The sequence below is a fragment of the Chrysemys picta genome, chromosome 1 (genome assembly GCF_011386835.1).
Source record: "Chrysemys picta bellii isolate R12L10 chromosome 1, ASM1138683v2, whole genome shotgun sequence".
NCBI classification, from domain to species: domain Eukaryota; kingdom Metazoa; phylum Chordata; order Testudines; family Emydidae; genus Chrysemys; species Chrysemys picta.
The window spans coordinates 68,152,620-68,260,211 of record NC_088791.1 but is presented as its reverse complement, the minus strand read 5'-3'; the positions used below and the strand labels follow the sequence as shown (position 1 = coordinate 68,260,211).

The 107,592-nt window shown below is 43.4% G+C and overlaps 1 protein-coding gene across 13 annotated transcripts; it reads right to left on the bottom strand.

Moving 5' to 3' along the window:
* Window positions 1-20,330: 20,330 nt before the first annotated feature.
* Window positions 20,331-97,800, bottom strand: TBC1D15 (TBC1 domain family member 15). 13 transcript variants are annotated; one of them, XM_042860115.2, is made up of 19 exons: window positions 97,386-97,597; window positions 86,924-87,030; window positions 82,108-82,206; window positions 81,764-81,838; window positions 76,829-76,967; window positions 73,240-73,450; window positions 66,265-66,367; window positions 65,528-65,578; window positions 65,027-65,224; window positions 63,030-63,158; window positions 50,846-50,949; window positions 50,486-50,580; window positions 48,692-48,808; window positions 48,098-48,198; window positions 41,821-41,920; window positions 41,261-41,358; window positions 23,222-23,338; window positions 22,481-22,567; window positions 20,331-21,699 (listed from the first exon to the last, which is right to left on the bottom strand). In XM_042860115.2, exons 1-19 carry the CDS (start codon window positions 97,519-97,521, stop codon window positions 21,481-21,483), a joined length of 2,286 nt encoding a protein of 761 aa, XP_042716049.1. In that variant the 5' UTR covers window positions 97,522-97,597; the 3' UTR covers window positions 20,331-21,480. The 13 variants fall into 13 exon arrangements, with proteins under 13 accessions (XP_042716049.1, XP_042716051.1, XP_042716050.1 ...); XM_042860117.2 differs by lacking the exon at window positions 81,764-81,838 and having other exon boundaries at window positions 97,386-97,598; XM_042860116.2 differs by lacking the exon at window positions 65,528-65,578 and having other exon boundaries at window positions 97,386-97,593.
* Window positions 97,801-107,592: the final 9,792 nt, after the last annotated feature.

Below are 107,592 nucleotides of genomic sequence, written 5' to 3'. Positions count from 1 at the left end.
AGTTGTGGCCTGCAGCCCTGCACTTATGATCTCCCAGGTTTCCCTCAGTTAATGCCAGCAGTAGTGTTTAAACTAGAGCTGTAGAGGAATGGTACTCAACTTACTTCCTGTGTGCATAAAATCACAATTGTTAGAGATGGGAAAGACCTATCAAATCTTTCAGAGAGCAATCCAATCTTGATTTAAAGGTTTCATCCTAATTCATCCTCCAGCTAGTGTGCATAATCATTCCCTACAATAAATTAACATTATCGAGCTTCCAGGGACCAAAGATCTGTCATTGAACATTCCAGGTCCTCAGGTGTTCTCTACACACCCTAGAAGGTCCATGGCTACAGTCCAACCCACACACTAGGCCTAATCCTGCTCACTATAATGATCACATTTAGCACTACAGAGCTTTCAAGGTCCACAGGCATTGCTAAGTAGGATCACAAGCAAGGCAGAACTTGTGGGCTGTGTTTATTACTATTATCCCCATGACTCTCCTAAAGTCTATAGACCACTAACTACATTAAGGGTACGTCTACACTATCTACCAGATCAGTGGGTAGTGATCGATCTATCCGGGATCGATTTATCACGTCTAGTGTAGACACAATAAAATCGATCCCCGAGCACTCTCCCGTCGACTCCGGTACTCCACTGCCGCGAGAGGCGCAAGCGGAGTCGATGGGGGAGCGGCAGCAGTCGACTCAGCGCCATGAAGATGCCGCAGTAAGTAGACCTAAATAAATCGACTTCAGCTATGCTGTTCTTGTAGCTGAAGTTGCGTATCTTAGGTCGACACCCTCCCTCCCCCATGTAGACCAGGGCTATATGAGCTCACAAACTGTACAGGCACACCCAAGGCTGTGCATAAATTCCATGAGTCAAATAGCCCCCATTTAAGGTGTGTTGGATCACAGAAACCCCCTTGGGAGCTGCCACCTGATGTGCAAAGACTACCTCTGCTCCTGTTTTCCCTGCCAGCTCAGGACTCCAGCACCCTGTCTTGCTGAGCCAGACACTCCCGTCTGCTCCAGCACAGACCCAGGGTCTGAATCACTTGTCCCAGAGCTGCAAGTTTACCTGAAAACAGCTCACAGAAGTGTGCTTGTCTTTAGCACTCAGATGCCCAACTCCCAATGGGGTCTAAACCCAAATAAATCCGTTTTACCCTGTATAAAGCTTATACAGGGTAAACTCATAAATTGTTCACCCTCTATAACCCTGATAGAGAGATGTGCACAGTTGTTTGCTCCCCCAGGTATTAATACACACTCTGAGTAAATTACTAAGTAGAAAGTGATTTTATTAAATACAGACAGTAGGATTTAAGTGGTTCCAAGTAGTAACAGACAGAACAAAGTAAGTCACCAAGTAAAATAAAATAAAATGCGCAAATCTATGTCTAATCAAACTAAATACAGGTAAGTTCCTCACCAGTTCCAGAATGCTCCCTTTTACAGGCTAATCTCCTTTTAGCCTGGGTCCAGCAATCACTCACACCCCCTGTAGTTACTGTCGTTTGTTTCAGTTCCCTTCAAGTATCCTGTGGGGGTGGAGAGGCTCCTTCCTTAGCCAGCTGAAGACAAAATGGAGGGGTCCCCCCACGGGTTTAAATAGACTCTCTCTTGTGGGTGGAGACCCCCCTCCTCCCTCCTATGCAAAGTCCAGCTCCAAGATGGAGTTCTGGAGTCACCTGGGCAAGTCACATGCCCCTGCATGACTCAGTCTTTACAGGCCAAAGCCATTGTCCACATGGTATCTTGCATGTCTCCAGGAAGACTTCTTATGTGGATTGGAGCATTCCAAGATGCATTGTTCCCCAAGTGTTTCCTGATCAGGACTTAACCTGGCGAATTCCTTCCTAAAGAAGCTGACCAAATGCCTCACAAAGCTTACTTAGGCCTAGTCTTCACTTACCGGCTGGTCCGGTGGCACGCCATCGATGTTCTGGGATCGGTTTATCGCGTCTGGTTAAGACGCGATAAATCGATCCCGGATCGATCCCGGAAGTGCTCACAATCGGCGCCGGTACTCCAGCTCGCCGAGAGGAGTACGCGGCGTCGACGGGGGGAGACTTCCGGCCGCGTCTGGACCGCGGTAAGTCCGGACTAAGGTACTTCGAATTCAGCTACGTTATTAACGTAGCTGAATTTGCGTACCTTAGTCCGAAGTCCGGACTAAGTGGGGACCAGCCCTTAGAAACCAAGCCAGCATACAGCCCATATTCTTAATCTCAAGTAGAAAATGATATATGTGTACAAATAGGATGAATAGATATAGTAGACCATAACCTTTACGGAGATACGTTACATGGCACAGGCAGCACAAAACATATTCCAGTTATATCATACATACATTTATAAACCCCCGCCCCCCATAAAGCCTTATGGGGTACACTGTCACATAAGGAACTTACAAAGTCAGTAGAACTGAATTCTGTAAGAAACTATGCTGGAATTATTAAACCATATGAGGCTGGTCCCAAAGGGAGTAAACATTGACCCACACAATCAAACCCCTCAAACAGAAAACTTTTTAGAGTAGGCAACATACAGAAAAATCCTTACACAATGAGTTTCTGTGCAAAAGAGTTTGTATAGAGAATTTTCTCCATGGAAAATTTCTATGCCAGGGATTTAGATGGGGATTTTTTTTCTTTTAGAAAGAAACTCAAGATGCAGAAGTTTTTCTTCATAGAAACTCACTTAATTTTTCTTTTTATGTGAAAAATTGAAGATGGTTCAGAGAAGAGCCATACAAACTATTCCAGGACTGTAAAAAAACTGCCTGATAGATTTAAGGAGCTCATTTTAATAAATTTTGTCAAAGAGAGTTTAAGAGATGATCACATTCCATATGATTACCTAGGAAGGAGTACTATGGAAAGGGATCTGGGGGTCACAGTGGACCACAAGCTAAATACGAGTCAACAGTGTAACATCGTTGCAAAAAAAGTGAACATCATTCTGGGATGTATTAGCAGGAGTGTTGTAAGCAAAACACGAGAAGTAATTCTTCCGCTCTATTCTGCACTGATTAGGCCTCAACTGGAGTAGTGTGTCCAGTTCTGGGTGCCATATTTCAGGAAAGATGTGGAGAAAGTCCAGAGAAGAGCAACAAAAGTGATTAAAGATCTAGAAGACATGACCTATGAGGGAAGATTGAAAATATTGGGTTTGTTTAGTCTGGAAAAGAGAATACAGAGGGGACATGATAACAGTTTTCAAAGTACATAAAAGGTTGTTACAAGGAAGAGAGAGGAAAAAATGTTGTTCTTAACCTCTAAGGATAGGACAAGCAGCAATGGGCTTAAATTGCAGCAAGGGAGGTTTAGGTTGGAATTAAGAAAAACTTCCTGTCAGGGTGGTTAAGCACTGGAATAAATTGCCTAGGGACATTGTGGAATCTCCATCATGGGAGATTTTTAAAAGCAGGTTAGACAAACACCTGTCAGGGATGGTCTAGATCAGGGGTAGGCAATCTATGGCACGCGTGCCAAAGGCGGCACGCGAGCTGATATCAGTGGCACTCACACTGCCCAGGTCCTGGCCACCGGTCCGGGGGGCTCTGCATTTTAATTTAATATTAAATGAAGCTTCTTAAACATTTTAAAAACCTTATTTACTTTACATACAAGAGTTTAGTTATATATATAGATTTATAGAAAGAGACCTTCTAAAAACGTTAAAATATATTACCAGCACGCGAAACCTTAAATCAGAGTGAATAAATGAAGACTCAGCACACCACTTCTGAAAGGTTGATGACCCCTGTTCTAGATAATACTTAGTCCTGCCATGAGTACAGGGGACTGGACTAGATGACCTCTCGAGGTCCCTTCCAGACCTATGATTCTAATAAGTACCTACATTGAGAGACTATATCTGATTGTAGAAGGCTCATTAATTTAGTGGAAAAAGCATAAGATTCAGTGGACTGGAAGTTGAAACTAGACAAATTCAGAGTAGAAATTAATCTTTGGAACGACTTACCAAGGGTTGCTGTGGATTCCAAACCTTTAAATCAAGATTGGATATCTTTCTGAAAGATACGCTTTAACTCAAACACCAATTATTGAGTTTGATACAGTAATTACTGACTGGGTGTAAGTGTGTGGCCTGTGTTATGGAACAGGTCAGACTAGATAATCATGATGATCCCATCTAACCTTAAAAATCTATATATCAATCTTTTTCTATGAAGATAACTCTTCTATAAAGACCTCAGAGGTTTTTTTCTGCTTATACGTACCATGACTTCATTCCTCGGTTATACACATCCATTTGAAGGGGTGAAACATAAAAGCTTTTAAGCATCCCAAGACGACATGAGTACTAGTATTGAGGATCATTGTACCTTAGACAAATAAAACGTGGATAATTTAAGTAAGTAGAACTTAATTACTCAAATCGTAATTTCGTCAGAACACCATGGTTGAATGTCTATGGTTTGGAGAACTACTATTGGAATTGTTTCAGGATTTGTTTTTAATCAACAAAATTAACAATTTTAGACCAAATCAAATATCCCATTTCACATGGCAGTCTTCTCTTGCTTTCGCTTCTTATTCTTGCTCTCTTCTTTCCTTCTTCCCTTTTCTGAAGCTTAGCCATAAAAATACTTTGAATAAAGAAGTTATTTTATATAATGTAAAAGAAACTGAACTATCAATGCAGTGGGATTTTTAAGTGTCAGAATCTCTGTTTTAAGTCTCATTCAAACATACAATTTCCAGCTTTATAGTGTTCTCTAACGCCATACTGGGGCATGGTTACTACCATGTCAAATGAAAGAGTGCCCTCTACTGAACCACCAACAGCTTTCTGCAGAAGTCTCCCATCCAGCTACTGACTAGGCCTAACATGGCCAAGAAGGACATTAACAAGATCAAAGCCTAAAATGGTATGACTATAAAATACATACAAATTGCAAGTGGGCGTCAGTAACTATGGTACTGACTTCTTAGTCCAGCTCTACACTAGAAAAGTTTTATGGGAACAGCTATAGTGACAACCCTCTCTACCACAGATGCAGCTTATACCAGAAAAAAAATGGTATTGCAGTACCAGCAAAACTCACTTTTAGCTGGTGTAATTGTTGTTAGGGCTTATGCCACTATAGAAATGTTGCCATACATAAATCCCCTAACCAACATCGCTATACTGGCAAAAGTTTCTAGTGTAGGCGTGGCCTTTGTCAATCAAGCCACTTCTCCCCAGAGAGGAAGAATGGCAGCAGGTTTAAAACAAATAAAAGGAAGTTCTTCACGCAGCGCACAGTCAACTTGTGGAACTCCTTACCTGAGAAGGTTGTGAAGGCTAGGACTATAACAGAGTTTAAAAGAGAACTGGATAAATTCATGGTGGTTAAATCCATTAATGGCTATTAGCCAGGACGGGTAAGGAATGGTGTCTCTAGCCTCTGTCTGTCAGAGGATGGAGATGGATGGCAGGAGAGAGATCACTTGATCATTGCCTGTTAGGTTCACTCCCTCTGGGGCACCTGGCATTGGCCATTGTCCGTAGACAGGATACTGGGCTAGATGGACCTTTGGTCTGACCCGGTACGGCCTTTCTTATGTTCTTATGTGGTTGAGGATCAGGACTGTGAATTCAAGTGTCAGTTTCAATTCCCAGCTCTGCCATAGACTTTCTTGTGTGACCATGGACAAGTCATTTAATCTCTGTGCCTCAGTTCCCTATCTGTAAAGTAGAGTAATACTTCCTTTCTCCCACCCTTTGCTTGTTTATTTAGATTAACTCATGAGAGCAGGGACTGTTGCTTGCTATGTATATGTAGATGGTCTAATTCAATCTCAGTTAGGTCCTGTAGTTGCTACTGTAAAACAACAACAAAAATGGTAACTCACCTTCTCATTATTAAGTCCGGGAGGAGCGGCAGAGTGATTGAGGTTTCCACTGACATTTCCTAGAGTGATGTGTATCAGTGTTGGTGGGGCCAGGCTGGAGCTATCAATATGCCTGAAGCCTCTACCATCCATATTTTGAGGAGCACCTGGTGAATGAGAGGGATTGGCAGGAACGTGTAGAGAAGATGGCCTCCCTATGGGAGGAGGAATGCATCCACGATGGAGCCCAGGCTGTGGTTCAGGAAGGAACAATAGTGTTGGCACTTCTTGTTGTGTCGCGTGGAGAACAGGTCCATCTGAGGAAAGCCCCACTGTTGGAAGATGGAGTTCACGACGTTCGGGCGTATGGACCACTTGTGGCCGTGAAAGCACCTGCTGAGACGGTCTACCAACTTGCTCTGTACTCCCAGGAGATATGATGCTTGCAAGTGTATCGAATGAGCTACACAAAACTCCTACAGCGTGAGGGCTTCCTGGCACAGGGGAGAGGAGCATGCACCCCCCTGTTTGTTGATATAGAACAGTGCCGTGGTGTTGTCTGTCATGACTGATACACATCTCCCTATCAAGTGGGCTCAGAAAGTCTGGCATGCCAGGTACACTGCTGTAAACTCTCTGACATTGATGTGGGGAGTGAGTTCTGCCTGAGACCAGAGGCCTTGTGTCTTGAGGTCTCCCAGATGTGTTCCCCAGCCCAAGTCGGATGCATCTGTCACTAGCGAGAAGAATGGCTGAGGACTGATGAAGGGGACCCCTGCACAAACTACCTGTGGGTCGAGCCACCACTGGAGGGAGTCGAGGACTGGGCAAGGCAGAGTCATGACCCTATCCAAACTATTCTGAGCTGGCCAATACACCAAGGCTAACCACGATTGGAGAGGCTGGAGTCTGAGCCTGGCTTGTTGCACAACATAGGTACAAGAGGCCATGTGTCCTAGAAGCTTCAGGCAATTCCTTGCTGTGGTGGTGGGAAACTGCCTGAGACTTCGAATGATGTCACCCAGGGTTTGAAACCTCACTTCTGGGAGGTATGCGCTGGCGTGTGTCGAGTCTAGCACCACCCCTATGAACTCTATCCGCTGAACAGGGCAGTCTCGATTTTCCCATGTTCAGGATAACGCGCAGTTCGTCGAACGTCGTTCTTATGAAGTTGACTTGCGCCTCCACTTGAGCCCTAGAGGAGGAGCACCTGGTGAATGAGAGGGATTGGCAGGAACGTGTAAAGAAGATGGCCTCCCCATGGGAGGAGGAACGCATCCACGATGGAGCCCAGGCTGTGGTTCAGGAAGGAACAATAGTGTTGGCACTTCCTGTTGTGTCGCGTGGAGAACAGGTCCATCTGAGGAAAGCCCCACTGTTGGAAGATGGAGTTCACGACGTTCGGTCAGCCTTTGATCAGCCAGTCATTGAGGTACGGAAACACCTGTACCTGGCATCTGCGTAGAAATGTGGCCACGACTGCCATGCACTTGGTAAACACATGCATAGGTGTGCGCATGGGGTGTGCCGGGTGTGCCCAGGCACACCGTAATGCAGGGGTGAGCAAATGGCCCCCCTCTCCCGGCACGGCAAACTGTGGGGTCTGCGCTCCCGGGCCGGAGCGCCCAGCCGAGTGTTGCAAGCCTCCGGCCCCTCTCCCGCCTTCCCCTCTACCCTGGAGCCATGCTGCCGCACACGCAGTGCTTTGGGAGCTGGGGCTGCGCACTCCCGGGGAGCAGCATTTGGCTCCATGGTGAGGCAGACATGCTCCCCCCTCCCCTGGAGCCATGCTGCTGCACGCAGTGCTCTGAGGGCAGGGGCTCGGTGGAGAGGCAGACACGTTCCCCCCGTCCCCATGCCGCCGCACGCAGTGCTCTAGGGGCCGGGGCTGCGTGGGGAGGCAGACACGCTCCCCCCTCCCCATGCCGCCGCGCGCAGTGCTCTGGGAACCGGGGCTCTGTGGGGAGGCAGACACGCTCCCCACCACACTGGAGCCATGCCTCCGCACGCGCAGCGCTCTGGGGGCCGGGGCTGTGCGCTCCCGCGGGGCAGTGTTTGGCTCCGTGGGGAGGCTAGGAGACTCATCTCATGGTAAGGGATTCAGGGGGTTGGATAAGGGGTGGAGGCAGTCAGGGGAAAGGGAGGAGGGTGGGTTGGATGGGGGTGGGATCCCGGGGGGGTGGTTAGGGGTGGAGGGTCTCTGGAGGGGGCAGTCAGGGAGCAGGGGTGTTGGATGGGGCATGGGAGTCCCGGGGTCTGTCAGGGGGCGGGGGGTGGATAGGGGTCAGGGCAGTCAGTGGACAGGAAGCAAGGAGGGTCCTGGGGGGCAGTTAGGGTGTGTGGGGGGGGTCTCTGGAGGGGGTGGTCAGGGGACAAGGAGCTGGGGGGGTTGGATGAGTCAGGAGTTCTGGGGGGGCTGTCAGGAGGCAGGGGTGTGGAGAGGGGTTGGGGGAGGCAGGGATCGGGAGGAGTCGGGAGTTCTGGGGGTCCTGTCAGGGGGCGGGGAGCAGTTGGATAGGCGTGGGAGTCCCGAGGGTCTATCTGGATGCAGGGGTGTGGATAAGGGTCGGGGCAGTCAGGGGACAGGTAGGGGGTAAGATCCTAGGGGGGCAGTCAGGGGACAGGGAGCAGGGAGACTTAGATAGGGGGTGGGGTCCTGGGGGGGCAGTTAGGGGCAGGGGTCCCAGGAGGCGGTAGTCAGGGGACAAGGAGCAGGGGGGGTTGGGGGTTCTGAAGGGGGAAGTCAGGGGGCGGGAAGTAGGAGGGAGTGGATGGGGGCAGGGCAGGGGTGGGGCTCCCTGGGTGCACACCCTAATGAAATGGGCTGTGCACGCCTATGAACACATGAGGTGCCGCTGACAGGCCAAATGGAAGGACTGTGAACTGGTAGTGCTTGTTGCTCACCACAAACCTGAGGTACCATCTGTGGGATGGTGTAATTGCTATATGAAAGTATGCATCCTTCAAGTCAAGGGCTGCATACCAGTTCCCTGGATCCAAGGAAGGGATGATGGAGGCCAAAGAAACCATGCGGAAATTCAGTTCTCTCAGGAACTTGTTGAGCTCTCGCAGGTCTAGGATGGGCCTGAGCCCGCCTTTGGCTTTCGGTATTAGCAAATACCGGGAATAGAAACGCTTGCCATTCTGCTCCTGAGGAACTTCTTCCACTGCTCCTAGCGATAGGAGTGCACCTCCTGTATGAGGAGTTGCTCATGAGAAGGGTCCCTGAAGAGCGATGGGGAAGGGAGCTGGAAAGGTGGGAGGGCAGAGAATTGGAAGGAGTATCCCTTCTCTACCGTGCGGAGCACCTAGCAGTCTGATGTGATACGGGCCCACGTAGGGTAGAAAGGGGATAGTTGGGACAAGAAGGTAAGGTGGGTTGGGATCCAGTCCAAGTTCTGGTGCACCATCCTCATTCGCACCTTCAAAAGGCCTGCTTCTGGCCGGATGAAGGTTTGGACGGGCCAGAGCCCTGGCCTGAGGACAGGTGCAGCCTCTTCCTGCCACTCCTGTTTCTCCTCCATGAGCCGTCCTGCGGTTCTGTGGTTGGTAGATCTGCGAAGGAGATTTGAATGTGGCTCTCGAGTCTTTTAGGCTATGTAGCCTTTTATCCATCTGATCGGAAAACAGGGTACCACCCTCAAAGGGGAGATCCTGAATGGTCTGCTGGACCTTGTATGGCAGATCTGATATGGGGAGCCAGGAGCCCCTTCTCATGGCAATTCCGGTAGACATCACCCGAGTAGCCACATCAGCCCTGTCCAGAGCGGCCTGCACCGAAGCTCGGGAAATGAGCTGGCCCTCCTCCACCAGGGCCGAGAATTCAGCATGGGAGTCCTGCGGCAGCAGCTCTGCAAACTTTACCATTGCCCCGCGTGTATTGTAGCAGTACCTGCTGACAATGGCCTGCTGATTAGAAATGCAGAGCTGCAAGTTGCCAGTGGAGTAGACTTCTCTACCAAAAAGGTAGAGTCGTTTCGCCTCCCAATTCTTTGGGGCGGGGCCATGGTAGCCCTGGCGCTCGCATTAGTTAGCAACATCCACGACCAAGGAATCTGGTGGAGGATGGGTATACAAGTACTTGTAGCCCCTGGACGACACAAAATAGCATCTTTCATTGCACTTTGCTGTACGGGGCAATGAAACCGGGACCTGCCACAATGTTTTTGTGGTGTCAGCAATGGTCTTTATGAGGGGTAGGGCAATACGTGCCAGTCCGGAGGGAGCAAGGATATCCACCATTGGATCTGCATCCTCCGCTACCTCCTCCGCCTGAATGCCGAGGCCCGGGCAACCCTCCTCAGCAATTGCTGTAGGACCCTGTTGTCCTCTAGGGCTGGGGCTACTGAAGTGCCCGCCAGCGCTTCGTCTGGAGAGGAGGGGGAAGAGACCCCACAAGGGGTGGTTGCTCTCTTCCCTCCACGCCCAAGTGGTACCGTGGCGCTTGGGGATCCTGGGCGCAAATGGTGCCGTGGCCCTCAGTGCCTGAGCTGTATATGTCGGTACCGAGGCCGCTGGTGTCGAAGCCGTAACCGATGGTGTTGGGGCCGTCGGTGCCAAGGACGTCAGTGCTGATACCGCTGGGGCTGGCGTAGCCAACGCCGGTGCCGCAGGGGTTGGAATGGTGGCGACAGGGAGCAATGGAGCTACCACCAATCCTGCTGATGCCGACGGTGCTGGAGGCAGCATGAAAATGGCCAAGGCCACCAACGGCACCCTGGAATGCGACCCTTTGCTTTGCTCTTGGCCTTGGTGAAAGGCCCAGGTAGTCCAAAAGGACCTCTGTGCCGGGGCCTGCCACTGCACAGGCCACAGTGCCGGGTAAGGGTGCCGGTCTTGTGATGACCTGGACCATCTATTTCTGCTCCTAGGAGATCAATAGGACATCAAAAGACATTAAGAACTGACCCTGGTGAAGAAACAAAAAAATTAAACACTGGCAGGAAGAAACTTGTGGGACCCATGTTTGGGAATGTGGTATTGATTGGATTTTGGGGTTTATTCTACAGGCTGCGCCCTGTGTTTTTGGATAAGTACATTCAGCATGTATTGCCCTCCCTAATTGGATTTTAAATGACAAATACCAAAGGCACCTTGTTGCCACTGCCCCTGCCATCTCCTCCATTACACTATTACTCCTGTAACACATCCAAATACAGACAAAATGCCATATATCTGATAAAACCCAATGGCCAAGGTCTTCACACTTTAGTGATTTATTTAAATATTGTTTGAAAAAATTATTTTTAAGGTTCAGGATATCCCGTATAAGCGAACAATCGAGTGGAAAAAGACTGGTCAGAGGAGATAAAAGTACATGACATCACTACAAATGAGCTTCAAGAATTTGAAATTAAGGTTTTATAATGGGGTTGATATAATGGCCATTCCAGGGGTCTGTAGTATTTCAGGGGTCCTTATTGTTTTGGTTACCCAATTAGTAAATAATCAGACTCACTCAGAGTGTGTGTTCTGCTACTGGAAATTTTACTTGTACTGAAATGATCCCAGTACCTAATAATTTAACCTGTACCATATTACAATATACCCCTTCCTATGCTATTAATGTTAAGGCCTCTCGAAAGTACCTGAGAATATTTAAACAATAGATGTGGTATAATGCTATCCCCGAGAAAGATGTACTAGGATATCGAATAACAATAATTAATGCCACATTAGGGATTGTGAAATTCACCCTGCCCTATCCAGTTTTCAAATCACTTCCATGTATCCAAATTGCTCCAAGGGAGCTGCTATTTGGCTAGCACAGCAAAGGGCACAGGTCTCCTCTAGGAAGAAAAGAGGCTGAGCTGGACACTTATGGGATGGTGCAAATAGTGCAGCAGCAATTTGGAATATTCTTAAGGGCCAACAACATGATGAGACATTAGGGCAACTAGAAAAGGCCACTGGTCTTATTACTGGAGCACAGCTGACCCAGGTGTAAGATGGAGTTGGTGAATTACATGTTATTTCTGCCCTTAGTTCAGGTTGCCACGCACACACCTGATTGGAATGGACAAGCACTTGAAGAAAAAACTTTATTGTTGTGGGTAACCCACATTAAGTTAGTTTTTGCTATTGTTTTTATTGTATTATGCCTATTTTCTCATTCAGGGCTAGAGAGAGAGAGAGAATGTGGGTGTGTGTCTCTCTCTCTATCATATCAGAGGAGTAGCCGTGTTAGTCTGTATCCACAAAAACAACAAGGAGTCCGGTGGCACCTTAAAGTGGTTTTTACCCACAGAAGTTTATGCCCAAATAAATCTGTTGGTCTTTAAGGTGTCACCGGTCTCTCTCTCTCTCTCTGTGTGTGTGTGTGTGTGTGTGTGTGTGTGTGTGTGTGTGTGTGTGTGTGTGTGTGCGCGCGCGCACACACAAATACAGTCTACTTATTCCATGGCCTCGCATCTGGATTACATAAAATATACTCCTTCATGTTTATTCATTATTGTTCAGGGAAAGAAATGTGTGTCATCTTCTCCAGGCCCTGATATACCACAAAGATATATCTGAGGCATCTTGACAAATTTCCTGAGGTTGCCTGACTTACGTGGGCAAGATTGCCTGTCACTATCTGAAATGCTCCACTGACTACAACAAGCACTGCTGTGCAGGTTTTTCTTTTATTGGAATGACAGAGCAGGGCCACCTCGGCTGTTAGAATCTAATTTTCCAGCTAGGACATCACACAAAACTAAGATGACCCTGTTATCCAGACACAGTAACATTGCTCATCTATCACAGCTGAGTTTGGTAACAAGCGTGTAGTAAAGGTATTCTCTCTTTTTCATTCTTTTAATTCTCTTTAGCATGACTGATGAAGACAAAGTGAATGAAGATGCACTATGACAGTACAAACTATAGAGCGTTCAGGGATGATCAATTAATCAGATTACTCAACTGTTTTAACAATCCTACCCCTGTAATTCATTTCATAAAGACTTTTGGTTCTTTGGTGTGTTCCATTGTAACAGTTGGAGTCTGGCATATTAAAGCTATCCTGAGGGACAAACATTTACTGAAATAAAAGTTTACTTCATATCTCACTACTTTATTACAGTGTACATATTTCTCTGGGAATACCCGTTTATGCTACAGAAGTCATTCACAGTTCATTAAACAGAACTACTTACCTTCAGTTTATAGTACTACAGGCAAAAAAGTAGAACATCTGAATAAATACTCAATACAAATTCACAGACCAAAAACTACATTAAGATGCAGTTAAAACAGAGCGTAAGAAATAAACCATGAAATAACCATATAATTATGATTAACGGGCATTTCAGTGTTGCGGTCCCAGATTTTGAGAGAGATTTTTCCCAATTTTAGCATCATTATATGGCACAGTGAAATTGTTTGGGTGCCTTAACTGTACATCTCTTACACTTAAGGTTATCCTAAAACATTTGGATTTCCCTTAACTCTGAATTTCCTGGATTTATAATGGCTGGTTTTGAGATAATTGCAACATCTCTGTAATTTATTTTTACCCTTAATTTATTGATATGAACTCTCAACCTTAATTCCATTTTAACTTTAGTGTTTTTTTCTGGAAGTTCAATGGAAACACAAAAAATGCTACCATGTGATATTTCTACTGATTTGAAGACATGTAGTATCAACCTTAAATCTTTATTTTATTTTAACATTCAAGGACACATTTCACTGATACACCACAGCAATGTACCCAGAGCACAGCCAGGCGTCAAAATGCGTTTACAATTGCTTTGCATTGCCAGGTCACCACAAAGCAGATGAAGCATATTGGTGAGTTTGACTCTTAATCTGAAATTGACATACTGGCTTAGAGGGGTGCATTACTGAGACTGGAGTTGTGTGAAGTGGGAGCAAGGAGAGCCTCGTCGTTACGGGTGCTCCTGCACTTCTGCCTCAGTTTCCCCAACAGTACTGCTTCAGCGTGCAGTGGACCCAAGGCACCAATGCCATGTGGAATCCTTTAAGCACTGATGCATGCAGACATGAAATCTAAAAAATCTGTGACAGTTGGGCCAAGTAATTAATCAATGAGAATGTTTGACATCTCCCTCAAACCACTGAGTCATTACACCAACAGAACTCTTGCATGCAAATTACCTGTAGTGGAAAGGTGATGATTGAGTTACTTTTGATGTCTCAGTGAACCTCCTTTCAGCTTTGTCTTGAGAAAAAAGGTGCATTCTTAACTCAAAGTTAAAATCTTGTGAAGATGGCAGTTCGTAGTTTTTACAGAAGTTAGTAGTGGAGGAAAGTTGAGGAAAAAACTAGTCCAACTCAACTTGCTAACATCTGTGAAAACTATGAACTGCTTTGTCTTTGCTAGGATTTTACCTTGCATTAGGAAAGAAAGGTGTCATCTTCTTAACTAATGAAAACACAGCCTAAGAGTTACCTTAGCTGTTGACCCAAGGCTGTTTAATCTAAACAATCATAGCAATTAGATACATTTGTTAATAACTTAGTTTAATTATAAATTGGTTTCTTCACATGTAGTCTATGCAGAGAAGGTCAATTAATTTAACTATATGGACAGTTTGGAAAGTCCGTTTTATTCCATTTTGAAGATTGCTGTTGAAATAGAACACAGACTGACAAGTACTAAATTTCTTAAAAGACCCAATTTTAAATAAAACTCCAACGATAACAAAATTTCCTGTAAATTCTCAGAAAATTCATTCTGTTCCATAGATTAAGTGGTATCTTTTTGGGGAGCATACACTATTTTTCATACCAAATAAAGAGGTTAAATCCCTGCTTTAATTGCAAAATGGAACTCAAACTTAAGTCTGGAGTTGGGACCAGTGCCTCCACAATACAGCATATTTTAGGGCACTGATCACATTATGACTAAATTCAATAATACAAAACATTCTGAATTATAATTCCTTTTCTTTCTTCAACCCCTGAGTAAAAATTCCTGATGTCTTCATTGAAGGAACAAATGTTTGCACACTCAAGTGCAATGGTTGCACATGTAAATGTCTATTTAAATACTCAGCTGGACATCTGTGCATGCTCAATTTGCATGTACAATCACAGCAATGATTTATCCAAATGCAGGTGCACTGGACAAAGCTTCAGTCTCCTCTTAAAAATGTGTCTTTCAAGGGCCAAGCAGGATTGCCCATTTTAAAATAAAGATGATCTTGTGGATCATCTCCCCCCATAGTTGTATAGCCCAATTTAATCCTATTTTTAACTGCATAGAGAATCTTCCCTCCCATCCATGATCACGTAACACCAATGTGGCAAATACAGCAATTTTTTTACATGAGACAATAATGTTATGAAAGCATTTAATGTATTCTAGCTATTTTAATGTGTATGAGCATCCAGAGCCATGTGAACATCCAGCTCTCCATGAACCACAGAGGACCACATCAGGGGACATTCACTGTTACGGCTTGTCTATAGAGCCCTGCAAATCTGTGGATATCCGACCATTTTTGTGGATAACGGATCGGATACAGATACAACCACGCAGGGCTATACTTATCGGTGGTGCCTGGTCCGCAGCATCCAGCTCAGGTAACCCGAGAGGCGCAGCACACTCTGGGACAGTGGCCAGCAGCCAGTGGCTGGGACTGGGTGGCAGGCCGGAGTTGGGGCTGTCCAGCACTCGCTCACCATGCCGCTTCCTGTCCAGCAGCTTAGGCCCCCTCAGGCAGTGCCAGCATATCTGGCCTGGCCCAGCAGCACTGGCCATGCTCCCAGTCCTGGGCCCGGCCACAGGGACTGGAGCAGGCAAGGCCTGGCGCCTCATCCGTCCACCCCACTGTGATGCAATATGCAGTGCTGCTGCCATGTGCCGTCGCTTGCGAGCCCCCGGGAGCAGCATGCAATGCGAAACCCACTCAGTCCCCCTCCCCACGCTGCCCCTTCTTCTCGAGGCCCCCCCTCGCTGCCCCTTACTTCCAGTCCCCATCCTCGCACTGCCTCTTCCCTGCAAGAGGCCCCCACTCCCCTCGCTCCTGAGTCACTAGCCGGGTACAGATATGGATATAGGTAAAAGACAGATTGTGGATCAGATCATGGGTTGATCCTGGTGGATGCGGATCCACATTTTTGTATCCATGCAGGGCTCTATTAGTCTACATGGGGAAATTGACTAGAATAAGTATTGTGGAATAAGACATTCAGCTATAACTATTCAAGGATAGCTCCCCTGTGGATGTTATTCTGAATAAAACTCATTTTATTTGGGAATAACAAGTGCCCTTCTAAGTAGAGTAAGTATTCCAGTATAAAACCATTTTTGTTCGGGAATTGTGTCCATGAGGGGAGCTATTCCAGTCACTATCCCCAGGCAAACAAATCATCAGATATAATATGACAGTGGTTCTCAACAAGGAGACGGAGCCCCCTGGGGGACAGGAAGCAGGTTTCAGGGGGTCTGCAAGCAGGTTTCAGGGGGTCTGCTAAAATAAACCAGAGAGCAGGGCCAGCATTAGACTCATTGGGGCCCAGAGCAGAAAGCCGAAGCCTGAACTCTGCCACTTGAGGCTGAAACCAGAGCAACTTAACTTCTCGGGGCCCCCTATGGGGTGGGGCCCTGAGCAATTGCCCTGCTTGCTACCACCTAGCACCGGCCCTGACTTTTAATCTACTAGATATGCAGAAAAACAGTTGTTGTGGCACAGGTGGGCTGTGGAGTTTTTATAGCATGTTGCAGGGGCAAGGGGGGTTAAAAAAAAAGGCTGAGAAAGCCTGCAATATGAGTCTGTAACAAACCACATCATCACTCTCCTTTTTAAAAAAGTGGAATTTAAAAAGCAGGCTGAAAAGGAGAAGGTGGGGGGAGGGGGAGAAGAGAGAAACTCTTTCTTGTAAGTGATATTTCTCTGATAGGCAATGTCAATCTCCAACTAGATAGGGATTCACTTCCATCACGCTTGAACAGCCACAAGCAGCCAGTGAAACTGCAGCATTTTAAAATCTGGTTGTCTCAAAGCTCCTGTTAACGTCTCTAGCAGTGAATGCCATAACACTTAGAATAAAATGTGCTTCCAAGCTGGGGTGCAAGTTATGAAATGGGAAATTAATGTGTACTAGAGAACTTCTAGTGCTCACCAGCAAGGTCCATACTGGCCAGTTGGTACATGACACACTAATTTACACCCCTTTGGTGCGGACTAAAGCACCACATAGACAAGTCCTAAGAATGTAAAGAGCAATCGCTATACAAATACAATTAGACCAGAATAATCAACAATGCAACATTCAGTCACTAATTTGTCCTGGGGGGGGGGAGGGACACATATGAAAATTAAAAAAAAAATTCTCCAAGTGGACAAAATCAGTAACAAGATGAGATCTATTAACATTCTTTCAATGCTCAACTTCACTCTAATTAACTTACAGTTCAATGCAAAAAAGTTGCTAACTACAATAGAAATCAGGGAATTCAATATTATAGTCCTTAAAGCAACCACAACTCTTGTAGCACAAATGTAGCACCTATGCTGTTCAGAGGTATCATTTATGCCAAACCAATACATATTCTCTACCATTGAAGAGTGTTTGAGATGCATTCGCTAGCCCCTCTAATGGTGCAAACACAATTGTTTAAAAACCATGTTTGACACACAAACCATCTTCACACTTATTTCAGTTGAATTGAACTAGATTTCAAATTTCAGATGTGTACAGAAAAGTAACGCTCTTCCTCCCACTAATTCATCCTTTCTTTCTGGCAATATCAAAGGCTACTATAAATCGAACACTTGAGTAGGTTTAAAATTTCAAGGAACCGCTGATGTTTCTGTTTCCCTATAGCTCTCCTCTTGCCCAAACCAAAAAGCAAACAAAAACCCAAGAAAAGGCATTTTCAAAACTAGAATAATTTTTTGTATGAGCAGGCCAATAAGGGCAAATCACCTATTGTGGACAGTCAGATAAGCATAGCTATATATATTTTTATAATGGACATAAAAAATGGAGTTAGTACTTTAACAGTTTAAAAAAAACATAGGGATGTTGTAATTATCCCCAAACCAAGCATTACAAAACCCAAAAATTCAAAGTCAAGTTTACACTTAAATCCGAGATCATACCACCTCCAAATGATTAAGGCAGTCTGTAGTCTCAGATTAGAGTAATGCATCCTTAAAAAAATCAGTGGTAGGTTTTGCCCCTTCATTTGTTTTCCTCTACAGCTGCATCACTGAACTGTCTACAGAAGAAGAGTCTACTAATGAGTGATCTTGCAATGGAGCCATCATTGTCATCAAAACATATCCAACCCGCTCCAAGCCTTCCAGCAGCTCTTTAGCATCAGCTTAATTCACGTGCAGACCCTTTTTTATCTTCAACACACCAAAAGTGGCAAAGATCTATCAAGCCAATGATTAGGTCATTACAGCAACTGAAAGGCAGAGTTTAACCGAAGAAAGTTGCAACCTTCTTTTAATGTTAATAACATCTTCTGTGTAATAAAAATAAGCAATTTAAAGAAATGATTGAAACAATTCAATCTGAATATAGTCTTCCTAAACTTCTAATATACTTACGTTCACCATACTATTCAAATTTTGCTGAGAAAGGAGTAACACCTAGCACAGTTCTAAACCACATTGCAGAAGTTCAACATTTCTTCTGCAACCACCAGCTTAGTCATTGGCAGCTAAAAAAGGAGGCCTGATACCCCAGATTTCCAATGGCATTTAGTGGCGCACTCAAAGATTGCCTTTCTATATTTTCCATAAATGTGTTGAAATATCCATGGATCACAGGACAGTCTTTGATTTAAAGATAGGATTTGTTTTACACAACAAGGATGGAGACTCAATTTACAAAAGCAATTTGAAGGTGGCTTTTCGCAATTCAAGGGGCTTGACAAATTACAGGCTGAAGATATTGTTGTTGCAATTTCAATATGGCTTGATTTAATTAACAAAACACTGGAACCACACAAAGACACTTCAAATATATGATTCTGAGCCAGCAGGGCTGAATTAAAAAATAACTGTCAGAGCATGAGCCCATATGAAGATACCTGGCATGAGGAAGAATAAGCTTAATCCTAGCTCATGAAACAAACACGAGTTCCTTCTTTTCTACCATTTAAAGTCGAAGATCCAGATTTGTATCCCAAATATATATTTGCAAAGGAGGTTTTTCAACAGTTCATTATATCAAAGTGTTGACAATAAGTTCACAGAAGCCAGGATATGTTGAATTCAGAATTTTATACAATTCTGAACACCTTTGCATTTCTTCCAGCCAGCTCAGCATCAATGGAACATGTTTTAGCACACTCAGATTGTTTTTAAATTTTGTAATAAGGATAGGTTTTACAAAAGCAAGTAAGTTGGTAAAAGATACTGGTATCTAAGGGCAGGGTGAAGATTGCTAGGCCTACCTAATTATCAGACTGAGAAACTGTATTCTTACATTTTAATGAACAGAAAGGCGACTATTATAATTTGGAAAATGTGTGCCTCTTTAGGTTTGAGAAATACATACGCATACACGATGAACCACACAATATGCCTTTTAAAAAAAAAATCTTTGTGCATCTGGGAGGGATGGGAACCTGTTCCATTGTGCTTTTTCAGTGGCTTTTTCATGAAAGAAAAAAGTCACAAAAATCCTGCATATTACACTTTGGGGACTTTTTTTGCGGGGGGGGGGGAAGGGTGTCTCATGATACAGAATACATGAGACAATGGCGAAGAACTAAGCAAAGCTTGCCATGACAGTCTTCCTACTAAAACTTCACAGCTTGTGTGTGGTTTAGCCATATTCCCTATATAACATTACTTTCACAGGGTTATTCATGCAAATATTATAGAAATATATTGTGCAAGGTTCTCAGTATTTTGCTCTAGAACATAGGAAAGCAGAACTCAGTTAAGTAATTTGATACTTTTAACTCATGTAATATACTAGAACAAATAAAGCATTAGATTTTCTGTTATGTAAAAAGAATTACCCAAAAGGCCAATGCTCAAAAGGGAACAAAGGTATCGTGATGCTTACAAGCAATTTCCTGTAAAACAGGAAATTAAAGACTGTGGAGATGCTGAGTTCTGAATGCTTCACTTTTGCTGAATGAGTTTTTTAGTTATTAACTGATGAGAGATAACACACTGATGATATTAAAAACAAAATCCGTACTGATTCAACTAACCCTTTGCCATGTTTGCTCACAACAGGTGTGAGAAGTTTAAACAGGTCTCAAGTCATTGCAATGATTTGCTTTATCTACTGAAGCCTTTGTGTGTCAATTTAAGTATTTGCTTTGGACACAGTACGAGCATCATTTATAATAGTAAGATGCTCCAAAATAGGAGGGGGAAATACTTCCTTTGCCTACCCACTATCAACAATGGCTTTGAGATGAACAATATGTTCTACTCTGGAGAAATCTGATTTCTCCATTGCCCTTCATTACCCATTCAAAACAAAATTTAAGTGACTTGGAAACTGCCATTACCTATGTCCCATCTTCTACTTGTTTTCTCATATCAACAACCAGACAACTAAGTTTGTTCTCTAAATATGATTTAATTAAAAAACACTAAATTGGTTTTGAGGTTTATTTTATAATATGTACATTAGTTGCCAAATAACAATGAATATATTGAATCAGTTATGTTAAATACCACAAGAAAATCATACAGCATGGCATGGTATAAACTCACACTGCCTTTTTCATATACAAAAAAATGTTTTATTAAGATCATTGTGATTACTATTTTCCAAGAGTTTTGTACCTGCTTTTAAATGTCCCAAAGAGTCTGACATAGAAACAGTTTAAGTAGGAGTTTACTGATCAGTTAATATACTACTAGCAAATTTAATAAACATTATTGGTAAAGATAAACTTCGCAAGAAACTAATTGTAAAATTACACCAGGTGTAGGACTGATCATACCCACAAGAAATAGTAATTATTTAGAAAATAGTTTTCAAAAAGAGCCCAGGTTGAAATTGTTGTGTATTAATTCGATCAAATTGACTAATGAACAGTCAAGTTTATTCAAATATTGAAAATATGCCTATTCTTTTAGTATTCACAAATAATTGCTTATGTAGATAGTATATATATGTGTAAGTGAAGAGATGTTAAATGTAAAAAATATATTGTTTATCCATTCCTGGGATACACATAAGTCATAACGTCCATTTCAAATGTACATTCAAACAGCAACAAATATTTTTGTAAACATTTGAGAAGGAAAAACCTCTGTTCATTTACAAAATGTTCCTCTTCTGGAAATCACCATCTTTTCAGCATGGAAATGCTGTACAGGAGCTTCAGTTCACTCATTTTGAATCTGATCAAACCAAAGAATCACCAAAGCTCAGAATAAGAAGTCAAAACTCAGCAGATGCATCATTCCCAAATCACCCACCTTAGCCATTTCCAGTTCATCACCAGAAAAGAAATGCACTTTGCTACAAAAATAGTAAGGAATGTTATTGAAAACAAAAGGCTATTTTGGTAGAAGTAACTACAAAAATAATTAGGTCAGGTCATGTTGTAAAGCTTTAATGCAAGAGCATTACAGTACAGAATTTCTTTCCAAAACCTTAAAGCTTAATCAAACACCAAATTTTAAACATCCACCTCTCAAGTGCTTGAAAAAAAGAGCTGCAGTAAAGTGTCTCTTCAAGAATTTAACCAAGTGTAATTATGTAGGTGTCAATCTTTGGGCACTATGTGTCACAGCCATCTGTTGTGCGTTCTCTCTTGTTCCGTTGGCAGCAGTTACAGGCATTGAGAGATTTTGATATGTTGATGCAGAACGACTCATCACAGTAACACTTTCATCTTCTCCAGTGTCCGAATCTGGTGTTGTAACAGCACTGGTCTCCATCCCCAGGACCTCACCAACTGCTTGAGGCAATTCCTATAAGGAGGAAACATTTATCATTATATTTTTTATTCTATTAAATAAATTAAGTTGAAGAGTTAATTGAAACACATTAGCAAGCATTAATGACTTCTTTAAAGCACTTCTACAAATAAAGTATAATCTGTAGTGAAAATATGTTTAAATATTAATTTTGCATAAGGGTTGATTATTTTCAAGAAAATTGCCACCTGCTATCTTTGCTCCCTGAAAAGTTCTTTAAAGGTGATAGGGAAACCTTTATCCCACAGTCTAAATTATATTCCTGTAATTATCAGATTAACATTGCTATTCATATTTGCTCTGAACCCAAAGTATAAATCAAATCAGCCATTATAAATTTCATAACACTGCCTAAAACTTTTTCCACCAATCTATCAATACCCAACTTTTCAGCACACACCAAAACTAACTCTACGTGCTTTTAGTCCAGTAGGCAGCAGGGTAACAGAATCCCTCCCCACACATCGAAAGTTAACTCACCTGTATACCAGCTAATCTAACCCGAACAAAGTAAAAACAACCTATCCAAGAGCAAAACTCCAGCTTTTTTCACACAATAAGACACTTTTGATACCAAATGTACAACTCTTGCCTAGACAAGTGTATGAAGCTTTTGTAAATATCTAATCAAAGGCTGACAGCAGATTCCCATCACATCCAAAACCTGAACTATTTCAAAAGGGACTATTTCAAAAGCTATACGTGTATATGAATATGAACAACTATGTATTTTTTTTACTTTCTCGAATACTCATATACTTTAAAATAACTTTACCTTGCAATTCATCATCTGGATAGAAATTGCTTCCGCTTTACAGAGTATATCTTCCACATCAATTTTCATAGACAGTTCATTGATATGCTAAAAATATATTCACAAAAAATAAGAATGGCAAATAATAGACTAGAAAAAATATGCTGTTGCATTAAAATAATAATATTCTCCTCTATTGTAAGTGCCACATTGGAGTTTAAGGGGTCAAACCTGCAAAATGCTCAAAACACTGCACATGCATTGATAAACAGGAGCTGAATGTGCTCAATCTCTCACAGCAATTGGTCAGCATTTTATAGGATTCTTAAAATGAGTCCATATCAGAGTTCCTTATTCTAATGTAATATACAATAGCATATCACACATCAGGCAACCCTAATTGCCAGAGCTGAAGAGGTAATAATAAATACATTTATAGAAGATGAAGTAAAAATGATTTACATTTATGCAACTTCCTAGGTGGTTTAAAAAGAGTAAGTGCTAATATTCTATCTACTAGAGTGACAATATTATTGACACTTATTAACACAACACTAGAGGTTTAACCTTTTAATATAGGTGAAAAATTTCTGATCCATAATTATATTTGTTGGGTTGCCTTGCCCCTGAAAGAGTTTTGGAATGAAGTAACTATAACCACTCAGACACACTGTACATCTACATCCTTTTTCAGTGTAGAACCAGAAAAGAATCCATTCAAACGGTTAATTTACACTTAAAATTAAGAGCCTCAGCAGATACCTTTAGTATTTCATTAAAACCATAATGCTTGTCCATTATTTGCTGCTTTTCAGATTCCAGGATAGCACAACAGATGAGAAGATGAAAATTCTGGCAAGGCAACTCTGTCCACATTACCTGTTAAAATATTAAAACTGCTTTTGAAATTGGAAATGAGAATTTATGCCTTTCTTCTGAATATCAAGAAAGACATTGAAGTATAAAAACTTTTCACATTTAATAATAATATAGCTTCAGTATGCCTTCTAAGCCTAATGGTTTAATTAAAAAACAAGCTCCTTTTTTAAACCAATTAAATATTCCTATCACTGGCTGAAAAACAGTTAGTGATAAAGTAAGTCTAAGTAGTTACATGCTCAGTTCATCAAGACCATCGATCCGCTGAGGATGTGTACAATGGATACTATCAAGCCCAATGTGCTTTCATGGTCTTACTAATGCCTGCTGGTTGTCCTAGTTCAAGAAAAAAATCTCTTACTCAAACAAGAGGACAGGTAATTGTGTACAAAACATTTATGAATTCTAATTGTTTTACGTGGCTTGACAGGTCTTGGTATAAAGCCTGAAGAATCCAGCAAATTGGCAGAAACGCTTACTGTGCTTTCAAATCTTTACAAAAGGTTCTTATAAGCCAAACTGTCCCTCCAGCCTCACCCCACCACTCCAGAACAACAAGCCTGAAAGTCAAAGAGCAGACATGCAAAATAATGGCTTGCTGCTTCGGGTCAAATACTGATCAAAGAAACAACAGAAAACCCCTGAGTTCAATGGGACCAAGATTTGACTCTTTGAACACAGTACACTTATAAGTATGATGGCTTCATTTTTACATTAGGATTGGCAACTAAAAGAGTAGATTATAACAATTCTTTGAGGGAAGGGGGAAATCAAAAATGAAAGATCCAAACTTGCAAAATCTACGTGCAAGATTAGTACTTATTCAAGTGAGTAAAACCACCAAAGTTAATGGGACCTACTCCCTTAGCAAAGATTACAAACAAGAATAAGAGTTCCAGAAATCAGGCTTTGTTTAGATATGACATGGTGAAGGGGGAGAGGAAGGTTTGCATAAAATAAGGTTCTGAAGTTGCTGCTTTCCAAAAGGCCCGCACAGGTTTATTTCCCCCCAAAAAAGAGTATTTCACTTTTAGGCATTAGAGTGGGTCATCACTGCAAAACCAAAGAAAGAGGGAGGCTTTGAGGAAAAGGAAACTGAATGGTAAGTAAGATCAGGAAGGACATTCCAGGCACAGATGCAGCATGGGGGAAAGCGCAGAGACGGTTTTGTAGAACAGAGTATACAAGTGTATGTGAACAATTATGATCAGATTTTTTAATTTAAGCCAATCTTTTTGGTAGTTTCTGTAGCAATCCAGCATTCAATATTTTTCCATTATATCAGCCATCTTGCATTCTTACATGAATATTTAATAAAAGAGGATATTTTCTAACTAGAAAACTTAACTGAATATCCTTCAGGGAACAGTACAGAAATGGTTAATCAAAGATATCTTCTGTGCCAGGTATTTTTCCCCATATACATACAGGCATGATGGCGATCAATAATACAGTCAAGCAATATTCTTAACATGTTTGAATGAAAGAGTGGCCTTCCTGACAACACCTTACTGCATTTTTACTTTTACTAGTGAAACTTAAAGCATTTTACAAACATTAACTAATCAATCCTCAACACCCCCTTTGCGGGAAAATTGAGGCAGAATGATTAAGTGACTTGGCCCAGGTCACAGTGATTCAGAGGTAGATCCAAGATGACAAACACAGGAGTTCCTGATTCAGAGGTCCAAAATCAACCCACCAGACTATGCTATCCAAAGACTGCTTGGATTCTGTGAGTCTAGACTGAGCTCTTCATATTCTAGAAAGACAACTTTTTAAAAAACGGAAGCAAAAAAACTGAAAACTACGCTAACCATACAAAGACTACTACCTAAAAATCTAGAACTGGAAGCTATACAATTATATATAATTCATTACTTGTATTAAAGTACTGCCTCATAACCCCAGCGCAGACCAATGTCACATTGTGATTGTATGTCCAGTGGCGGATTTAGAGTTAGTGGGGCCCTGTGCGCAGATCATTTTTGGGCCCCCCCACTTGGGACCCAGCCAAGAAAAAGAACATTCTCTTATCTACCTCCCCCTAACCTGTTGTTCATTTTTTTCTTCATCCTCCTATATTATAAGTAATGGGAAGTAAACGAAAATAAAGTGAGGTACCTTGATTGGGGCCGGGGATTGGGGTGCAGGAGGGGCCGTGGGGGTCAGGCTCTGGGAGGAAGTTTGGGTGCAGTCTCAGTGGTTTGAGCATTGGCCTGCTAAACTCAGGGTTGTGAGTTCAATCCTTGAGGGGGCCACTTAGGGACCTGGGGCAAAAATCTGTACTTGGTCCTGCTAGTGAAGACAGGGAGCTGGACTCAATGGCCTCTTGGGGTCCCTTCCAAGGGTGGTGGGGGGAGGGATAGCTCAGTGGTTTGAGCATTGGCCTGCTAAACCCAGGGTTGTGAGTTCAAAAATCTGTCTGGGGATTGGTCCTGCTTTGAGTAGGGGGTTGGACTAGATTACCTCCTGAGGTCCCTTCCAACCCTGATTTTCTATATATTCCAAAAATATCCTTTTGCTGTATTACAGGAAAAACAAGTGATTTTCTACTACAATAACTTAGATGACTAGAGAAAAACACAAGAGTTCTGTCTCTGAGATTTTCCCAATCTACATTTAGAAAGTAAATGTTCTCATTTAGGTATAAGCAGCAGTACTCTCAGCAACAGTCAGGAGTCCAATTTTGTACAACTCTCAGAGCAAACAAAGGCAGCCTCAAAAGTGTTCATCGTGTTAAGAGTCAGCAGAACAAGCAAAGGATGTGATGTTCTGCTCCTCTGATTCCAGCAACTGCTTCATTCTCTGGAGTGCAGTAATTCTGATCTTGCCAAAGAACTCTGCAGCAATCCATTTATATTAAAATTTTTTCTCCATGTCTTTGGAGACCAATTATCCCATTTTCTTTCTTCATGCAGTTTATGGGAACCCACTGGGCCCTAGGAATTGAAGGCCTACAAACTATGACTTTTCTGGGATCCTCTCCTGAGAAACTGTCAATGGACAAAGGCCATGTTCTACACTGTACACCTTTTGCAGTGGCATGTAGGGTATGTGTAGCTACACACTGCAATGAAAAGCAGGTGTCAATGAAAGTCCTCAATTTAAATCATGATTGATTCAGAGCACTCAGATTTGAAGGTAACTATTTCCACCTCTCACTAAAATAGGATCATACGTAGTTCGCTGAAGTCAGTTCTGACCATCTGACCAACATGACCATCATGTTCCCATTTGGAGTGGGATCAACACTCAGTTTTCACCACCTCCGGCACTAGTAGCCAACCACTTCTAGTGACAGTGTTGTAGGTTTTTTCCTAACTAGATGATTTGTTGTTCAAAGAAAATTCCCCTCAAGGAATGTGATTAAAATTCTAAGTTAACTGCTCTATTTCAGAGTCTAGGGCAACCAAAATAAATTCATCTTCTAGGCAACAGATAATGTTTACAATAATCACACTCCAATCCCAGTGTATCAATCCTCCTGACTTTTTCTGGAGTTCTAGGAAGCAGCCTTGATGGCAAGAAGATTTCAGCTAGAGACAGGTTACTTTTTACTACTTCCTTTATTATTTATTCTTATTTAACAGCCTCATGTACCTCCGTGACTCCCTTTGAAAAGATCAGTACTGGGTGAGCACATCCTAAGTTTATGCACACCCAACACCCTGGGACTATAAGGTACAAGTTGATTTAGTAGTATCTTCCTCACAGGGATGCTAGCCACCCCCAGCTTATAGGAGGACAGGATAAGAAGCCCATCTGGTAAAAACGGGGAGGGGGGGGGTTGGAAGCTAAAAGAGGGCATTTTGGGTATCAGGTTGCCGCTGCAGAGCTCTCTTCCCATAAACCACAGGAAAAGAGGTCCAAGTTCTCAAAGACAACACAACTACCACATACGTGTTCTCCTTTCCTTTGTCAGGAATTGGAACAATGATACAGAAAAATGGAGTTTCCCTAAGTGGTTTCTGAATTTTATCTGAATGTAATCATGTCTTCCAGTTAGTTTGGGATGTTTGTTTCTTTAATACACAAAGCAGCACAGCAATTCTGAGATATGTTATGCAGAGCACGAAATCCTTTGCATCAAAGAGTATTATGCAAAAACACCAAACCCTTCTGGAAATCATCCTAGTTGGAGGTTTTTGGCAAAAAGTCTAAGGTGAAGCAATTTCTGCCCCGAGAATATTTAAATAATTGAAGTTTTACATTTAAATCAGCACTAGAGACACATGAAGCTCATTCTGCCAGAACAGCAACCACTTCCAAGATTTATCTCTGCAAATGTATTTATCATAGATCTTTTTCAGATTGCTGCTCAACTCACTTTTACTCAATATTACTGTTTCATTAACTGGAGCCAAACTGAATACTCATTTCAGTGAAGTAATCCTCCACTTTTTAATCAGCTAACCACTTTTCAAGTAGTATTCCTGAGCAATGTTGCCACTTGTTCATCTTTTGTAGTGTAGATCTACATAGGTAATTTCAGGTTGGGGAAAAATTACTTGCATATGGAATTCTCTAAACATATTTTCTTTGTACAGCCACACTGATCTCCTTTCCTTCCCTACTTCTTCAGATTTGTACAACTAGTTTAGAAGAGGCAGGGAGGAACCAAAGGTGGTTATGGGCTAGTACCTTTTATAACCATGTTGGAACATCTGAACTGTAGGACAGTGTTTACATTACTTTAAAATGGCTCTGATAATAAAGCCTAGCAAATGACTCTTACACTGGGAAAGTGAAGAGGCAATATATTTTGAGAGCTCAGTACTGGTAAGTAATCTTTCATTGTTGTTTGAATTTTTTATTATTACAAACAGATTAATATGTTATTTCCAGTAAGACTGCCTCAAATCCCTAAAGTTCCACTTTAGCAAATATCTTGCAAGCTATATTTAATGAGATGGGCATACAGTACTACATTTATCTCTTCTCAGTCTCAAGTGTTATAAGTGCACTCCTGTGAGAAGCAAGCACTAAACCCTCTTGAAGGCTGTACTGTACATTACAAAAAAATGCTTCTTCTATTTTCCTTCAAATGTTTGAAAATTTTATTTGATAAGTCATTTAACACGGCTGTCTTTCTACAACTTAAATCAATTTATTACCAATTCCAGAGCTGTAACTGATTGACCTAAATTATCTTTCTGGGAACTTAGTTACCTTAGCAAATGTATTTTTCAGAAAAATTCATCCAGTTGGCATTTGGCAGGGTGACTGTTCTTTTCTGATACAGATTTTCATTTAAAGATATAAAATATTTCATTGACATTATGAGTGGCTCTACTCAAACCTTTTTCTACAGGTCACAGCATGTCCATTTTATAGTTATTTTGCTTGTTTTTTCTATAAATTAAGTTTCGCTGCCTTTTCTCCCAATTCCAAATTCATGCTTTAATACAAATAATGAAAACAGTTTAGATTTTCTATCCTTACAGGCCTCAGGTCTAGTTTTCATCAGTTGTGCTAATAATTATTAATGAAGCAGAAACTTTAAGGAACCTAGGAGGGAAGCACTTAGAAGTCCTGAGGAAATTCCTCTGCAGAACATCCAGGGCTGAAAAGAACCAGAAGGGAGCTCCATAATAAAATTCCCATCACACCCCTTTTGGACAAACTCAAATAGAGTGAAGAATTTCTAGCTCCAGTCATCCCTGCCCAAGTATCAAAGAGGAACATTGCCCATGTTTTGCAATACCTTGAAATGATGGTGATAGGGTGACCAGATCACCCAAGTCAAATATCGGGACGCGGGGGGAGGGAGGGAGGGTGACGCGGGGGCGGGGCAAAAAAAAAAAAAAAAAACACCCTTCCTCCACAAGCGCTGGAGGGAGGCCCAGGAGACGCAAGGGAAGCGCGGGGCCAGGGTGAGTGAGAGTCCGGCCTGGCCCCGAGCAGGCAGGACTCAGTTGGGTGGTAGGGAGAGGAGGGGAGCAGCCCGCGGTGCCAGGCGGCGGCTGTTCTCCCCCCCTGGGCAGTGGGACTCGGGAGCAGCCGCTGCTGCAGCTCCCACTGCCGCGGGGGGAGGAAGCAGCCGATGGCCAAGCTCAGTGGCTGCGGCTCTGGCCCCTGGGCCCGAACCCCCCGAGCCGGGGCCTGCTGCGGGGACCCAGCAGTGCGCACGCTGCGCCCAGCCCCTGGCCAGTCATGTCTGGGCTGCTGCCCAGCTGGTACTATCCCGCGGCGGCCCTGGAGTGGGGGCAGCAGGCCCCATCCCCCCCGTCCCGCTCGGGTCCCGCAGGGGAACGAACGGGGCTGGGCTGCCAATGCCTCCGCCCCGGGGCCGCCGCGGGATAGCACCGGCTGGGCAGCAGCCCAGACGCGACTGGCCAGGGGCTGGGCGCAGCGTGCACGCTGCTGGGTCCCCGCAGCAGGCCCGGGCTCGGGGGCGCCAGAGCCGCAGCCGCCGAGCTTGGCCATCGGCCGCTTCCTCCCCCCGCGGCAGTGGAAGCTGCAGCAGCGGCTGCTCCCGAGTCCCGCTGCCCGGGGGGGGGGGGGGAGACTAGCCGCCGCCTGGCCCCGCGGGCCGCCCCCCCTCCTCTCCCTACCACCCAACTGAGTCCTGCCTGCACTGGGGCCAGGCCGGACTCTTACTCACCCCGGCCCCGCGCTTCCCCTGCGTCTCCTGGGCCTCCCTCCAGCGCTTGTGGAGGGAGGAGGAATGGTGAGCCTGGGGAAGAGGCGGGGATTCGGGGAGGGAGCCAATCGGAGGAGGAGGGGGTGGAGTCGGGGCGGGGGGTGCGAGCACTTCCGGGCTCCAGGCTCCGGCGCATTTCCTTGTTTGTCCAGTGTCCCGACCGCACGTCAGTCGGGACGCGGGACAAACAAGGAAATATCGGGACAGTCCTGATAAAATCAGGACGTCTGGTCACCCTAGATGGTGACTTGGAAGAGACCTTGTTTGAAAGGCCAGGATCTTATATTACTGCCACTGGGTGCCAATCTCTATGGCAAATGTTTGCTTGGTGGTGTTCTCAATTATCCCATCACCAATGAGCCAAACCTCACAATAAGAGATAGGTAGATTTCCTTTAGCCTTCATTAGGCAAGACAGATGGCAGTTTGACTGGGCCAGCTTAATGAGCAACTTAGTTTTCCTGGTCCTGACAAACAGCAGAAACAGTTTTGATGCTTTCTGTAACAATGCTTTGCTTTTCAGGACTTCTTGGTTGACAGACTGTTAACACTATGCTATTGATAAAGAGACTCAACTGACAAAGGACAGTTTGAAACTTCTCAGGGATAGCACAGGAGTGGCTTATCTATTACAGATCAAGTGCAGCAGCTGCCTCTGCGTCTTCTCTTCTCAGGACTCGTACCGTCTTGCCCGACAGAGCAAGAAGACTCCGCATGTCAGCCGAACTGATCGGAGCTCTTCGACGTTCATATTCAACCGTGCTTTGTCTGGGGATCACATCCCCTGAGTCCAGAGGACACCGATATGCACCCCCAAGCCAAGGTCCAAGGTGTCCAACACCAACTCGATGGAGTGTAGAGGGTTGCCGAATGGAACCCCCTCCAGGATTGTCCTGTGGTCAGTCTACCATTGTAGCGAGGTAAGTATCGCCTGGGGAATGTAACCATCTTTTCCAGGGGGTCTCTGGAATGGGAATAGATCGTCGCCAGCCATTGTTGCAGGGGCTGCATCCGGAGCATTGCATGGCGGACCACATAAATGCACGCTGCCATGTGGCCCAGCAGGTGCAGATAGACCCTGGCTGTAGTCAGAGGGAACGCACGTGATGAAGTTCGTCAACATGTGGAACCTTTCCAGCGGCAGGAACGCCCTGGCGCAGGTCGAGTCGAGGACCACTCCAATGAACTCTATCCTCTGCACCGGCACTAACATTTACTTTTTGTCATTTACCAGTAGGCCCACACAGTGGCACGTAGCTTGAAGCACCACGACATCCCTTTGGACTTGAGACCTGGAGCTGCCCTTGACAAGCCAGTTGTTGAGGTACGGGTAGATCTGGATACCCCAGTGCCTAAGGTAAGCCGCTACCACTGACATACACTTGGTAAACACTCTCAGTGCTGTCGCCAGGCCGAACGAGAGGACTACAAACTGGTTGCTACCGCTCCCAGCTGTAGCAATCCCTTTACCTCCTGCGGGAGGAGACTCTCGTGAGAGGGGTCCCTGACGAGGGACAGGGAAAGCGGGTGGAAAGGGGGGTAGAAAGGAACTGGAGGGCATAACCCTCTTCCACTGTGCTGAGGACCGATCGGTCCAAGGTTATAGCTGTCCAGGCAGGGAGGAAGGGGGAAAGGCAGCTGGAGAACACAAGGAAGGATGGATCCAGGGAATAGTCTGGTAGGTCGCCCTCAGGGCCTCCTGCTTACTCCGGGTCTAGGCCGACTGGACAGAGGGTGGAGGTGGGTGGCTCAGACGGCGCTTGTAGCCCTTGGCTCATTTATGGGGCTGGTCCTGCCAAGGCTGGCTCCCCTGGCCCTTGGGACGTAGAGACCCTGGGTCTTCAGGGTGGTGTGGGAGTCCTTGAGGCTATGCAATTTGCAATCTGTTTGCTCTGCAAATAGGGCCTGGCCGTCGAAGGGCAGGTCCTGTATAGCCGGCTGGGCCTCTGTGGACAACCCAGAAAGGAGCAGCCAAGAGGCTTGCCACATGAAGATAGCGGAAGCCATTGTGTGAGCAGCAGTGTCTGATGCCACCTGGAGTGCTGCCCTGGCTGCAGTCGTGCCCTCATCGAGGATCGCTTGGAACTCCTTGGAAGCCTCGGGGAGCGACCCTTCAAACCTGGCCATGGCTTGCCACATGTTGAAGTCATATCAGCCAAGGAGGGCTTGGTGGTTGGCTACTTTTAGCTGAAGGCTGGAAGACTAATAAACCTTATGTCCGAAAAGATCCAGCCTCTTGGAGTCTTATTTTTTTGGGGGTGGTCTCGGGTTGTCTCTGCTTCTCGTGGTTAACCGTCTTGACCACAAGAGAATTGGGGGTTGGGTAGGAGTACAAGTACTCATGCCCCTTGGTTGGCACGAAGTACTTGCATTTGTCCCTTTTAGAGATAGGGGGTCAGGGAAGAGGGGGTCTGCCACAGGGCATCAGTGATCTTGGAAACCCCTTCATGAAGGGACAGAGCCACCCTGGCAGGAGCAAAGGAGCATAGGACGTCAAACAGAGTCCAAGGGCTCCTCCAATTCCTCTGCCTTAAGCCCAAGATTAGAAGCGACCCTCTTCAAAAGTCCCTGGTGCGCCTTGGTGTCATCCTGAGGAACTGGGAGAGGAGGCCCCGTGATAACCTCATCTGGCGACGATGAAGACGAGGACAACGCCGTGGGAGCCTCCACATCAGTGGTGGGTAACCTGCGGCCCATTAGGCTAATCCCCTGGCGGGCCACCAGTTTGTTTACATTTGCACGGCCGCCTGCAACTCCCAGGGGCTGCGATTCGCCATTCCCAGCCAATGGGAAATGCGGGAAGCGGCAGCCAGAACATCCCTGCAGCCCGCACCACTTCCCGCAGCTCCCATTGACCAGGAACAGCGAACTGCGGCCACTGGGAGCTGTGGGCAACCGTGCAAAGGTAAACAAACTATCTGGCGCCCACCAGCTGATTAGCCTGACGGGCCGCAGGTTGCCCACCACTCTTTCATGTCCACTGGTGGTTCAGCAACTTCCTCCTCGGGTCCTCCTGGACCTGTGGGGTTCTACCCCCTGAAGTCTCAAGCATCTGAGGGGGGACGGTATACCGAGGCCGCTGGCCTCTCTGAGGCTCCCAACACCAATCAGGCAGTGTGGGAAGGCTGGGTGAACCCCCAAGAGTACTATTGCATCAAACAGGAACAGGAGCTACTATGGGCCAGTTGCCGGGAGGATCGTCTTGAATAGGACGACCTTCCTTTTGGAGATGGGCGATGACAGCCTGGCAATTGGCAGTCTCTGGTGTCCGATCGGTCCCGGGCCCTTGAAGACTGTTGGGGGCTGGTCCCGGAGTTCTTGACGGGTGCTGCATGCCTCAGAGGTTCTGCGCCAATCTACTGGTGAAGTACGCCTCGCATCCCATGATCAGTGCCACCGGTTTGGGGACTGAAGAGAGCTCTGCTGAGTCTGCCTCTCCAGTCCTGAGGGGTGGCGGCTGCGGGCAGGCGAACGCTGGCAGGACATCCCTCTCAATGGGAAATGATACCGCTGTGGCGAGGACACACGCATAGGTCCCAATGCGGGTTTTCCCCGAGACCAGGGTACTGCGGGAACCAGTGAGGGCGTCACCAGGAGCATCAGGATCTCCTAATCTGCTTGAAGGGCTTCAGGCAGCAACGGCACCTGAAGCTGGTAGGGGCCTGCACCGCTATCTGGAGTCGCAGGCAAGGCATAGGATGGGCTGCACCACTCGACTTGAGCTGGGGCCCGACTTCCTGAGGGGGATATTGAGCTGCCCTATATGGGTCTTGGCTCTCCCTGCCCTTTCCTTTCCCTTGTGGGAGGTAGGAGATCTTCCCCTCAAAGTCTTATTTGGTTTCTGGACAGGAGCTGTGGAGGGAGACCGGTGCCGGCTTGTGGATGGCGCCGGGGGAGCACTACGCATGGAGGCTACGGTGCTCGGTGTGGAGTTGGACCGCGCGCTGGTGCGAATGCTGACTCCATTAGGAGTGCTCTTAGATGGATATTGAGCTCCTTCTTTGTCCTAGGTTTGAAGGACTTGAAAATATGGCACTTGTCACATATGTGCCCTTCGTCTAAGCACCTTAGGCAGCTGGTATGTGGAGCACTGATGGACATTGGCCGTTTGCAGCGATCGCAGGGCTTAAAGCCTGGGGACCGGGGCATGACCCAACCCCCGTCTGGGACTAACAAAGAGTTTGAGAACTACTACTAAGGGCAACTAAGAAAACTACTAACTATATATATATATATATATATATATAGTTATATATATATATATAACTATTTTACAGGATTTCAAAGTTCGCAACAGAGAATGAAATAACGCTAGCTGAAGCAGCAGACGTTGCAGCACTGTCACTGGTGAGAAGAAGGAACTGAGGGTGCAGGGAGCTGGCAGTGCCCCTTATACCGTGCCATGCCACTCCAGAGGGCACCAGTGCCGGTCCCTTAAGGAGACTGCTGAGGGAAAAACTTCCTGCCAGTGCATGTGGTGCGCACACACCCCTAATATGGAATGGACATGATCAAGCGCTTGAAGAAGAAATAACACTTCCTTATTCACTTTCTCCACACTGTTCATGACTTTATAGGCCTCTATCACATCCCCCCATCTCCTTAGTCATCTCTTTTCCAAACTGAAAAGTTGTTTTTTTAATCTCTCCGCATATGGAAGCTGTTCCATATCCCTGATCATTTTTGTTGCCCTTCTTAGAATCATAGAACTGGAAGGGACCTCTAGAGGTCATCTAGTCCAGTCCCTTGCACTCAAGCCAGGACTAAGTATTATCTAGACCATCCCCGACGGATGTTTGTCCAACCTGCTCTTAAAAATCCCCAATGATGGAGATTCCACAACCTCCCTAGGCAATTTATTCCAGTGCTTAACCACTCTGACAGTTAGGAAGTTTTGGTACGTCTTCCATTTCTAATATATCTTTTTTGAGATGGGGTGACCAGAACTGCACATAGTATTTAAGGTGTGGATGTACCATGGATTTATATAGTGGAATTATGACACTTAATGTTTTATTATCTATCCCTTTCCTAATGGTTCCTACCATTCTGTTAGCTTTTTTGACAGCTGCTGCACATTGAGCACATGTTTTCAGAGACCTATCCACGATGACGCCAAGATCTCTTTCTTGAGTGGTATAAACTACTGTATATACTCGATCATAAGACTGTTCGTTTATAAGATAACTTCCCTCCCCCCCCCACCAGATGGATAAGTAAAAATGGAAATTTTTTATAACCCATTCATAAGCCAACCCTATAATTCAGGGGTCAGCAAATTTTGGCTCCCAGGCCATCAGGATAAGCGGCTGGTGGGCCGAGATGGTTTGTTTACCTCAAGCGTCCGCAGGCACGGAGGTAAACCTAAGTAAACAAAGTGTCCCGGCGCGCCAGCTGCTTACCCTGATGGGCTGGGACAGCAACTGGTGGGGAAATTTTTTTGGAGGGGGGGAGAAGCTGGGAGTCAAGGGAGTAACCCCTGTGACCACCTCCCACATGACCCCACCCCTAGCCTGGGACCCCCACACTCTCCCCATCCCATCCCTTCCCACCTTATCTGGGGAGGATGTCTTGGGCCTGGCTGGAGCTGTTCCGGCAGGCGGGGCAGCGCGGCTGCAGCCTGCTCTGGTGGGCCAGACCGGTCGGTACGGCCACAGCATGTTCCAGCGGGCTGGGCCGTTGTGCTCCGGCGGGCCAGGCGGCACGGCCACAGCCTGCTCTGCAGCCTGCCAACCCCAGAGCTGCAGCTGCTTTGGAGGCTGGGGGGAGAGCAGCGTGGCCAGAAATGGAGAGACTCTGGCCCCGCTGGCTGTGCTGCCTCTCCTTGCTCCCTCTGTTGGGGGGGAGGGGCTGTGTCCCACCTCTCCCTCCCTATACCCATTCATAAGCCGACCCCCTTCTCTGGTGCTTCCCTTTTTTACTAAAAAAATTCGGCTTATGAACGAGTATATACGGTAATTTAAATCCCTCATTTTGTATGGATAATTGGGATGATGTTTTCCATTGTGCATTAATTTGCATTTATCAACACTGAATTTCATCTGCCATTTTGTTGCCCAGTCACCCAGTTTTGTGAGATCCCTCTAATTCTTCACAGTTTGCTTTGGGCTTAACGATCTTGAGTAATTTTGAATCTACAAATTTTGTGACCTCACTGTTTACCACTTTTTCCAGATCATTTATGAATACGTTGAACAGCAGTGTCCCAGTACAGATCCCTGGGGGACACCACTATTTACCATTTATTCTTTCTTCCTATAGCACATGAAGCTATTGATTCATGAACTAATGTCCTGCACCCAGCATTTCTAAGATAAAATATACTACTCTCAAAACATAAATGGAACTACTTTCACATTTTTAATCGGAATTTTCTACACATCTTAAACTGATAACATTTAATTTGTATCAAACAAATGCTAATTATAAAGGATGGTGTATACAGGTTTTTTTTTTTATATATAATTTTTGTGACTTTTTTTACAATATTTCCATTTTGTATGCAAATGCAATATGAGAACATTCCAATATTATACTGGTAAACACTGAAACAATGTACTCAGGTGTAACTAACAAACTTTTCTATAAAAAATGTATACATATATACATGAGTCAATTTGAAAAGACCACTTGTTAGCTCTATCCCATTCCAAAAGTTTTAGAAAGATGTGTAAACTCTCTTCCAGCTTACTCTGAAGAAGTTGCTTAATTATTACAATTACACAGTAAGAATGGAAAGTAGTAGTACTTTGGTGTTGAATGCCCTCTCACACTATTCTATTACATGTTAAAATATTTTTGCACAGTATGCTTTACTTGACTAGTTCAAGTAAGAACTCTCACACAACCTACTGTATTTAGTTATTACAGGAGCATGAAAAAATAGGTTTACTCCACGGTTATAAGGTGATCTTGAAGCATTTAAAGTAAGGAGAGACTGTCAGCCTTAAACTCATAGCCAATTCAGAGTTACAGCAGACCTTTCAAATTGCTGTAAACACCTGTTGTATTTAATTTTACTACCATATAGAACTCACTTATATGCTGTGACAAGTTTTATGAAGGATATTCAGCTCTATACAGGAACATGGGAATTGTTATAATGGATCATTAGTTTTATGCTGTTGTGTCCAGAAATCAATAAAGTCCTAAAGCAAATACCACACAGAAGGCAGACATTTACTAGGCCAGTTAAACAATACTATATTTTGGTGGGAAGAGAAGACTGGTAGCAGGGAAAAGGCATAAGCAATTCCTTCGTGAAACCGCCTGGTGCTCTGTTTGTGCTTTGATGCCAGGGGTTTGATATTAGAAGTAATTTCTATCCTAGCTAGCACAATTATAGTTTCTACTCTATTTAAGATTCAGGGTCACTGCTATTGAAGCTAAAAGAATAGTCTATTTTATTCTTGCACAATTGTCACTGCAATGCACACAGCCCTTCACTAGAACTGCATAAATCTGAGTGATATCCAAACCAAAATCAATTAAAAATGTTTAATTACAATGCAATTAACCTTGAAAGTTTCATTTCACTAAGCCATGACAGATTAAGAATTTATTTCAAATATCTGATACTCCTTTTTGTAATTAACCTCAATCCTTTCTTTAAAAAGAAAATGTGAAAGGGTTGATAAATATTATAAACTGTATCAAAGTGAATTGCATGCAGAGTCCACTACTGTGCTAATTTTCTTTTAACTCTGCTGTTCTCACACTATAAAATAAACACACATTGACTGCTACGCAAGGATGTTGCTAGCAATCAAATCATTGCCCACCCATCTTCAGTATACTCTAATTTCCATGGTATTATTATTATTATTAAGGTCCTAATTCATTTGCAATATTGCAGAAATTGTGGATTCCGAAGTATTAGGCTTTCACCGTAATTTTGCTTTAAATTAGCGTACTTCGCACAGTCCACAATTTTACGTACATTTTCAGGTTTGCAACACACACTTTCCCCCCCACTAGTACATTAAATAATCTTAGAGAGTTTTGGGTAGGGCCCTAACCAGGGTGGGACAGCCAGCCAGGGTGCATACTGGAGATGGTGGTCAAAAATGGCTAAAAAACAGTAGGGGGCAGAGCCCTGCAATGGGCATGGTATTGCCATTCTTACCTTCTGTGCTGCCGCTGGTCAGATACCCAGTTCTGAAGGCAGTGGTGCCAACAGCAGCAGCGCAGAAGCAAAGGGAGCAATACCACGCCCGTTGCAGGGCTCTATCCCCTACTGTTTTTTTCATCATTTTTCTACCACCCCTGTGCTCCTCTCTGCCCCCAGCTTTGCACCCTGGATAGCTGTCCCACATGCCCTGCCCTGATCATGGCCCTGTAGCTGCACCAAATTGTCTGGTTATCAAAAAAAATTTGAAGGCATAACATAATAGTTGAGTTTTTATATCGTTCCAGCAAATTTTTCTTAAACAAATACATCTACTGTGGCTTTTCCAAATTACTGCTAAATGAGAGCAAATGAATGTGCTGGGGCTTATCCCTATCCTATCCATGTACACAGCTGCTAGCTGTTGCTTCTGTTCCAGACTTCCTGTTGTTGTTTCTGATAAGTCTTTCACAAAGCATGGAGAAGGGTATTACACATGAGCTCCTCCAGGGGAGCGCATGACAGTAATGTTACATACTAGCGGATGCGAAAGGAAGTGAAACCAACTAACAAAAATTAAACTGAGCATATACAAGTGCTATCAAAATGAACAATCTCAAAAAAATTGAGAACAAGGCTTCCCCCCCACCTTCTGACTTTTCAGATACAGTCATCTTAGGGGTTACTTATGTCCACTGCTACCTCACTAGGTATGAATATTTGTAATAAGTACTAACACAAAAGTCCTAGTTCACCACTGTCATTCAAGTCTTATGTCATTTGAGTTGCACCAGCATAAAATGGGTTTAAACACAATGGTGAATAAAGCCCTTACATGTGTTTAGGACATATTGCAAATACCCATGACGTAACAGTGGAATGGTCCAACTCTGCTAAATCACACTTCTGTCTGAAAATATTGCATTTACTGTAGACAAGTAACCCCTACTTTCACTGTATCTGAAAGAAGTTTGACTTAAGAAATGGAGTATTTTTCCTGTTTGCAATGTACATTTGACAGCACTCTATTCTTGTATCAGTAGAATGGCCTGGCTATAAAACTGGAGTGATGTAGTGGCGAATCAGGCGCTAACTTTCTAAAAGAAAGGCAGTAATCTTCAGATGGAGGAAATTTTGGCATAAATGCCACAACCTGATTAGATGTTAAATGGGTTTTTGAACATTTTAAAAAGCAAACTAAGCATGTGATTTTTAGCTCCGCTTCTCCTGGTAACAAAACTGAAAAATAATGTTTGTACTACATTTTTTAAGATGCACTGGAAGGACCCAACACATTATTTTAGTAGGATTCCACCAATATCTTAGATGTCTTTATTCATTAGTTGAAAGGGTTTAGAATAGCAAAAAACAATCAGTACAGAAAATTAAAGTGTCTGTATACACACACACTTAATATTTAGATATGATATAGAGATGTTATACAAAACTGACATAAAATGTCAAACCAATAATTAGTATTACCGAGTTTCAGATTCCTCTATAGACTTTTTAGAAATATCTGTACGTTTATATAGTTCATTCGGAATCAACAGTGCTCAAAATGGCGTTATCCTGAACTAGATTTCTCCAGATTAAATTTTGAGGGTCTGATCTTACAGCCTCTTTGTGCACAGTACAACACACTGAAAGAAAACAATAGCAGTGCTCACAGCACACAACTTAATGAAGATGTTATTGAGGATATTAAAAAAAAAAATAAACCACCAAATATGAGAGAGACAAACAATGTAAAACTGCTACATCAGAACAGTGTATTGGTCCACTCTCTGGTAACTTGCTCAGCAGATGCTTCAAAAATGGTGGGGTGAGGAACCTCAAAAAAACATAAAATTGCCAGCGTATAGTGTTACACCATTGGGAAGGGAAAAGGAAAGAGGGTGGAAAAAACTACTTCCAAACTCCTCTTTTGTGATCACCTTATGCCATGAAATAATAGGCTAAATTCTTTTGTATTTGTGAATTGTGGTTCATTAGTAAATGTTATTTATAAAGTTATCTAATCATTTGAAATTCTGATGAACTATTTGCCTCAATAACCTCTTAAGGCAGAAAACTCCATAGGCGGACTTTACATTGGCTAAAAATTATTTCCTCTTTGCAGTTTTAAATTTACTGCCCTTCCATTTCTTTGAATGACCCCTTTTTCAATTATGGGATAAAGTGAATAAAAAAGTGTCAAATCAGTTTTTATTGTAATAATAATTGTATATACCTCAATCTGGCTGTCTCCATTTTTTTTCTGTTTCAGGCCAATTATTCGTTTTATTTAATATCTTTCTATTGCCCACCCTTCTGCTTTGTGCCATTAATTGAGCTATTTTATTTATACAGTCTGGACCTTTTCTATTATCTACTATTCCCTTTTTGAAGTAAGTTGATTATATATTTGGGGTAAGATCATGCTAACATTTAATGTGGTGTTGTATTTTATTTTGTATTTCTCACTTTTAAAAATTATATTCAAGATTTTAATTTGTTTAATTGGCATCATCAGGATAATTCCTAGACCAACTCAGCCCACAATAGTATCCTACTCACTCAGAGTCCATCAGTATTTCCATTTTTCCAGTAAGCATTGTCTTATATTAATGTACATATTTCTGGCATTGTGCAGCCCAATTACCCAGACTGATTAGAACCCCCAACAGTATTTTACAACCCCCTCCACTTGGATTAACTTAGTTAGTTTTGTGTTGAAAGAAGTTTCCTTGTCTCACTATTCACTTCATCAGACATGTCATTTATAAAAATATGGAACACGTTTAACCCCAGTACCAGTCCTGGGAATGCCCCACTAGACTTTTCACCTTTCTGAGAAGCAGCCATTTATTTTGGCTATTTCCTATAACCTAACCAGTTTTTCAACCCTGACCTGAGCATTACCAGAGCATCGGTGGTTATTTTCCTTAAGAGTCTTTTCTGATGGATCTCGTCAAATACTTTTTGAAAAGCCAAGTAGATTATATCCATCATATCACTCCAGTATTACAGTAACTTTAAAAGTCTTCTTATAGGTTAGAGAGGCACAATTTATCTACAAAAGCTGTACTAGTTTGTCCCCATCATGTCAAATTTATCCCATTGTTTTACTACACTGCCTTTGATTTTGCTTTCAAACATCTTCCATAAATATCTAACTATGTTCTTACCTCCCATAATCGAAGAATATCTTGAAAGCTAAATTCTCTTTTAAATCGGATCAGAAGCCATCGGAAGCAAAAATAAAGGTATCCAGAGTCTTGAGATTCTAGGAAAAGAATGTCACATTTCTTATGAATATCAAACAAAGAAAATATGCATCTTATAGGGCTGTTATCCTGCCATCAATTTGTAAAACTAAGTCTCCAATAAAATCAGTGAGAAGTACTGCTTAAATATCAATGGCATGACATAGTTCTGTTATATTTTGCTATCCATGAAAACCAATTAAAAAAACCTATTAAATGTTTTTAATTTGAATATTTATTGTTCATTTAGGACAACAGCGTACCTAGTGATACATTAAGGACTCTGCACTCTAGGGCTCAGAGAAATAAAACAGGAAGTTTCTTTTCTTTCAAAGGCATTGTACTAAAGCCAAATTATTAGAATGCGGCAGTCCTGCATTAATAATGTAACAGATTCAGGTTGGAAAAGTGTGTAAGGGCCCGTTAGAATGTCTATGCATCTCTCTCTAAAAGTAAAAAGTTGTTTGAGTTATTACACATACCTAAGTAACTGCAAAATCCACTGTCTAGCAAGCGAAGCAAAGTACTCAGTTGAATTAGCTGTGTCTTCATACCCTGCATTTGTTCCTCAAAGTTCTCGTGCTTGATGGGAAATAATTTAGCACTCTGTCAGGTATTGATACTGGTAAATAGTTCACTAGGTCAAATACTGTTATAAACCACAAAACTATTATTAGTTTACATGCAAGTTAAATTCATTGTCCTGGTAACAGAAGGTCAGACCCTTTAACTGTTTCACATACTAAGCGTTTAAAAGGATGGAGCCAAGTTCTGGTAAATTTTTGCCTTCAATTGGAAGCTTAAAGCAATAAACAATGAACTGTGTCTCTGGCTCAGGGATATTTGTACTTAATCTTCCATAGTCATACTTACACTGCAACTTGGATACAAGATTTGGAGTGAATAAATTCATCTGCCTCCAAATTGGAGCTAGAGAGTTGTAGGCAGGAATAGACAGACTAGAGAAAATTATTAAAATATTATCAGAGGACAACTGCGAGTATTTTATTCTAAACCATTGTATTTGTGTTTCACAACATCCCATATACAAAGTTGTTCTTGGAAATGAGCACTTGTTTAAATTAATAAAAATTGTAAACATTATATTACCCTACAAGAGCTGGGGCATGTAAAAAATTCATTTTTACAGTATATCATATATGCAATAACAGTCATTCTTTATGGACCAGACCCTCAACTCCATCACTGCTGTGCCCAATCCAGCAGGACAGAAGAGGAATTTACTCACCTTGTGCAGTAATGATGGTTCTTCAAGATGGGTGTTCCACACTAGGTATGTTTGAATCCCTGCACTGCTGATCGTTGAACTTTGGTAGCAGTGTCTGTTCGGTCCACACATGGGCTGTGCACCCCCATGCTCTGCCATGAGGCTAACCAGCATTGCGCTGGCGAACCCTCCTCAGTTTCTTCTCTACCCACAGTCAATAATGAGAACTCCAAAGTAGAGGGGAGGAGAGTGGGTCGTGGAGCACCCACAGGGACACACGTCTCAAAGAATCATTGTTACAGCACAAGATGAGTAACTTCCTCTTCAAGTATTGTTCCTAGGAGTGCCTCACTGAAGGTGACTCCCAACCAGTATCCCAAATGGGAAGCTGGGGCTTCGGAGTCGAGTTTGCTATGAATGATAATACTGCATAGCTGAATTTTGCATCGGCATCAGAGTCCCCCATGATGGCATAATGTTTTGCTAAGGTGTTTGCAGATGCTCATGTAGCTGCTCTGCAGATTTCCAGGATAGGAACATGCTTGAAGGTGGTGACTGAGGAGGAAACCGATCTTGTAGGGTGTGTATGGATTGTAGATGGCGGTACTAAATTGCAAGCCTGATAACAGAGTTTGATGCAGTTCGAGATACATTCAGTCTCTGGGCTGAAATCACGATGCCTTTAGACCTATCCGCAATGGAGAGGAAGAGCTTATGAGATTTCCTAAAGGCCTCTGTCCTGCCCAAATAGAAAGCAAAGGTTCTCCTTATGTCAAGTGTGTGTAGAATGGCTTCTCTATTATCCAGTGAGGTTTAGGATAAAAGGTAGGGAGATGAATGTGAAAGGTGGAAGTCACCTTGAGGTGAACTTTGGGTGTGGTTGGAGCATGACTTTGTCAGGAAAGAACACTGTAAAGGGTTGCGCCATAAAGCCACTATTTCCCCTATCCTACTCGCTGAGGTGATGGTGACTAGAAAGGCCGTGTTCATTGAAAGGTGCGTTACTGAACAAGCGGCCATAGGTTTGAAGAGCAATCTGGTCAACCCTTTTAATACTAAAGTCCCATGGTGGGGTAGAATGTCTGGGTTGGAGAAAGAGGTTTGTTATGCCTTTAAGGAACCTCTTTGTAGTTGGGTGTGAGAAAACTGAGTACCCTTCTGTCTGTTGATGAAAAGTTGCTACTGCCGCCAAGTGTACCTTTAGTGAACTAATAGAGACTCCTGATTTCTTAAGAGTCAGTAAATAGTCTAAGACTAGTGGTAGAGTAGTCGATGTTGGGCAATTCCTCTAGGATGGCACAACATCTGAAATCTGGCCCACTTTTGTAGGTAAGTACGACAGATAGTCACTTTCCTGCTGTGTAATAACACTTCCTGTAACTCCTCAGAGCAGGATATCTCTATATGCTGGAACCATGAAGAAGCCAGGCTTTGAGCCGTAGCATCCATAGGCTGGGATGGAGACTGCAGCCTTTGTTCTGCGAGAGAAGGTAAGGAGTGGGTTGAAGAGTGATCGGATACATTGCCAGTTATGACCGTTAAGGGCACCACATCTCTCTTGGGTAGGTAGGAGCAATCACTATGACATTTGCTCTTTTTCTCTTTATTTTCAACAGGACTTTCAGCAAGAGAGGAAACAGGGGATGGTGTAAAGAATGCCTTTGTCCCATGAGAGGAGAAGAGCATCCCCCAAAGAGTGCTGTCCGAGGCCTGCTCTGGAGCAGTACTGCGAGCGTTTCTTGCTCTGGTTAGTGGTGAACAAGTCTATTATTGGTATGACCCCATTACTGGAGTATGTTGTGGAGTATCCAGGGCTGGCCTTAGAGGAAATGGCACCCTGAGCGAACTCGTATTTTGGCGCCCCCCATTACTCTTGGCCCCCACGGGCTCGCTGGGCTTCCCCCATCCCCCCATCACCTCTGGGCTCCACTGCCTCCCCCAGTGTTGAAAGATGCCAGAGCTTAGCCCTGGCAGGGCAGCCTGATACCGGCAGGTGCTGGAAAGGTGCCCAGTTCTGAAGGCAATGCCACCGCCAGCAGCAGCGCAGATGTAAGGGTGGCATGGTATATGGTGTAATGCCACCCTTACTTCTGCAGTGATGCTGTGGCTGTTGGTGCCTGGTGCTTCAGGCAGGCTTCGTGCTGTCACATAGGGGGCTGCATCTTGCCAGAGCCCATGGCACTCCTGTAGCCCTCTGGCCACTCCTGGCTCGCCAGGGCGTCATTTCAGATTTGGGGGGGAAAGACAGCTTTAACCGTGATTCCAGGGGATACTTAGGCACCTGAAAACTCTAGGGTTTTTTTGCAGATAATTTAGAAATTAGCTGTTGATTTCACCACACACACGGCATGGTGCTCTGCAGCATAAGTGTGCACTCCCCTATCTGTGGGAAGTGCTGGGGAAGAGCAAGCCCTTTCCTGGACAAGTGTGGGCTCTTAGAGGACGATAGTGCATGTCTACCCCCATCACAACCTATATAGCAGGGAGGCTTCTCCAACCCTCCAGCCCGGACACATAGAGGCAAGCTGCTGGGTCACACACCCCTCCTTCTTCCCTCCCCCAACTTCCACCGCTCATCAAAGAGATCAGATTGGGAGCCTCTTCCAGCCCAGCCCCACTCCAGGCATGGCTTCTAGGGGGCCCTCTGTCCCAGAAGAGTGGGGAGCCCTAGACACCCATCCCTGCTCTCACCCACAGAGTTACCTGGCTGAGTGCCTAGTCAAGCTGCAGCTTGGATCTGCCCTCTGCAGTGCTGCGTTTCTCTCCCCTAGTTGGCTGCCTGCCTGCCTCCTTCAGCCCAACTGGCTCTTGGTCGACAGGGCAGGTCATGGGGAGAGAAGGGGTTATCAAACTGTGCCCTCTTCAGTATGTTGCCCTGGGCCGGCGCCTTGATGAAAGGCGGGCCCTGGGAGTATCACTGTGTGGGACCTTGCGGCCGAGACTGCTGCTGTTGTGTTGTGCACTCCTGGCAGGTAGGCTGCTGATATGGTAACACAGCTTTAGTGCTTCTGTAAAAAAGGAGGGCGATCTGGCAGTCCCTTGATGATTTATGTAGTACATGCATGCTATGTTGTCCATTGTGACTGTGTGTACATGCCTCTGATCAGTGGCAGGAAACACGTGCATTCCTGACTGCTCTGAGCTCGAGGAGGTAGATGTGAAGACAATCTCTGAGGGTGACCATTTACCCTGTACTGTGAGGTCGCTGAGATGTGTACCCCGCCCTATGAGGGATGTGTTGATGGTGAGAAGTGGTGGAGGAGGAGGCTGCACAAATGGCATCACCATGCAGACATTTGCTGGGTTCTTCCACCAATTCAAAGATTGTTTTATCTTGATGGGTAGAGATAGTGGTTTGTTTAGGCTATCTTTGTTCAGTCTGTAAACCAAGCTGAACCATGACTGGAGGCATTTCATAAGAAGCTGAAGCCAATGTCTGGCCAATATCTGAAGGCTGGTTTGCACTGTCTCTATACGCGTGTAGAAACTGAGCAATCTGTGTTATAGAAGGAGCGCTCTCACTTGCATAGAGTCGAGATCGGCTCCTATGAATTCTAAACTCTATACCGGGGTTAATGTCTATTTTTGTACATTGATTTGTAGGCCTAGTTTTCTGAATAAATCCAAAGTTGTATGGGTAACCTGCTGAGCTTTGTCAAAGGAGTGTGCCCTGAGGAGACAATTGTCCAGGTAAGGGTAGATCATGATCCCCTGGGAGCGTAGGTGGGTTGCCACTACAGAGAGGACCTTGGAGAATACTGTGGGAGCCAACAAGAGGCCAAAAGGGAGTTCTCTGCACTGGTAGTGGTCCTGCCCTAGTGTGAATTTGAGATATCGTCTGTGAGATGGTATGATTGAAATATGGAAATAAGTATCCTGGAGGTAGAGGGCCGAGTACCAGTCTCCCTGTTCCAACGCTGAAATAATTGTTGATAAAGTCTCCTTAGGTAGCCTAACGTGTTCTTCTGGGACGGTACCACGTTAGCTCTGGGTTCCGCATTTGGATGGCTTTGGTACTGTCAGTACCGATGATACCAAACGAACTGGTGGTTTTCGGCTGGTTCAGGGCTCACTATGGGGACTCACGGCTCTCTCTTTAAAAGCCTTGTGTGAGTGGCTCATAGGAATCTTCTTAGGCTCACCTTCCTTGGCTGTAGAGGGCTGTGGTGAGGATTCCCACCGTCCTGAGTCTTGACATGGGTCTGAAGGCAGTTGGAGAGCTGCTTCCATTAGAAGAAGTTTAAGTCTCAGTTCTCTATCTTTTCGGGACCACAGTTTCAACTGCTGGCATAATCCACACCTCTGGGCAATGTGATTTTCCCCATCCATCATCAGGATGGATTCTTTGCAGCTGAGACGCTTCTTAAAGCAGACTGAACCAGGCATACCCCATCTCAGGGAACGCAAACACACCTATAGTGGAGCACCCATTGGGACACTATTCAAAGAAGAAGAATGGTAGCTTTATCTTGGTGCCCACCAGGGGCTATTTTGGCCATCAGCCCAACTAAGAATAGCTTCAGGGCTGCAAGCCCTCCCAAAGGGCTATGTTCTGGTGTACAGAGATCACAGCTGCACTCAGAGCGGAAACAGGGGTCCTTAGAGAAGGCTATGCTGGCTCTGTCACCCAAGACCTCCTCTTACATTAGGAGAATTTCCCCATAGCTGGGGAAGCTTTCTGGAAGCTTTGTGTTCCCAGAACATCAAAAGCTATCAGACGCTGTGTCAAGGACCAAACATGTTTATTAAACATATAAACAAACAGAAGAAATTATAAGGGAGAAAACAGGAGACTTCCCAATTTTTGTCTGTTGCTAGAGTATATATACACACATTGATAAATATATAGAGCACTTTTGGGTAACAGACCACCAGTTAGAAGCTGGCCATATTGTAATAGGACTTGGAAGCTGAAAGGTTATAGTGGTGGTGTACTTTTATCAGTCCATAGATGTTGTAAACCTCTAGTGACTGACTGGCAATGATGGGCATTTGATCCTCCTATCTTTAAAAAGAGAAGATAAACAAGTGCCACCTACTTCACATGTATCAGAGGGGTAGCCGTGTTAGTCTGAATCTGTAAAAAGCAACAGAGGGTCCTGTGGCACCTTTAAGACTAACAGAAGTATTGGGAGCATAAGCTTTCGTGGGTAAGAACCTCACTTCTTCAGATGCAAGAAGTTGCATCTGAAGAAGTGAGGTTCTTACCCACGAAAGCTTATGCTCCCAATACTTCTGTTAGTCTTAAAGGTGCCACAGGACCCTCTGTTGCTTTCTACTTCACATGGGCATAGTCCATTTATTGGACAAATATGCCTCTGAGCTATTCTGCAGTCATACATGTACCAATATTAAACTGTTTCTTTCAGCTTTGCAAATATTAAACACTTCTTTTCACTAAAGATAGAGGAAATAGTGCAAAAATTTCGAGTCTAGTCATGAAGACAGAGATAAAATGACAAAGTTTTACATCTAAATTCAGATAATGAAAGCTGCATGAACACTATGAAATAAACAAATCTTGTTTTTACCATTTGATCCATGTATGATACAAAGCACCAAAAGGCATCCACTTCATTTTCCATGACATACAAGACAGGAGAAAGCAAGTCACTCATTCCCTGAACATACCCTTAAAAAAAGAAATAATTAAACTTAATCTTAGACTGTTAACTTGTGATTTATACAATTATGAACTCCAAATTAAATGATTTTTCTCCCTTTCTTCCAAGATGCCAAGCTTCAAATTTGTTTCTGAATAACAATTGTTTGTACAATTGTTCAGTGGTACAGCAGATTGGTAGGTATGTTCCAAATCAGCATAACCAAATAGTTTGAAAATTCCATTTCCTCTGTATGACTTAAAAAAATACCTGCATCTGATCATTAAAAGCTTACGTTCTGCAAACATGGGCAAAAACTGTAAACATGTATACCCTGGATTCGCCAAATCTTTAGAAAATGTACACCCATATTTCTATTTAATTTAACTTTATTAACCTTCATAAAGTATATAATTAGACATTAAAAGATTTTTGAAATGCAATAATACTCTGAAAAGTGATCCTTGCTCACTAACTATTAACTTTTTATAAAAAAAAAATATTCAGACAAGTCCCACTTACCTAAATCAAAGTCATACATACAATAGGTCATCAAAATGTCATGAAGCAAGATCAATCCTGGATTATCTTGGCCTTCATAGAACTTGTTTGTTCTGTCTGTTCTGTTTACATCTTTTTCTGAGAAATAACCCACAGATACAAAACATTTTCAAAACAATTTTTACTAAGCCTATATCTAACAAATGCACAATGCTCTTTAAGTTATTGATTTCTCAAAACACTATTGCAGAGCTTTGATGTGTTTAATAACCAACTATATTCACTGAATGTCATTATAAAATGCTTTAAAGGAGCTTTTAAGTACTTAAAAGAAAATTCTTCCTGTCTGGAATAAGATGATTTACTTACAAGCAGATCTGCATTTTTTTTTAAATTGTTACACACTTTTTACAGAAACCTCATGATTAAATATAAAACATTTTTACTGAATTCAAAGAAACAATGAAGACTACTTTAGATGAGTTAACTGTAAAATGCCACTTGAATGCATATGATATGCAGCATAATCTGAAAACTATAATGGGAAAAAGCTAATATGCAAACAAGCTTAAAGCGATTTTGTTACACTTATAATTGGTTGGTTCATTATAACAATTATTATGAAATTTTAGTTTGTCTTGTTTCTGTAATCATTACTGAGCTGAAACTGCCTGCTTGTTCCTAGATATAGACTGTACATTTTATGTGTTGTTTCAATGAACAGAGTTCACGCTGCCTGAATTTGAAGACAAACTGCACTTCTGTCGTATGGCTGGTGTAGAGCAGCAACTACAATTTCGCCTGAAGTTGACTGAGCCAAATGGCTACATCAGGAGTAGCAGAATTTATTGCAGTAATGCCTCCTTCATATTTATAAATTGGGCAGTAGGTAGTGATATGTTCGATGGTCTGTCATGGGGAACCACACACACACCCGGGAGTCCTTGATTCTCCATTTGTGCATTAGATGTCCGCATCTAGCATGGCTGGCTTGAATTTGGTTCAGAGATGACCAAGATGACCATGGAAGGTCAATCTTCTTTCCAAGCCTCCTTCTGATCATAGCCTGATTGCATTAGGCTAAACGAATGTTCCCAGAAAGGCTTGCGGGACTTAAGCTTTGCAGGGGGGCGGCTTATCAAGGTCTTGGTAACAGGAAGACATCTGTTTTCACAGGTTCGCTAAGCTTCACAGAATGTTGCAGCAGTTCGGTGTATTGGCAGGGGAGCAATGTTAGACAGAACAGGTAGCCATGGTGCTGGAGTCGACTTAAGGGTTCCCATGATGCACTGCATCACTGTATTTAGCTGGGTATCCACAATTCATGTGTGACTACATCTGCTCCATACTGGTGCAAAATAGTCAGTTACTGAATATACAAGTGCTACTGCAGATGTTCGCAACACTGATGCACCCCACGTCGTACCTGCTAGCTTCTGGATTATATTGGATCTCGTTTTTATCTTAAAATGAGATAAAAATGACAAACTGTACTCAATATTGCTTTTATAATTTCAGAGTCACTGAAGACCAGATGGCACTCCTTTGGAGCAAGGCAGTCCCCTTCTTCACTGGGGATGTCTCTAATTAATTGTAGACATGCCCAAGCACTCCAAGAAGCTTTATAAGAAAGTTTAGTGAAAGCTGAGATTCTGGAGCTTGATTATACAGCAAATTCTCTGGCCACAAAATACTCTGAGCAATGGCTCTAGTATTCTAAATCTCAAGAGCTTCACTTCTCTTTTTTTTAAAATCTTGCCATTAATCTAATTCATATCCATACGTTGCACACTAAATCTTTAAAAGGAAAATTACCTATAAGACTCTTATAGTCTCTTAATCTTGAATTTCGTTTTTCTTGCTCATCAGTGACTGATTTCCACTGAAGTTTCATCTTGAAATATTCATCTCTAAAGAAAAAGAAAGGTCATTTTTAAACTAAATGCAACTAGCTAAGTCATTTCACTTTTCTTTATTTGAATGTCACAATCTCAAAAAATAAAAAAAAACAGCACATACAGGAGTAAGCCGTGGATAACTGCATTCAACAACATTAAACAATTAGCTTTCTGCAGATTTAGGAAGACTTCCACATCACTACAATAAGCATATGCTTGAAAAAATTCTGAAACTATTTAAACCTACTTTGTAGTATAAAAGTATGTCTGTACTCACGTTTTTCTTTTTTGCAAATTAGTTCTTTCCTCTCTAGTACTGTGCCAAGGAAAATAACCCAAAAGGAATTTCCATACTTCTTTTCTCAAAGCATGGCAGAGTCCCTAAGGGAAAATATGCATATGCAATACATAAGAATCAAAGAACGTAAGATTCTAGCTCTAGTGATGAAACAATGCCACAGTACGTAGACACGTCTTAAAGCAATAACTGAAAACAAAAGGTTAAGACGACTTTTCAGGTTAACTGAAGGCAAAGAGTATCCTCTCAGAGCTTTACAGTACCTACAACCTCACCTTGTTATTAGGTTTCTCAGCCTATGTCTACATTACAAGCTAGGGATGTGATTCCCCAGTTTGTGTACACATACTCGCATTCTCATCCTGCTAGCAAAAGTATAAATAGCAGCGTAGCCACGGTAGCACAGGTAGCAGCAGCAGAGACACAGTTGAAATGTGCTGAGTACATACCCACCGGTTTCAGATGGATTTGTACTCAGCATGGTGCAGATGTGCCTCCACTGCCACTGTTGCCCTGGATTTGAGGGCTGTGTATACCCCAGAATGTGATTAAGTTAATTGCAATCATATTATTTGTATTCAGCCACCCTGAAGTAATGAAACTGAACGCCACATAGTTAAGAGTTAATTTGGAGACAGGCTTTTAGAGACAAGGTCAAATCTAGCTGGCAGTTTCTACCAATCAGAATGGGAGGAGGGGACAGACAACTAAACAACTGAGTCTGAAAACCTTTGTGGTTGGAAAACCTTGAATTTAGACGCCTCTGATATTAAAAGTTTATTAAAAGTTAGAAAAGTGATGATACAGTAGGGGTCATTATGACCTATCCGTTTTGTAGAAGTTATAAAAGATTATTAGCTAATAGAGTGCGCTTTGGAGCAGTCCTCTGAAGCCATCTTGAGAGCTGTTTTTCCTGACACTCTTTCTCCCTGGTGTATAAGGAACTGGCCACTGCAAACCTGCAGTTACTTACTCAATACTGTTCCAGATGTTAGGTAAATATCTGGGATATTCTAAATCTATTGCTTATGTTTGAGTGTGCTTAAATCTAATAAACTGCAATTTTAGAGCACGCTTACTTGCAATTTTCATTGATCAGACAGAAGTGCTGAGTTCCTGTTGATTTATTCCTTACACCACCTGGAGTGAAATAGTTAAGTTGCCCCTGTTGGGGGTTCTGAAGACCACTACCCATGCTACTGTGGCCTCACTACTATTTATACTTGCACTAGCTTGATGAGTAGGGCCCTACCAAATTCATGGCCGTGAAAAATGTGTCATGGACCATGAAATCAGACTTCCCCCATGAAATCTAGCTATTGTAGGGGAGGGGGATTGGCAGGGCTGCGGTTGCCTCACTGGGGGCTCCCGTGCACAGGGCTCCAGCTACTAGTCCCAGCAGGGCTCAGGAGGGACAAGACTTGCTCTGCATGGCCGCTCCTGCAGGCCGCTCCTGTAAGGTGGATAGAAAGCTGGCTAGATCGTCGGGCTCAACGGGTAGTGATCAATGGCTCCATGTCTAGTTGGCAGCCGATTTCAAGCGGAGTGCCCCAAGGGTCGGTCCTGGGGCCGGTTTTGTTTAATATCTTTATTAATGATCTGGAGGATGGTGTGGACTGCACTCTCAGCAAGTTTGCAGATGACACTAAACTAGGAGGCGTGGTAGATACACTAGAGGGTAGGGATCGGATACAGAGGGACCTAGACAAATTAGAGGATTGGGCCGAAAAAAACCTGATGAGGTTCAACAAGGACAAGTGCAGAGTCCTGCACTTAGGACGGAAGAATCCCATGTACTGCTACAGACTAGGGACCGAGTGGCTAGGTAGCAGTTCTGCAGAAAAGGACCTAGGGGTCACAGTGGACGAGAAGCTGGATATGAGTCAACAGTGTGCTCTTGTTGCCAAGAAGGCTAACGGCATTTTGGGCTGTATAAGTAGGGGCATTGCCAGCAGATCGAGGAACGTGATCGTTCCCCTTTATTCGACATTGGTGAGGCCTCATCTGGAATACTGTGTCCAGTTTTGGGCCCCACACTACAAGAAGGATGTGGAAAAATTGGAAAGAGTCCAGCGGAGGGCAACAAAAATGATTAGGGGTCTGGAGCACATGACTTATGAGGAGAGGCTGAGGGAACTGGGATTGTTTAGTCTCCAGAAGAGAAGAATGAGGGGGGATTTGATAGCAGCCTTCAACTACCTGAAGGGGGGTTCCAAAGAGGATGGAGCTCGGCTGTTCTCAGTGGTGGCAGATGACAGAACAAGGAGCAATGGTCTCAAGTTGCAGTGGGGGAGGTCCAGGTTGGATATTAGGAAACACTATTTCACTAGGAGGGTGGTGAAGCACTGGAATGCGTTACCTAGGGAGGTGGTGGAGTCTCCTTCCTTGGAGGTTTTTAAGGCCCGGCTTGATAAAGCCCTGGCTGGGATGATTTAGCTGGGAATTGGTCCTGCTTTGAGCAGGGGGTTGGACTAGATGACCTCTTGAGGTCCCTTCCAACTCTGATATTCTATAATTCTATGATCAGACCCTCCTCCGGGTAACTCCCCTGGCTGCAGGAAGCTCCAAGATTGCATTGCCTTCATAGCTGGGCTCTGAAGACAGCAACCACGGAGCTGCCTGAATCTGGGGGAGGTTCCTGGAGATGGGTCTTATCTCCCCCGTGCTGCTGTGAGTGCCCCAGCTGGGGGCTCCTTGCTGTTAGTCCCGGCCAGGCTGGGGAGGGATGGGACTTCCTCTTTCCCTGCATGGCTGCTCTCAGGAGGGAGCTCAGACCCACCTCCGGAACCTCCCCCATCTGCAGGAAGTTCTGTGGCTGCTGCCTTCAGAGCCCAGGCCAGCTCTGAAGGCAGCACAGAAATGAGGGTAGCAATCCAATGATCCCACTACAACAGCTTTGCAACAGGTTTGCAACCCACAAACCTCTTTTGGGTCAGGACCCCCACAGTTACAATACGATGAAATTTCAGATGAAAACATGTGAAACCTTGAAATTGATTATTTTAAAAATATGATTATGAAATTGACCAAAATGGTCAATGAATTTGGTATGGGTACTACTGATGAGGATCTGCACCAGCAGGGGAAATCACACCCCTAAGCTCATAATGCAGACAGTCACAGACTTGGACAGAGAATCTGATTGGCCTTTACCTAGAAACACATTTAAAGAACCAATGCAATTTGTTTGCCAAATGAGTGGAATAAAATCAAATGATTACATAGATGCTGGTGAAAACTACAGAAGAATCAGGCACAACGTTGCAACAGTGAAAGAAAATATCACTAAAAGATTAAGTCACATTTCACCCTACACTTCTCTCCCTCCCCAGAAACATCATCGTTCAACCTTTGTATAAGCATTACAAAAAATAAGAAGATAAATGCTAGACTTAAATATTGAAACACTGTACTGTAACTAACAAGTCCAAACTTTAGTTTGCATCCCCAAAACCTGCTCTCCACTAGACCCAATTACCCAATACTCCAAGGTCTGGTATCCCATTTTTAATATAAAATACCCCTTGTGTCACAACTATAAGTAAAAGCATATAACATGCAGATGATCCCACCACACAACTCATAATATGGGTTTGTACTCAAGAATGTTTATTTCTCAACAACCTTTCATAGTAAATCTGGCACTTCCTACCACGTCTCTCTCTTATATCAAGGACTACTCCTGCCTGAACATTACCTGCCCTCAAATAAGACAAGCCCTTGCATCTCCTATGGGCAAGCATCTCCACTGTGCCTGTGAGGATAAAACAAACATACTTCTTGACCTCTGTCCATGCCACTGTTCAATAATCCACTATAACAACAGTATTTCTTTACTCCTCACTATATTCCCCTCTTCTACAAGGTTAAAACAGGAGCAATAGTGCAGCAAATATTTGCTGCATCGCTATGCCACCAAGTCAAGTGTAATCAGACCCAACAGATGGGAAGCAAGTTGGGACCTGGGTTCAGAAGGGGGCCTCAAGGAGTCACTTCTCAGGCTGTCAGATGCTTAGGGCATTAAAACATGCTGGCCTTCTACGTTTAGGGTTTGCAGGGTAATGCTGAGAGGGCAAGCAACACGCACATGGGCTGCACTGTGACAACAGGCAGCCAATGAGCCTACTCTGCAATAGGCTCCTGAACCAACTGCTCTAAGCCATGTTTTCCATCTTTGGGCATATTAGAAATAGTTAAAAATGGATGTAGGACTATAGGTGTGAAAGAAAGTGATGGCCCAAAATAAAAATGGTGGATATAAGGTTATTACTCCATTTTAAGATGTCATGCATTTCTGAGACCCTGCCTGTCAACACCTCCCTAGCACACTGTAGAGATTAGAAAGTGAGCAAAAGAGTCCATTGGGCACCTGGATCAGCATGAAAACAAAAAAAGCAAACGTCACTCACGACAACTGATTAGGAGAGGTGTTCTTGCTACAACTGTTCTGCATAACTTCACTTTTAGTTTGTATTTACTACCAGATTTTCACTAGTGAAGCTGAATTCACATACTACACGACTCCACAAAACAAGACTAAAATTAATGAAAATCTTCAGGGTCAGCTTCAGCACAGCCCACAACAATCTCGCTACCAGAACAAACCATGGAGAGCAAGAAACAAGGGCAGGATAGGAGGGGAAAACTACAAATTCAGAAAAAAGGGGACTCACATCCTAAAGAAAATAGCACTTTCATTAAAGCATTAATAGTTTTGTGGGGGCACCTTCTCAGGCCTGGTTTACACTGTAGAGTTAGGTTGACCTAAATAGCTTTGCACCAACCTATTTGCACATTGTTTTCACTCAAATTTATCTCCTGTCAATGTACGCACCACATTACGGCAAAGCAGTAACAACACCTCCTCGAAGGATATTGAGCCATGGTTGGCATATTGTGGTCAACACCGTGCAAGCGCTTACACTGTGTAACTCATATTGAGATTAATAATCCGCCAGCAGCTGCCCCACAATACCCAACAGTGACTGCTCTAGTCACATTTGTGAACTCCATTGCCCCTGGGTCATGGAAGCCATCCCCTTTAAAACTATGCATTTTTGAAATGCTTTTTTCCTGATTGCACTCCTTGGAGAACACACCTAGCAGCTCCCCCCTTCTTGTATGTGACTGCCCAACTGACCTGCTCACTACATGCTCTACACTAGCTCCTGCCTGGAGTGGACAGGAGGTATTGAATCTCCTGGGCCTGTGGGGAAAAGAGGCTGTGCAGGCAGAGCTACAGACCAGTCCCAGAAACATATAAAATGATTGCACAGGGGATGCAGGTTAAGGGGTATGACAGGGATCAGCAGCTCTGCCACATGAAAGTGAAGCAACTGTGACAGGCATACCACAAAGCCAGGAAGGCCAACAGTTGATCTGGTGCTGAGCCATAGGCCCGCCACTTTTACAATGAGCTGTACACGATACTTGGCGGAGACCCCACCAAGCACCTCACACAACATACCTCCAAGGAGCCCAAGACCTCTGCCGTGAACAGCAAGGAAGAGGCAGAGGAGGGAGATGTAGCAGGAGGGTCCAGCTACACTTCGAGCCAGGATCTTTTTGAGATTCCACCACAATCTAACCAGTTCTACCAGCCGGGCATAGGTGAGCTCAATGAAGAGAAAGGAATCTCAGGTGTGTGCATGCATTCTTCTTTACAGTGTTTAAATGTGAAATATCAGGGGGTAGCCGTGTTGGTCTTTATCCATAAAAACAACAAGGAGTCCGGTGGCACCTTAAAGACTAACAGATTTATTTGGGCATAAGCTTTTGTGGGTAAAAAACCTCATTTCTTCAGATGCATGGAGTGAAAGTTACAGATGCAGGCATTATATAATGACAAGAGAAGGGAGTACCTCACAAGTGGAGAACCAGTGTTTACAGGGCCAATTTGATCAGGGTGGATGTAGTCCACTCCCAATAATAGATGAGGTGGTGTCAATTCCAGGAGAGGCAAAGCTGCTTTTGTAATGAGCCAGCCACTCCCAGTCCCAATGTGAAGATGGCACTCAGCCCAATCCCAAAATAGCACTACATAGTTATCTATTTTTCATTGTTTTTCTCATATGAAAGATACTACAGAGGTAGAGCTCTTATCTGCTTTTTATTCCACTGTAGGGTTAGGTGGGGAAAGGGGAGCCACGTGGAGCTGTTTGTTTATGTACACTGGGATGGCCCTAGAATCCTCTTGAGAGATCTTGATGAAACTCACGGAGGTAAATCTGCAATCCTCTTTTGAAGGTTTCTAGGGATGGCAACCTTATTTCTTCCTTCACGATAGGACATTCCCATGCCACTCCACAATGACTTCAGCAGGCATAATTGCAGTAAACAGGTCAGCAGTATACAGACCCAAGCAGCTTTGGGACACCAGCAGCAGCTGTGTTCACTGTGCCTTTGTTACACCCAAAAATGAGGTATCAGCTGAAATCATTACTCCCGCTGGAAAACAGTGCCAGTACTCATTGCCACTACCTTGTGCTCAGATCCATGGAAACAGGGGATGAAGTTTTATTGTTTTATGCAACCAAACAATTGCCTCATTTCCTATCCCACCATCCATCCCTGGCAGGTCAGACTCCCCATGTGCAGAGGCACTTCAAAGCTGAAGTGTCAATAAGTATGTCTTATTTAAAACTCTTATGAGAGTAAGGGAAGAGAGCTCTGCAACTTATCTTTTGCTTTCCACTGTCACTGTAAATACACCACCACATTGGTCTGTTTTAGCTGTAGCTGCTGCCGTTGTGACCTTGAGGGGTGGCTCCTTCAACACCCAGGGGAACATCTGACTTTGAGGAAGAGGAGAAAGGTACAGACTAGGGAGGACATATTCAATGAGGTCCTGCAAGCCAGTGCGGCATCAGACTGTGAACAGAGGGCCTGGAGGATGAATATAGCAGACAGCCTGGAGAAGGAGAAAGCAGACAGAAGAAAAGCACAGGAGTCCCAGAAGGAGAGGGAGATGCTCTAGGACATAATGGAGCTTCTCAGACAGCAAAACACAAATGCTGCAGACTCTTGCTAACCTACAAATCCAACAGCCACAGGCCCCCCATGGCAGTCAATGGTTAACTCCATTTTAGCACCTCCTATGCCCCCCCCTCACCCCCCCCACACACACACGGTAGGTGGCATCAAGGGCTGCATCCCTATCACTCCACACCAGGGAACACTAAGGAAAACCACAACCTCACATACACTGACCTGCCAAAGCCCAGGAGGTGGGACTTGGGCTTCAGCCCCGGACCCCAGCACATCTAAGCCAGCCCTGGCGACCCCATTAAAATGGGGTTGCGACCCACTTTGGGGTCCCACCCGCAGTTTGAGAACCGCTGATTTTAGTTTATAAGTTTGCACCATAGTTTTTAATTGCACACTATTTTTGCTCTGTAATACATTTTTATTATTTAGAAATAACTAGGGCCCTACCAATTTCATGGCCGTGAAAAACATGTCATGGACCATGAAATAAGCTCTTCCCTGGGAAATCTGATCTCCCTGAAATAGTTGGGCTGGGGAGGGACAGGACTTGTCCTTCCCCTGCACAGCTGTTATCTGAGGGAGATCAGACCCACCTCCACAGACAGCGCAGAAGTGCTGGGGCTCCGGGCTGCCTTCCCAGTGGCTCCTGCCCAGGGTCCGGACTCCTGAGCTCTGGGGTTGCTGCTGCCACACCCATCTCCCCCTGGCCGGGCTCAAGCTCTGGGCTTCCACTCCCTCTCCCCTACCATGGCTCCTGCCCAGGCTTTGGGCTGGGAGCGGCCACCTCCTCCCCCCCCCCCCCCCCCCAGCTCCTGCCAGGCTCAGGGCTGCGCCCCCCATGGCTCCTCCCCAGGTTTGGGGCTGCTTACCCCCACCTCATCTCCTGCCCAGACTCAGGGACCTGGCCGGAGGCCACACCCCCTGCGGCTCCAGTGGGAGTCTGGCCTTCCACCTTCTGCGGCTCCTGCCCAGGCTCAGGGACCTGGGCTGGGGGCTGCCATCCCCTGCAGCTCCAGCCCCCACAGCTCCTGCCCCGGCTCGGGGCTGCTGTCCTCCCCCCTCGGCTCCTGCCCAGGCTTCCACCCCGTGGCTCCTGCCAGGGATTGGGCACCCCTTTTTCAAATTGTCCAAGGCCCCTGGCTCTGAATAGCAGCTAGGATCCCCTGGTTGGGGTGTTTCCAGCAGCACTGGGAAAATCCACCTCCGGGAGCCTCCCCCAGCTGCTGCAGGAAACTCCGCCGCTGCTGCCTTCAGAGATTAGCTCTGAAGGCAGCACAGAAGTGAGAATGGCAATCCTGCAACCCTCTTACAACAGCTTTGAGACCAACACACAATCCCCTTTTGGATCAGGACCCCCCCCCCCCCAGTTACAACACGGTGAAATTTCAGATGTAAACATTTGAAATTGTGAAATTGACCAATTTTAAGACCCTGTGGCCATGAAACTGACCAAAATGAACCGTGAATTTGGTAGCGCCCTATTAATAACATGCCTAGCAATACTCAAAGCACATCACTTGTAATAGAACAGAATCACAACTCACAGGTTCAGTGAAAAAGTAGTGTAATGATTATAAATGTAAAGTAGACAGCACATAGTGTACATTTATGAATTACATCTTTTAATGAACCAATGAACTAAGTGCTATGCAATTCCTAGTAACCCTCAAAACTTCAGGGCCAGGTTGAGCATAGTCCAGCTAAACAGACTACCGAGGCTGAGCATTAAGGTGCTCTTTCAAGTTCTCCTATCAGCCACATAGCTTCAAGCTGAGCTCTTCTAATGATCTTTCATCTGGTTGTTCAAAGTCAGCAGACAGCCTCTCCACCTTTGCCCTCCACTTCTGCAGCAACTTTTGCCCCTTTGCCTCACAGACATTAGGCAGGACACAACAGGCAGATATAACCATAGGGATATTTTTCTCACTAAAATCTAATCTAGTGAGTAATCACCACCGGCATCCCTTCAGTCTACTGAAAGCACATTCAATTGTCATTCTGCGCCTGCTGAGCCAGTAGCTGAAATTTTCGTTGGAGCTGTCAAGGTGGCCAGCACACAGCTTCATGAGCCAGAAAAGCAAGGGGTAGGCGGGGTCTCCCAGGATCACTGGCATTTCAACATCACCAATGACAATCCACTGGTTGGGAAAAAAATATTCCTGCTTGCAGCTTCCTGAATAGTTCTGCATTCTTAAAGATTTGAGTGTTATGCATCCCTGACCAGTCCACACGGATATCAGTGAAGAATCCCCATTGATCCATCAACACTTGCATAACCATACAGAAGTAGCCCTTTCTGTTGGGCTGGTACTGGAGAAACTCCCCAGACTCCATTTTGCATTTCTAATCTCCATTTTCTAACCCTAGCTTCCCACTTGACTAAGCAGGAGTCACTTCAAAACTGCAAGTAAAATGAGGTACGACCACAAAGTGTTTTTAGGCTGAGCATGCCCAATGCAAAAGTGGGGGAAAGGTCATTGGCAGAAAGCCAAGAGTATCTAAAATGGTGACTTGGCAAAAAGCCAAGTAGGGCAAGGTCTTAACTCTGCGGTAAATAACAGCAGAGAGCATGTGCAGAATGTTGGCATACATCCAAGAATGAGGTAATGTTTAACAGTGAGAATGCTCAGAAAAGACCTAATAGCTGACAGAATAAAAAGATTAAAAAGATGGGCAGTTAAAACAGTGGAGGGCAGAGCAGAGCAACTGCTGAAGGAAGTCAGCAACGTAGCTGAAAGAATTGAAGAGCCGAGCTAAGGAGAGAGAACGCATGCCACACTGATAACTGATGGGAGTTGGCAACAGCAGCAATCAAAGAGTGACCTCAACGGATTTTAGAGTGTTTGCGAATTCTCATTATAGTATAGTATAGTATAGTACAGTACAGTGTGGGATTAGCGCATGTGTGTGTATGTTGATAAAGGTGCATAAAATGTTGTGTTCATTGCAATTTACCTATGTAAAATTTAAAGTCCAATTTAAGAACTGCTGTCAGCACCCTGTACAGACTGGTCATCTGTAATAGAGCATACCCACTTAACATCATTCAAACTGTACTGCAGTTTGAGTTCTCTTTAATTTGCAACAAGGGATGTGTGTTTAATCCATGCTTTTAGATTACACTGTATTAGGGATTATTATAGTAATAAAAAGATACTTTGTGTTGGAAAGAACACTGCCTGTGTCAATCATTTTAATCAGAAGGCTATATCTGTATCCTCCAAGTGTTTCCTTGACTACCTTTAAGACCCATACCCAGGGAAGGACAGATTAAGGGAATGATAGGCAGATTATTGTAGGGGTGCCCCAAACCTATTTTTCAGAGTAACAGGGCTGGGGACAAAATAGGAGCATGCATGCCATCTATCACTTCACTGTAGATCAGGAACCCAATAGCTGCAAATCTAGCCACGATATCCTGCACACTGCCTAGAGTCACTGTCCTCATAGCAGGATACAATTAACAGCTCTACACCAGGGGTCTCAAACACACGGCCCACGGCTTGCCAAGCTCCCCGCGCGCCTCCCCCCCCCCCCCGAGTTATTTCCTGAAGCTACCAAGCTCCGCTCCCCCCCAGCGTGCCGCGTCCCCGCTCCTCCGCCTACTTCCAGCTGTTTGGCGGTGCTCAGCGCTTTACAGGAGGGAGGGGGGAGGAGCGGGGAGCCGCGCGCTCAGGGGAGGAGGCAGAGAAGAGCCAGGGCTGGGATTTGGGGAAGGGGTTGGAATAGGAGCAGGGAGGGGGCGGAGTTGGGGGGGGGACTTTGGGGAAGGGGTGGGAAGAGGCGGGGCCTCATGGAAGGGGTGGAGTGGGGGCAGGGGCTTTTGTACCTGTATATAAAAAGGTGTCAGTGATGCGGCCCTCGGGTCAATGTACTAGTCCTCATGTGGCCCTCATGGAGATTTGAGTTTGAGATTCCTGCTCTACACACTTGCATGACAATGGCCGCCATCATGGATTTTTCAACTCCAAAAAGATCTCCCACTGACCAATAGCAATTCAGCACTGCAAGCTTCCAGAGTACAATCACCACTCGCTTCTCAACTGTCAGTGCAGCTCTCATTCTGGTGTCTATGCGCTGAAGGGCTCGGGTGAGCGCTGTATACAGATCCAGGAATGTAGCCTTTCACATCTGAAAGTTCGGCAGCCACTGCTCATTGTCCCAAACCTGCACTACAATGCAATCCCACTAGCTGTTGCTGTTTCCCAGGCCCCAAAGCTCCGTCATCTGCAGCTACTCCAATTAATGCCACCAACAACCTTGAATTGTTTTTCACTATGTACCACAGCCATCTGTCCTCAAAGAAATCAACATGTCCTCTGTAGTTGCAGAACTTCCTGAGCTCTGAAAATAACAGAATATTGTTCATTCTGTGTTTGCAACATTCATGACAATAGCACAAAGTTCTATGGCTTCTGTGCTTCTCTCAGAGATGGTAGATAGCAAAAAGTGCCATGTGAGTTTGTGGGATTTTTAAAAAAGGCATAAAAGTTATGGGATGGCATTATGGGATGGGAAAAGTTGCATGATGGGAACTTGACCCCTTGCTCACAGCCCCCCCTACACAACTTGTGTGCGCTCCACAGTGCACTGCAAAAATTCTGCAAAAGGCACTGCACCACAGGGTGGTGTGTGGCACACTATAATACCTACCCATGATGTACCACACTTTACATCAATACAAGCACTCCTGGTGAATAGTCAAAGACCAACGCAAGCAGCCAAGTACGAATTCACAAGTGATACATTAACCACAAAGGCTTTACACCAATGTAAAGTATGTCAACCAAAGTCTGTAGCATAGACATGGCCGTAGTTTAGAATGCTTTCCCTCCCTAAGTAGTTTTGCCTCTTCTATTGTATTGGCCAAGGCCCAGTCACCTATCTCCACCTTTTTACTTCCAAATTCTCTTACCAGCTAAGAGACAGCAGCTGTGTCTTAAGACAGCATTTCTTTGTGTTGCTGCATACTTGCCTTAACATTGTTTGAACAACTCAACAGACTTTGTTTACCCTGTCCAACAACACTGACAAGTTCAAAGTCTTCTGGAAATTGCAAGCATAATAAGATCAGCTCAATGGCAGAGTTTGCAGAGAAGGGGAAAACTAAAATCTGACCGTAAGGGGTTGGTTGACTCAGTTCCTAGCAACAGCTTCATTAATGAACATAAATTACCCCTTTGAATATCATTTGCTTTATGGAGTCAGCATCTAAGATTCTTCCTTCTGAATCCATGTTCTTAATCCATTCTTCAGCAGACACTGGCTCTCTTCTGATAATGTCAGGTCGTTTACCTAGATCAATCTAAAATATTAAAAAACCCAATGTTACATGAATGTCATTGCATTGATCCATTAATTTTCTTAAAAAAAAAAAAAAAAAAAAAAACTCACACAATAGTATTAAATCCAGCTCTCTCCTCCATATGCACTTGGGGCTACGGCCACAGCACATGGCACTGTGTATAGGGAGTTAAAAGGGAAGGGGAAACGGACAGATTTGAGGAGCATGCCACAGTTCCACAGGGGTTTCTTGCACATCATTGCATAGTAGGGATTTGGGGATGAGACTAGCAGATCAATTGCTGTGTACATACACTGCCTTTCTCCCCTCAACTCCAGAGAGAGGGCAGTTTTGAAAGTGCAGCAAAGCTCCGTGACCAGGAAATTACTTTCCCCTCAGTCCTCAACCCAAATATGTGAGCACTGAGTAGGGCTCAGGCTTCAGACATAGTTTCTACTTTAGCCCTGATGCCCAAAATATTTTGCACATAGCAGCAACAAAGTCTACTTCAGCTCAAGTTGGTTTCAACTACTTAGAAGCCACACAAGTTTAGCATATCAAGGCACACAGGTCAATGTTATCTCAAATAAATCATATCTTTTCTGTTACCTCCATGGTTAACTGAACAACTGCTGGGTAGTAAATCCAAGGAACCTACAGATTACGTAGTTGAACTTGCTGACAATTTTCATTTTCAGCTATTGAGGACACCTGAATTATTTGAGTTTTAAAAAGTTTTATAAACACTGCTTCTGAAATATTTAATGCCACGTCAAAGCATTGGGCTGCTTAACTAATCTCACTACCATGAATCACTTATATAAAACACAATTATTTTATTAACTGTAAAAGAGATCCACAGAGTTCACCATAAGTGATTCATGGTTGAATTACAAGTGCATGGAATTACTTGCTATCCCCAAGTCTTTATAATACAACTACAACTGAGCATTCAATTTAGTATTTTGTTTTAATATAATTAAACCTGTTTTAAGTATAAATGGATATTCTAAACTATTTAAATTAACCATGCAAAAATAAAGTTCATTGCACATATATATTAAGAGAGATTGAAGTACATAATATAGATCTAAAGCCAAACACAGGAAATAAGCCAAGCAAGAACTGAACCAGTTTAGTTTCTATGGGGATGGTCTTGGAAAAATGAGCAACCTGAACTTCCACTGGTGTCAATGGGAGATAAATTAGACACTAATGTTAAGCAACAACACTTCATTTTTCTCTGAATGCATGAAAGGAAGAATTTTTATGTACATTCTCAAGCTATTAATGTTGATCTTATGCTATGTCATGGTTTATAGTAGTGCCCTGCAACTCGATGGGATGCAACTACAAGTGTCTGGTCTGGATCAGATGGAAAAACAACTGAACCCTCTTGGGCTCTCCTCCTCCAGCCTGTGGGGTTGGCATGGCAGTGACTGTGTGCCCTGCTCTCGCTGGCCACTGCCACTTTGCGGTGTTGTGCCTTTCACTCTGCAGCACACACATCGCACAGCAGGGGCCAGCATTCAACAGTAGCAGAGAACGCAGCTGCTGCCATGCCAACCCCACAGGCAAGAGGAGAGCCGACCTCATGGGTAGGAGGTGGCAGTGTTGACTCAGGTTCAAGGAGAAGGGTCAAGGTCTGGTTGGGTTGTAAAATTTGCTGACCTTCTCAGGCTCAGATTAAGTTAGGTGGGCTTGGATTCAGCCTAAAAGTTAGACCTGAGCAGACCTCTACTTTATAGACAAGACAAACCAAAGCTTCAAGAGCAAACACAACATGCATCAACAATTTTAAAATCAGTGACCGTAGTGGTGAAGATAGTCAGTATGTATGTAAGGTGCTTTATGTCTATATTACGCTAATATGCTATCTACACACTCACACGTGTAATAACTTCAAATCCTGGTTCTTCCTGTTGATTTATCTTTAGTCCTGGAATAGCATCACTGAGGAAGTCTGCCATTTCAGATGGTGGTCGTTGTTGAGTTGAAGGGTCACTTCCTCGCAAACTATCAAAAATATAGTTTGTCACTTTGGAAAATCCTCCCATAGTTGCTGTATACGGATCCTTCTTCAATTTCTATATAGTAGTAGGAGAGGAAAACAAGTTAACAGTAACAGCCTCACATTTCAGACAATTATTCTAACAAAAATATAAAATTATAACCAAGGGTACTTTCTCAAAAATTATTCTGAAACTTAAAGTTGTTGTAATAGCAAGTTTGCATAGCATAATTGTAATGTGCTAAAAAAGGTTTAAAAATGAGAAATCACAACAGGTATTAGTCTAACACTAATGATTTCATTTGAGAGATTGGCCAATGATGTGCTAGCTAAATCTAGCCTATTTATATTAGAATAATAAGTCATGTCCAGTGCTTACTTTCCAATGGTGAATGGCCCAAAATGTCTTTCTTCTGTTTAGTAGTTCTCCCTTCACAGAGAAAATACATCTTGAAGCAAGAAGCATCCTGCTAGGAATCTTACAGAAAAACTATCTTTGATCACTAAATCTGAAAACTAATACAATTTAGTCAATATTACCTCCTTTGTAAATCAAATCAATGGGGTGAGATCCTGGTCCCAAAGAGTCAATGGGAATTTTGCCACAGCCTTCAGTGAGGCCAGGATTTCACCCAGTAAATGGCAGTTATAAAACAGAATAGTTTACATTTGTGCAATATTGTGCAATGAGCAGCACATATATTAGGTGAAAAAACATTATTGGTGGAAATAATTCTCTCTTTGAGTAATTACCCAACACATTTGGGCAAGACTTGCCTTGTGTTTCTTTTTTTCCACCCCTCTATGAAAAAAATTATGGAGTATATTTAGGCAAAGCTGAAGTAAACAAGGTTTTGCCTATTGAAATAAAATCTGTACAACATGGAGGAGCAGCACTTGGACCTTAACGAATGGCTGATCATGTGAAAAATAATGAAATTTTATGAACACGTAGTTACAGTATACAAGTAGAACATAAGTTCTTTTCTTTCTACAGAAAGCTTAATTGTTTGGGAAGTTTTTTAGGCAGTGGAAGGGCAGAGGTGTTTTTAGATGACTTAGTTTTAAAATCAAAGGAATACTGATGAGTAGGTAGGTTTTATACATAGTACGTACCTGTATTAGACCATACGTTGGTTCATCAAGGAGATTTTCAAAAGACTGTGAAAGACTCTTGTTCTGACAATTAACAAGAAGAATTCTTTTATCCTGTGGAGATCTGTAATAAAATACAATTTGTATCACAAGTTTTCCTACAAATGTTTTTAAAAATTTAGGTTGTGTAAGTTACAATTGGTGCTTTGTGTGAGAAAAGCTGATGCTGAACAAAATCATTCTTAGTCCCTTTACACAATACACTTACTAAAATATTTACAATATGCATTTTTTCCATTTTTATACATAGTTCTCAATCTATTTAATTGCCAGAGTCTGATTAACAAAATACATTGATAATTAACAGGCTAGCATTAAGATAATGGTACATAGTGCCTTATGACTTAAGTGCCACAATTCTCCTTTGAAATTACTTTCTGCACTTTATGATTCGTTGTAAATGTTGTAACAAAAACATCAGTTGATGAATGAGGAAATGTATGGATGCTTGATTGTGTCTCCCTAGAAGTTTATGCTGAAACATCCTTGAATAAAATAAACTATAACAGCAAAGGAGCATAACAGACCCTGTATATTCCTTATACATTCCAGGGGTTGTTCTCAGCACCTGGTGGATTTCATGCTAAGGTACCCAACAAAAAGTTTTAAATGGTATAAGAAATTTAGCATATAAATGCATAAGTAATCTAGTAATAAACTGCATTTTCCCACAACAATGCAAGTCTTCCTGATTTTATTTGGTGAGTTCTTCAATCAACAATATTACAATCATGATATCTACTTTCACCCATATAAGCATATAAAATTAATGCAGTTTGTAAATAGCATAGTCATTATATTCCTAAACTGAACTGTCATATTACAGCCCTGCAAAAGGTATTCTAGTTTGGAATCCAAATGCTAAATCCACTCTGAAACCTGATCATCAGATGGCTGAATTCAACGTATTTGAGCAATCTAGTATTTCAGTGAAGCGTCTAAAAAATTATGGCAAACCCCTCCCTCCACTGCCCTTCACCTGAGGCTCACTATCCAGGAAATCAATTGGTTAAATTCACTATTTCTAGTCTTTGAAACAAAAATTACTTTTTATTTCATTGCTACATAGAACACATGCCTTGCTATTAAAGTCTAAGATAAGAACTTTAATAACTGTTATCTCTTTTCAGTTCCAACATGACAGGATACAATGTTAATGCAGGAGGATATGAAATTCAACAAGAGATCTCATTTCAAGTCTGCCAGACCACAGTCATAGGTCACTGGCAATGGCAGTTAATAAACCTCAACTGGGTTTTGCTAAAAGCAGCAGAGGGGGCAAAGGCTGAGTCATGTATTATGCTTTGCCAAGCCAGGAGGATGAAAACCCTTGTAAGAAATTTCCATTTTAATTAAACATTCTCTCTCTGGACAGATACTTGTTCAAAACAAAATGTGGAGTTACACACATTCACAAAAGCATTTATTCACAAAATTCCAGCTTTGACAATGTGGCATCAGAACAGGATTGTATTCAATAAAATCAGAGATACAAAGCCAAATTAAATAGCACAAAATGTTCAAAGTGACAAATCCAATAAATATATTTGTTCCATCTCCGCCACTTCAGACATACTGACTTACGCAGTGACTGAATACTTTCATAACAGAATATTATTAGATGGAAGGCAAAAAGGTTATCAAAGTCCAGGAGGAGGGGGAAATGCCAGCCTGTCCTATTATATTACTTTAGAAAGCAGTTATGCTATCCCTATATGAATATCAAGGGCACAATATGTATGAATAATGGAAACAGCAAGAAAGCAAAACATTAAATAACTGATTATGTAACATTTGTATATAATATCACAGGTGTCTATGACATCACAGAGAGAATAAAGAGAATATATTGTAACTGAGGTTATGTATGTCAGGAAATTAAGCAAGGAGAGAGGATACTAGCAAGAGGAGGGAAGGGGATTTGCACATAATAAGGTTAGAAGTTGGTTGTTATCACAAGAGACATATGATCTTATTTTTATTATGTTGATCATATTAAGCAGACAGAAGTTCAAATATTTGTTGGAGAAACTATGGAAAGGAGTTGGTTTAGAAAAGAGGGAAGATGTGGGGTACAGAATGAGAAAACATTTATTAAAATTAAGATTTTACAAAGCAGATAAATCAATGACACTTGTAGATAGTGTGGTCCTATCTCCATGCAGATCTACAAACAACTTCAATTTTTGTTAGCTGCCACAGCCATGCATAACTCTCAAGCACTCAAGGAACCCTATTTCTCACCATATTAAAATAAAAATCATTATTAGTCAAAAAAAATCTTTAGAAAGCACTTTTAGTGTTTTTATATCAATGTACTATGCACAGTAACAAGCTGAGGAGCAAATGATGGGCAGGACAAGGAAACATCTATAATGATGCAACAATAAAAATGTAATTTAAGAACGGCCATGCTGGGTCAGACCAATGGCCCATCTAGCCCAGTTTCTTGTCTTCTGACAGCAGAAAATGCCAGGTGCTTCAGAGGGAATGAACAGAACAGGGCAATTTACTGAGTGATCCATCCCGTCATCCACTCCCAGCTTCCTGCAGTCAGAGGCTAGGGACACCCAGAGCCTGGAGTTGCATCCCTGACCATCTTGACTAATAGCCATTGATGGACCAAGCCTCCATGAACTTATCTAATTCTTTTTTGAACCCCGCTATAGTTTTGGCCTTCACATCATCACCTGGCAATGAGTTCCACAGATCGACTGTGCATTGTGTGAAGAAGTACTTCCTTTTGTTTGTTTTACACCTGCCGCCTATTAATTTCATTGAGTGACCCCTTGTTCTTGTGTTATGTGAAGGAGTAAATAATACTTCCTTATTCATTGTCACCACACCATTCATGATTTTATAGACCTCTATCATATTCCCCTTAATTGTCTCTTCGCCAAGCTGAAAAGCCCCAGTCTTTTTAATCTCTCTGCATATGGAAGCTGTTCCATGCTCCTGATAATTTTTGTTGCCCTTCTCTGTACCTTTCCCATTTCTAATGCATCTTTTTTGAGATGGGGTGACCAGAACTGCATGCAGTATTCAAGGTGTAGGTGTACCATGGATTTATATAGTCGCATTATGATATTTTCTGTCTTATCTATCCTTTCCCTAATGGTTCCTAACATCGTTAGTTTTTTTTTTTTTATTGTTGCTGCATATTGAGCAGATGTTTTCAGAGAACAATCCACAATGACTCCTAATCTCTTTCTTGAGAGGTAACAGCTAATTTAGATCACATCAAAAATAAAAGTTCTATTATCATAGGATGTATAAGTCCTGACCAAGACAAGTTGCTAAAAATTTTAAAGAATGGGCACACTGAAGATAAATCAGAACAAACAAGTAGAAAAGACTTCTCCCTAAACTGTATTAAGTAATTATTCTTTTTGGGAATTCTACTCCTTCTTCTGAAGCATTTGGTACTGGGTACTAGATCTAGATAGAGAAAACTGATTATGTTTAGCAGAGAATTTCAAAATTTGGTTTCATTCCAATTTGCAATGAAAACCAAAAATTTCAGAACTCTCAATGACCCAGATCCGAATGATGGACTGAACCAGACCTAGGGACACTTGAAACCAGGGGGAGCAAGCTGGCAGGAAACCAGGCAGGTTTCCAATGGAATCCTGCCTGGTTCGGTCAGAACTTTGTCAAAATTAAATTGTCTCTGTGAAATGTTTAGATCTCAACTAATAGTCAAATTCCAATGAAAAATGTTTCAGTGTGTTTCTGACCAGTGCTAGTGGCCACTACCAGAAAGAGAATACCATCAGTCTGATCCAACATGGTAGTTCACATGCTCCTAATCAATGCTACTTTGTGGCCAGGTTGCAGCCTGTGCTGCATACCAGCACAAGGGAGCAGAGGCAGAGGTGGACATGGGGACACCCTATTACTCTCTTTTGCTCCCTTGTACTACCCTGTACCACTGCCTCCTGCGTGCAAAGGGAATTAGGCTTTGCTGAAATGCTAGGTTTCCCCTCCCAGACAGGTGCGCAAGAAGGAAGGGAGTCATCATGGAACCCCTCCAACGGGCCTGGCAGCATAGATACACCAGTGCATCATGAAGTGTAAACTCCTCCCAATGCTCTAGGAAAATCTGGAGGGAAACTGACTTCCTAAGTCACAATCTCTCTCCCAGTCTGCTCCAGGAGCAGCCCTTTACTAAGGACTGGACCACAAACTGACAATCCAGTCTTTGGTAGAAGTATACTTTAAGCAGCAGTTATATATTCGGGCCTGGTTTACACTTAAAAGTTTTGCTAGTATAGCTAGGTTGCTTAGGGGTATGATTTTTTGCTGACATAATTATGCAGGCAAAAGCCCTAATATATATGCAGTTATACCAGCAAAAATATCCTTTTGCCGATATAGCTTACTTCATTTGGGGAACAGGTTATAACATATCCCAGCAAAAGGACTTATGAACTGTGTCTACACTAGGAGGGTTTGCCAGTGTATCTAGACCAGCAAACCTTTTAAACAAGTTCTAATAATCCTGCCTTATATCTTTTTGTGATACTGCTATTATCATGTTTATAGGCAAACAAAGAAGGATGTTTGTTTTGGTTCAGAGCACACTTAACGTCTCAAGAATAGTACTGAATGAATGTTGTGAGAAGGTATCGACTTTACTGTCAAAAGAGTGCCACTTCAAAGGAGAGTTGTCAAGAAAATGAGAGACCATACATTCATCTTTGGCTAAAGTAATGCAACAACAGATCATGCTGGAAAGGAAGTAGTACCAAGTAAAATATGGGCCAAATGGGATCAGTGGTGATAAGGATAAATTATTCTTGGCTTATTCTCCAAATGCATCAGATTTATACTTGGCTACAAAAAAGAAAAAAGCATAAAACTTTTGTGCTAACAAACTAAAGTGAATATTACAATTACTGTATTTACAGATTCACAATTTATCTTGCTATTTGCCATAAATTACTTTTCTAATGCAACAAGAAAAATAAATATGTTGCTACCTTAATGTTATTTCTAGAAAACATTTGGAATATTGTTCTTAAAAAAGAATTAACTCACAAATATAGCTAACATGCTTCGAGTCACTTAAAGTACGTGAACATGAAGCACTCGCTCCAATCCCCAAAACATATTTTACATATTTTAAACACTAGATAGATCTGTAAGAAAATACAAAGCATTAGACAGCTTTTCAAATTAGAGGGGGGTTGCATAGCGAAAGGATATTTTTCAGTTAGAAATGACGACTGTCTACAGTAACTACGTTAACACTGTGAAGCTTGTCACACAGTGAACTGGTCAACATATTTATTACAAAATTTCATAATCACTATTTCCTTTTTCGACAAGGTGGTATGTTGTGGCCTAATGTAAAACCATCAGATTTGTACTGAGAAAAATTGTTGGGTCAAATAGAAGTCTCAAGTAAAACTGTGCATTTCCCTGCTTCTACTTCGCAGAGTAGTACAGAAAATCTCCTGGTTTGGCTTCAGTAGCCTACAGGAGATAGGGCCTGATTCCAGGAGACTCCCGGTGAAACCGGAAGGGTTGGCAACCCCAGCCCCGCCTCCCATGCTGCTCTTCTTGCATTGGAGGAAGAGCTCCCCATAAAAATCTACAAAGCAATCTCATTATCGCCCTTCTAATCCGTTCTTTGCCATGATGCTTACAAAAAACTTGACAATGGTTAGACAGCTGGTGTGTCATATTTAGATTCTACGCTCTTTGGGGACAGTCTTTACATGTTTGTATACAGTGCCTAGAACAACAGAGTCCTGGTCCATGACTGGGGCTCCTATGGGCTACCACAATACAAATAATTAAAAGACACAAAACAACAACTTCTGGAGCTCAATAGAGTGGGAGGTATGATGAAACGTAAGCTATGCATCTGATCAGAAAACAAATTCTACTAGCCAGAGGCCAACACAAAAGAAGTTCCTGCAAGGCAGAACCCCAGTGAAAAAAACAGCCCCTCTGGTTCTGTACATAAAGCTAGTCTAATAGTGACGTAATATGCTATCAGGAGGGTATCAGAGTTCAAGATTTGTATTTAGTCCTTCATTTCTGGGTGAGCAGGAGCAGATAATGCTCCATAACAGGAACAACTTTATCAGAAACTGGAAGGATCCATGGTCAGGTTTCTTGGCCAGTTTTTTTTTTTTTTCTTCAAATCCTTAAGAAGAGAACATGAAGTTGTTAAAAATAAACAGCAATAAATGGAGTTCTGAAGACCACTTTGGAGGAAACATTTATATATAGATTTGGATGACAGGGTGGTACTTTTTTTTTTTTTTAAACAAAGTTTAACTTCTAGACTCATTTAGCCTGACAATGACACCTACAATAGAAATCATTATAATCAATAATAATTATCTTGCTTATATACGAGACATACAAAGTGGGTGAGATAACATCTTTTTTGTACCAACTTATGTTGGTGGAAGGGACAAGCTTTTGAGCTTCACAGAGATTTTCAGGTCTGGAGAAGAAAGCTGAAGATCCAAAGTGATTTACATAGGTTGACTATTATCACCCCCATTTTTAGATGAAGAAACTGGAAGAGAGAATAAACTCACAGTCACAAACTCGGACAATAGTGAAGTGAGCAATAGAACACAAGTCTCCTTATTCCCATTCTGGAGGGTGCTAACACCATGAAACATTATAGCTTTCTGCAGAGATTGTTTGATTTTCAATAGATCGATGAAGCTTGTTTAAACATATCAAAACATTTGAAATGAAAACATGAACTATTAAATCAGTTGTTAGAAATCAGATAAATTATTAAAGTAGTGAGAAATAAGATTAAAGGGAAGGGATTTTATTAACTTGTTACTGTTAAATTTTCAGAACCTACATTCATACTGGCAAATGTATTACTAGAATTTACAATTATTGACATTATTTATATTTATATTATATATTAACAATTAAAAACTGTTTGATACTTACTCACACAACACCACATATTTTTCAAGGGACACAATCAATAATTTGCTATCACCATGATGGAAGTGAAGAGCTGGGAGGATGACGTCATCCTTTAGACAAAATACCAAATAAGACCATCCCATGCCTTCTTTGTTTTGTTTGATTGACTTCAGATCTGTCAAACTGAACTGGAATGACCACTTGCTTTCTCCATTTGCATGAGTTGTAGCATCTTTAAAGACAAAATTGTGACAATCACAGTTTGGTTTCCAAAACTGGTTTCTATTAGCATCTACATATACCCAGGACAGGATTTACCATGAAACAAACTGTGCAGTGGCACTGGGCCTTCAACAGCGAGGAGGGGAGGGGGCAAAATGCAGGACAAATCTCATCTGACAATCTGCCCCCAAGTCCTGGCCAGCAGCACAGCAGGGCTGAGGCAGGCAGGCTGCCTGCATGCCATGGCCAGTGGCCCCACGCCGCTCCCAAAAGCTGCTGGTTGCTGGTACATCTCTGCGCACCTCTGGTGGGGAGAGGGGGCTCCGCGTGCTGCCCAAGACCCGCTGCCCTCCCTCCCTTCAAGGGGCGCACAGAGACGTGCCAGCAGCCTAGAAGCCACTGCCAGAGGGGTGTGTGTCTGTTGGTCGCTCTGGGAGCCAACCCCCTGGCCTTCTCCTGCACCCCTGCTGCAGCCCAGAGCCCACACACAAACTTCCTCCCAGAGCCCGACCCCTCAGCCCCCCACACCCCAACCCCGTCCCATCCCCCAGAGCCAACACTCAACACCCAAACTCCCTCCCAGAGCCTGCACCCCTCACCCCCTCCTGAACCCCAATCAAGGTATCTCATTTTATTTTCATTTACTTCCCATTACTTATAATATAGGAGGAGGATGAAGAAAAAAAGAATGAAAAACAGGGTGGGGGGGAGAGGGGGAGAGATAAGAGAATGTTCTTTTTCTTGGCTGGATCCCAAGGGGGGGCAAAAATGAAGCTGCACACAGAGCCCCACTAACTCTAAATCCACCACTGAATATACCCCATATCAATACTGCCAACTTTTCAGAAATGTAACACGAGCTCTGGGAATGGAGTGTGCACTGCAGCATTCTTCAGTTCACACTATATCTGTCCACATCCCAGAGGTTTCTAAACAGTTAATATAGCTATCAGACTTCATTTTCCTGCTAATTTTCTACCCAGTTTGTCTAGCATCTGTAAATTCACTGGCTGTATGAAATCCCAGTTACAAGTGCCATGTCCCAAGATTTACCTAACGGCTCCAATAAGATTGGGGCTATGTTGTGCTAGGCACTGTACAAACACATGGGTAGGCAGAATCCTTGCCTCAAAGGGATCACTATCTAAAGCCCTGATGCTGCAATCATATACATGTGAGTAGACCCCCTCACCCCACCCAGAAAGAAAAGTTATTCACTTGTAAAGTAACTGGAGTTCTTTGAGATGTGGTGTCCGTATGTGTATTCCACTCTAGGTACGTGTCACAAATCCTAGCAAAGTACTGCCTCCTGGCCACCCACTAAGACTGTTGTGAGGGGAATCCATGCCTCTCCTGCACTGGATTACTATGGTGTTTCAAGCTCCTGGAGTCTCAGCTGGTTAAAGCATTGGTTCCTCCTTTGGCCTCTCTGGCACATTTCCTGGGCACTGACTCTCAGTCTGCTAGTTACCACTTCTCAGAAATGGAGCTCCTCAGCCCACCTGCCCTAGGCCCCCAAGATCAGCACTGACCCTCAAGATTCTCAAGTTACTTAAGCACACCCTATCCCAGAATTCCACCACAGACGTGTGAAGCTTTTGCTTTACCGGTTCAATCTTTCAGGGGCACACAAGCAGTTGTGAAGCATATAACAATACATCAATACTTTTACTTAATCATACAGAGCACAGGAGAGTACAAATCATACAAAACAACAAACATCTTAAACATACGGAGTCCTTCAGAAAGACAAAAAAAACCTAAATGGGCGGCAGGAGGAGTGAAAACTTCCTCACAGCGAATGAAACCTATCAAAAATTATAAACAGCTATAAAATGATAATCATCAACAGGCAAATCACTAGTCTAACATTAAATAACCACTATGTGCAGCAATAAAATAATAAGAGCTATTACTATATATATTACTATAATAACTATAGGAGTGCAGGACACTGAGCACTCCATCACAGCCGTGGGCAGTGTGAAGGAATTGCAATGAGGGTTAGTCCTGCATTGTCCTTTATACCTTGGTTTGGGATACAGTGGTAGCCAAAGGTGCATGAATAGACTGAACAGTCACCGCTAACTAAATATCTCCAATATCCAGCACAAGCGCTCATGTGCACCTGGAGTGAAATACACATGGACATGCATTCTAAGAACCACCGAGTGTAGACCAGGCCTAAACTATTAAACACCGTCATTGATGGGGTGGCACATGAACATAGGGGTTCCTTGTGGTCTTTTGCGGGGGTCTCTGCTGCCCCTGACTGGCGCTCCTTAGTTTGCCCCTGAGCAGGGCAGTTCTTGGACCCTCAGCTCTAATTAAATCTAGAAGTATGTGTCAGTCTCTTGGCTGTGTTCGTGGAGGCAGCCTGGTGCAAGGGTGTTACCCATTTGCTGTCTCAGGCTGTTCTGCCTACCTTTCCTTCTCTGTACTCTCCCCTTTATAGCAGGCTTTGTTTCCTCTACTGGATGAAGTTGTTGGAGCCTGCCTCCATGATTGGCAGCTCTGGCAGCTGCGTGAGGGTGTGATCAAGCTGTTTGCCTATAAACAGGAGAGGCTCTCCTCCCCCTTCTGTCTACGCTTAGTATGGGATTTGTAGGCCCCATTACAGTACCCAGTTATGGGACTGGGGTCTAATATAGGGCAAGACCATGAATATAAAAAGATGGAGAGGAAGTACAGAGGGAGGACAAATGTAACTGTAAAAATATCACACAATTACAAACAAAACAATAATGGGAAACACAGGAACTGTGCACATTCTAGCTATGAAAACTTGATGGTTACCAATTCTTTAATTCTTTTAATTTTCCTGTATTTATTTTCTTATTTTACCAAAACTTGAGTGCTAGGTGTGAAATAGAGTACAATTCTCCAGATATTTGTTTTTTTTTTCTGATGTGCAAGCTCTCACTGCACAGTAGTATACTCAATCTCCCTCTGGTGTTCCAGTAGTGAAGTAGCATCTGCTTAATACAGCATTAATCTTCTCATTCTCTTTCCTAACTATTGTATACATTTGTTCAAGTTATACTTGCTTAAGAGAGATGTGAAGGTCGTATGCATATTAAGACAGGTATAGCAATGCTTTATGACACAGTAGGATGAGCTCTTAAAATGCTGGTTAGACGTAAGCTTCAACCACACAATCCCCCCTAGTGATTTAGCGGGGAAATCAGATTGAAGAAGCAGACAGCTTTGTGGGTGCCAAGATCAATTCATCTGGGAAAATAGAAGTAATTCAAGCCACAAGTCACCTCAGCATTTCACTTCCTGAGGGAATACAGTCTAGAGTATTTTTTATAACTAATGGATCCTTTAAAACTAAGTTAATATCAAAGGAAATATTTAAAATTTCAGAATTTATTTTTGCATGTACCTCCATTAGAACGTGGCTTCTTTTTAAACGAGACTGTGTTGACCATGTCCCATTCTGCTTCATAATTATTTTGGTGGTCTAACCCTCGTGGAGATTTTTCTTTAGGGGTTTGTGTCCACTCTACAACTGAACTGGAATCCTAAACAAAATTAAAAAAAAGAAGTCATAAAACGAAAACTGAATTTTATCAGTAGCTAATTTCGAGGTTTAAAAAACACAAACACCTTTGGTAAATCGGAATTAAGGTTGAAAGTACACAGACTTGAGTGTTAAAATCCTCAGAAGAACATAGTTATCAAACAAATATTAGGGGGGAAAAAAAACAAGAAATTCCATGTTAAGTTTAAATTAAAAAGAAACCCAAACATTTGAAATTCATAGAAAAAGATAGTGAAGATCACCCAAATAATCTTAATTCTGCCCAACTAGAGATGCACTAAGAACAAGTAGAAATTTTAAAACAACCTTACCTATTCATAATTGACAAATTGATTTCATCCCAGTAATGACATATGTATCATTTATTACTCTAAATTGTACAATGCTTGAGCCACTTCCACTATTCTTTACAACCATAGATAACAGAAAAGGATGCATTTTAACAACTCCAGGTTAAATAAATAGTATTTTAAAAGCAATCATTCCCAACTCCCCGCAAAGATTCCATGTGTCAATTATACAATAGTAAGAAACAGAATTGGCCTTTGTTCTAAATCAAGATCAAAGCATTAAGTCAGCAACACAGAAAGAGTAAAAGTTATTAAGATGGCAAAGCATTACACTTTGCATTGGAGACAGCTATGTATGAAGCCAATTATAAAATCAAATGCTTTCATCGGTGCTGGAACTTGAAGTGATTTTCATCATATACAGGGTTTGCAGTCTGATTCAATGGCTCTCAGCACCCCCCACAAGAAAAATAGTTCCAGCACTCCTGAATGCTTTGTGATTCTGTTTCAGAATTCCACTTTAAAAAATATACACATACAGAGTTTTCTCCAAATGTAAAGCATGGTTCGATCATGTAAAGTGACTTTGTAACAAGGGCCCTGGGGGAACCAGATTAATTATTCTTCATAATCTCCATATCAAATCTGATCATTCTGCAAGTAAATAGACATTTTTCTAGCTGTGAGTCCAACAAACTTACCAAAGGCTCTGAGACAAGTTGAGTTCTACCCACCGTGTTTATCACCACCAATAAAAAGGCTCTGCAAGCTGAATTAGGCCTTCTGGTATCCTATGCCATACCACTGTCTGCAGATTATGTCATCAATGACAATATGCACAAACCCACTGGTGATGTATAAAATGAGAAGAACTCATGCTGACTGTCAAAAGTCCATGGTTAGTTTGCTGGGCCAGCAACTTGAAAGTTTGTTTGCTTAATCTGAGCAAGTTTGATACAGAAATCTGTAAAACACAGTGAATATGGAATCCCACAATGCCCTTCTTTTAATGTCACATTTTTAGGATCGAACCACAGTTTAAGATGTCCACAGTTTTAGACCTCTTTATCCCTATTAAAACAAAAAACGTTATGCTTGTGACAGTCACTGTTTCATTGTTTTGGCTTTTTCAAATGTAAAACCTTAAAAAAAGTCCAAACAACAATATATTCTACATAGTAGGTATGAACTGGTCTTAAAATTTTTTTGCCAGAGGCCAGTATGAAAGAGGAGCCTCCTCCTACATCTCCTGAGGCCCAGGAGCAACACTGTGGTGAGAATCCAGAACAAATTTCCAATGGCAAGTTGGAATTTTCAACTGCTTAGGAAGGAGAGAGTGCAATGGTTTCAAAAAGAGCAGCACTCTCACTTTCTTCTCCACGCTCTAGTTGCCTGGCTGCAAGGAAAGAATCTAATACTCTATACCTAACCCCAACTCTCCTGATTACTCCAAAGGGGAAGACTGCCTCTACTACTTTGCTCTCTACTCAACCCTCTGGCTGTGCAAGGGTTGAGATATGGTTTCTTTCCATGAATAGCTCCCCTGCTTGTCTCTGCTGCTGCTTATAACTTTCTTAGGGTACGTCTACACTTACCTCTGGGGCCGGCGGCAGGCAATCGATGTTCTGGGATCGATTTATCGCGTCTGGTCTAGAGGGATCACCTGCAGTGATCCCCTTAAAAAAACACCTAGACCCTTCGCCAATCTTGGAAGACTGCCCCCACTCCCCAGGCCAAACTCACCATGTTTAGGGCAGTTGCTGAGCTGTGTGCTTGCCAAAGGACAGTGAAAAAAAGGTTTATTTATTATGATTCAATGCTCTGAGTGCACTCACAATTAGAGCCCTGTGCGAATACAAAAATGTGGATTCGCATCCGCAAGAATCAACTTGTATCCGAACTGTGATCCACACACTGTCTTTAATCTATATACACATCTGCACCAGCAGGCTACCTCACAGTGCCTCTTAGGAGGAGCATTGTGTGAGTATGTGTACTGTACAAAAAAAGCTATATGGCTTAAAAATGTGCACACTATTATTATTTTAAACAATCTTATTATACAACAGGCATCAAAACAAATAGCCTTTTACATTAAAAATAATAAATTTCTCAAGTCAATAATGCTCAAAACCACAAACTGAACTATAAAATAAAGAAGTCTCCCCCCCAATTTAGCTTGTGATTTATAAGGTCATCACACTTAGAGCTCAGCAATCCCAGTTTCTTTGTACCAGCCACTGTGGAAGCATGCAGGGGAATACTATCACAGGCTACAGTGCTTAATTTTTGCGGGGCTCGTGGGCAACCCCGGCACCTCTTAGCTGGGCAAGTCATCCTCCTAGGGGGGCTGTGAGGAGCAATGACAGGTCAATTTCCCCAAATTGGCACGGGGGGGGTGAAGGTGCTTTCCGGCTGCCTAGCAATGTTTAATTTTTACCAGGGCTGAGCCTCAGAACCTCTTAACTTGGCAAGTCATCCTCTGCACTCTCCTCGGAGGCTGTGAGCGAGGGAGAGGAGCAACGACAGCAGGCACTCCGGGACTCCAGGTCAGTTTCCCCAGGTGGGTGGAGCAGGGGGGTGCAAGGATTAGGGGTGAAGAGGGATGTGCCTGGGTGAGGGGCAAGGGAGTGGGGTGGAAGTGCTCTCCAGTTGCCCAGCCAGTGATTAATTTGTGCTGTAACAGGTCAGAGAAGGAGGCTCCTGCTTCTGCAAAATAAATCAGTATGGATTCCTGACTTACTTTGCAGAAGCAGCTGCCTCCGTCTCCAACTGACCTGATGTGGCAATGAAGTCAGGAGAGGTTTCCTAAACTGCTTGACTGCGTAAACTGAGGCGATAGAAGGATGGGGAATTTCACTGCCTGTTTTGATCTATCACCTCCCCTTTCTCTTCATGGGGGATGGGGAGGAAGGGATTATAGGCTCTGGAAGGTGGGGAAGTAGCCTCATAGGCTATGAGCTGCAGACAGCTGCTTCCCTGCCTCTGAAATCCTAGAGCCCTAAAATACATACAAAATTTGTATGTATATCCAATCCGGCATCCGCAAAAATGGTCTGCAGATATCCGCATCCGCGGACGGGGACATCCATGGATATAAAGCTGATATCCACAGATTTGCAGGACTCTACTCACAATCATGCCTCTGTTTATTGTTTCTTGAGCTTCTGCAGTTGTGGCCCTGAGGGCAATCCCCTACACACCAGCAGAGTGCCTCCACCAGATAAGGAAGCGACCCAGGAAGAGTAAGAACATGTTTCGAGAGATGCTCCAATTGTCTGACGCCAGAGATCAAGATCACAGGATATGAAGAGAGATCATTAATTAAAAATTAAGAGTAGATGGCCAGGAGTGAATGATAAAAGTGATGGAGGACCAAAAGAGATGCTGAAGTCCCTAATCGCACTCAGGCAGAACACATGCATGCTCACCCACCCCGCCCCGCAGCCCATACAGAACTGCCTGCCATGCCCTCCCCAAACTCCACCCACACATTTCTTGCATCTTTCCAGCCCTTCACAGTACCCTGTTCACTCCACCCCTTCAGACAGGTTCCATCCAATGATAGCTGGACTTACACACAGCTATGTGAGCCTCCATCAAGAGAGTTACGTCCCTACCAAGAAAGCATTTTTGTGTATTGGTTATTGCTGTTTAATAAAAAGGTACTCTCTAGAAATAAAATCAATCTTTATTTGTCTCCTACACACGGTGGTTGCTGCTAGAATGAATACACAATGGCAATTGGCACATTTGCAGACTACAAATCACAGTCAGGAAGGAATCATCAAAATTTTCATTCCACGCAGCAAGTAAAAGCATGGCAGAATGTTTTACAAAAAGAGACATTACTGGGGCAAATTGTCAAAATTTGAATAGCTCTCCAGTGAGCACCTCTAATAGCCCTGTATCTGGCTGCTCAAAATCAGCAGCCAGGCGATCCGCCACCACACTCCACCTCGGGAAAATTTTTCACCTTTAGCTTCACACATTATGCAGCATACAGCAGGCTGCTATGAGCATGGGAATATTTTCCTCATTGAGCTTTGTTTTAGTACATACCAAGCTAGTACAGTGAAAGCCTAGAGGCTTTAATCAAGATATTTTCTTTCCTAGACTTAAATCATTTTAGTTAGGATGTGTGAGCTAACATCCTAACACAACATCTTTAAACCCTTGTCTAGGCAGAGCCATAAAGGTAGCACTCCCCTCTTTCATATTCTGAAGACCAGGTTTCATTGGATCCTAGCACCCCCGACTCAGACGGCAAAACATAACTGTCTTTTTGTTCTGTTTTTACAGAGCATTGCATAATGAGGTCCAGGACTAGGGCTCCTAAACACTACAACAACAACAAAATAACTACCACCCTGAATAAATAAACTTCTAGTTTTAGGATCATCTAGCTAAATTTAACAGATGAACAATACATACAAAACCTGCAGAGAAAGATGAAAAGGTGAATGCCAGTAATTAATAAGCATACCTTTCCAGCACAGAGGATATTGGAAGAGTCCAAAGTATCATCCGATGGTCTCCAGTCTACTATTACTTCAGCTTCCTACAATACAAGTTACACTTATGCATCAAACACAAACTCAGTAAGATTATAATTAAGAAAATGCAGATCTACCTATTTATGCAAAAAATTACGTATGTTTACTTTATACATACATTATTTTAGGTATAGCTGCCAAACATTATGGTGTTCATTAACAAAAACAAACATTGAGGATTTTTCTTTTAATATTTTAAACTTGCAAAGGTACGTTAGATGCATTAAAGGTAAATGTAAGAAAAAAAAATCTAACAACTGTATCAAATGATTACCTTTTCTATGACACGTAGTACTCCTGATATTATACTGTCCTGGTCATCATTTTTTGCACAGGATGAATGAATGAAAACCCCTTCTTGTTCATACACAACCTGTAAAAACAAAAAACAAAAATGGATCAACTTCTTATTTTAATGGCAGAGCAACATTTAGACCAGTGATCTCCAAACATTTTTGATTGCGCACCCCTATCAGTAAAAAAATTTTGAGCACACACCCCCTGCCGCGCCAGCTCTACCATTTTTGCTGAAGAAAAAAAAAAAAAAAAAAAGTGCTTCTCCTGCCACGCACCCTGAAGGATCCTCTTGCGCACCCCACTTTGGAGACCACTGATTTAGACAACATAAGTACCTAGACAGATAATAAAGGGGAAACTATACGCACAGTATTACTGTCATGTCCTAAAAAAAAAAAAATCACATTTACAGCACCAAAATGGTACTATACAATTAATTTGATTTATAATTTTGATTTGCCCTGCAATTCAAAATTAATCCTGCTGCACAGATACAAAAAGTGAGTTTCCACAGTCTTATTCTGGACAAAGAAATGGTTGTTGCACAAAATGCTTGATTTCAACTTCAGTATATTGAAAGATTAATCTATAGGCTCAATGAAATACTGTAGTACAAAGTTACTTTGGAAGAATTTTAGATCATTAAAATTGATCTGAATGGTGATCTTTGAATATATCTTATTATTTGACTACTATGATGTAAATTTAAGCACACCAAAAGTTAAAGACTTACTTACTGTGTAAACTGTTTCTGATGAATGAGATTATATTTTCCCATATATACAAATTATTTTCAAAAATCTAAACACAGTGTTCTCCTCTGCCAAGATTCAGCATGATCTCCTGTGCTGCTTGATATAAATAACCTTAATCAAAAGTCTACCAAAGGAAATGAAAATCAGGGTTGTTGTGAACCTGAAGAAACCCACTCATTTGGCTGAGGAACCGAGTGAAAAAAACCCCCAAACGCTCAATACTAAGGTTTTGAGAATTGAAACATACAACATTATGTGATTCATTTTGTGGACATATTTGTTCCTCAAATATAAAACAGCATGCATTGTTCAAAATGGAGAAATGTACACTTCTGGAAATAAAATGCAATAATCCTCTCTTCTAACTAGCTCAGCCTTTTGTATCTGTGCTAAAATACCAGTACCCTTTTACAAACTTAATTGCTTTTGAAAAGTTGTTGCCAACTTAGCTACTTTGTCACTAGATTTAGCGACCTTTTGGTTTCCCTAGTGAGAAAATAGGTGTCAAAGTGACCAGTGACAAATCTAACAACTTTCACTGCCAATTACAGTGACATTCAGAGAAAGAAGTCACCAGTATGTATAGTCAAAAAATCATTCACAAGCAGCTCAGTAGTGTTAATAAAATCCATTCCATGCTCTTTGCACACCAAGTCAATGTCATTACATCTCAATTGAGCATGTCCTCAGAAGGAATCACATTCCAGGGCTTCTTGGGCTGAGATCACTATAATCTGCAAGCAAGGAAAAGAAGTCTGTGGAGGCTAATTAAATACTTTGCTAAAGCCAGGAGTACTTTGGAGAGAGCAGCACATTAGCCAGGGCTTATTTTACCCAAATGTGTTCTTTCTTGCTGCTCCATAGTAGGTAGCACACCCTGTGATGCAGGGAAAAATGGCTAATGAAGTGGGCATAGTGTGGGAGGCAGGTTAGCTAGGGAAGAGAGCTGCACGGATGGAAGTTGTGGTGGTATGAGACAGGGCCATGTGTAGTAAGGGATGAAGCCCTTACTGCAGGATCAAAGGTAGAACTAGCTTGATTTCAGCTCCCCTTTACTCTTTCCCATGGCTTGACCCTGGGTTAGCTGCCCATCTGTTTTCAGAAATCAAATCCTAGAAGTGGGGGGGGGAAGGGGTCTGGCTAGCTATTTTTGTTTTAAAAATTACTTTCTTAGCTCCCTGCAACACCAAGCTCAGGTCAGGTGCATGCCCCCTTCCCTCTGACTCTGGGCTCTCCATTTCACTAACCTGTCTGCTCAAATCCAGGCTGGCAAGAAAGGGAGGCTCAGCTGAAATTAACCAACCCCAGCCAACCTAGTCAGCAGTGTACAGAGCCTTCCCAATAAGCAGAGAGCTGCAGTTTCCTTCCCAATGAGTGGAGGGCACCCTCCTGATGATGACAGTGTACTGTGGTAGTTGCTTCTGGTGTAATACAGTAGTAAAAAGAGCATGGAATGGATTTTTAACAACACTATTGAGCTGCTTGTGAATGATTTTGTGACTATACTTGCCTGGACGCACACATGCATGTATGTAATTCTCTGGAAATTTCGTTGGTGACATTTTTGACTCCTTTTGAGTGCTTATACAGCTACATCTAGCGACTTTTCAGAGTTTGACTGTGGTTAAATAATAGGCAGTCAGTTGATTGGCTTGCCAAACCTGGCTTTCTGGTTTCAGTGGCACCTGATTGTGAAAGCTAGATAGAATTTGTACAGGATTCTAAAACACCACCACTCTTTACTTAGTTAGCATGAGAAATATACACATCTATACAAAATAATCAACAGCCCTATATGCATTGCCCTGCCTCGGGTTCCTCACCACTCTGAAGAGTTCTTTGGGCTTGGGCTAAATCCTCTGGAGTGTCTGGAATCCTTCTGTGTATTGCAGCATGGATGGTGTAGCCAGGCTTTGGGGCCTGGGACCAGAAATTCTAAATCTAGAGTGTCACCAATAAGTGTGGATGTTCAAGCCCTGGCATTACAAATACAGAGTGCGTGGACTCAAGTCCTGATAATCCTGGGTTTAACACTGCAGTGTAGACATTACTTTTAAAAGACGGCAAAGTAGATGAAAGGTGAGTCAATATATCATCAAAAGTCTCATTAATTTGTAGTGCAGCTTCTTCTAGATCACAGGATCGGGGCTTCACTGTACTAGGTACTCCACACACACCGTATTAAATATCATCTTGTACTACAAAAAGGTTGTAATACTCTGTTTTACATATATACTTTCTGAAAATGGACAAACTCTCTCAGGTTAATAGGATTTTATGACTAGCATGGTACACACTTCCTCTGCAGTCCATTTTACCTTTAGAAAAAACTTTTATTCTGTTTTCATTTCAGTTCTGTACTGAATAAAAGCGGAGATGAAAAGGCAGATGAAGTAACAGAACTGTTTTCTTTTTGAGTGTGACTCTTGAATAGCAAAGACATGTCTGGAAGAAGGTGATATCTGTCGGGAGAAACTAAATGAAAGCAAACGGAAATACTACTTGAAAATGAAGCAGAAAGAAAGCAAAGTTTGTCTGGAGGTGAAGAAGATGACAAAAGATGCCTATCAATATCCAGTAGATTCAGAAGAGGATCTCACAAGCAAGAAATTCTTCTTTGGAATACTGAGAACAAAGATATCAGTCCTGAATTAATTTTGGATAAAGAACTGAAGAGTGAAACTACCGAAGAGCTGGCTAGTAGTGATACAGATACACGGAGACAGCTAAGAAATGCAGACAAAGATTTGATTCTACTGAATAAGGTTCCTAAGAACTCAGCCTCTTTTCCATGAGATTCCTGTTGCATATTTTTCCAGTAAACATTTTTGAAGACCTTGCTGAAACAAAAAAAAGTGTCCAGAAATTGGCTTGTGTGGAGTCAGCATGCTCAACAACTGTTCCGCTTTCCTTGTTGTCTTTTGATGGATGCAGTAAACAGCTGAAACAAAAGTATCAGTTCTTGGCATGTCTGATGAACTCAAAAATAACTATGATCGGGTTGAAAGCCACCAGCACAATTCTGTCCATTTTTCACTCTACTTTGACTGGAAAAAAGTTTGAAGAACCACACTGGAATTAATGGTGTTCTTCAAAAACAAGCTGAGGAAGAAACCATAAAATGGAACGAAATTTTGAAATGCATCTCAGATGTCATATTGGTTTTAGATGGTTTCATTTTGCAGATCTAACTGCAAAACTGGGGACCACAGGAACAGCCTGTTCTTTTGTACTTTACAGTTGCTTGAGGTATCAGAATGGAGTTCACAGAAGACAGCTAAAACCAAGTCCTAAATGCTTATCCAAAATGTACAGAAAGCATTCTACTATGATATGACTGTTGACAGAAAACCAGATGCTTCCTATAGAGAGCAAATTATTTTTTGTTTTGTGATACGTTCAAACTCAAGATAATGTATGGGAAATTAAAGAGTGCTTTTTGATGTCTGAGGACTCCCCGGGGGAAAAAAAAAAAGGACCTTGCAGAGCCAATATGCAGAATACTTGAAAAGAGTGGTATCAGCCTTCAAAATTGTAGAGGTCAAGGACAGGACAATGGGTCAAACATGGCTGGAATTTCTGAAGGAGGAATTTACAGAAGAATCTTCAGGTAAACTACTCACCACATAGTGCACACTGTCTGAGTCTTTGTGGTGTGCATGCAGCAGACCTAAGTGTGGACATAAAGAGTTTGTTTGGAAACACTCAAACTCCGCAACTTATTCAATTCCAGCCCTGCCTGATTAAAAGTTCTACAGAAAGCTGCAAACATTTTGTTGCACACTATGTGGTATTCAAGAACTGAAGCAGTGAAACCACTATCAAAGCGATCGAGTAAAATTCTACAAGTTTTGGTGAATCCAAAGAACGAAGTTGATTTGTCTGCAGACTTATACAATAAAGTAGAATATTTATCTGGTTAAAATATTTCGAATTCATTTTACTGGCTTAAAACCCTTCAAGCCATCCACAATGTAAGATGTTTACGTCAAGACTCAGAGCTTACATTTGGTGAAGAATCAAGGCTAATGAAATCACCTGCAAGTGAAACGGAGCACCTTCAAGAATCTTAGCCTCTGCTTCTTGATGAGTCCAAACTTGTAGCAGCTGGGTCAGAAGAATAGGGGCAGAAAGACAAAGACATTCTACAACAAAGACAGGATCACCACATATTACCAAGAAACCAAGTTCAAGGTTGACTTTATGCTGCTATCGACATTCTTATCAAGGAAATCACAAGAAAATCTGAAACAGCTAAACAAAATCAAAAGCATTGTTTCATTTATTTGGAACCTGACTACAAACAATGCTAATGCTAATATCAGCTCAAGAACAATTAAAATGTTACCCAAGAGATTTGATAGAGGATTTTGTTGAAGAAATTCACCTTTTAAACAAACTGACACACACAGAGTTTGGAAAGTTACTTCAATTAAGCTGTTATACGAGATTTACGAACAAGGACTACAGAATGTTTTCCTGCAGACCAGGACTTTGATCTTGATACCTATTTCAGTTTCCAAAAGGAAATGCTCCTTTAGCAAGTTAGCCCTGATTAAAAAAAAAAAAAAAAAAAAAACTGCTCCCAACCTACCATGGATAAGGTTAAGATTTCGTCATTGTTATTTTTAGTAAAAATCAGGGACACGTCCCAGGCAATAAACAAAATTTCATAGACGCCCATGACCTGTCCCTGACTTTTACTAAAAATAACGGGCAGGAAGGGGAAAGGGCTGAAGCACAAACCCCGCAGGAGTGGAGAGGGACTGACAGCCCAAGTTCTGGCCCCTGCCTCTGCTGGGGGGGCTGATGCCAAAGAAGTCAGAGTTTCCTTAAAGTCACAGAAGCCATGACCTCCTTGACTAAATTGTATCCTTAATCATGGGCTGAGACCACATATCAGCCTTAGTGATGCTGTCAACAGAGTACAATCTTGCCAAGAGTATAAATTATAATAGTGTGTTATTAAAAAAAAGATAAACGTGACGTGATTTGCCTTTGATGATAATAAATCATTTTAAAGTTTTCAACAGCATTCCTCAAACGCTTTCTTCTCTATTTTGTCCTGGGCCCCCAAAAACTTCTGAGTAGTCCTAAGCCTTAGCCAAATCTAAACTCCCTTACATAGCAAAAGTACAAAATGTGGTGCATGTAGATAGGCTGTTGCCATACATAAGTGTGGTCTCCTTACCCTCACAAACACTTTCCTAGTCCTCTGAGATTTTTCCTTCAGTTGCTGGAAGTACAAATTGTTCATTGGACTGGGTCAGAATCTTTACCAGATTATCTAATTTTAGACCATTTCATAGTTTCCAAGAAAAAAAAGAAGGCCATCTGCGGTTATCTCAACTATTGCAAATTATCAGAACATTAATATGTTGATGTGAAAGTCACATACATTAATGTAATACAGTTGCTATCCAACTAAGATGCTGGAACACACAGGTCACTTTCTGAACAGCAAATTAAGACCTTTGAAAAGGCTTAAGAAAAATATGAATTTATTCTTTGACTATAGATCAGCATATGATGATTAGTAACTTTAAAAGTTATGCTACATTGTACTGAAACAGAAGCAGAACAATTGATTGTAATAAGGCTAAGTTATATAACTAGTTCCAAGCACAACAGGCCAGAGAGGAAAATGTTTCCCTTATTAATATTCCAAGAATGGAAACTATCCACTGTCAACGTTTTTTCCATATCTGGTGCTCTTCTCCTTTAATTCCTTGGATGGGTCCAATTGTGAATAGGAGTATGCTAAGAAAAGAAGCCACCATGTAAGCACCAGCTTTCCTTCCTTTTATGTCTGAACCATGAGGCTTATTACAAAAAAACATACCACTATGGCAATTTCATTTTATTTATTTTTTTAATTATGGGAAAGGAGGAGACAGAAAGGTAGTTATACGGATCATGATAAAAGTGCAGGCTTTTAAAGATTCTGACGTTTACAGTTTGGAATAACATGCACACACATCATAAGTTAGTTTAGCAAAACACTGTGAATGGTAACTGTCTATGCTCTGAAAATGTACCTATATACTGAAAATACTTAGGATATGTGTACACTAAAAACTTAAATCGGCCTGTATTAGGTCAACTTGCAGCCATTACTGTGGTGGTGCATGTCCATACTACCCTCCTTGGGTCGGTGGTGCGCGTCCTGACCAGGAGCGCTTCCACCGACCTGAGAGGCTGCCCCACAGGCTACTGGGCTTCTGGCAGGGCTTCCCACCCCTGGGGAGCAGAGTCCAGCTACTCGGTGTTCTCATCCACCTCAGCTCCTACCTGCTCCCAACCATGAGCTAGGCAGCCTTGTCAATTTCACAGCTCCAACCTGGAGCTGTGAAAATGATGAGACAGCCAATGTTCCCAGCTGGGAGCACAGGGAGAGAAAGTCACAGGGAGTGAGGTCCATTCTCACCCCAGCTCCCAGCTGGGAGCAGAGTCCATTCTCACCCCAGCTCTAAAGGCGAGCGGGGGGAGCTGGGCTTTAGCTACCCAGTTTTCTTGTCAATTTCATGGCTCCCCTGGAGAAAGCTAACAGCTGATATAAGTAATGCAGTGCACAGACACTGCATCACACTAACTACAGGCAAGTCTCATCTTACTCAGGGGTTCCGTTCCACGGTTAGCGCGCAAAGCGAAAACCGCGTATAGCGAAACACTCACTGAGTTCAATGGTGGGCAGAATCGCCCGCACTACAGATGTAGTTTTTATATTGTTGTTTTTCCTTTTTTTCCCCGTTTTTGCCGATCGCGCAAAGCTGAATTCGCGCATGTTAAATGCGCCTAAGATGCGATTTGCCTGTACACTTACATAATCCCTGCGCCTCTCATGGAGGTGGAGTTATGTCCATGTAATACAGCACTTACATTGGCAGGACAAGGCTATAGTGTAGATAGTGACATAATTAGGTCAACGTAAGCTGCCTTACATAGACATAACTGTGTAGTGTAGACCAGGCCATAGGAATGTTTAAGTACTAACAAAACAGTTACTTATTTTATATTTCAACTAGCTGGAATAGTTGCAACTTTAACCATGGGTCTATCACACAAATCTGTTCAGTTCTAATTATAGCTTTTGTGATGCCAAACCAAACCATGCAAAAGAATGCCCATATCTGACTTAAATAAACCAAAAAAAAACCCAACTCAATAAGCAGTCACACATGGATAATACAAGTCTGGAAAGGAGTAGAGACAAGGTACTCCTGTTTTATCAACTATAATGGATATAAAGGTCACACAATCAATCCTAGCTAGGTATTCCATGGTACAATAACCTAGTAAATGATGAAGCAGTGCTAGTAGTCATCAAAATCTCACTATTGCAAGGTTTTTCCTAGGAGTTGTGGGCTCAGGAAGAACTGAGGCTGAAGAATCAAGATAAAAGCAGTGCAACAGCTCATATTTGGAAGCTTATCTTTCAAACAGCATTTTTAAATTAAAGCTTAAATTCTGCAGAAATTGAGAGTTTTGGATTCTGGCACTGCCAACCAACCATAAGCATTCAAAAAACATGAATCGGGCCCCTAAAAGATCATGAGATGGCTTAGAGTTCAGAAGCTTTTAAAAAACTAAATAAATTGAGTCTTTAGGTGCATTCTGCTTTTGGAGCACTTAAGGCTCACATCTTCGAGCTCTTTCATGACAATGATGAAGACTAGAAAAATCTGCTTTTTTTTTTTAAGTAGAATTCTCATTTTATTCCAGGAGTTGGGGCTTTAAGTAAAAATCCACCAAATACTGACAGGCTTGCCAGCATTGGAAACAACGGGAACCACACACACAGGAAAGGTTTCCTACTTGATGGTAATAAGCAAATGTTTCAAGTCCTGCCATAGGTTCATTAAAAATGTCTTGAGCTATTAGAATAAGTGTTACAGCTACTTAATTATACAATAACAGTGGTATTTAAACTAAGATACAAGTCTCTTAAGCACAGACAGAATAAGAGCCTCAGGTAGTAATAAGCAACTTTTACTGTGGGTATTTATGCAAGAGAAGTTCACATAATTGATATAAAATGCAATTAAGAATATATAGAAAGGAGAATTATACTTTATCTCTTCAGCACAGTGAAACCATAACTGAGGCCTTGTCTATACTTAAAAGGGTTTACCAGTACAGATATATGATATAGCTTCTTAAACCAGCTCCCTGAATGGAATATACTATACCAACAAAAAGACTTTTTGCCTGCATAGCTTTTGCTGGCATAGCTATGTCAGCTAGAAATGTGAAAGAGGAAAAAAAAAAATCATCACACTCTTAACAGACATAGCTACACTGGTAAAACATTCTAATTTAAACAAGGTCTAACATTCAGAAGAATCCCAGGCAGGCACAGGTCTCTGCTCACAGCACACTATGAGGCTTGGTCTACACTAGCAACTTATCTCCGTATAACTACATCAGTCATGGGTGTGGAAAATCTACACCCCTGAGCGACGCAGTTATGCCAACCTAACTCTTAGGTTAGACAGCACTATATCAACGGGAGGGCTTCTCCCATTGACATAGCTACTGCCTCTCCGGGAGGTAAAGTGCCTATGCTAACAGGAGAAGTCCTCCAACTGACGTAGGTAGCGTCTTCAGTGCAGTGCTACAGTGGCGCAGCTGTGTTGCTGCAGCATTTTAAGTGTAGAGAAGGCCTATATGAATCCTTCTGTTAAGTGATGCCTTAGATTTAGGGGATATACAGAAAGGTGTCTGATTCCACGAAGGTTACAGAGATTCCTTTGAAGCAGCATATATCAAATAACTAGAGATGGCTGAAATCAAATATTGAATAAACTCACATAATGTAAAAAGTATATTGGTCTTAATGACCAATATATTTAATTAGAGGGCTATGCTAAAACACAGACTATTTCCACCTATACTGGGTAACAGAATGTTCGCACCATGTAAAGAAGCACACAAGAGAAAATAATCTCCTTGAGGACAAGTGTACCAATGAGCTTGGAGGGAAAGATCTAACAGCCAAGATACTGAAAATACACAAACTCCAAGAATGTAAAACCTGTATCTGTCCATAAACAGACTAGTTATAAAGTATCCTATCTAGTGAGGTTGCTTTTCAGACTTTAAAATAAGGTTTTATGCCACCATTTTTTATTTTTACTTTATTTTCTAACAAACCTTGCTTTCTTTTATAAGGAAAAACCCTTGGGGCTGGTCTATACTAACGCTGTAAGTCAATCTAAGATACACTAGTTCAGTTACATAACGGAAGTCGACGTAACTTAGGATAACTTACAGTGGTGTCCACACCACGCTATGTCAACAGGAAACGCTCTCCCATTGACTTAGCATGTCTTCACCAGACCCACTAAATCAGTGACTCTCAAACTTTTTTATTGGTGACTCCTTTCACATAGCAAGCCTCTGAGTGTGACCCCCCTTAAATATATTAAAAAGTGTTTTTAATTTATAACACCATTATAAATGCTGGAAGCAAAGTGGGGTTTGGGGTGGAGGTTGACAGCTCGTGACCTCCCCTCCATGTAATGGGGTCCCAACCCCCAGTTTGAAAACCCCTGCACTAAATCGACATCGCTGAATATATCGCAGCAGTGTTGATTTAGCCAGTAGTGTAGACATGGCCTTGGAGACCATTCCCAAAGACAAAGACAACAAACTGGCTTCTGGCAAGCAGCAGAAAGAGGTAAAGGGTACCCATGCTGAGGCATATAATTAAAAGCATCAGGGAAGGTGGTCCTCACTCCCAGAAAACACTAGCTGTAGTTACTTGCAGGCACAGAAAAACATGCTGACTGCAATCAAGGGCAGAGAACTGAAGATCACAAGTGTTTTAATGTAGACGGTCACTATTTGAAAAAGAATCTGAATCATGAACCATAATTCAATGAAAACAAATTAAGTTAATACTACAAATTGGCCATATAGAGAACAGAATAATCATTATAAAAAGAGAAAAATAAGGCTGCTCAAAGGTATTATGGGAGGTGTGGCAACAGCAAAGAACACAACCAAAGAGTGCAGGAACAAACTATGACAGCTAGGATTTTGCCAAGTAACATCTCAGGAACATGACTTATATAAAAGAGGCAACATTTGAAGCAGAAAACAGAGCTACAAAAGAATAAGTACAGCTAAGATGTTGCCCTTACGACTGGTAACACCACACAGCCAAGTAGAAAGGGGGAGAAGAGCAGAAAAACAAGGATCACGTACTGTCCTCGACTGTCAGCAAAACTCCAATGAGGATCAAGAAACATTTTGCATATTGATCAGAAGCAATGTATAGTCAAAAGGCAGGACCATTACAAATAGGACCCAGAAAGTAAACCTGACTTGGACATGTTGCAAAAGTTGAATACACAGTGAGGAAAAAGTGAGTGACTGAGGCCCTCAAGAAGGGACTGCAATAGGACAGAGATAAAAATTAAAGTAAAAAAGTGAAAGAATTAGGATCTAGGACAGTGGTTCTCAAGTTATTACATATTGTGGGCCGCATATGCGGCCTACAATGTGTTACCTGGGCTGTAGGGACTGGGTGGCAGGGCAGTGGCAGCCCAGACCCTGACCCTGGACCCCCACCATGCGGGGCTGGTGCACCAGGACCCCTGCCACGCGGATGCTCAGGCCCTTGGAGCTCACGAGGCCAGATGGCTGCCCCAGACTCCAGAGTTCTCAGATCCAGCCAGCTGCCCCGGGACCCCGCAGGCCCAGCCGGCTGCCCGCCTAGGGACCCCGCCGTGCAGCTGTCCCGGACCCTGGAGCTCACGGGACGGGATGGCTGCTCCGGACCCCGGGACCCATGCCATGTGGGGCAGGCTGGCTGCCCACCCCAGTCCCCCGCCATGCAGCTGCTCAGGCCCCCGGAGCTGGCCGGCTGCCTCGGACCACAGGTCCCCAACCCTCCGGAGCCAGACGGTAGCCTCGGACCCCCGACCCCACAGGGCCGGCGGGAGCCTGACCCTGCCGCGCTAGGCAGCAGGGCAGCCTGAACCTGTACCCCCAGGCAGCTGGGAACCTGAGACCCCGGGCACACCCACGGCCTTTACCACACAGCTGAGCTGGGCCGCAGCTGTGTGCTAACTGGGCCGCATGCGGGCCATGGGTTGAGAACCACTGATCTTGGGTAACTCAGGAAGCAAAGGGGGAGAATTAATGGAATTTTAGTTTAGTTATTAAGAACTGGCTGCAAGCATGTATTGGGGTAAGATCTAAGATATTCATTAACCTGGTGGGTAATGTGTCCAATCCTTTGGGATTGGTAGAACTTTTTATATGAACAAGATTTTCAGTAATCTTCATCATATTTGACTTGGCTGTCCGGGTGGGAGCTCAAAACTGGGCTACTTTAAGGGAACTGTATTTCTGGCTTCAGGGTAACCAGTAAGATATTGTAGACATAGGCGGATGCTCCAGGGCTGAAGCACTCACAGAAAAAAATTAGCAGGTGCTTAGCACCCACCGGCAGCCAAGCTCCCCTCTCACCCCAGTGCCTCCCACCCGCTGGTGGCCCCACTGATCAACTCCTCCCCCTCCTTCCCAGCACTTCCTACATGCTGAGCACCCCACGGGTACGGAGAAAGTCAGCGCCTATGATTGTAGAAGCTGTTTTGTTGCTGGCTTGGTGAATCTAAATATTCGAATACTCCCCAAAACTGGTGGTTATCTGTCCCATTCTTTGCAATTTGCCCTAATTGAGCAATCTTAGCCTGGCCCCCCTGAGATCCCAGTCACACATGGTTATACTGATGTAACGGCTCTGGTGCAAACCCTGAGGGCAGATGCTTTGAACTACCGTAAACCATGACTTACATCCATGGACCTTTACCACAATGTAGATAAGTCCTTGGCAGGGGGGAGAGAGTTTTCTCCAAGCCCACATGTCAACTTGAGAGTTTGTATTTACTTGGAAAGATCAACACTCGGCATGTTTTAGCTTGTATCCATTACATTTATGAGCTAGAATGTGAAAAATGAGTTATGCAAAGAATGTATGCATTTTATCTAGCCTTGCGAAACAAAGTTCCCTTCAGTATTCAAAATAAATGAAAGAAGTTAGTAAAAAAAATAGCAGTTAAGCCTACAGACTGTCCTTTTAAGATTACTTATGAAATCCACAAGTAGGTTTTAGTCTGTTAGTATGGCTTCGGGTTATGAAAAGGAAACACTTGTGTGTTGTATAACACCAGTGTCTACTTTTCTCATCATTACAGAAGCCTACACTAACACTGTTCCAATTTCCATTTCAACTTCTCATTGCTGAAGTTTTCAGAATAAAGTATCAAGTCCCTGATTAAGGAAAGAAGAGTAATGGGGATTTCAAGGGAACAGGCACAGACACCTAGTAATGAAGAGTGACTCTAATGTTGATCATCCAATAAATTGCTGGCCTGAAATGGACACAATTTAAAATTTCACCCAACATTTAATGTTTGTAAAAACAACCCAATACATTTTTCAACAAATATAGCTCCTTCAAAGCAAATATTACCTGCAGCCTTTGAAACAAACATTGCAGCACTAGGAATCTGAAAGTTATACTGATTAAAAACAAAAATGACTTATTTGATTTTTGTTCAACTTATGAAAAATGCAAAGTAGTAAACAAAACTCAGTAACAAGTAATCAGGCTTTTTAAAAAATTCAAGTCTAAAGTTTCTAGCATTAAAGAAACTTGTTTGCAACATATTTTTAAATTGATAGTTTAACAATTCTGGGTGAACTGACTGCTCACCTCAGCCAACTTGCAACAAACAATGAAAAATGGTCTCCCGCATTAGTTTCCTTGCAGTCTCTATCTAACATCAGGACAGCAATCTATTACCTAGCTCTCTTTGCTAAATTTTTCCTCTAATTCCACTCAGCTAGATGCACTACCCAATGCCCTCTGAGAACAGTACACTTCGGAATTATATGTGTTCTCTTGTGTTAAGAGCAATACCATTGAAACTGCCATGTTTTGACATTTACAAGGAGACTGAAGTAGGACACCATTCTTTATTTTCAGACTTTGGTGACATGCACCAGTGAGCCAACATACCCAGGATTTTCAGGTACACACCCCAGTAGCTGGTTCTCAAGGGTGGAACATACGAATGTAACTTGTTTTTTTTAAAAGCATTCTGAACACCAAGAATTGTGATAAGCAGAATTTTTTGTTCGACAATAAAAAACTTGTTGAAGGACAACTTGGATCCAATTTTTTTTAATCCTCTCAAATGAATACAAACCAAGATTCACATTAGAGTTAAATTCCAGAATTTCTACACTCAAAGACCACCAAGGAATTAGAGCCCTGCAATGGGACTTGGATCCTGTGGGTCCCACAGGACCCGCTGCCATAACAGCAATAGCAGGTAAAAGGTACTTTGTTGTGGGTGTGATCAGGTGAGCAAAAAAAAAAAAAAAGACATACTATAATAATTTGCTGGAAAACGCTAAATCTCTCATCAGTTTAGCACATTAAAATTGTGTCTGAATTCTAATTATGTATATATTAATTGACCATGGGTTTGTTTGTTTGTTTTTTAGTAGCATCGGAGTATCTGTCTCTCTTGTGGGATTTGCAGGATCTAAAGTATTTGCAGGTGGAAGTGGGATAAAAATGCATGAAACAATGCAGGAGCAGGTGAAAGTTGGAATTGTGGACTAAAAAAATAGTCCCATGCACGGCTCGACCATGAATCAAAGGCTCAATGAACACAGATATTTATGTTAACACAATTATTAGATTTATGTTAAAATACCTTCTATTTACAGACCATACACCCCAAAGTATCAAAAGGTAGACACAGTCACTCCACTAAAACCCAACCCATCCTGGCAAAGTGGGTGGCTACTAAACACCAGGACACCATGGCCAAGGACAATGGGACAACTCCACTTCTTCACAAAAGCGCTACGATTTTAAACAGCCACCAACTGACCAGCAGCCTGGTGTTCTCCACGGAAACACACACCGCACAGTGAGTGGAGCTGAGCTGCCTCCGCCAAACGAAGGGCCGAGCAACAACCCGCCGCCCCCAGCACTGGGGAAACTCTGGGGCTGCAGCACGACAGGCTGGTGGGCCCGGGCAAGACAGACACCGCTTGTCGGGGCCAGGCACCCGATGTCACCAGCTCCTCGGGAGGGGCGAAGACGGTCGCTGTCTGTCACCAAGCACCTCCCTTCCCCCACTAAGGAGTCCCCCGAGAACCAGCGCAGGGTGCCCGGCCTCTCCCCGCTCTATAGGGACCATCCCCCCACCCACTGGGCGCCACGGCCTGGGGAGACACACACACACACCCCCGCAGCAGCAGAAGGGATCTCCCCTGCCCCCCGCCCCGCCAGGGCTAAGGAGCAATACAGCCCAGCAGTCCGAGGGGCCGGGCCTCGCTCCCCCACCCCCAGCTTAGGGCAGACAAACAGACACACGGCAGTACCAGGGCCGGGCCGGGCGCTGCCGTCAGCACAGGCCGCGCCCCGCGCTCCAGCCGGCGGGCAGCCGGCGTCCCCTTCCCCCGTTACCTTGCTGCTCGCAGGAGCCGCCATTTTCCCTACTAGTGTTTATGATGACGTTGCGCGCTTCACGTGCTTCCAACAGCTCCACAACAACCTCAGGCCCCCGCCTCTCGCGAGCCCCAGGGCCAAGCGGCCGGCGCATGCGCTCCTGACAGCTCGCCTCGTGGCGGCGGAGAAACACGAATATGGCGAACGAGGGGCGGGGTTGCGTTCCGGAGGAAGAGGTTGTTCTGACCTCGCGCTCGCCCCGCCGGAGCCTCTTTCTTAGCCGCTACCGGCTCACCGCTAAGCTGCCTGCGGGTGGGGCCGCCGACGCTGGAGATGTACCCGCGGGTGAAGAGCTCCCCCTACCCAATCCCCCGGGGGCGGGGCATTGCCTTTCTCGTACACACCACCACTAACCCCGCATAAGCGTGTCTCTGCCTCCCTACCTCACATACCAGGGTTTTACCCCCTCTGGGCTATGGGGGCCGTGCAGAGTGATGCTGTTCCGGTTCCTTTCTAGTGCTGCATGGCCTGAGTGGGAATCCTCTGTGTCTGAAGCGATCTCTGTGTTTATTCTTCAGGACCTATATATTCTAAATCGTTTCTTTTATTAGTAGTAGTAATGAGGTTTAGTCTAGTTAGTGTAATTTAGTTCTCCCACCCCCAGAGAGCCTTTCTCTGCAAAGACCATGCCCAGAGCCAGGGTTTAAGAACTGAATTTCCTGCCTTCATTCTTTCTTCACAGGTGATGAGCTCCAGTGTTGCCTTTATTGCCTTGGGGAGGGTCACATCTCTATCATGTACAGCATTTGTCAGTCCTTCCCTCCCTGAACCCATGAGGGACGATGGCTCCGACTAAAGAAGCATCTTGTGGAGAAGGCCATAAGAGCTCAGTTGGACCTGGGCTAGAGAGGTGCCCTCCAGACAACAGCCTCAGTCAGCGGGCAGTGCCCCTCCAAGCACAAGCTCAGGAGCCAAGGCCAAAGCAGCTAAGTCTATAAACAACTGTTACTTAGGGCTTCTCACAAGAGTAAGAGGTACTCTTGCAAACACAAGGACAGATATCCTTCCAAATCTGCACCTAGAGTAACAGATTTCTTCTTGACTCCATCCAAGTCAGTTAAGTCCTAACATGCAGGTCCTAAGGACTTAGGTCCACTCAAATCTCCTGAACATGAAGGTATGGCACAAAGGAATAAGGATCTGTCAGGACCAACTTCTGTTCTAATCCATAAGCTCAAGGATCAGCACCTACCACCATCTAGGAGTTCCAGAAAAGACTGCTCTGGCACTGCCCCACAAGGAACCGCTGTCCACTACAACTTGGGATGTGCTGGCTCCATCTGTCCTGACCACTAGAAAACCCTGCACTCTAGGATGGACTGAAACCTACAGCTCCCCAGAGGATATCTTTACCCTATCTTATCCACAGTTTCCTCTCCTGTCAAGTATGACCCTATTTAGGGACATTACAACACTGGAGAAAGAAGCCAATGTGAAAAGATAGGAATGCCCCCTTACCCATCCAGCCAGAGTATTTGTTCACCAGTACTAATGGCTCTGCCGGTTGAACTGGAACATACCTTCTCATTGGCCAAGTCAGAGGCTTCAGACAAAACATCATCTCCGCACAGGGATGCTATCCCGGACAAAAACTCTCAAAGGTCTGGGATCCATCCTTCACCCAGGCATGCCTATCCATGGGGACTGATGGTACCTAATGTCATAGGGTCCACCCAACCAGTCAACCCTTCATACTGGCATTATTGGGGTCCCTGGAATCTCTATGCTAGACCCTGGACCCATGTATGAATCTCACCTACCATCTCCTAGCCAAAATCAACCAGCTTTGTTAGAGTACAAGAGAAAAGAAATCAAGCCAGATCCACTAGGGACAACAGTTCCAGTGGGAGTATCCTCCTCACCAGATGAGGTGACTGTCCCTCCATAATCATCATCCCCTCCTGGTGACCACAGGCAGTATCAAGAACTCCTGCAGAGGGAGGTGGCTGAGCTCTAGATCCAACTCAAGGAAGTCCAGGATATTCAGCATAGGCTCCTAGACATTCTGCAGCCATCTGGTCCTAGGTGGATGGCCCTTCCAGTGAACGAGGCTATTATGGAACCAGCCAGAGTAGTCTGGCATATTCCTGCTTCCTGTACCCCCACCCCCAAAAGGGCTGAGAAGCATTATTTTGTACCAACCAAGGGAGTGGAGTTCCAGTTTACACCCCAGCACCCAACTCCCTGGTAGTGTTAGCAGACACTAAGAGGTCTAGACTACAGCATCCCAAGACAACACCCATGGACAAGGGTACTAAATGCCTTGACTGCCTAGGGAGGAAGGTATTTTCTTCCACCAGCCTTCAGTTTTGAATTGTTAACTACCCGGTCCTGTTAGCAAAGTATGATTTCACCAACTACTCCAAATTCTTGGACTTTAAGGACAAACTCCTTCAAGAGGACAGTGCCCATTTCGAAGCCCTCATTGATGAGGGCAGACTGATAGCTAAAACTTCTCTTCAAGCTGCAGTGGATGCTACTGATGCCATTTTGAGAGGGATAGCTACAGCAATTGTCATGAGGTGCGAGTCTTGGCTCCACTCCTGGAGGTTCCCCAGGGAGGTACAAAATACCATTGAGGACCTACCCTTTGACGAGGCTAACTTATTCAGTAAAAAAAATTGATGAGTCCCTTCACTCACTCACTCAAAGACTCCTGAACAACCCTCATTGCCTGTGTAATTCATGCCCCATCTCCAAAGAGGAGACACCACAAACAGATGTATAGGCCAAAATTGCCCCTCAACCATTCTGTCACCACAACTCTTACAAATGGCTGTTCATACTCAAGAAGGTACAGAGACCTAGGTATATGACTTCTTCTATGTGATGGGATGTTTACCCCACACCACTCCTGAAGGGGTTAATATGGCTCAGAAGGAACTAATTAACCTGCTAAAACTACACAGTTTTGTCGACAAAAGTCAGCTTCCATCAACAAAACAGTGGAGGTGTACACACAACAATGCTCCTCCCACCAATTTAACTCTCCTGCTACGCCAACAAAATAAAACCACTTTGAGAGGCATAGAGGTTTTTGTAACAAAGTTAGATCAATGCAGTGTCAGTATAGACACTGCGCTTACTTATGTCACCCTAATTGGCCTCCAGGAGGTGTCCCACAATGCCCATCATGACTGCCCTGGTCAGCAGTTTGGATTCTCTTGCCCTGCAGCCAGGTACACAGGCATCCGCCCCTCCCTCATTTAAAGGCCCAGGAATTTTTGAAATTCCTCTTCCTGTTTGCTTGGCATGTACAGTTCACTCAGCATCTTCCCAGCTGACCATGCCAGCTTTCTGCAGTAGACGCGCTCCAACCTGGAGTACACTGGAGCTGTTGGATCTGCTGGCTCTCTGGGAAGAGGAGGCTGTGCAGTCGCAGCTTTGTTCCAACCTTAGGAACTTTGGGCTGATTGCTAGTGGGATGCAGGAGAAGGGGCATGAAAGGGACACACAACAGTGCTGTGCTAATATCAAGGAGCTGAGGCAGGGGTACTAGATAGCAAGAGTGGCCAACTGACACACTCATGCAGCGCTGAAGACATGCTGCTTCTGTATGGCGTTGAATGCCAACCTTGGTGGTGACCCCACCTCAACCACCAAGAGCCCCTTGGATACTTTGGGGGAACTGGAGGCAGCAACCAGCACAGTCAGCTCCAAGGACAAAGTGGAGTTGGAGGCAGATGTGGAACACTTGACAGGGTTGTCTGGTGGTGCAGCGAGTCAGGATCTGTTTTTGACTCTGGAAGGGACTAGCAAATCCCAGCACTCTAGCTCTGGCATGCCTGAAGCAGGGGAAGCGAGTTCTGGTATGCACACTGTGATGTTGCACTCTATACGATTTTATGAAAATATGCTAATGAGTGTGAATATAATGTAACTGGAATATGCTTCATGCAAAAGATCTTTTGTAAGGTATCATTACAAAGCTTATAATCTACTGAGTGTGTTCATCCTATTTGTATGAATGTATTATTCTTATATCTGAAACTATAAATATGAAATACACCTCTACCCCGATAGAACGCTGTCCTCGGAAGCCAAAAAATCTTACCGCGTTATAGGTGAAACCGCGTTATATCAAACTTGCTTTGATCCGCCGGAGTGCGCAGCCTCGCCCCCCCCCGGAGCACTGCTTTACCGCGTTATATCCAAATTCGTGTTATATCGGGTTGTGTTATATTGGGGTAGAGATGTATAACTCTGAGAGCCTATTGTAATTATGCAAAGTGTGGGCCATTAATGGTGGTTTGGAATCTTGATGGCTCCCATTAACCAGGACAATTGTCTGTAGATGGCTCTGTTTTACTTGTAAGTCTTCCTGTATACATGTGTGCTGGCAAGTGGGTAATGAAGTCTTATAGTGACATGATCATGTCACCTGAACTGGAATTCATCTTTAACCTGGTGCTTTTCCATTTAGAAGAGGCGGCGGGGCGACCCAGAGAGACAAAAGATTCCTGCCTTGTGCCAAAGCTATATAAGGGGGTGGAACAGAACAAAGGGGGCTGCAGTAATGAGAAATCCCCTAGCTACCACCTGAGCTGGAACAAGGGCTGTACCAGGGGAAAGGATTGTGCCCAGACTAGGAAGGCATCCAGTCTGTGAAAGAAATTTATTGAAACATCTCTGAGGGTGAGATTTTATCTGTATTCAGTTTTATTACTGTATTAGGCTTAGACTTGCATGTTTTATTTTATTTTACTTGGTAATTCACTTTGTTCTGTTTGTTACTACTTGGAACCACTTAAATCCTACTTTCTTTATTTAATCAAATCACTTTTTATTTATTCATTAACCCAGAATATGTATTGTGGGCGGGGGGAGGCAAGCAGCTATGCATACCTCTCTATCAGTGTTATAGAGGGCAAACAATTTATGAGTTTAACCTGTATAAGATTTATACAGGGTAAAACGGATTTATTTGGGGTTTGGACCCTATTGGGAGTTGGGCATCTGAGTGTTAAAGACAGGAACACTTCTTAAGCTGCTTTCAGTTTAAGCCTACTGCTGTTAGGGGATGTGATTCAGACCTGGGTCTGGGTTTGCAGCAGGCTAGCGGGTCTGGCTCAAACCAGGCAAGGCACTGAAGTCCCAAGCTGCCAGGGCAAGAAAGCAGGGGCAGAAGTAATCTTGGCACATCAGTTGTCAGCCCCAAGGGGATTTCTGTGATCCAACCTGTCACACACACATTTTGCTTTGATACTGCACAGTGAGAGGAGATTGAGCTGTCATGTATTTGGTTATATGGTAGAGGAGGGAGAAGAGACAGAAATTAACAGATGAGCCTATGCAGCTACTCAGTGGGGGCCTAGTGGAAAAGTTTGTTAATGTACACCAGGATGTCCCAGGAGTTCACCATAGTCATTTCTAGGAAAGTTTCCTGTAGGTATTCTGCAATCCTCTGCTAAAGGTTCCTTGGCAGAGCTGCCTTGTTTCTCCCCCCACTGTAGGAAACTTTGCCGCACCAACTGGCAATTATTTCTTCAGGAACCAGAGCAGCATATAAACCCTCTCTGAAGTCACACGCATGCAGGAGGTGCACCCTTGCATCCTGGGTTACCCTCAGGAGTGAGATACTGGGTTTGATTACCCCAGCCTGTGAAAAAGGGTACCAATATTCAGAACAGTCTCCCTAGGTGCATGTAGTGACCCTCTTCGCAAAACCCAGACCCTTTGTTCCTTCTTGCCCATTCCCACTTCAGAAACCACCACCCCCTGCCAAACTCACCATATTTCAGGCTCTCGCTGAGCTGTGTGCTAGCAAAGGGACAGTGAGAAAGAGGTGTGTGTAACTTTTGTGATCATGGCTGTGAGCGAACTCACAATATTGTCTCTGTTCATTGTTTCTTTGGCTTCTGCAGATGTGCTCTACAGATGTGAGGACCTACTCCTCCACACTGGCAGAGCGCCTTCATCAGATAAGATGGCAAAACAGTAAGAGTAAGGAGGATACATTTCACAAAGTGCTAAAGTCAACAGTTGTAGCACATAGTGAAACAAGAGTGTGGAGGAAGACTATAAATTAAAAACTCAGGCTGGATAGCCAGGAAAGGACACAGGGGCAGGAGTGGATGATAAAGCTGCTGGAAGACCAGACAGATGCTCAGGTCCCTCATTTTGTTGCAGTCTGAGCACATCCATGCATGACTCACCCTGTAGGCAATACAGAACTTTGTTCCATGCCCTCCCCAAACTCCTGCACCACATTCCTCGCATGTTCCTGCTCCCTTCGTTCCATGCCCTCCCCGTACACTCTATCCCTAGGAACTAGTTTCACAATGAAAGCTGGAGTTACAGTCAGCTGTGGGAGTCGTAACCAAGAGACTGTACCTCATTTCCAGGTCCCCTGTTTGACAAAAAATGTGTTTTGTCCTGTTATTGCATTTTAGTCTTTGAAATAAAATGGGTCTTTATTTGTGTCATACACATGTTAGTTGGTGCTAACATTCAAACACAGTGACTATAGGCAGGAATATTTGCTCAGTACAATTAACACTCAGGAAGCAAGTACTACAGGGGTCATTTAAGGTGGCACGTAAATATTGCCTGTCTGAATGCATTACATAAAGACACGTTCCTGGGAATCATTGTCAAAATGCTCCTTCAAAGCCTCCCTCAGCTGATCTACCTCAGTGCTCCTTTTCCCCCTTTGCTTCACAAATGTTATGCAGAGTTAGTACAGCAATGACCCTTGGAATATTTTCCTCACTAAGGTCTAACCTGCCAAATGGGCAGTGCCAGCAACCTTCTAATTAGCCAAAGTCACGTTCATCGGTCATTCAGCACCTGCTGAAGCACTCCTTGCTGCTGTCTAAATTCCCGGTATAAGGCTTCATGAGCTACAGGAGCAAGGGGTAGGCAGGGTCTCCCAGGATCACTGTGGTCATTTCCACATCCCCCGTTTGAATCTTTTGGTCTGGAAAGAAAGTCGCAGCACGTAGCTTGCTATCAATCCAGTGTTCGAAAAATGCGCCTTCCCTGACCCTCCCACACTGATCTCAGTGAAACAGCCCCAGTGATCCACCAGCACCTGCAACACCACAGAGAAGTAGCCCTTTTGGTTGAGGTACTCCATCGCAAGATGGTCTTGGGCCAAAATTGGGATATGCATATTCTATCTATTGCCCCACCACAGTTAAGGAAACCCATTGCCTCAAAGCCATCAAGTATTTCCTGCACATTACTGAGAGTTGCAGTCCTCTGTAGCAGGAGGCAATTAATGGCTCTGTGCACTTGCATCATCGCAGCCCCCAGGGTGGATTTTCCAACTCGAAACTGATTCGCGACTGACCAGTAGCAGTCTGGAGTTGCCAGCAATTTCCACTCGCTTTTCCACAGTGAGGGCAGCTCTCCTTTTGGTGTCCTTGCACCACTGTGCTGGTGTGAGCTCTGCACACAGTTCCAGGAAGGTGGATTTGTGCATCCAAAAGTTCTGCAGCCACTGCTTGTCATCCCATACATGCATCACAATGTGATCCCACCACTCAGTGCTTAATTCCTGAGCCCAGTACCGATGGGGTATTCTGGGCAGCTACTCCTTGAATGCCAGCAGCAATCTTGAATTATTTCTTTCCATGGCACACAGAAGGGCAGGCACCATCAATTCACTTTCTGATTCGCAGCTCATGAAATGCTGTAGGACCAGCCATGTTGCATTCATAACACTCATCACCAGACTGGTGAACAGTTCAGGATCCATGTTTTCAGGCAGAGATGGCGGGCACACAGTTAACAAGGGCTGTTGAAAAATGGTGTGAAATATAGTCGGAAGCCTATGGAATGATGGGATGGAAAGAACAGCATCACAGGATGGTGAGCACTCCCTTATGATGCACCAGGATCTGTTCCCAGAGCTCCCAGAGGCAGAGGGTGACGAGTTGCACAATGGAATAGCGACCCATGATGCAACGCTCTCTCTGTCAATGCAAGAGCACCGACTGTGGTGTTGTGTGGATGTGCACAACCGATGTAATTAAAACGGCTTATGATCATCAACATAACTTACGAAGCGGGTATTCACCCATGAAAGCTTATGCTCCAATACGTCTGTTAGTCTATAAGGTGCCACAGGACTCTTTGTCACTTTTAACATAACTTAAGTCAACTTAGCTCTGTAGTGTAGACATGGCCTTAGGCTTGACTGACAAGCACTAATTTAAGATGGAACTCATCTGGGCAGGAGTAAACAAACGTGTAAAGCCTGGAAGGGAGAGCAGAACAGGCCGTAATGTGGAAGTCTGCAATCAGTCTCTGGGCCTAGAGAGGAGAGAAGGAGGAAACTGAGGAGGAGAACAGAAGGCCTGGGATCCTGATGCTGAAGGAAGGGGTTTATTGAGTAATAGAGAAGAAATCCAGCAAATGGCAGTAAAGGAAGAAGGTCAGGGAAATGTGAGCAAGGGTGAGAGGTGCAGACCTTGACCGCTGATTGTACGGACTCTGGGATGGAACCCAAAGTAGCTGGAGGGTGCAGGTTCCCCGACCAGCCACTGGAAAATGGCACAGTCTTGAATGGGAAGACTGACTGGAATGGCACCCAGACATCAGGTCTGGTGAAATTTTGTTAACCCAGAAGGGGAAGACCATATATTGACTTGGCTGGAGGGATAAGCCACAAAGAGGAAGTACTGCAACTTCTAGAGACCAAGAGGGGCTGTGGCATGAGCGACTGAAGGAAGGGGGCATCAGACCAAGCAGAAGTAATCCCCATGTAACCCATCTGCCAAGTGGAGTTGGCAGCAAAAGGGCTGGGTTCAATATCTAGGGGTTCCTCTTAACAATACAAAACAGAACAGGCTTGAGCACCACCCAGTAATCTGGGAAAACGTAGTCTTGCAAGAAGAAGTGTCAGTTTTCACACTGAAATAGCTTGAGAAAATGAAAGATGTCCTAAATATTGATTAAGGCTCCAGGCTACTATTTACTGCATGTCATCTCTGATTGAAAAGAGCAGGTGTGTGAGGAAAGCACATTTGTCCCCCACCCCTTCCGCTGCATTTTTTGAGAGACTCTATGCCCAGCCATGCACAGAAATGGGAAGAGAAAATTAAATTAGAGAGAGAACATGCAACCTTGTGTTGACATGTAGATGCATACCCTAAAATGCTGTAAATACAATCAAGTTGGACACGATAACTATGATGGTGGCTTTGTTGGAATTTAATAGGACTAGAGTAGAATATTTTAGGGATCCCATTGAAAATTATACACATTGAGTGGTGCATCACTGCAAAATATAAATGCCAATAAACACACTTTGAGGGTTAAAAGCTTCTTGACTGCTCTCCTCCTGTTGCCCCTCCACTTGCCCCAGTGACTGCATTCCAACCTATAGCCTCATCTCCCTTGCATCCACTTTCATGCCTTCCTTACCCTTCTCCTTAATCTTTCACACTGGCTCTTTCCTCTCACAATACAAGCACTTCAAGTCTCTTCAAAACAAAACAAAACGCACACTCTTGGTTGCACTTACCTTTCCTACTACCACTCCATCTCTCATCTCCCTTTCATTCCTAAACTCCTTAGATGCCATGTTTACAGTCAGTATTTGCACTTCCTCTCCTCCTGATCCATCTAGACTCTCTCGGTCTGGACCACTCTTGCCAAAGTCTCTAATGACCTCTTCCTAGCCAAAGCTCAGAACCAGTACTCCATCCTTATCCTCCCTGATCTGTCACTTTGACTCCGTTGACTATACTCTTCTTGAAATCTTGTCCTCCCTAAGCTTCTGTGACTGTCCTCTCCTGGTTCTCCTCCTACCATTCTGATTGCTCCCTCAGTGTGTCCTTTGAAGTCTATGTATAGGCATAACTGATTGTTTTATGTCTCTGTGGTTGCCATTGAAACACAAGTAAAATACTACCATCATCAGCACTTATGCTCCCACTGTGACAAATGCCGATGATGAGAAAGACATTCTGTAGTGACTTAGACAAACTCATCCTGTCTGCACCAGCATCAGATACACTGATCATCCTGGGGGACTTTAATGCAAGGGTTGGAAGTAATGTGATAATCTGGCAGCATGCCATAAAACAGCATGGGATTGGGGGAAAGAATAGCAGTGGGACTCTGCGACTCAGTGAATATGTGAAGTGACAACTAGTGATCATGAATATCTTTTTCCACCTACCAGACAAAAAAAAATGACATGGATGCACCTAAG

Coding starts and splice junctions, on each gene's coding strand:
- TBC1D15 (XM_042860115.2), bottom strand. CDS start 97,521: ATGCGCCGGCCGCTTGGCCCTGGGGCTCGCGAGAGGCGGGGGCCTGAG. Junction 73,451..76,828: donor GAAGCCACGTTCTAATGGAG/GTACATGCAAAA, acceptor TTGTCTTTAAAG/ATGCTACAACTCATGCAAAT. Junction 23,339..41,260: donor ATATTCTTCGATTATGGGAG/GTAAGAACATAG, acceptor ATATTTTAACAG/GTAATGTGGACAGAGTTGCC.